This window comes from Rhipicephalus microplus, chromosome X (genome assembly GCF_043290135.1).
Source record: "Rhipicephalus microplus isolate Deutch F79 chromosome X, USDA_Rmic, whole genome shotgun sequence".
Classification (NCBI taxonomy): Eukaryota; Metazoa; Arthropoda; class Arachnida; order Ixodida; family Ixodidae; genus Rhipicephalus; species Rhipicephalus microplus.
The window spans coordinates 418,650,783-418,794,961 of record NC_134710.1 but is presented as its reverse complement, the minus strand read 5'-3'; the positions used below and the strand labels follow the sequence as shown (position 1 = coordinate 418,794,961).

Genomic DNA, 144,179 nt, shown 5'->3' with positions numbered 1-144,179 from the left:
GGTGCATGTGTGCGTGCGCGTGTATGTGCGAGACCATGCTTGTGTTAAACGTACCTGTGCACATGTGTACGCCCATGCAGGCGTGCGTTTACGGTCGCGTGTGTGTGTGGCCGTATGTGTGTATACGTGTATGTGTGTGCGCCTGTGAATAAGTATGTGTGTGTATCAGCCCATGCGCCCTCGAATTTTGAGTGTGTGTGTGTGTGTGTGTGCGCATGCGTGTGTGTGTGTGTGTGTGTGTGTGTGTGTGTGTGTGTGTGTGCGCGCGGGAGGGGGGCACTGCTTCGTAGTGTTTATGGTCCCACGCCTGTTCAGACTGGGAGTCTATATGGGAGGTGGCTTAAAGAATGACGGTGGTCAACGCACAGTACACGGACTATTCAGTACATGGAAAACAGCTGCACGTTGTTTGCGAAAACAGCTGCAACAGCTGCACGTTGCTTGCGAACTTGCTGTGGTAGCTGATTAGCTCCGTTAAGGCGCTTCTACGCTCGAAAACGGTGGTTATGACCAATTCACACGGAAACCTGTCACTGCACTTATGCACAACCATCGTTTATATTAACAATGTTTAACAAGAACGTGCCCTGCCTTTGCTACAGGTGCTTAGCTAGCTCATTGGGCAACCATACGGAATTATGTGCTGATCATGTGGTCAGCAAAAAGTCTGTTATAACAACCTCGGCACGTTTCGTGGTGCGTGACAAGCCTTCTAAACATCCGCGACTGTGGATTAATTTCTTCCAACTTCGACTACGCATTCAGTGTTTGCGGCACTATACGCGGTATCGCCAGACACGGACAATGCGAACAAAAATTCCTCTGAAAAATGTGTAGCGATGCTCTCCCGCTAATGCCACCGAGGACAAAATAATTATTGTTTCTGGCCGTTCCAGGGTGCACTTTGTTTTCCGCAAGTTTTGCTTCCCTATTTTTCGCCCACTGCAGTCGCATTCGATCAAAATACTCAAAGAACACAAGGCTGGTAAATAACCTGCGCAGCTGTGCGGAAGGAGAGTTGCCATTTAGAAGGAGTCATTCTTGAAGCGCAATTCGATTGCCCTCCGCGTCGAACCGCCGCCCGCCGTATGCACCACAGCGTTTGCCTTTCGGCGCCGTCTTGGCGGGTTCCCCCCCCCCCCCCCCCCGCTCACCCGGGCCAGCCGTCCCCGCCGCCCCCACAACGGCGGTGTAGATAAGCGAATAGTTGCGTCACCGAACACCTGCGTCGACAGCTGCGGCGCCGCAACGCCAGGCGCCGCCGCCAGTGCCTCCTCCTCCTCTCTCTCAACGTTGCTCTCTGTGTCATCCGTCTTTCAAATGCGTTGCGTTGGTCTGGGGTATTGGTCGCTGTGTGAGTTCTAGCGAAGAGGCGCATATTCAATGGTGGTCACGCATGACATCATGTTCGAAGTGACGCTCGGATTAAGGAATATTCATGGAGTGGCGGACACGGACAACGTGGGCCGGTTAACGGTGAGTGTACTGTTTTCGTAGGTAGTAATCATACAGCGCTAGCTGGGCGCCTGCAGCAGCTCTGCCGAAGTAGGCTGCCAGCCATTTACAACAGCATGTCTTCGCGGGACTGTTGCAGATGCCCGATTAAACGTGTGACTTGACGAGTTCACCCTGCTATGCGCGATGTTGTGTAAGTGCCTGCATCACTCATACAGTGGGTGATGTGATCACTTAAAAGGGGCGCGATTAGTTGCTGATCGCACATTGTCTCTACACTGCTAAAAGTGATTGATATTGTTTCAAGATGCGCTTTAGGCTACATCGTAATAACATTTCTATTAATACTCAAATGTGCAACGTGCTTCTGTAGGTGTAAGCGTAAAAAAAAGAAAAAGAAAAATTTATGTACAGAGGCGCGTTGTTGTCGCCCTCGACGTGCGTTGTTTTCCCTCGTTTCTGTTTGCTGTTTTCGTGCTTTGCTTTTATCTGCGATAACGTTCGGCGTTATAACAGAATCGAGAGAGTCTACGTGACTGTGGGAGCTAAGTGCGGTAGCTCTAGCATAATCCATAGCTGCTGCAACTTAGACGGCGTCCGCGCGCATTGGTGTCGTTCGAGCGCTCCTACTTGCTTGTGTTTAAACTGAGTATTTAGGTACGGGTTACGTTTGTAAATCCCGTGGTCAATAATCGCTAATAGCGTGCCCCTGATTGCCATCAGAGGATGGGCTTGGTTGTCGAAATATGCTAGACGCTTTTTCTGAAAGCAAGCTTTGAAGATTTTATTTAAGAAATACTTTTATAAGTGCTAGGCAGTGCCTATTGCAGGCCCGCAACTCTTTAAACACTGGACGAGCTATCACATCTTTTATCAAATTACAATGAATTAAGATGATTGAATTATAGTTGACGAAGTTCCGTGCTAGATTAGGTGCACAAAATACATGTTCGCAGCCCTACGTCTAGAAAGCAGGCAAATAAGAAGCACAGTGTCAAATTTTGATTAGATGCCATGGACGGAGCTTCTTGTGAGGGTAGAAAGAACGAGAAAATTGTTCATTTTTGATGCCCTTATAGAGGCAGTCAGAATTTCACTGATTGCTGAATTGTCACAATTGCTCAAATTGTTAGAAGCGTGATTAAGCCAGTAAATCTTTTACTTTTTTTGCAGACCTCTTCGCTAGTGCCACGCCCAAGATCATTTGTTCTCATGTAAAAGAGAAAGCAGAGATGCCTTCACTGTTTGTACATGAAGAGGTAAGTTTCTTGCACATTCTTATTAATGCTACATGTTCTGAACATTGTACTTTAAGAACTGTTTTTCACACTGGCTCACTACCCTATAGGGAATTTGATTCTTAGGTGAGTTCAGGCTTTCGTAAGTGCCATTTTCGAGCTGTAGTCTTACACTTCACCTCAATTGAGGAATTCGCTGTATGCTGGAAAACTATCTTATCTTTTTCATACGAAATAATTGGAATGTATGGGTTGTATGCTTCGAGTTCAGTGTAATGTCAATTACACGCCATTTCAAAGGATACACACTACAGATTCATTATATATGGTGCTGCCAGAACAGCACGAACATCATTTTATGAGAACTAATATTTGCTCTTATTACAGGATGAGAGGGTGCCGCTGACGTCCTACGTGGTATACTCCAGCCCCAGCCTAGAGCAAGCCTAGTTCCTGAACCTCCACGTCGATGACCGAAAAATATTCCGTGTCAGTAAGGACGAAGAAGGAGTGAAAGCACTGATGAGTTGATTTTTTTTTATTTTCAACATTGTCTACGGCCGCAAGGCCTTTAACAACCACCGTGATAGAGCGGCTTTTTCTCGGCGTGAGTTTGGCGTTTATCAAAGAAGTTGTTCAGGCAGTACGACACTGAAAATTTTAGTGTCACAATGCCTGAACAACTTTTTCTAGTGTGGTCATTGTAGATGAAGAAATATTGTTATTTGTGTAAGTTATTTTGCTTAAATATAGATGGACCATTCTATGCCAAATGTCTCAGCCACTTTGGCGACCATCTGAAATGTATCTGAAAAAAAAATGTGCTGACTTACTGCGTTGAAAACAGTGAACTGCTAGAATATTTCAGTGAGAAAAAAAGTTTTGTTCATGTGGCTGGCTTATAACTTCCTGGCATGATGCCGTCTGTGTGCTGTTTGTGGAAAATTTCGTTTTAAAACTACCGATTATTTTTTCTAAAGCAAATTCGGTCTACCTGTTAAGTAAATGTGCTTCTGAAAGGTATTTGAAGCTCAATAATATTAGTGCAATTTTTTCACCACATTTGCTTCCAAGAATAAAGCCAAAATGTGTTATGTTTGCATTTTTTATTGCAATATTGCACTTTGTATGAATATCTGAGCAGTGAATACTTACTCCACAGAAAGTATATTTTGAGGGAAAAGTATCTTTAGACCTCTCAAGCTGCTGAAATATATGAGAAAATATCACGAATTTCACGAAATCGTGATTTTTTTCGTATTGAGATGCAATTTGCTCCATGTTGTGATACAATGAAAACTCATCTTTAAACTAAACTGTCAGAAAATGAAATTCTTTCTATAATCAAAATCTTATCGCAAAAAGGACAGGAAAGAGCGTTGTCAACTTTATTTTATTCAAGGTGCTACGAGCGTTTTTATACTGAGCACAAGAACAGGGCTCATCTGCAACAACACATGTGTGACCATGACAAAATAATTTTAACAGAAAAAAGAATACTCTTTTTCGGAAAAGATAAGTGAAGGTGTACTGATGCATTGATCTTTGGCCTTCCTGAAAAAAAGTTCTGAAATCTCTCTTTCTGCTTGCTTTTTTTAAAAACCGTGTTTTATGAAACCTAGACTGCACTTACATTCTTTACGGTGTCCGGCCATGAGACTACTATAGCCATTCTCAACATTTAAAGCATGCTGTCTTGCTCGATCATTGAAGCATTGCCCAGTTTGTCCTATGTTTACTTTTCCACATGTTAGCGGTATCTCATACACATTAGATTGGCATTCAGTAAACCTATTCTAGTGACGAATGATGCAAGATTGACTATTCCTGTTGCTGTAAGTACATGCACTTTTGAAAGCTTGCAAGGGGTGGAAAACAACAATGCCATATCTGCTGGCTCTTTTCCTAAAATTGTGAGACACCTTCTGTACGTAGTACCATGTAACATGCAAAGGTCATTGGTCATTCTGTTTTTCTTTTGGTCCTGTTTCCTTTAACTTTACTTTCTGCGGGAGGGTTTCGCAAACGAGTGTAATGATGCTGTTGGGGTATTGGCTGGTGTTATCAGCTCAGGAGGGCTAAGAATGTTCTGCCTTTTGATAGTGAGCATTCAAACTTAGTAAAAAGAGAAATTGATACCACATGTATTCAGGCCACCCTTCAGAAGTCATGTTAACAAAAGGGTGAGGTCTGGCTTAAAAACCAGCTTAAAAGACTAAAAGATGCTGGATATACCAACAGAATCATCACACCCGTTTGCGAAACCCTCCTGCAGAAAGTAAAGTAAAGAAGAGAGGACCAACAAAAAAACAATGACTAAAACCTTTGCATGTTACTACATCACGTGTCTCACAATTAAAAAAATAGCCAGCAGATATGATATTAACGTGTTGTTTTCCACCCCTTGCAAGCTTTCAAAATGTGTGTACTAAACAGCTACAGGAATAGTCAATCTTGCACCATTCGTCACGAGAATAGGTTTTCTTTAATGCCAATTTAACGTTTGTAGAAGTATTTTTTATCAGGTAAACCAATGATCAATGCATCACTTCACGTTCACTTATCCTTTCGGAGAGAGAGTATTCTCAGTTAGAGTATTCTTTTCTCAGTTAAGATTATTTTGTAGTGGTCACACGTGTCGTCGCACATGAGCACGGTTCTTATACTCCGTATAAAAGCGCTCATAGCACATTCATTAAATTCAGTTCACAGTCGGGTCTCTTTCCTGTCCTTTCTGTCTCTTCCTGAAGTTGTCGCGCTGTGACTAGCACACAACCACGATGAACCAATTCGCCCAAATTAAACTCTTGTTACGTAACACGTAGACCAAGTTTCGTATAGCAAGAAGGAGCGGTGCTTTTAAAATAAAATTTTTCACATACAACACCTAGACGGCATTCCAGGAAGTTCAGAGAGGAGCCACATGACCAAACATTTTTCCTCTCTTAAATATTCCAGAAGTTCAATATTTTCAATGCAGCACGAGTTTTTTTTAATACATTTGCGATGGTTGCCAAAATGGCTGGGACATTTGGCATAAATTGACCCAGCTGCGTCATTTGCCGTTATTATGCATTACCCCTTTTGTTTTTTGTGTGTCCTGACTCAGTTTTGTGTTCGTTCCTAGCTTATTCTGTTTCTGATCATTGTATTGGTTTTTAAAGTATTCGCTAAAGTTATATGTGCGAAAACCCATTTATGTTTGCATGCACATCATTTCTCATAACCAAATGTTACACATCCAGGAATACAAAGCTTAAACCACTGTGATTGTATACATTTGAAAACACTATCCGTATATATTTTTGTGTACAAGAAGGCGTATATAGTGAAATCATGGTGATTGTATATATTTGAAAGAATTATAAGCATATATTTGCCTGTATTTTATTCCTATTAACCGAATGTGTACGTGAAGGAGTAGTAAACTGAAACCACTGGGATTGTAGGTACTTAAAAGAATTATAGGGATATATAAGCGTGTATTTCATTTGTAGTCTCTATGTAGTTGAATCAGTATACTAAACTGAAGCAGTGTAATTGTATGTTTCAAAGAATTGTCAATGAAGTGAAACTGTAAAAATATAACAAATATTTGAGGTGTTGTGTGTGTAGTGTACGTATACGTCAACATGTTACACATCTGGTGAAAAAGTTGTGTGGTAGAAGAAAAGTTTATAAGTTTTAATTGTATATTGAATAAATGCAATATGCAAGGGCAGCAAGGCTTAGTTTTCTGTAACGCGCATTATGCATATACTGTGAAGTATATATAGATCCAGCAGAAGTTCATACACGATTGTACGTGTTTATATTTTTGCCCTCACGCAATGAATGGAGCTCGACAGGTGGCGCACCATTGCTAATCAGGACCACTTTCTTCAAGTAGTGTGTAATCAGTACATGCTGATATCTATTAGTGCAGTCTAAAAGAATACTGAAACCCCTGCCATGGGCACTCAACACCCTTGTGCACCCTTCTCGCACCCTCCTCACAGGGTGCTGAAAAAGTGAAGGAAATCGAAGGCACCCATCCTTAAGGGTGTTTTTGTAACACCCTACAGTTTTTTTACATGTACACCCTATTAAAGGGTGCATAGAAAAGCACCCTTTTTGAAAGGTGCTGAATTAACACCCTTAGGGTGTCGTCTATGAAACAAGCTCATTTAAACCCTTCAGGGTGTAAAAATTTTTACTGTGTACGAGTGGCTGCACCGGATGCACGATCAGATTACTACGAGCGGGCGCGGGGTCTACGAGTGCGACACGTCTTCGGAGTCGGCTTTGGCCCTAACTCCGCTGACAGCAAGACTGCGGTCGCACTCTTGGCGACGTGCTGCGTCTCAAGAAATGTAGTACATCACTCGCTAGCTCCTCTGAATAACGTACAGGCATTTTACGCATCGGCAGCGGACAACACAGTCATGCTTGTCGCCTCCCCCCATTCATGTCAAGGATGGCTCGGAACAGCAGCTAGCAGTTTCGCGCGTCGTCATTCGAAAATGCGATGCCAAGTGCAGTGCGTGCCGATTTTTCGTCATCGTAGTTACACATTTTGCGCATCGTCACTGATCGCCGCCGGCAAATGCATTACGTGCCGGCGTCACTGTCCACGTGGCCGCGCACCCCACGGTCATATGGAGTGCTGTCAATTAGCTTTTGTGATGCGATTCAGAAGTGCTTGGAGCCGTGCTTGATATCACCACGAACGTCTATGAATGTTCCGAAATGAATGAATTGCTGAAGATTAGAGTTTCCGCGACCGGCTTTATGATGTGTTTCACGGCTAAAGCGGCAAAAGAGCATGAATGAATCAGGGGCCTAAATCTTTATATGCCCGTTTTGAATCATTAATTATACTGCTAAAATTCCTGTGCCACCATTCTTCTGCCCATAACTTTGTTATTTGGAAAGAAGGCATAGGCTGTCATGGTGTGATTCATTTTTCTGATGCAATAAACCTCTCTCTCCAAATAAAGAAAAGTTGTGTGAATATTTGTAATCAAGTACTTAATTATGCTAATTATAACTTCAGCACAAAAATATGTGTATTAATTTCAGTATATGGTTTTATTCAATTACAATCTTTTCTGTCTTATATCAATCACACCACTCCTTCTTACAAATAACTTGGTTTGAAATCCACACTTGTTCATTGTAAATCATGAAAAAGAGTAAATTAGGAAAACAAGTCAAATATCACAAGACAAACCTGAAATCATAATTTTTTACGTGTCTTAGAGATGTAAACAAAAGTTAAAACTTTAAACGAAGCCATCTCAATACTGTGTTTTCGACATTAGGCTACGCCCTTCCACAAGGTTCAATGAAGAAATAATTTGTCCCTCAAAAAGCATTTGTGGTATCGTTTCAAAATTTTCATGGAAGCACTGTTAGGTCATTCTGAGTGTCTGTGCCAGATATCATCAATATACAACAATAAACAAAAAGTTGATCGAAAACAACCCGTCAGAAACTTCGACAGGCTTTTGCTCACAAGTGTATTTTGGACATTCTGCATTGCTCGTCGAAAGAGTAGCACGGGAATCACTGGACCGATTTTGATTCTGTTGTTTTTTCCTGAATCCCTGAATAAAGTTTGTGGGTACAGCAATCGTCAGTTTCTGTTTTCTGGCCCTGTTTTTTTCTAGACGATGATTTGTCCGTGCCACTGTTTCTGACATTGTGTCGGCAGCCATGATGATCTCTAAAAAAAGCTAACTTATTAAAGAAATGTGAGAGTACCATACCCTGTAGCTTTCTTTTGAGTAAAGATCAACACCATTTGGAGCTTCCTGGGATGTTTTGTTACAGCGCTATAGGTTTTCCACGAGCAGACCATTTAAATGGACCATGTAGCACTTTGTAACTTGAGAACTACTGAAGGTATCTTGATGAAACTGTATATTTCCTTATTCGAGACACTTGTGTGTATGCATTCCAAATTTTATTGCTGTAGGTCAACGAATAAAAAAGTTTTTTTCAATGCCACCTCCCCTTTAAGTTCTTCTTTTTGATCCGTCCAGTACCGAATATTGGTTTCCCCAAAACCACAATGCTTGCTTGCAGCCTGGTCGCCATGCTCCAGCACGTACTGCACTGCCTTCACTCTAAATCCAGTCATGTAGCTTGCGTACTTCCCCTTGTTGGAACCAAAGTTGAATACACGGGCGCAAAATACACAACCGCTTGCAAAATGGTGTTTCTTTTTTTCTGATGATGGTAATGGCGATAAAGCCCACGGCGTTCTACACGTGACCTCCAGAGAGCATGGCGATTTGGAGGGTACCAGTTATTGATGAAACAGACGTTTTTTTTCACTCGTGGACGCTTTTTTTCTCAAGATTTATATCAACAAACAGGTTGGTTAGGTCATTGCACTTCGAATTTTCGGTATTTGCTCGTCGATTTGCCTTCTTTTTTTCTTCAAAGTACGAGGGCCATATTCCAACTGTACCGCTGAGGGGTATAATACTTTATGATCACGGCCAAGTTTGGGGTGTGCCAATTATGCGCGGAATTGAAATAGAATTTTCCGCAACGAAACTGGAGGAGGGTTCACCTAATATGCAAGTGTGCCGAATATGCAAGTAAAAACGGTACTCATTTTCTTTTTGTTTGCATGGTTCATTCAATAATCCCAGAATTCGAATACCTCTTGACATTTTCACCCGTCACGCGACATCCGGGTTAACGAGGTTTTACTGTGATATGGGTTATTGGTTCCTTTACATTGTTGTGAATACGGTTATAATATTTAATTACTCCTAGTATGCATAACGTGTGCACCTATATTTTATCAGGGATCCCACGACCTTTTTGCTGCCTTTGGTTGATATTGTCTTCTGGATTTTTCAGTTTGCAAGCTCCGCGAAAAACATACAGAACACTCCAACAGTGACGAGATTCTTACAAACGAGAGACTGATCCGCCGCTACCACATGCAAATTCAAGAGCTCAAGGAACAAGTGAAGGTATGTTTGTATCACTTCATTTCTTGGGTTGTTCATTAAGTAAGAACAATGCAATGCCTCAAATTAAAATGCTGCTGGGGTCTTCGTATAACCATATAGCCTGACTTGAATGCTACCTATAATTCACGGTGTTAGTAACCAAAAGATAATAATGGTGTCTCATTAGAAGCGACATCATAAAAAACACGCACGGGAAAAGTGTGCACCGGTTGTCGTATCACTGCCTCCATCGTATAAAAGGAAACTGAAAAATGAAGCAGTAGTAATTGAAAAATGAAGAGAAAAAAGGAGTACAGTCTATCCCTGATATATCGAACTCGAAGGGGATCATAAAATAGTTCAATATATCCGTGATTCCGCGAGCTGCAGGTGAATTGAATCCCGGCTGCGCCGGCTACGTTTTCGATGGAGGCGAAAATGCTTTAGGTGATGTGCTCATATTTTGGTGCACGTTAAATAACCCCAGGTGGTCAAAATTTCCAGAGCCCTCTACTATGGTGGCTCTCATAATTATATGGTGGTTCTAGGACGTTAAACCTCACAAACCTATCTATATCGGTAAGTTAAAATATAAAATATTTTTAAGGGTTACCTGGAAGCGCTAAGAGTCTCGGAGCAGTTTCCAAAGACTGTGCTAAGCTCTCACTTTCAGACTTTCCCAGAATATCAAAATAAAAACACAAAATCCACCGCACTTTAATTGGGATGAAAAAAGTCTCTGCTTGGCTTGCTTCTTTCACTGAGCCAATAAATTTATGAGGCCATCCTCAATATTGATGAGGCTTTCTACATAGGCAAGCCTGGCACCTTTTGAAGCACCACAACAGCGGCGAATAAGGCTAAATGTTGACGCAAGGTCTGCAGTGGTACAGGGTTGCGTAGAGACTTCGTCGGCATCATCGTCGCTGCTCTGGTCGGCCTCATCGGCACCGGCGATGTCGGTCACTATTTCTGCATCGGTGCGGTCCGAAACGGCTTGCACACCATCATCAGCACTGACAAAATTGCTCACTGTGGCCTATCAGCGATGGCACCCGGAAACTGAGAAATCTGGTGAAATTCATCCTCGAGGGGACTATGTCGTCATCTGCTGTGACATCACCGTTGCTCCCAAAGTCATCAGGTGAAGCTAGAAAGCCAGCTTTACCGAAGCAGTTCACAGTTGTGAATTGTTTGACATTATTTTCACGCTCCGGTTACCATTTGTATCGCTTTGAAGAGATAGGTTGTCTGTTCGACTTTTATTGAAGCAACCCAATCACATTCTTGACGCAGGTGCACACGATAAGGATCCGTAACTATTTTGAAGGGCGACTCTATAAGCGCTGTGTGAATTTATTCAAGCAACATGATCGCCATTCCGACGCACGCACGAAAAGGGTCTGTAACTCTCTTGGATAGAGACTGAGTTGTGATTAGTGTCACGGCTGCAGTGCAGCGCACCGTTCGATATATGGAATATGTCGGCGTACAAGTGTTCGATCTACGCGCACCTGTGCCCTGTACTTTCACATGTGTTTTTAAGTTCATTTTTTGGCTGTTCGATATAGCCATTAATTCAATATATCCAAGTTCAATATACCCCGGACCGACTGTAAAAATTAAAAACATCAATTGCTCGAGAACTGGACCAAGGACTTCCATCGCAGAAACCTCCTACTGTAGTGTTGTGGGTACATTTTGATGAGGTACGTAGGAGGTCTTTCAGAAATTCCCTTATACTAGCTACGTTTACTACATTGCCATTTATATATTTGTATCAGTAAGCATAGGCCCCATGCTTGCTTATGAGTAACTCTCTTCCTGTAATGCGCTATGCAATGCCCCACCAGTCCATAGTGCAGCCAGTGGTGAATGCCAGCAAATTTGAGAGCACTTTAAGCAAGCTTGAGCATTCTGAGTTGGCTGACCCGTACGCAACTAAATTTTTACACCTTGCATTTCCGGGCCGTATAAATCTGCCATAGCCAGAGAAGGCGGTAATGCATTACAAGTTACAGCATGACCTGTAATGCGTTACTTTTTTTCATTAACATAGTAATATAATTTCACTTTTTCTGCACTTCATTGGGTAGCATACTTCAACATTTTTAGATAAGGTGAGGTGCCACATTACTCATTAGAGTTATTCCTGTCGTCCTAAGAGCTTTACAAAAAGCTCCGTCTCATAGCCCCAATTTCTGCAATGCTTGCCCAAGATTTTCAAAAATAAATTCTTTTGTTGCAGCAGCACACTGGTGCCTGCCTCTAGATACCGGCCAATTTGTCGGTCAATTTGTCCGTGCGTCAGTAACATTCGCTTACCATTGGAAATGCACTCACTCATTTTTTTATTGTTCCATGAACTCATTTAAAGATTTACATAAACGCTGTCTACACTTGCAATTGTACATAAACTGGTAGCTTGATTGGTTTGGCCTTTCGATTTCCAGAATCTCGCCATTTCAATTAAGGATTAACAAGAAAGGGAGAATTGGTATCCACCTGTTGTAACACAAAGCTACAAGTAAATGCCAATTCTTAGCTGAAATGATTTCTCCTTTCTTTGGGATAATGCAGATCTGATTTGCGACATTCATTGCTTAGGTTAAATGTCTCAATTAATCTGCCCTCATGTTGCCTGTTCTTAGCCTCCGGTTAGCTCAATTGTCGGAGCGACCACCTCTGATAGACGTGGACCCATGTTGAACTCGCAGACCAGGATGAATTTTAGGGGTGAAGCACCTTAGGGCTGAGCCACGTCTTTCCTGAGGGATTATTTGTTGATGCGAGATACACAAAAAAAAGGTTCACCGGCAGAGGATCAGTCATAATTGTGACAGAACAATATGAAATACCTAGAAGCACAAACTTTTTATATGCCATGTTTACAGTATATAAAATGATATTATGATCCAGAAATTATTAACATCTGGTAACGATTGCCTAAAGCAGGTTGTAATTGGAAGTTGTGTTTCAATGCAGAAGTGGTAGGAGAATATAACGGATTGGAAAGCACCAAAATGGTTTCAATGTGTGTGCACCTCAGTCTTGGTTTACAACTTCCTTCCAAGTACAATTTTCTCCGTTGAATGCAGGTGATAGAAAGCAGTCTCAGGGGTGGAACAGATGGTGCCCTCTCAGTCTGCCAATTTGTGAGCCATCCAATCACGACATATATAACTAAACATATATAACTAAAGACCATTCAATCACGACATATATAACTGTTGACACACTCCGGACACAAATCTGTCACATATCCAGAGTGCCTAACTACCACCTTGCTAGCCTGCCACTGTAGAAAGACCAAAGGCAGCGTTTTCCAAAGTTGTTGCGGCTAACCAGAATTCTATCTCGTGGAGATTCTCGCCCGCAACCATACCACTATCTCCAGAGTGGTGCATGAAAAGACCGACTGTGCACCTCGAAGTGCCGGGGATATCTAAAAAGGCAAGCCTGTCATCTGCAGCCCTCAAGCAGATCTCACTGGACCTTTTGCATTTGTCATATGCTAACCGAATTCATCTTTACACGGACGGTTCGGTCTCGGGAAGTTCGACAGGTGCCTTTGTCATACCATCTCGATCAATCACCGTTAAATTCAAGACATCACACGTCACGACATCCACAAGATCCGAGCTTGCCGCTCTTCGAGCTGCCGTGGAGTTTGTTACGCAAGAATCCCCTAGTAGATGGGCCATTTTCTGTGACTCCAATGCAGCCCTTCAATGCGTGCGAAGTCTACTACGTTGAAACTACCACCAGATGGTGCATCGTATTAATGAAATTTGTCATCGCGCTGCTGATCAAGAACACGACATTGTTTTAGAATGGTTGCCGGGCCACTGTGGCATCAGTGGTAACCACCTCGCCGACGACGCTGCCCGATGTGCCCACGATGGAGCGCCCACACTGTTAATACCCGTGTCAAGAGTAGACGCAGCTAGACAACTTCGTCACATCGCGCATAATACCACGCTTGCGCACTAGAATTCTCCATCTAACTCCAATCAACGCCCAAAGAATCTGAAGTCATTACTTCAGAAACAACTGCCATCCAATATTTCTCGACGTGACGCCACAATGCTGTGCCGGCTGTGGACTGGGGTAGCGTTTACTAAGTCATTCAGCCATCGCATTGGCATGGCGGATTCATCTGTGTGTGAAAGCTGCAACTGTATAGAGACTATTGAACATCTCTTGTGCCACTGTGCTCAATTTGATGAAGATCGCCGGACTCTCCAGTGTGCCTTGAATAGACTCGATGACCAGCCATTTAATGAAGCAAAAATCTTAGGAGCCTGGTCGCGCAGGACATCAGCACAGAAAGCCACACGAGCCCTCCTGAGATACTTGTAACAACTTCATTGAGGGACCACCTGTGAAACTCGGCATTGTGTGTGTGATTTGACATGGGTCTATCCTTATCTTTCCGTTTACTCCCCTCTCCCCCTACCCATGTGTAGGGTAGCAAACTGGACGCATAGTCTAGTTAACCTCCCTACCTTTCCTAAGATCCTTCTCTCTCTCTCTCTCTCTCTTGTGAGCCACCTTTATCCTCCTTCCCTCCCAATCCTTCCCAAATTAAAAATTGGCAGGTCTGCGCACTATGCGCTAAACCTGAATGAATCATTGTGTGGCTACAATCCTCATTTAACCTTGAAGTGGGACTTCGTGGCTGTGTGGATTTCCCTTGAAGTAGTGTTTTCCACTTTGCTGCAGCAAAACCATTTCTGCAGGTTTGCACATGCAGATTTTTGTGCATCTATTCGTTCGTTTTGAATGATTCAAAATTTTCAATAATTTAAATTCGGGTGGAAGAGAACTTGAATGTTGAATTATTCATTCAAATATTTCGGTGCATTCTAATATTCGCACTGGCCCGCTCTTGTAGAAGCTACTACAAGTACACTTGCATAATACCTACATTACCAATCATCTTAATTATTATTAGGTGAGGAAGTGTGCACAATCCCATTAGCATTTGTCATTTTTCAGAGAAGTGAGGTACCTGCTACACATCTGCAAGACATTGTGCACACTTTGTTGATGCTGTGGCTGACGACAATGAATATTTAGGTCTGAAACTTTTGAGATGGGTTGGAAGCATTCAATGACCCACTCATTATGCAATTCGCATTGTGTGTTGCCAGCGTGTTACTTTATTGTTTAGATTACACATTTTAACCTGTTGACGAACAGAAAGCCTACATACGATCAGTTTGCAACGGTCTTTCAAACACAGGGGTGGCTCTGCGATAAAATACTAGGCTGTCATGCAGATGGTTTGGGATTGAATCGGGTTTGGTCATGTGTAGTTTTTAGTTATTTTGTTTTTTCCTGTTTTGCAGATAGTGGTTACGGACACCAGTGGTGGTGGTAATGTCAGAAATTTTATTGTTTGGTGTAAACTTTAGGGATGGACGAAAATGCGACCACTGCTAATATTCGCGGTATTCGAAGTAAACGAATATGTGTACATGCTATATCCTCACATCTAACTTTTTGTAAATGTTGCTTCTCAGCAGCGTAGTGGTACTGTGCCATGAAACCAACCTGCCAAGCAATGACCGCGTGGTCGCTGTCACCTTTGAAGGTTAAAGAAGGTTAAATGTGCATATCAGCTTCACCACAGTTATGCTTGAAGGCTGAAGGAGTGTTCTGAGGGTGCACATGCACCAACTATAGTAATATTTAGGAGGCAACATAATGTACCAGTTATAACTTTCACCATATTGCTGTTCAAGCCTTGCTGCTGTTCAAAGTTGCTTCCACTTTTCTTCGAGCGGAAAAAGTGATGTACACACATGTCTGGTGCACGTTACACATTCTTTTGCAACAAAGAGCTTTGTTACTTTAAAATTTCTAGGTTCCGGGTTACTGCTGAAAGTGGAGGCTTTTGGAAACTTTTTTATGATTTATGATGAAAATGTGCTTTCAATCAGTTTTATTCTCGGTCAGCAAGGTAATGTTGGTTGCATCGTGGACCACACGCTCTCCTATCAAACCCGCTGGCTACATCTGATGGGTACACAATTGCTTGTAATCAAATTGACAAGAAAAAATATTATCAAGTGCATCCGATAGCATGTATTTGTTGTAGAGGACTGGAAAATATATGCATCTTGAATAAAAACATTGGTCCTGTGCCACAGTCACAATTGCGGGAAGTCGCGATGATGACGAATACAAATCACAAATCGCTTTCAGGCAAAATAAAAACAAGATTTGTGTGCTAATTTAGTAAATTAGTCTTCTGACCAGGCATTTAATCGTTAATATGCATTTAATTGGTATATAACTCGAAATTTTTTTTCGCATTCTTTAAAGGTGACCATCACGTTACTTCGTGCGTCATTCTTTAACGCCTTAGAACCTGGTGTAAGAGTCGTTGTGAGAGCTGCCTTCCATTTCAGTACGATGATCGTTTGCTTGCTTTCTTGCCTTGCCAATTATGCCATGAAACTAGTAAAGCAGCAACACTGTTGCAGAGGGAAGAGCAAAAACCTTTCTTTTAATTAGCACAACGGGGCACATAGCTTGATCTGCTGACTTCACTGTTGATTGTTTTTTTGGCTGCATGATCAGCAGTAATTGGAATTGATCAGATTTTTGCAAAACAATGAAGAGCCCCATGTGCCTAAAGTTCTTTTGTCTGTCCTCTACTTTTTGAGTGTTTTGCAAGACTGAGTATGACAAAAATTTGAGCTTCTGTTTGCAAACTGAGATTTGGACTGAGAGGTAAAACTGTAACTGTTAACTCTCGTTAATGTGGGTGATGGACAAACTATAAACACGTAACTCAGTGCTATGTCACTGCTTCTGTGCTTACTTTCAAGCTGTGGCACTGTCATTTCCTAGCTACATTGCCACATTCATTCTTGCAATAAGCATGTCCCTCTGTTGTTTTTATTTTTGGAGGTGGGCACCACGAAAAGGTTTTTTTAAGCTTTTTTATATAGAATTAAGGGACATGAGATGCAGCTGCATACAAAACTACCCAAGATAAAATTGGGGGTTGCTATCTTTCTGCAGATAATTACGTGGTTTTCTTGATGTTATTTTTTATTTATTAATTTCACAGAACACTTGCACCAGTTTTTATTTCAGAGGTCACATCAACTTCAGGGACTCCAAACTGACTCACATTCTTAGAAACTCCCTGGGTGGCAACTCGCACACTGCCATAGTATGCAGAATCAACCCACGCAGCATGGAGCAGACGCTGGGCACACTTAAGGTGAGACAGAAGGAACTTTATGTGAAAGTTTTTTTCACAAAGGTATGGCAGCCAGACCGGGCCTGGCTGCCACCTCCTTGGCTTTTGATATGGCCATAATCTGCATCTCGAGGCTCAGCAACTCAAGAATCGGGGTGATAAGTTGTCCATTTGTTTTTGTCGTTGAGATTTTTGGTGCAATAAAAGTGCCCTTTAGTATTGTATCACCTGCATCAAATTTATGGTTGAAGGACTTATGTCTAACAAGCCAGCGTGTTAATGATAGAGTGTAGTAGCTCCAGCAATGAGAAACTCGATTAAAAACGGCGTGTGTGTGCTGGAGATAGCGTTTCGACAAGTGGGCTTCTTTTTCAAGGAGAGAAACAGCAGTCATATTCAACATTAGCAGTCACTCAAGCATGACTTCATTTACGTATTGCATCTGCTGGCACATTGCTGGCTCAGTGAATGTTAGGCTTTGCTTCCAAGCGTCTCAATTCTACATGACAGTGGTGCACGCTCGCACATGAGTTGGTGAGTGTTTTATATAAAACTTAATATGTTTGTCAGTGATACTTCTTTTATGTAGCATGGGAATAAAGCTTTGTTGTCAGGATGGTAGCTCGAGTCATTGTGTGTACACTCTAAAAAAATATCAAGTAAAAAGGGTGTCTTTTTGCCCCACAACAATAATAGTCACCAGGCTTGCGTGCGCTTCCTTTCTTGAAAACTCGGCGCTGGCCACTTTCCTATCGAGAATGCAATGTAACCCCTGATAATAGGGATGTCGATCGTGACCGGATTGCACTGGGCGCGGGGCGATAGCGCAAGGATGAAACGCAATATAGATGACGATTATTGTTGTGGGACAAAAAGACACCTTTTTTACTCACTCTTTTTAGAGTGTATAGTAAGATGACCGTTATTCTTATTCCTTTATGTGTGATGTGGCCTTAACTCGTTTGCTTTTCTGTAAAAGTGTGGTGTATGAAAGAAATATGTAAACATCAGCTTTGAAAAATTAGTGCATCATGCATTGTATTTCACTGTCCTGTCATAAGTTGTGTCTTTCTCTATGCATGAATCAACTACACAGAAACACGTATAACAGTAAAATCTCATTCTTCCTGATCACGTTGACTCTGAAATTTGGTAATGTTTAACTCGTGGCATGGTCCCGGAAACTGTGTATACACTCAAACCTCGTTATAATGAAGTTGAAGGGGAGCCACAATTATATCATTATATCTATTATTTCGTTATATCGATTATAATAGTTTGTGGCAATGTATGCTAAAATGGGCGCATACCTAAAAGCATGCAAAGAAGGAAACCGCCTTGCTGCCCCATGTACAGTTACGCGACCACACGTGCAACGAAAAATGAGCCGAGTCGTATCTCATTATTTCGAACTTTCGGGTGAATCAAATTCACGCTGAGGTCCCGTCAAAACTATATGTATTCTAATGGGCGAAAACGCCCTGTAATTCGAACGCGCAAGCACTTGCGGCGGTTTATTCGAACATACCGCTCTCCAAAAATGCTCTCAGCACCATGCCCAACCCTGCGGCGGCACCTCTCAACGCTGCGCGCGAAGGAATAAAAAGGAAAGAAAACACTGTGGTGGATTGTTTTCTCTCTCTCAAATGCCGATCTGCGACGTGCCTGTTCTGCGCTTCTCCATTTTTCGTCTCTGCACGTAGAAACCCTCCTCCTTTCAAAGCCATGCATGCAGCGAGAAAGAGGAGTAAACGTTTATTTTGAAACAGTGCCCCGAGCAATGCCTGGTGTCACCCTGAGGTGGGAGGCTCCTTAGTCCAGGAGCCCTCTGGCTTCAACTGCCCTCTTGGCTCTGGCGACGAGTTGTTGTTGCTCTTCCAGGTCCTAGAGGGCGGGCTTCGCCTCCCACGTTTCGGTTAGGTCTTCGTTCGTCCGTCTTGCTTCGTTATCAGTTCTGTGTTCTTGCAGATTACGTCTGGCAATACACTGGCATGCAAGAAGCAAGTGCGCCAGGGTGTTCGGCACGCTGCAAAGCGGGCACATAGAGCTATATCTTATTGGGTATAGACGGTGCATTAGGGCCCCATGTTTGTATGTGCTGCTTTGCAGGCGTCTCAGTATTACGCTTTTCTCTTTTTTTAGTTTTGGGTGTGGTGGAGGTTATACTCGTCGCTCCAGCCTGTAATGCTGGAGTAACGACGAGTAGGTGTTTTGAACAACTTCCGTCTCTTCAACGACGGGTGGAATGTCCTGTGGGCAGGGGGCAGCCCGGCTGACGTGCTCGTGGGCAGCGGCGTGGGCCGCTTCATTTCCCTGCAGACCCTCGTGTCCTGGCATCCATAATACACAAGTGTATGGGAGTGGAGTGGAGCGAGAGAGAAAGAAAAAAAAAAGCTGTCGCGGAGAGGCCTGCTTTCTCGGTGCCGATGGTATCAGCAGAACGCAGAGGGAAATCGCTCTGCACCGCGGAGCCGCTTTTCGCTCATGTGACCAGCTCAGCGCTTTCAAAATCCTCTTTGCTGGCTGTGTGAGAACGGAGGCTCCGCCGGGCGGGGCGTGGCTATAAGGTCGGCGCTGGAGTTTTTAAAGAGCCGCGCCCACGAAGGAAGGCAAGGTAGGAGAGGCCTTGACGTCACTCGTTGTGAAGCCGCGATGAAGCCGGAAGTGGGCCATATTGACTGGGCAAATTATCCTCTCTTGTTTACATTCGAATGTAAAGCAGAAGGCACTACTCTCTCTCCGGCTCGAAAAGCACGTCAGCTGCGAAGCGCGCGTCGTGACGATCCGAAACTAATGGAATGGGGCTCAACACTTTGGGCCAGCGTGACACCTTCGGTGAAATTATTTCGTCCAAGTATTAACAGCGAGTAACAACTCACCGACAACGAAGCAAGCACGAGAGAATGCGCGCTAGATGCACCGACAACGGTGAGTGTTTTCACGTCTTTAATTCAGCCACTGTACAGACAACACGATCAGTCGTGCGCCTTCTACGGTTGCATTCTGCCATGTGGCCGACGCAGCGTCCAGCCCCTGCGTCCGTGTTCCGCGTGAAACTCACAGGCGTCAGCACTCTGCGACCGTGGTGACCTTTAGCATGGTGCAAGTGACACTTGAACGCGGTTGCTGTTACGTTGAGATTACATGCAATGCTTGGGGAAAGTATACGAAGGAGAAGAGAAAAGGTGTTTTAAAGCGCACATGCAAGTTGTTACTGTACACACACAACATGAAACTACGTATGTGCACATGGTTCTCATTGCGTCTTGCTGGGCTCATGCGTCGTCCGTTGTCACAAGCAGGAGCACTATCCAACCGTCACTGACCGGCAAGGCGTACGTTGTCGTTCCGCTTCGTCATTCGTGCGCAACGGAATTTTGCTTCACACTAATTGCTTCATCCCCGTCATCCTCCACATGACATGAATATTCACTTGTTTTACACACTGTTGAAACCCCGTGATGGCCAAAGGATTTGTAAACGTTGCTAAGAGTACAGTAACTCCCAGGAGAACACTGCGTAAACAATAAAGTGGGCCATGCATAGATATTGTTCGCAACGGCTCAGCACGAGACCTGGGGAGGCACACATGCCACCGCCAGACACGGCCGCTTACTGTTAGACCAGCTCCAATGCGCATCACGTAACCATAGCAACGCCGCCATTGTGCCCAGTGAATATGGCCGCCATGATGTAGTTTGCTCCACGCTTTTCACGCAGCGCGCCGGCTGGGCTTGCCCTCTCCTACCTTTCCTTCCTCCGTGGCCGCGCCGAACAAGAGTCCAACTCTGCAGAAAACGATATGCTAACACACTACGGTCGGTTTTTTTGTAGACGATTTGATAGAATAATTCACTTCGTTATTTTCATTCACTGGTCAATTTTACTTCGTTACAACGAGGTTTAAAATGCATGGTTCTGAATGGAGTTTTCAAGGGGAATATCATTTACTTTGTTATATCTATTATTTCATTATAACGAGGTTTGAGTGTACTTCAATGGTGTTAAATGCTCGTTAACTCAGACAACTCCGAAGACGGCCACCAGGACTTCGTGCTTTGAGTCGCGCAATCTCGGCAGTTTGGAAGATCGAATACGGCTTGCCACAACCATCGGCAGAACCGTATAGTTTTGGAGAAAGCAGCAGTGTGTGATCATTATGATAGTGAATGAGGGTGAGGTGGCTTTGTGGTGCTAGTCACCACCTGGTGGAAACACTTCGGTTGTCGGTACATTCAGTGTATACTAAAACGCACGATGACGACACGGTTTTCATTACGTGGCAATGCACTGTGCAGGAGGCCTCTGAAGCCCTCATTATCCTTGGTTTACGCGAAAGCCAGTGTGCGCAGCACCACCTGATGGAGTTAGACTGTCATTTTAGCATAATATTCTGAGGACGAGGCAGACACAAATAAAGAAGGTTTTCATGATATAAAGTTTGTGTGTACAAAGAATGGTATTTACTTGCATAATAGACGCACTATCAGTAAGAACTTGGGGTAAAGTTTTCAAAAATTCTTTCGACTCCGTTCTTGCGTTTTAAATCTGCACAATTGTCAAGTAAAAGGCGGCATTATCGTTTACCAATTAATTCACAGAAACACAACCATACCTACATACTTTTTAATAAACAGGCGAGAGCTGTCAACTGCACACACACACACATAAAATTTATTAACACAAAAGTCGTAGGTGTTCTTTTTCTCTATCTGGAGTCCGAGAGCACACATTCATCATCGCCGAGCGGGGATTCATTTTCTGTGTCCAAATCATCCGCACCCCACATGTCATTCTCACTCGCATCCAGTGTGTTCGAGATGCCAGTCTTCTTGAAGCTTTTCCTGATGACTTCGTCGGAGATCGCCTGCCACACTTCCACGATTTAAGCGCACAGCATTTCCACAGGCCCCTTCTTAATCTTACCACCAAGAGTCTGCTGATGTTGTCCTCAAGCCATCGAGGTGGTGTGCAGTCTTTGAACATAGTCCTTGAAAGGCTTATTCAAGACACGTCCAAAGGCTGCAGTATCGATGCAAGGCTGCCTGGAATCGCTCCCACATCTGTGCGCAACTCCTTAAGGTTATCTCGTACGCGGTCTATTAGGTGGCCACGAAAAACTGTTCAGGACAAGCATGGACGGGAACAACAGACCACCCGGCTGCGCTCATTCAGCCTTTTTCCCGGACTCTGACATACATGTCCTGAGGGAAATTCGCATTTCGGAGCATCTCACCTTTAAAAATAACGTAAGGCCGTAGCTTGCGCCCACCCATTGTCACCGCTAGCATTAAGGTGCATCCTTTTTTTCAGCGCCCGACGTTCCAACGATGACGCTTCATGCACCTTTCTCCTCCACTGTCGTGTTCTGCGGCATATATCAAAGCAAAAAGGGTCTGATCAGCATTGCTGATCTCGGACAAAATGCAGTCTTCCTGCTGTCGGAGCTTTATAACGAAATGGCGGAAGTCCACCACTTTGTTTTCATGTATGCTGCTGGCAAACGCTGGCACAACGTGGTCCGCCTTTGCAGTGAGCGGCCATCGCGCGGCATGAAACAAGTTGTCCATCCGGAGCTGGCTTTGAACTCTTTTGCTTCGATGCGCTGAGCTCGGGCTATTCTGTGTGCCTCAGTCTGCACATTATCCAATGTCTCAGCCCAGCCGTGTTGTAGCTCCCGCATATGACGGACCAGTTGCTCTTCGACGTTTGCTCTTCGACGATGAGCCCAAGAAGCCGGCTTCTTAGGCTCATCGGAGTTGCTCTTCGACGTTCCGACACCTGTCGGCCTTGGCACTGCAGAAAGCCCGTCGTGTCTTCTTCATCGCCTTAAGGGGGGACGCGACTTTGGGATGGCGAAAAATGTAAAAAAAAATCGATTTTTTGAAACTGAAGTTTTTAGTTTATGGAACCCTTTTTCTCTCTGGTTCCAAAATATCTACAGTGAAAACTGCGCAGAAGTGCTTTGGAAATTTTGTTTCACCCACCTAGGTGTTGCAAGACCTTTTCTAGAAATGGCGAGAAAAGAGCGATTTTCAAAAATTTATAGCCTCGCGATGCTTGGGCCGGGAGCCGGCTTCTTGAGCTCATCGGAAAGAGCATTTCTCCGAGTTTAACTTTCCTGCCTCAGCTGGCTCCTCCCTTTAACAACAAGTGCACAAAAAGCAAATGTTTGAAGGTCGTTTTGAGACCCTTGATTGGCCATGGCCGCCATGTTGCCTCAGCTCGCCTTGCCTTTGGCCCGATGCTCGCTCCGGGAGATCGTCGTCTGCTGCTTGTGCGTCGCGAGGACACAGCTCTCAAAAAGTACTACTTCCTGACGTGTTCAAGGCTTGATGATCACTGTTGTGTTCCGGGCACCCCTGTGTCACGAGTGAACCCGCGAGGGACCGGTTTCTGAAACTGCTTCCAGATGTTGACTCCTCCCCTTCCCCCACTCGGCGCAAACAAGCCACCGTCGTTTCCCCCGGCAGTTCAGCCGCCGCCTCCATCCGAATAGAAATAAACTTGTTTTTAACCGTTCGAGGCTGTCTGAGTTTTTTGGACTACCGCGACCAACGCGTACGTCTATGGGCCGACGACAACACCGGACATAAAGTGGCGACGTGGATGGGATTTGGACCAACGCTACGCAACGATATTAACAAGCTACAAACTATGGCTACGCACGGGCTCCCAAATCGGCTACCCGAATTCAACGGCTCATCATGGTCATCGTGGTTTGGACGCCTGCAATTTTATTTCGAGGCTAACAACATCACTGATGCAGAAATGAAGAGGGCCAACCTGCTAACGCTGTGTGGGGAGCAGACATACGAAACAGTCTGTGACCTGATTCAGCCACGCACTCCAGCAGCTGTTGACTACGACGACATCGTAGGAGCGCTACAAGAGCATTATGACCCAAGGCCATCGGAGGTCTACTGTCGAGCCCGCTTCCAACGGCGAGACCAACTGGAAGGCGAAAAAGTGGCCGAATACGTAGCGGCTCTCAAAAAGCTTGCTGCTGACTGCAATTTCGGGACGTTGACCGTGACAGCTGCAGCTACTGCGCAGGAGGGAGGATCGACTGCCACACCTGTTAAGACCACTATGCTCCCCTTGGACGTTATGTTGCGTGACCGTTTTTGTGTGCGGACTGCGTGACACAGGCCTACAACAACGCCTGTTCGCGGAGACAGGTCTCACCTTCTCCAAAGCCTACGACATCGGCCAACGAGCGGAGAGCGCCGGTCACCAGCAGAGGGATATTCGACAGAACGCCGAGCCGGTGCAACACACCAGTCAGCAGTCAGGTCATTCCACGTCTAAGGCGAAATCAAACAGAAAGACACAGCGCTGTTGGCGATGCGACGACATGCACGATTCCCAGGTATGTCGATACAAGACAGCGACCTGCAATTTTTGCCAAAAACTGGGACACATTGAAAGGGCATGCATCTCGAAGCGCAAACTGCTCGGACCGAAGACTTCAGTGCAACGGAACAACAATGTCGACGCACAGGAGGGCCAGACGCAATATACAAGCCTAACAGCACTAACGTCATAGGCACTATATGACTTAAACGCCGTTGTGAACCTCGGAACGAGACCGAAGAATACAACTGAAATTATGGTACACCAGCGCACTATCAGGTTTGAGGTGGATTCCGGAGCAGCAGGTGCGCTCATCAGCGAGGACACTTTTCGCGCTACTTGGCGTGAGAACGCGCCAGCTCTCCAGCAAGACGACATGCAGCTGAGAACGTGGTCCAGACATTCCCTTCCACTGCTGGGCTGTGCCAACGTAGACGTGTACTACAACGGGCAGACCCATCAGCTCCCCTTGCTAGCCGTCCACGGTTCTGGATCAAGCCTTTTAGGACGAAATTGGTTCACCCCCCTTGGAGTGGTCATTAGCGGAGTTCACCACACACCCAGTTATCCGTCAGTGGAGCCGCTTCAAGATAAGTACAAAGCGGTTTTCTCCGAAGAAACACCAGGGAACAACGGACCTCCAGTCACACTGGAGCTGCGGGAGGATGCGACGCCGAAATTTTTGAAAGCTAGGTCGGTGCCTTTCGCCCTACGAACGTCAGTCGAGAATGAGCTTGACCGACTGCAGGAACAAGGGATCATCGAACAGACGCAACATTCGGAATGGGGTACACCACTCGTTGTCGTCCGAAAGAAGAACGGTACCCTACGCCTCTGCGGAGACTACCGGAGCACTGTCAACCTGGCGACAAAAGCATCTTCATACCCACTGCCGACACCGGAAGAGGTTTTTAGCACGCTTCGTGGTGGAAAAATCTTCAGCACCTTAGACTTGACACAAGCCTACCAGCAGCTGAAGGTGAGCGAATCAACGTCTGAACTGCCCACAATAAACACTATTAAGGGTCTTTACAAAGTTAAAAGGCTACCATTCGGAATATCTGCAGCGCCAGCAATCTTTCAGAAATTTATGGAGCCTACACTTAGCGGGATCCCAGGTGTTTGCGTCTACTTGGACGATGTAATTGTCGGTGGCGCCTCCAATGAAGAGCACACAGAACGCTTGGAGCTCATTTTGGAAAGGCTAGCAAATGCTAATTTGCACATCAGTAAAGAAAAATGTGCATTTGCGGTGCCTGAAGTGAAGTTTCTTGGACATCAAATTGACGCGCAGGATATCCATCCCACTGAAGACAAAGTGCATGCAATCACCGAAGCACGAGCGCCTACTAACAATCACGAACTGCAGTCGTTTTTGGGGCTATTGACGTTCTACGACCGGTTCTTAGAACATCGAGCTACAGTGGCAAACGATCTATATCAGCTCCTGCGTAAAGACGTTCCATAGACTTGGTCGCCACGCCACCAAGAGCCATTTGTTGCCCTTAAGCAACTACTTCGCAAGTCTACTGTTCTGCGACACTACGACGAAAGGAGACCCCTACTGCTAGCCTGTGACGCATCACCATACGGAGTGGGAGCACTCCTCTCCCAAGTTGACGACCAGAAACGGGAAGCGCCGATCACTTTTGCTTCGCGCACCATATCGCAGGCAGAGAGGAATTATTCCCAACTAGATAAAGAGAAACTTCCCATCGTCTACGCAGCAGATCACTTTCGCCTGTACATTACTGGCAGGAAAGTGACTTTCATAACAGATCACCGGCCCTTATATTGGGTATTATGGGTCTCCAGAAGCCAATGCCACAGACATTGTCGCCGCGAATGACACGATGGTGCATCAAAATGTCGGTGTAGGATTACGAACTCGTACATCGCACGGGGAAGAAACACCAGAACGCCGACGCTTTAAGCCGCCTGCCGCTACACACCACAATAGATGAACCACCCCCACCGGGTGATATACTCATGTTCGAGGCGCTGCCGAACCCTCTGCTAACAGCTGACACGGTAGCAGCATCAACGCAGGAGTGCACTGTCTTGAAGGAAGTCTACGCAGCTATGCAAGAAGGCAACGTGCAGAAGCTAAAGGGTGAACACTTCAACGCTTACCGCAAGCGAGCTGCGGAGTTGAGCGCTCATCGTGGTTGCGTCACCTTGGGATCAAGAGTTGTAATTCCAGCGGCACTTCGCGAACAGGCCATGTCGCTTGTCCACGCAGGTCATTGAGGCATTGTTGTCATGAAAAAGTGCGCCAGAAGTTATATGTGCTGGCCTGGTATCGACCATGATATAGAATTAACAGTTCACGATTGCCAGCCTTGCCAATGCAACCACAGAAGCCCGCCAAGAGCCCCTATTCCTGAATGGGAAAGACCAGACACGCCTTGGCACACTCTGCACATTGATTTTGCTGGACCTATCGAAGGGTGTTCGTTCCTGGTGGATGTAGATGCATACACCAAGTGGCTGGAGGTAAAACAAATGGCTACAACGACATCGGCAGCAGTTACCGACACTCTGCGGTCGTTGTTTGCAACGTTTGGCCTACCGCGCAAGGTGGTCTTATACAACGGCACTCCGTTTCTGTCCACGGATATTCTCAAGTTTTACAGCGACAACGGCGTCTCGTCTGTTACATCAGCTCCTTACCACCCGGCTATGAACGGACAAGCCGAGCGCTACGTGGCTGAGCTAAAGTGCGCCCTTACTAAAGACCGGACTGGGACAATCAACGCCGCATTGCGCGCTTTCTCTTCAGACAGCACAACACTGTTCAAAGCACTACTGATCAAACGCCAACGAAATTGATGTCCGGACGAGAAATGAGAACCCAGCTGACAGCAATTGTCCCGAAGCCCTCAGCGAAAGCACCGTCGGAGGAAGAAAAGCTCCCGCATAGCAGGAGAATTGAAAGTGGACAGCGCATATACGCCCGCCAGTTCCACAGAAAGCCCGGCTGGGTTGATGCGACGGCACTCAAACGCATAGGTTTGCGGTCATGGCTCGTCGACATTGGTGGAAAGGCCACACGCTGCCACCTTAATCAGCTACGCCGTTCAGGTAATTTGCCAAGAGAACCTCCCATTCAAGCAGCCACCTCGACGGAAGCTTCGTTCCACTTAGCCTGGCATCTCGCACCAGATGAATCGGCGCCGCCGCCCGCCGGCCCGGAACACAAGAGAAACGACACCCAGCAAGCGGAGGCTTCTCTTCCTAGTGCGTCCAGAGCGTCCACGCGCCCACGGTGGCCCCCAGGTCGCTTCCAAGCGACAAGCTAAGGAGGGAGGAGATGTTGTGTTCCGGGCACCCCTGTGTCAAGAGCAAACCCGCGAAGGACCGGTTGCTGAAACTGCCTCCAGATGTTCACTCCTCCCCTTCCCCCGCTCGGCGCAAACGAGCCACCGTCGTTTCCCCCGGCAGTTCGGCCGCCGCCTCCATCCGAATAGGAATAAACTTGTTTTTAACCGTTCGAGGCTGTCTGAGCTTTTTGGACTACCACGACCAACGCGTACGTCTATGGGCCGACGACAACATCAGACATAACAATCACTTAAGGTATATTTACGCTTTAGCTACGAGCAGTAAGCGGATGCGCGATCAGGTTAGTACGAGCGGGCGCGTGGTCTACAAGCGCCGCGCGTCAGTGGAGTTGTCTTTATCCCTAACTCCGCCGACAGCGAGACTGTGGGCTGGAACGACGCGCTAACACATTCGTGGTGACGTCTTCTTCTCAAGCAACGAAGCTGTAAGCGGCGGCACGATCTGATTACTACGAGTGGGCACACCGGATGCACGATCAGATTACTACGAGCGGGCGTGCGGTCTACGAGTGCGACACGTCATCGGAGTCGGCTTTAGCCCTAACTCCGCTGACAGCGAGACTGTGGGCAGGAACGATGCGCAAGCGCACTCTTGGCGGCGTGCTGCGTCTCAAGAAATGTAGTAAATCACTCGCTAGCTCCTCTGAATCACGTGCAGGCATTTTACGCATCGGCAGCGGACAACACCGTCATGCTTGTCACCTCCTCCCCTTCAGTGCCAAGGATTGCGCGGAACAGCGGCTAGCAGTTTCGCGCGTCGTCATTCGAAAATGCGATGCCAAGTGCAGTGCGTGCCGATTTTTTGTCATCGTAGTTACACATTTTGCGCATCATCACCTATCGCCGCCGGCAAGAGCATTACGTGCCGGCGTCACTGTCCACGTGGCCGTGCACCCCACGGTCATACGGAGTGTTGTCAATAAGCTTTTGTGATGCGAATCAGACGTGCTTATAGCCGTGCTTGATATCGCCTCGAACGTCTATGAATGTTCCGAAATGAATGAACTGCAGAAGATTAGAGTTTCCGCGATCGGCTTTATGATGATTAGTTTCACGGCTAGAGCGGCAAAAGAGCATGAATGAATCAGGGGCACAAATCTTTATATGCCCGTTTTGCATCATTAATTATACTGCTAAAATTCTTGTGCCACCATTCTTCAGCCCATAAAATTGTTATTTGGAAAGAAGGCATAGGCTGTCATGGTGTGATCCATTTTTCTGATGCATAAACTTCTCTAAAAGTAAAGAAAATTTCTGTGAATATTTGTAATCGAGTACCTAATTATGCTTATTATAACTTCAGCACAAAAATATGTGTAATATTTTCAGTATGTGGTTTTATTCAATTACAGTCTTTTCTGTCATACCTATCACACCACTCCTTCTTACAAAGAACTCGGTTTGAAATCAACACTTGTTCTTTGTAAATCATGAAAAGAAGTAATTTATGAAAACAAGTCAAATATCACAAGACAAACCTGAAATAACAATTTTTAGGTGTCTTAGAGACGTAAAGAAAAGTTGAAACTTTAAACGAAGGTTTCTCAATACTGTTTTTTCGACGTTATGCTCAGCCCCTCCCCATGGTTCAATGAAAAAATTATTTGTCTCTCGTAAAACATTGGGGTATCGCTTGAAAATTTTTATAGAAGCACTGTGAGGTCATTTTTAGTGTCTGTGCCAATTTTCATCAATATCAAACGAGAAACAAAAAAGTTCATCGAAAAAAACCTGTCAAAAACTTCGACAGGCTTTTTCTCACAAGTGTATTTTCGACATTGTGCATTGCTCGTGGAAAGGGTAGCACGGCAATCACTGGACCGATTTTGATTCTGTCTTTCTTTCCTGAATCCCTGAACACTGCTTGTGGGCACAGCAGTCTTCAATTTCTGTTTTATGGCCCTTTTTTTTTCTAGACGATGATTTGTCCGTGCCACTGTTTCTGACAATGAGTCGGCAGCCATGACGATCTCTTAGAAAAAAAGTTAACTTATTAAAGAATTCTGAGAGTGCCATGCCCTGTAGCTTTCTTTTGAGTAAAGATCAACACCATTCGGAGCTTCCTGGGATGTTTTGTTACAGCGCTAGGTTTTCCACGATCAGGCCTTGTAAATGGACCATGTAGCACTTTGTCTGTTGAGATCTACTGAAGGTATCTTGATGAAACTGCATATTTCCTTATTCGAGACACTTGTGAGTATGCATGCCAAATGTCATTGCGGTAAGTCACGGAATAAAACAGTTTATTTCAATGCCACCTCCCCTTTTAAGTTTTTCTTTTTGATCCGTCCAGTACCGAATATTGGTTTCTCCAAAACCAAAATGCTTGCTTGCAGCCCGGTTGCCATGCTCCAGCGCGTACTGCACTGCCTTGACTTTAAACCCAGTCATGTAGCTTGCGTACTTCCCCATGTTGGACCCAAGGTTGAATACACGGCCGCAACATACACAACCGCTTGCAAAATGGTGTTTCTTTTTTTCAGATGGTGGTAACGGCGGTGAAGCCGACGGCGTTCTACACGTGACCTCCAAAGAGCATGGCGATTGGGAGGGTGTCACAAACGACTCCAATTTTCGGAGCATCCGCGGGCCCCACCTTCAAGGAGGGGCGCTTTTGTGTTGGGGGACGACATCCGGCGACTATAACGACCCAACGTGGCGCCGGCTCGTCTTCCCTGCACCGGTACCGGAAGGGGTACCGGCGATCTAAACAAGGAATATTACTCCCAGATGAGACGGGAGCACGTGTACGCCCCTGAGGCGGTTTGAACTGCATCGCAAGAGCAGTTGACGGACAGACAGCAACAAGTGCGGTCGTCGGTGTCGCGAGTCTCGCGTAGGCGGCGAGCACGGAGTGACCCGCGCAACGTATTGAGACGGCTGCAATTCCGGGCACCCTCGTCGTCTACCAAGCCGGCGAGACCTTCAGCGGCACCCGTCAACTCCCCTACGTGCACCAAGGGCTGGTTTGGTCCGTATGGAACTTTTTATTGTGACTTTTTTTGTTAAACCGTAAACTTGTTTTAACCAGCCTTATTTTTTTTATATATTTGTAGTGTGCGCTGCGTCGCACGTTTAAATTCTAAAGCGCCACCATGATCATTGTGTAATTATTCCCTTGTATCGCTCTTTTCTGATTTCCATTTTGTCGTACTTTATTAACATTCCGCGTATTGGCCTGTGCTTGTACCTCTTGTGGTGTTCTTTTAGCATATTGTGTTATCTAGCTGTTCTTTTCATCGCGCGCATCAGTTTTCCTCCGTTGTTATTTTTCGTTAACTCCTGCCTTTGCCATTGTTTAATTAAATGCTTGTTTATGTGTAATCAAACTCCGTGTCTGCTCTATGAGTGCGTCGGTCAGGCCCACACATCACCACACGTGCAACCCCGCACGGGTCGACCAACCCGCAAATAAACTCGAAATGTGCCACTTCGAGGCCTTTCAGGCGTCGCAGGCCGAAGCGTAAAGTGGAAGCCTGCGAGTCTGCCGCACGTCGGTGTTGGATCGGCGGGGCCTCACCCGAAGTGTGTGACATTATCTGGCGTCCGCGCGACAGGACTGGCCGACCACGTGGTGGTGTCTGGGAGACTGACGTAACTCTGAGCGTCCAGGATGTAGACGTCCTTTTATTGTTTTGTTGGTGATCAACTGTTTCTAACAATGGACAGCACGCAGTTTGATAAGCTCATTGAACAGGGCAAAGCCTTTGGCTTTGTAGGCAAGGAGTTATATAATTTCGTCGAAAAAGAACGAAATAGACTTAAAGAGGAGCGCGATGCCGAACGCATTAGGTACAGGCAACATCTGGAATATTTGATGGAACAGGAGCGAGAAAATTCAAGGCTTAGAATTCAGAAGGAAAAAGAGCGCTTGGGACTGTGTGCCACACAGTCGGGTCCCAGCTTAGCCGCTGGAACGCCCAGTAGCGTGACCTACCGTGGCCTGAACAAGCAGTCTTACCAGGATCATGTTCAGCTACTGCGCCAGAAAATGGAAAGTAGACGGCGCATGTTTGAGACCTGGGATGCAAGGCACGAAAAGGGCAAAGATCCCGTAGGTGCCAAACCGCTGAGAGCCGGCCAAAGTAGCAGTACTGATGAGGCGAACATCGGATTCACGAGTGAATCTAAGGAGTTAGCTGCTGAAAGTCCCATTGTGGCCACAAAGGCCACTGAAGGCCTCAGTGATGGCGACGAGGCGCTGGGCCTGGAGAGTCTTGTTAATGCAGAAATGCCATCTGTAATGGACTTGGCACAGCGACCCTGTTTGTGCGTCGCCATAGCAGCTAAATGTGAAGTTCGCAGTACCTCCGGCCCGGTAGGTGAGGACCCCTGTACAGAGAGCGGTGCACAGTCGGGTGCTGACGCACACGGCGAGCTGGGCAATGTTGGGGCAAGTAGTTCTCCCAGGTGCGAGCGGCGCAGCCCCGAGGAAGACGCTTGCATTGCTCAGCCGTCAGTCAAGCTTCCCGCAAGTCAGGGTGTCCACAAGTTAACGCAAAATCCCGACTGTATAGGCATTATAGCCGAAGAGACAAGCGAAAGGAGTTCTGCTCTGCAAATGTTGCAAGCGGACTTTTCAAAAGTGAGCACTGAGCAACGTGCAAAAGGAAAAAGACGCCGCAAAAGCAAGAACAAGAGAGAAGCGAAGGGTGTAAATCCACCCATGAAATCGAGGATCGCCAAACGTCAATCAACGCAACGAAAACTTCGATTGCGTTTTGTGGCATTCGCCAGTAGAGGGGGTAGTCATGCCCCAGATTGCTTGAAGGGTAGGGGGGTGAGGCAGGCGATTGTACCTGCTGCTCCGAGGAGCCAACCCCCACCACTCCATTCTTCTGTTCGAGGAGCGGAATGCATGGGGAAGGAGCGCAATATGCCTAGACGACGCGACGCGGGTGCAAAGCCCATTTCCGTAGAACGCGGTGTCGACGATAACTTGCTGCCACGGGGCAAACTAGCGGGAAACAGATGTCGGGGTAGCGGCCGTCCACTGTTTTGTCTGCCCTGGTTGCTGCAAACGGTTCCTCCACGAGCGCGGCCACCTCGAGCACGGGTGAAATTTGCGTACATCGACACTCAAAAGTAACCTTGAAGGCAAATGACTTGTTGTTTGAAACAATGTTCATTTCTGTTTTTCGATTTAGGAACACTCCATGAATGGGGGGACTAATAGCTTAGTTATTCTTTTGGTTTGCTTGTGTCGTCTGTGCGTTTGTTGACGTGTTCTATTGTTCAAACTTACTACACGTTAAGTTAGGGAATCTGTGTTTTAGGGAAATTTTTATTTCATTCAGTTGAATTTTTTAAAAGAGACTGGTTGGTCATATAATCAGTCTATCACGGTACGCATGTGTGATAATCATGGCGTTATGTGCATGTTCTTCACAACTTTCCTTGTAATTATCATTTCGAAATGAAGTGCTTTAGTGTGCAGCAGGTTCAAACAACTGCGTACAGGCGATCATGCCGATTTCTTTCTTATTCATCTTTTTCGAAAGCTGCGTGTCAATAGGTGACTTTTTAATACCGCTTAAAGCGTGTATTGTTTTTAATATGTGGCATCAAAGGATGCTTACGTGCCTTAGCTTGGAAATGTGCAGTATTTTTGTCATTGTCTTTTCATGTGTGTGGACATGACGTTGTGCGCGAGTTCTGACTTTCATCGTATAGTGACCGTGAAAGTGTGGTGTGTCAGGTGTTCTCTGCGGTGTCGTCCACGTCAGCGAAATGGTGCGCGAAAAAAGAAACGCGTTGGTAGACGACCGGAACACTGAAAGCTTCCGAAAATTGTGCGTTTGTGATTTCCTTGAACATTACGAAGTAATATTCTTAAGAAGGGGGCTATGTCACAAACGACTCCAATTTTCGGAGCATCCGCGGGCCCCACCTTCAAGGAGGGGCGCTTTTGTGTTGGGGGACGACATCCGGCGACTATAACGACCCAACGTGGCGCCGGCTCGTCTTCCCTGCACCGGTACCGGAAGGGGTACCGGCGATCTAAACAAGGAATATTACTCCCAGATGAGACGGGAGCACGTGTACGCCCCTGAGGCGGTTTGAACTGCATCGCAAGAGCAGTTGACGGACAGACAGCAACAAGTGCGGTCGTCGGTGTCGCGAGTCTCGCGTAGGCGGCGAGCACGGAGTGACCCGCGCAACGTATTGAGACGGCTGCAATTCCGGGCACCCTCGTCGTCTACCAAGCCGGCGAGACCTTCAGCGGCACCCGTCAACTCCCCTACGTGCACCAAGGGCTGGTTTGGTCCGTATGGAACTTTTTATTGTGACTTTTTTTGTTAAACCGTAAACTTGTTTTAACCAGCCTTATTTTTTTTATATATTTGTAGTGTGCGCTGCGTCGCACGTTTAAATTCTAAAGCGCCACCATGATCATTGTGTAATTATTCCCTTGTATCGCTCTTTTCTGATTTCCATTTTGTCGTACTTTATTAACATTCCGCGTATTGGCCTGTGCTTGTACCTCTTGTGGTGTTCTTTTAGCATATTGTGTTATCTAGCTGTTCTTTTCATCGCGCGCATCAGTTTTCCTCCGTTGTTATTTTTCGTTAACTCCTGCCTTTGCCATTGTTTAATTAAATGCTTGTTTATGTGTAATCAAACTCCGTGTCTGCTCTATGAGTGCGTCGGTCAGGCCCACACATCACCACACGTGCAACCCCGCACGGGTCGACCAACCCGCAAATAAATTCGAAATGTGCCACTTCGAGGCCTTTTAGGCGTCGCAGGCCGAAGCGTAAAGTGGAAGCTTGCGAGTCTGCCGCACGTCGATGTTGGATCGGCGGGGCCTCACCCGAAGTGCGTGACAGAGGGTATCAGTAATTAATAAAACAGCCGTTTTTTTCACTCATGGACGCTTTTTTTCTCAAGTTTTATATCGACAAACTCGTTGGTTAGGTCATTGCACTTCGAATTTTTGGTAATTGCTCGTCGATTTGCCTTCTTTTTTTCTTCAGAGTACGAGGGCCACATTCTAACTGTACCGCTGAGGGGTATAATACTTTATGATCACGGCCAAGTTTGGGGTGTGCCAATTATGCGCGGAATTGAAATAGAATTTTCCGCGACGAAACTGGAGGGGGGTTCACCTATTATGCAAGTGTGCCGATTATGCAAGTAAATACGGTACTCAGTTTCTTTTTGTTTGCATGGTTCAATCAATAATCCAAGAATTCGAATACCTCTGGACATTTTCACCCGTCACTCGACGTCCGGGTTAACGAGGTTTTACTGTAGTATGGCTTATTGGTTCCTTTACTTTGTTGTGTATACGGTAATAACATTTATTTACACCTAGTATGCATAACGTATGCACCTATAATTTATCAGGGATCCCACGACCTTTTTGCTGCCTTTGGTTGATATTGTCTTCTGCATTTTTCAGTTTGCAAGGTCAGCGAAAAACATACAGAACACTCCAACAGTGACGAGATTCTTACAAACGAGACTCTGATCGCCCGCTACCATATGCAAATTCAAGAGCTCAAAGATCTAGTGAAGGTATATTTGTATCACTTCTTTTCTTGGGTCGTTCAATAAGTAAGAACAATGCAATGCCTCAAATTAAAATGCTGCTGGGGTCTTCGTATAACCATATAGCCTGACTTGAATGCTACCTATAATTCACGGTGTTAGTAACCAAAAGATATTAATGGTGTCGCACTTGAAGCGGCATCATAAACAAAACGCGCGGGAAAAGTGTACACCGGTTGTCGTATCACTGCCTCCATTGTAAAAAAGGAAACTGAAAAATGAAGCAGTAGTAAGTGAAAAATGAAGAGAAAAAGAGGAGTGCAGTCGATCCCAGATAAGATATATCGAAATCGAAGGGGATCATGAAATAGTCCAATATATCCATGATCCCGCGAGCTGCAGGTGAATTGAATCCCGCTGCGCCGGCTGCGTTTTCGATGGAGACGAAAATGCTGTAGGCCCATGTGCTCATATATGTGTGCACGTTAAAGTACCCCTGGTGGTCAAAATTTCCAGAGCCCTCCACTATGGTGCTCTCATAATCATATGGTGGTTCTAGGATGTTAAACCCCACATATCTATATATATCAATAATGTAAAATATAAAAATGTTCATTTGAGGGTTACCTGGAAGCGCCAAGAGTCTCGGAGCGGTTTCCAAAGACTGTGCTAAGCTCCCACTTTCAGATTTTCCCAGAATATCAAAAGAAAAACACAAAATCCACCGCACTTCATTTGGGATGAAAAAAGTCTGAGCTTGGCTTGCTTCTTTGTCTGAGTCAATAAATTCTTGAGGCCATCCTCAAAATTGTTGAGGCTTTTCTACATAGGCAAGCCCAGTACCTTTTGAAGCACCACAACAGCGGCGAATAAGGCTAAATGCTGACGCAAGGTCTGCAGTGGTACAGGGTTGCGTAGAGACTTCGTCGGCATCATCGTCGCTGCTCTGGTCGGCCTCATCGGCACCGGCGATGTCGGTCACTATTTCTGCATTCGTGCGGTCCGAAACGCCTTGCACACCATCATCAGCACTGACAAAATTGCTCACTGTGGCCTATCAGCGATGGCACCTGGAAAATGAGAAAGCTGGTGAAATTCATCCTCGAGGGGACTATGTCGTCATCTGCTGTGACATCACCGTCGCTCCCAAAGTCGTCAGGTGAAGCTAGAAAGCCAGCTTTACCGAAGCAATTCACAATTGTGAACTGTTTGATGTTATTTTCACGCTCCGGTTACCATTTGTATCGCTCTGAGGAGATCGGTTGTCAGTTCGACTTTTATTGAAGCAACCCAATCACATTCTCGACGCGGGCACCCACGATAAGGATCCGTAACTCTTTTGAAGGGCGACTCAATAAGCGCCTTGGGAACTTATTCAAGCAAAGTGATCACCATTCCGACGCACGCACGAAAAGGGTCTGTAACTCTCTTGGTTAGAGACTGAATAGTGATTAGTGTCACGGCTCCAGTGCAGCGCACCATTTGATATATGGAATATGTCGGCGTACAAGTGTTCGATGTACGCGCACCTGTGCCCTGTACTTTCACATGTGTTTTTTAACCCTTTGAGGTCCATTGTCGGGCCCCGCCCGACAACACAACGCGGCCGCAGCGGTCCGCTGTCGGGCACTAGCCGACACGCTTTCTCCTGATATAATTGCGCGCGCACTTTTTTGTGCATGTTGCGCCACCTGTTATGAAAGGCAAGAACTGCCTTGATTTCAGCTTTGTTTTTTTTATCAGATGGCGCAGTTTGGGCTGGGAGGTGTGGGCTGGGAGGTGTGTCACCGAGCGCCAGGAACCTTCGGGACAGCATGTATGTGCGGTGACAGCGTATTTTCGCGCTGTAAGAGCCCATTTGAGGACGAGGCCTATTCGGCCTGTCTCGTTCTAGTGGCCTCGCGACAGCACCCACGTCGGCAGGTGGGGATACCGATTGTGCACGAGAGGTGGCGCCTGTTTTCTCCCGCATTCACGTGTGAGGGGCTTTGCGACGGTGGTGCTGTGGTGCGCGCGTGCTGTAATGTGGTGCGTGCTGTAATGAGCCGTTAAGGCGTATCTCAGCAATCTTGCGCATCGGCGGGAGACCATCGAGACATCTCTGTGTGGTGACAGTGTAACGATGCGCTACACAAGCCTATGTGGGGGACGAGGCCTAACAGGCCGGTCTCGCTTTAGTGGCCACCGAGGCAGCGCTAAAGCCGACACGTAGTGGTACCGACTGCGGTCGAGAGGTGGCGCCAGTTTGACCATAGTGCAGTGTTGTGTGGGCTTAGCCGAAATGAAGCACACCAAGATGGCGAAGGCGTCAAACGGAAAGGCGTTAGATGGAGAAGAGCTGGTCGATTGGGTGCAGTGTCAGAGCTGCGAGCGATCCGACACACCATTTGAGACAACGCAAGAGACGGAGGCTGATTCGTCCTTCCTTTGTCGCATAGGCGAGAGAATGAGGGTCATGTGAGAACAGTCTCAGTTACAATACAAACAGGAGTCGGAGAGGTGGCAGTTGGCCTTAGATAGCCTGGCGGCGCGGTTGGAAGCACATATTGTGAACAGCAAAAACGAGCGAGAGGTGCTGCTGGACAAACTGGCAGAGGAGAGAAGGCTGAGAGGAGCATTACTTGAACAAGTTGGAGCACTACAGAGAGCTTTGGACATAATAGACGCAGACAAAACCCGCAGCCATGAGAACACCAGTGCGACGAGGAGGGTAGAAGTGACCAAATCTGAAGAGGATGTAAGCGATGTGAGAAATGCGGTCAAAGCCGCGGCAGTCGGTGCTGGCAGAGAGACAGTCCAATCCCAGAACAAGCCCAACAGTGATCAAGAGCTACTGGGTGGCGATGACAGAATTGCGGTCAAAGCCGCGGCCGTCGATGCTGGCAGAGTGATAGACCAATCCCAGAACAAGCCCAACAGCTATCAAGAGCTAGTGGGTGGCTCTCCCGCGGAGGCCGTAGGATGGCAGGTCAAACGCAGCAAGTGGGCTCAGAAGCGACTGTGCAAGACGAGGGCAGAGGATAGCCAGGCCTCCATACCATCTTCGCGCAAGAAAACAGCCAACGGCCCCCCAGAACGGCCAGCAGGACTTCCGGGCGCATTCGTCTACGGGGATGGTAATGCACGTACACTCAAACGGGCAGTCCTCCAAGCCAGTGCATGGCACAGAAGTGTACACTGCCGTACGAAAAAAGATGCCACGCTTGTGGAAACAATGGAAGCCATCGAGACTGCGACAGACGTCTGGGATTCAGCAGAAACAATCGTGGTTCTGCACGCCGGTCTCAGCGACATCCAAGACGACACATCTCCACATGATTCAACTGAGAAGATCAAGTCCCAAATAACTTCCTGGAAGGCAAGAGCCAAAGGCCACTTTTTCGTGGTGTACGGCGTCCCAGAAGTAGGACCCAAAGACGATACCATGCGGATAAAGTGCGACTTGTGGAGTCAAAACCTACGTCAAATTTGCTCAGACATTGGAACGCGCGTGGAGTTCGTCAGTGTCACAAAGGCTCTCCAGGATAAGATGAATGGAACTTCCTACAGTGAATACGTCGCCGAGCAACTAGGACAACGATTGGGACGCAGGCTATATGCTTTTTTAGGGCTTCGCCCGTCGGGCAACTACAAGCACAGAGCATGGAGGGTGAAACCAACAACCTCCATGATGACTGCCCTGGGACAGGCAATCCTACAAATGGCCAATCCACAGAGGAGGCAAAAGCGCTCCTGGCACAGGACGTAAAGAAAAAGTCGGCCCGCCGTCGCCGCAGTCGCAAGAAGAACGATGTCATACATGTAGGCTTCCTTAACCTACATGGTGCTCTAACGGCGAGCAAATGTGAAGAACTATACCAGATGATGGGTGACGAAGACATAGAGATATATGCCGTGGCTGAAACACACCTTCGAGTCAAAGAAGAGCCACCAGTACATAAAAGTTGGCAGTGGGCTGGCTTGAACCATTCAGGTGAATCGAGGAAAGGGGGAGAAATAGGTTTTCTGTGGAAAACTAGGTCAGCTTGGAAGAAACTGGACAGCCCGTGTCTTAACATATGTGGGTCGAGGGCTACCTGCAAGGGTGGGCAGTCCTGGTAGGGGTGGCCTACTTTGCCCTATCTGCTGGAGCCGATGCTGGAAACTCAAGAATGGCGCAGTGCATCAGGGAAGACGTGGCAAGATGGGCAAACCAGCGAGAGGTTCTCATTATGGGCGATTTCAATGGGCCACTACAAGCTCTGGATGGCTTCCAAGATACCAATGAGGAACTACTACTCGCACTGGCACGTACACTCGCCTTAGATGTGCTAAATCTTCATCCAGAATGTGAAGGACAGTACACCTGGAGCGCCAGGAACAGTCGCAGCTGTATTGATTACGTGCTTGTGACACCTGCTTTAGCACGACATCTCACCCACATGAACATCGATGAAAAGGGTGAATTCAGCATAGGAAGTGACCACAACCGAATCAAGTTGAGCTTTTCTCGATCCTCCTGGCGAACCATTGCGAAGGAACATCGCAACCCAGCTGAGAGGCACCTCCCGCAGTCGGAGTATGCGGCAGTCGCGGAAGCATTCGAGCAGGACTTTCAACCGACGGAACCGCCAACATATGACCAATTTGTGCTCGAACTGAGATGCATCATGAAGAAGCACGAAATTCGCGTAAATTCCCGCGGGGGCCTAAGGCGCAAAGGCTGGTGGGACGAAGAGGTACAAAGGGCCCTTATTGCAAGACGAACGGCGAATCGCCTACACAGAGCGGCTGTTAGGACATCACCCGGAGAGGAGTGCATGAGTACCTGGGAGGAATACCTCCGCCTCTAAAGAGAGATGCAGATCCTTGTACAAATCAAAATAGCTCAGTACAATAGCGAGCCATTGCGAGCTATCACAGAGGCAGGGCGTAACGGTGCAAACAAATTTTGGAAATATGTGTCTTCGTTAGATCGCCAAACTCCGGCATCTGAAATTCGACACCACTCTAGCAACCTACCGGTCACTGACCTCGCAGCGCACCTCACGACCCACATGCAAGAGCTCTTCAATCCCGCACATGACGAATCGACATCAGCAGTAAACGGCGACCCGGATGAGCCTCACGAGCCAAGTGAAGAGGACCATTGGCAGATAACGAGGATCGCTCTTGAGCGTGCACTCCCGCGTATCAGTGCAAGCACTGTTACTGGACTGGACAGCATACCGGCGGGCCTTGTGAAATGCTTGGGGAAGTCTGCTCGAGAACACCTCGCGGAAATTTTCAATACCATTCTCAAGAACGGCCCAATCCCACCCGACTGGCAATGCGGCAGAGTAAGCCTCGTGTGCAAGAGAGGAGGCGACGCTGGACTGCTGGGCGACTATAGACCAATCACGGTGACGAGCGTCCTATGTAGACTCTTCGCTCAAGTCTTGAAGGTGTGGATGAGCGGCTGGGCGGAGAAGAGGGGCATACTGTCGGAACTCCAGAATGGCTTCCGACGAAACCGACACTTGGAAGACAATCTTTTCGTGCTCACCCAGACCATCGAGGTGGCACGGAGAGAAACCAAAGGTCTGCTTAGATGCTTTCTAGATGTCGCCAAGGCTTATGATAGTGTGCCACACGATGAGTTTTTCCACCAGTTAGACCAACGACAAAAGCCGAGCGTGTGGACAGGCTTTCTCCGGTGGCTCTCTGCAGATAGCTCAGTGGTAGCATGCTTCAAAGGCACCAGAACACAGCCTGTGAGAGTGACAAGAGGACTCAGGCAGGGCTGCCCTTTGTCTCCGCTGCTATACATGCTATATGTGGCGGGACTCGAGCAGGCACTCGTAGAATCGGGAGTTGGCTTCGCGTTCCGCCTCATGATTGGTGGGGTGGCGCAGACATGGACGCTGCCCGGCTTGGTGTTCGCTGATGATCTGGTATTACTGGCTGAGCGCAGCAGTGACCTTCAGAGATTGGTAACACTGGTGGCCGACCTCCTGAAGAGTCTGGGCCTTCACTTCAATGCCAAAAAATCGGCCATATTGCAGTTTTCAGGCCTGGAGACCATTGATGTGCAGCTTCCCGACGGAGGAAGCATTCCGGTATCAAACCAGTACCGGTATCTCAGTGTCAACCTTTGCACCTCCGCAGATATCTATGACAAGCAAGAGGAGCACGTTCGACAGGCTTCTGTGAGGGCCGCCAACGTGCTGCGACGGCGGAGTCTGTGGGGGTGCAACCGGTTTGTACTGGTGCGCGAACTGTGGAAGGCAGTACATGTGCCAGTGCTGAGATTCGCCAACGCCGTCATCTGCCTGTCTGCAGCAACACGCCAGTGGTTGGAAAGAGGTCAGCGTGAGGTTGGCCGACTGGCGCTGGCGTGTCATGGACGTGTGGCTGTCGAAGCTGTACAAGGCGACCTCGAATGGTCAAGTTACGAGGCACGCGAGGCAAGGAGCAAGACGGCCTACGAAGGACGTCTTCGCCTCATGAACGACCAGCGGTGGGCCCGTCGTGTATTTAGATACACAGCTATCAAGGGCATGAACACACCATGGCGCAGGCGTCTCCACAATCTGTGCCGCAAGTACTCCCTCTTTACTGACCCTGTCCAGGAGGACAGTGAGAGGAAATGGGCAGTAGGAGTACGGAATAGAGTGCAGGAAGCTGAGACGTCGATGTGGCAGGCGGCTATGGAGAAGAAACCCAGCCTGGCCATATACAGAGCTCACAAGACCACCATCTCCGCCGAACGATTATACGACAATAATGTCGGCAGTGCGCTTCTGTTTGAGGCCCGTGCTGGAGCGCTCCGTACTCAGGTGTATCGCCGTCACTTCGACCCGTCGTTGGCCGACGGCACTGTGCAGTGCAGGACTTGCGGGAAAGACGAGGAGAACATTGAACACCTGGTGCTTCACTGCGAACGCCTGTGTCCCCATCAGACAGATGGCGCCACACTACCGGAGGCACTGGGCTTTGTGAAACACTGCGGCGCACCGGGAGGTGATAGCCGCGATACCAACGTGCACCCCCTGGCAGCAACAGCAATACCCAAAGTAAGGCTTCTACAGTGGTGGTCAAGGAGACAGTGAACAATTGTGATGTTCATAGACCTGGTGTGATTTTTTTTCCTTTTTTTTCTCGTTCTGGTCAGGACACTAAAAGGTGCCCTTCCGGTATAAAGGGGAAGACCACAGAGATCATCATCATCTTCATCAACTCTTCAGTTGTTCGATTGTCACGCAGCTCAGATTCGGTGCCGTTTGCAGCGAAATGGCCACCTTTTCACCGAGTGCCTTCTACGGCGGTAATTTTAAAGCTTTTAGCGAAAGCGAAGACGATTTTAGTGACGAAGATGACTATGTGGCTCCATCGGATACCGAAGAAAGTGATTCTACAGAAGCCAGCGAGGAAGAAAACGAGGACGGTAGAGACGGTGGAAACAACCAGAACAACACCGAACCACGTGGAACCGACTGGACAGCCTACTTGGATAATTTACCAGATTTTGACCCTCTTCCCTTTACTGTCCCGAACCCGGGATCTCAAGTAAGCTCTTCCAATGTAATGTGCGAGTTGGACTACTTTCAGTTGCTCTTAACTGACCAGCTGATTGAGCAAATAGTGCGCGAAACAAGCCGCTACGCCCGTGATAGAATCTCGAGTGCCGGTGTTCTTCAGGAGTACTCGAATTGGAATGACTGGGAAGATGTGCGCGTAGAAGAATTCAAAGCCTTCCTAGGGGTTATAGTGAACATGGCCTTGAACCCCGAACCGGAGCTGAAGGAATACTTTATCAACGACCTCCTCAAGAAGATGCCTTTTTTCCCACACGTTTTCAAACGAAAAAGGTTTCTTCAAATATTTTGGATGCTGCACGTTGCACCAAGCCCACATACCTCTTCAGGTCCACCAGCTCGTGAAAGCAAGATCAGGGATGTTGTGACCTACATAGATGCTAAATGCAGAGAGCATTTCAACGCCGGCCCCAAAATTTGCGTAGATGAAAGTACTATCGGCTTCAAAGGCCGAGTCTCATTGAAGTGCTGCAATCCCCAGAAGCCAACAAAATGGGGCATGCGCGTTAATGCGCTGGCTGACTGCCAAACAGGCTAAATTTCATCCTTTGAACCCTACTACGGCAGCACAACAACTGATAGCCTCTGCCGTCCCGAGCTTCACTCCACATGCAGGATTGTGCTCCACCTGCTGGAGAAAGTGGAGCAAGCTACACCGGGCAGTGGCTACCATCTGTATACGGACAGATTTTATACGCCCCCAATGCTTGCGGAAGAGTTACTTTCGCACAGTATTTTGCTAACTGGGACTGTGATGACAAATCGAAAACAAATGCCGTAGCAGCTCAAAAAAAAGATGAAAAAAGGTGAAGTGACGGCTTATCGCAGAGGAAACTCGTACATGGCACTTGCCTGGCAGGATAAGCGTCAAGTGAAAATGCTAAGCTCAGCCCACAATGCGTCTACGAAAGAAGTACCAAGGAAGATAGCTGGAGGAAAAGCACTTACACTGAAGAAGCCTGTAATGATATGCGACTACACTGAAAACATGGGTGCAGTGGACAGCGCCGATCACTACTGTGCAAGTTATGCATTTTCTCGGAAGTCAATGAAATGGTGGAGGAAGCTTTTTTTTTGGCTTCTGGAAGTTTCGATAGTGAACAGCTTCATTTTGATGAGACTGCAGCTCCTGAAGCAGGGAGAGAAAGAGCAGCGACACCTCCAGTACCGGAGGAACCTGATAAAGCAGCTGGTTGGTGACGTAAGGGCTCGTGCTGGGAAGCGGATCCCATCTGCAAGATTGGATTGCAAACAAAGGCTGGATGGAAAGCCCCATTTCATCTACAAACTCCCTGGCCGAAGCAGCAAGGACTGCGCTGTTTGCAGTGACCGGAAAACAAAAAGGGGCACGAGGAAAACAGTGTTCTTCTGCAAAACCTGCAGAAATAATCCCGGACTGCACCCAGGAAAGTGCTTTGAACGCGTCCACACACTGCCTAAGTATCGCTAAATAATTTGGGGACAAAGCGGAACTGACGAAAGAAACAACCGCCAAGTTTATTTCCCACAGTTGCCGCTTTCTTTCGTGGTGCCTCAAACTAGTGAAATAGTTTCGTACCGGAACGACCGGAAAGTGCGTAAAAGTTTGGGACCGCAAAGGGTTAAGGCAATTTTTTGGCTGTTCGATAGAGCCACTAATTCAGTATATTCAAGTTAAATATACCCTGGACCGACTGTAAAAATTAAAAACATCAAATGCTTATGCATCAATTGCTCGAGAACTGAACCAAGGACCTCCATCGCAGAAACCTCCTACTGTAGTGTTGTGGGTACATCTTGATGAGGTACGTAAGAGGTCTTTCAGAATTTCCCTTACACTAGCTACATTCACTACATTGCCATTTATATATTTGTATCAGTAAGCATAGGCGCCATGCTTGCTTATGAGTAACTCTCTTGCTGTAATGCGCCATGCAATGCCCCACCAGTCCATAGTGCAGCCAGTGGTAAATGGCAGCAAATTTGAGAGCACTTTAAGCAAGCTTGAGCATTTTGAGTTGGCTAACCCGTACGCAACTAAATTTCTACACCTTGCATTTCTGGGCCGTACAAATCTGCCATAGCCAGAGTAGGCGGTAATGCATTACAAGTTACAGCATGACCTGTAATACGTTACTTTTTTTCATTAACATAGTAATATATTTTTACTTTTTCTGCACTTTAGTGGGTAACATACTTCAGCATTTTTAGATAGCGTGAGGTGTCACATTACTCATTAGAGTTATTCCAGTTGTCCTGGGAGCTTTACAAAAGGCTCCGTCTCATAGCCCGAATTTCTGCAATGCTTGCCCAAGATTTTCAAAAATAAATTCTTTTGTTGCAGCAGCACACTGGTGCCTGCCTCTAGGTACCGGCCACTTTGTCCGTCAATTTGTCCGTCCGTCAGTAACACTCGCTTACAATTGGAAATGCACTCACTCATTTCTTTATTGTTCCTTGAACTCATTTAAAGATTTACATAAAGCTGTCTACACATGCTATTGCACATAAACTGGTAGCTTGATTGATTTGGTCATTCAATTTGCAGAATATTGCTATTTCAATAAAGTATTAAAGGAAAAGGGAGAATTGGGATTCAGCTGTTGCAACAAAAAGCTACAAGTAAACGCTAATTCTTAGCCGAAATGCTTTCTCCACTCTTTGAGATAATGCAGATCTGATTTGCCGTATTCATTGTTTAGGTTAAATGTCTCAACTAATCTGCCCTCATGTTGCCTGTTCCTAGCTTTTTGTCAGCTCAATTGTCGGAGCGACCACCCCTGATAGACGTTGACCCATGTTCAACTCGCAGACCAGGATGAATTTTAGGGGCGAAGCACCTTAGGGCTGAGCCACGTCTGTCCTGAGGGATTATTCGTTGATGCGAGATACACACACACAAAAAAAGGTTCAACGGCAGACTAATATCAGTTATAATTGTGACAGAACGATATAAAATACCTAGAAGCACAAACTTTTTATATGCCATGTATATGGTATATAAAATGACATTAGGATGCAGAAATTATTAACATCTGGTAACGGTTGCCTGAAGCAGGTTGTAATTGAAAGTTGAGTTTCATGGCAGAAGTGGTAGGAAAATATAACGAATAGGAAAGCATCAAAATGGTTTCAATGTGTGTGCACCTAAGTCTTGGTTTACAACTTTCTTCCAAGTAGAGTTTTCTCCGTTGAATGCAGGTGATAGAAAGCAGTCTCAGGGACGGAACAGAAAGTGCCATGTCAGTCTGCCAATTGGTGAGCCACATTTATCCTTCCCCCCTCCCCCCCATTCCCTCCCAAATTAAAAATTGGCAGGCCTGCGCAGTATGTGCTAAACCTGAATGAATCCTTGTGAGGCTACAATCCTCATTTAACCTTGAAGTGTGACTTCGTGGCTGTGTGGATTTCTCTTGAAAGAGTGTTTTCCACTTCGCTGCAGCAAAACCATTTCTACAGGTTTCCACATGCAGATTTTATGCATTTATTCGTTCTTTTTGAATGATTCAAAATTTTCAATAATTTAAATTCGGGGGGAAGTGAACTTGAATGTTTAATTATTCATTCAAATATTTTTGTGCATTCTAATATTCGCACTGGCCTGCTCTTGTAGAAGCTACTGCAAGTACACTTGCATGATACCTACATTACCAATCATCCTAATTATTATTAGGTGAGGAAGTATGCACAATCCCATTAGCATTTATCATTTTTCAGAGAAGTGAGGTACCTGCTACACATCTGCAAGACATTGTGCACACTTTGCTGATGCTGCGGCTGACGACAGTGAATATTTAGGTCTGAAACTTTTGAGATTGGTTGGAAGCATTCAATGACCCAATCATTATGCAATTCGCATTGTGTATTGCCAGCGTGTTACTTTATTCTTTAGATTACACATTTTAACCTGTTGACGAACAGAAAGCCTACATACGATTAGTTTGCAACGGTGTTTCAAACACAGGGGTGGCTCTGTGATAAAATACTAGGCTGTCACGCAGATGGTCCGGGATTGAATCGGGTTCTGTCATGTGTAGTTTTTAGTTATTTTGTTTTTTCCTGTTTTGCAGATAGTGGTTACGGACACCAGTGGTGGTGGTAATGTCAAAAATTTTATTGTTTAGGGTAAACTTTAGGGATGGACGAAAATGCGACCACTGCTAATATTTGCGGTATTCGAAGTAAACGAATATGTGTACATGCTATATCCTCACATCTAACTTTTTGTAAATGTTGCTTCTCTGCAGCGTAGCGGTACTGTGCATTGAAACCAGCCTGCCAAGCAAAGACCGCATTGTCGCTAAGTCACATTTGAAGGTTAAAGAAGGTTAAATGTGCATATCAGCTTCACCACAGTTACGCTTGAAGTCTGAAGGAGTGTTCTGAGGGCGCACATGCACCAAGTATAGTAATTTTTAAGAGGCAACTTAATGAACCAGTTATAACTTGCACCATAATGCTGTTCAAGTCTTGCTGCTGTTCAAAGTTGCTTCCACTTCCCTTCGAGCGGAAAAAGTGACGTGCACACATGTCTGGTGCACGTCACACATATTCTTTTGCAACAAAGAGCTTTGTTATTTTAAAAGTTCTAGGTTCCGGGTTACTGCTGAAGTGGAGGCTTTTAAAAACTTCTTTATGATTCATAATAAAAATGTGTTCTCAATTAGTTTTATTCTTGGTCAGCAAGGTAATGTTGGTTGCGTCGTGGTCCCCACGCTCTCCTATCAAACCCGCCGGCTACATATGATGGATACACAATTGCTTGTCAATAAATTGACTAGCAAAAAAGCTATCAAGTGCATGCGAATGCATGTATTAGTTGAACAGGACTGGAAAGCATATGCATCTTGAATAAAATCGTTCTAGACGCAACAACCTTTTAGTACGCGGAGTGGAAGAAGAAGAATTTGAGGATGAGGCAGTACTCTTAAGCAAGGTGAATGACGATATCTTTGACAAATTACTTGGCTCAAAGTGTAGCTCCATTGAGAGAATTCACCGTCTAGGAAAGAAAATACCTGGAAGAAGCCGTCCAGTCATCTTGAAAGTAGGAGACTTCAGGGACAAAACCAAAATACTGAAAAACTGCCGCAACCTCAAGGGGACACAATTCAGTATCAGCGAAGATTACTCTAAACGAGTAGTTGAAATCAGAAAACAACTATGGATTTCATCAGCGGATGAAAGAGCAAAGGGAGCAAAGGTTAAACTAATCATCCATAAATTGAAAGTAAACAACGTTCTCTATGGCTGGAATGAGGTTACCAACGAGCGATTCAGGTATGCTAGCCCAGGTATTACCAGCTCTGACTGACGCCAATCGAGACCGACCGCATCTGTTAAGGTTATTAATGTAAACGCCAGAAGTTTGCTGAATAAAGCTGATGCAGTTGAAGCCGCAATCCTGGAGCATGAACCGGATATAATGGTCGTAACAGAGACTTGGTTACACACGGATGTAGCAGATTTTGAAGTAACACCTACAGGTTACACAATTGTTAGAAAAGACCGGCAAGGAAGAGGTGGTGGAGTTGCGTTTCTTATTAAAGACAACATTAGGTTTTCAGTGTTGGATGATAAATATGACATAGAAATGTTGTGGATTAGGTGTGGGTTCAGCGAGCGAACTGTGTATATTGGAGGGATTTATAGAGCGCCAAATTCCTCTCTTGATATAATCGCAAAGCTAAGAAATTTTATGGATTCTAATTTTAGTCTCCAAGATAACGTATTATTATTAGGGGACTTCAATCTTCCGGATATTAATTGGCTATCCCAGTCTCCTGGATCGGAACAGGTTGCAAGTGCTGAGCAACTACTGGAGCTGGCATTCTGCTATGGGCTAACGCAAACTGTCACTGAACTTACTCGGATAGGGACTACAAGGTCATCTATCCTTGATTTGGTTTTTGTGTCCCCAAAGCTGTTGCCGTTACTCAGCCGTTGTGAAGTTGTAGAAGGCCTATCCGACCACAGAATGGTAGTAACTCACCTAGCATTGTCCCCAGACACCTTGGGTAAACCCACACTTAGCACTGTATTGAATTTTATGGCGGCTGATGATGTGTCTATTCTGGACTATCTTGAAAGGTCCTTTGATGAATTTCAGGTCCTTTACAACACTGACTGCAGCACTGATAGGCTATGGCATTTCTTTTCAACTGTTGTAGGGAAGTGCATAGACAGCTATGTACCTAGGATTAGAAAACGCATTTGTAAAACCAATCCCTGGATCACCAGAGAAATCATTCACACAAAAAGAAAACTAAAACGGAAACAGAAATCTTGTGCAAAAAATTGTACCCCTGAAGGAACAGCTTGCATTTCTTCAATGAGACAAGAACTGAAACGTCTGATCAAGCAGTCCAAGGATCGGTTTTTCAATGTGACATTGACGAAATACTTGAAGGAAGCCCCCTCAAGGTTTTGGCGCTTTGTAACTCCCCCAGCAAGCTCTCCGAGGCCACCTGAAATTACTCAACAACGTGTTGATGATTTCAATTCTTTTTTTGCTTCTGTGTTTACTCATGATAATGGCATTTTGCCCGAGTTTTCTACGTCACCATTGCAGCGGCCGATCGATGATGTGGTAATTAGCGAAGAGGGTGTCCTAAATCTTTTACTTAATATAAATACAAGAAAAACCCCCGGCCCTGATGGTATACCAAACGAATTTCTGTACAGATACGCTGAATGGGCGGCTCGCTTCCTTACAAAAATATTTCAGTCGTCCCTGCGCAGTGGCTCTTTCCCACTAGCGTGGAAGCAAGCTAAAATTACCCCTGTTCACAAAAGTGGCTCCTCTCGAGACGAGCGCAACTACCGTCCTATTTCGCTTATCAGTACATGTTCAAAGATACTCGAGCACATTATTAACAAACACTTGATGTCCTATCTTGATACGCACAATCTATTATCTTCGAAGCAGCATGGCTTCCGCCGAGGCTTATCTACAACAACTCAGTTAATCGGATTTGTTCATGATCTTTCAAAAACAATCAATTTGCGTGGTCAAACTGATGTGGTATATTTGGATTTCGCAAAGGCATTTGATAAAGTGTCGCACTCAAAGCTCCTGTTTAAAATTGACAAAACGTTTCAAAATAGTCACTTGACAAAATGGTTTTCATCCTATCTCAGCTGCCGTCAGCAGTTTGTTCAAATAAAAAATAAACAGTCTAGAGCAGTTGCAGTGAATTCTGGAGTTCCCCAGGGGAGCGTGCTGGGTCCCCTTTTATTTTTGTTATATATAAATGACCTACCAAACCGCGTTACGGTCCCGATAAGGTTGTTTGCCGATGACTGTGTTGTTTATAGTAGAATCGAGACTGAACATGACCAAGTTAATCTAAACAACAATCTTCAAAGAATAAAGGATTGGTGCGAAGAATGGCAAATGAGTTTGAACACAGAAAAAACAGTCTTTATGACTATAACTAGAAAGAAAGCACCTCTAGATTACAACTACCAGATTGGCAATGCTTTCCTCAAGCGTGTACAAAACTATAAATATCTTGGGTTATGGTTCACGCCCGACCTCCGGTGGAACACTCATATTGATAATGTATGCTCCAGGGCTACCAAGGCATTGTATAGCCTTAGACGTAACCTTTATACCGCCCCATCTGATATAAAGTGTCTTGCTTACAAAACTCTTGTCAGACCCATTATCGAATATTCTAAAATTGTCTGGGACCCTTACACAAAGACAAACTGCAATAAAATAACAAAAATACAGCGACTTGGTGCGAGATTTATTTTTAATAAATATAGCCGACATCATTCTCCTACTGAACTCTGTAAAAAAGCTGGACTGGATAGTCCTGAACTTAGGACGAGGATTGAGCGTCTGAAATTCCTCTTCCAGTTAATTCATAATCAATTTAAACTAAACTATTCAGATTACTTCCAGGTCAACACACAAGAACACTCCAGACATCGCCATAATATGTATATACCACCCCTAGTCCCACGTAACGATTGCTTTAAGTTCAGTTACTTTCCACGTGCTATTGAAGATTGGAATATGCTGCCAGAGTCTATAATTGGTTGTTCCTCGCTTACATCATTTGAACAGAATCTAAAACGTTTATTTTCCGAATAACAGTGACATATGTTTTTTTTTTTGCGTGTGTGTGTACTTTTTGTTGGTTGCATGATCCTGCAGTAGTTGTCTTTCAAATCTTCACCGCGGTGCAAAAGTGCCGCCTCAAATGCGTCATGTGCTGTTCTGCGCGTATGTATTGCATCGCATGTGTGTTCCATTTATGTATGTTATGTATAACTTCGAGTTGCTGGTCACAATAGTACCGAGAAATTATCTCGAGACCTGTACGGTACTTCTTTTTTGCAAATAATTATTTGTACTTCCACCCTGTAACGGCCCACTTCTGGGCTAACAGTATAAATAAATGAAATGAAATGAAATGAAACATTGGTCCTGTGCCACAGTCACAACTGCAGGAAGTCGCGATGATGACGATTACAAATTACAAATCGCTTTTAGGCAAAATAAAAACAAGATTTGTGGGCTAATCTAGTAAATTAGTCTTCTTACCATCCATTTCATAATTAATAGGCATTTAATTGGTAGATAACTTGAAATTTGTTTTCGCATTCTTTAAAGGTGACCATCACGTTACATCGTGCGTCATTCTCTCACGCCTTAGAACCGGGTGTAAGAGTCGTTATAAGTGCTGCCTTCCATTTCAGTAAGATGATCGTTTGCTTGCTTTGTTGCCTTGCCCATTATGCAATGAAACTTGTAAAACACAACACTCTTGCAGAGGGAAGAGCAAAAACTTTGCTTTTATAGAGCACAACGGGGCACATAGCTTAATGTGTTGACTTCACTGTTTATTGTTTTTTGGCTTCATGATCAGCAGTAAGTGGAATTTGTCAAATTTTCGCAAAACAATGAAGAGCCCCATGTGCCTAATGTTCCTTTGTCTGTCCTCTACTTTTTTAGTGTTTTGCAAGAGTGAGTATAACAAAAATTTGAGCTTCTGTTTGCAAGCTGAGATTTTGAGTTAGAGATAAAACTGTAACTGTTAAATCGTTAATGTGGGTGATGGACAAACTATAAACAGGTAACTCAGTCCTATGTCTCTGCTTCTGTGCTTACTTTCAAGCTGTGGTACTGTCATTTCCTAGCTACATTGCCACATTCATTTTTGCAATAAGCATGTCCCTCAGTTATTTCTATTTTTCGAGGTGGGCACCACCAAAAGGTTTTTAAGCTTTTTTTTATATAGAATGAGGGACATGAGATGCAGCTGCATACAAAATTACCCAAGATAAAATTTGGGGTTTCTATCTTCCTGTGGTGTTCTTGATGTTTTTTTTTATCTAGTAATTTCACAGAACACTTACACCAATTTTCATTTCAGAGGTCACATCAACTCCAGGGACTCCAAACTGACTCACATTCTTAGAAACTCCCTGGGTGGCAACTCGCACTCTGCCATAGTATGCACAATCAACCCATGCAGCATAGAGCAGACGCTGGGCACAATCAAGGTGAGACAGAAGAAACTTTATGTGAAAGTTTCTTTTCACAGAGGTATGGCCGTCAGGCGGGGCCTGGCTGCCACCGCCTTGGCTCTTGATATGGCCATGAGCTGCATCTCGAGGCTCAGGAACTCAAGACTAGGGGTGATAAGTTGTCCATTTTTTTGTCCTTGACATTTTTGGTGCAATAAAATTGCCCTTTATTATTGTATTACCTGCATCAATTTTATGGTTGAAGGACTTATGTCTAACAAGCCAGCACGTTGATAATAGAGCATAGTAGCTCCAGCAATGAGAAGCTCGATTAAAAACTGCGTGTGTGTGCTGGAGATAGCGTTTCGACAAGTGGGCTTCTTTTTCAAGGAGAGAAACAGCAGTTACATTCAACATTAGCACTCACTCTAGCATGATTTCATATACATATTGCATTTGCTGGCACATTGCTGGTTCTGTGAATGTTGGGCTTTGCTTCCAAGCGTTTCAATTCTACATGACAGTGGTGGCACGCTCGCACACGAGTTGGTGAGTGTTTTATATAAAACTTACTATGTGTATTAGTGATACTTCTTTTATGTAGCACGGGAATAAAGCTTTGTTGTCAGGACAGTAGCTCGAGTCATTGTGTGTACACTCTAAAAAAATATCAAGTAAAAAGGGTGTCTTTTTGTCCCACAACAATAATCGTAATCAGGCTTGCGTGCGCTTCCTTTCTTGAAAACTCGGCACTGGCCACTTTTCTATCGAGAATGCAAAGTACCCCTGATAATAGGCATGTCGATCGTGACCGGAATGTACTGGGCGCGGGGCAATAGCGCAAGGATGAAACGCAATATAGATGACGATTATTGTTGTGGGACAAATAGACACCTTTTTTACTCACTCTTTTTTAGAGTGTATAGTAAGATGACCGTTATTCTTATTCCTTTATGTGTGATGTGGCCTTAACTCCTTTGCTTTTCTGTAAAACTGTGATGTATGAAAGAAATATGTAAACATCAGCTTTGATAAGTTAGTGCAGCATGCATTGTATTTCACTGTCCTGTCATAAGTTATCTCTTTCTCTATGCATGAATCAACTACACAGAAACACGTATAACAGTAAAATCTCATTCATGCTGATCACGTTGACTCTGAAATTTAGTAAAGTTTGACTCGCGGCGTGGTCCCGGAAACAGTGTATACACTCAAACCTCGTTCTAACAAAGTTGAAGGGGAGCCACAATTATTTCATTATCTCTGATATTTCGTTATATCTCATATATTAGTTTGTGGCAATGTATGCTAAGATGGGCGCATACCTATAAGCTTGCAAAGAAGGAAATCGCCTTGCTGCCCCATGTACAGCTACGCGACCACACGTGCCACCGAAAATAAACTGAGTCGTATCTCATTAATTTAATTTTTCGGGTGATTCAAATTCACGTTGAGGTCCCGTAAAAGCTATATGTATTCTAATGGGCGAAAACGACTTGTAATTCGAACGTGCAAGCACTTGCGGCGGTTTATTCGAACATACCGCTCTCAAAAAATGCTCTCAGCACCATGCCCAACCCTGCGGCGGCACCTCTCAACGCTGCGCGTGAAGGAATAAAAAGGAAAAAAACACTGTGGTGGATTGTTTTCTCTCTCTCAAATGCCGATCTGCAACGTGCCTGTTCTGCGCTTCTCCCTTTTCTGTTTCTGCACGTAGGAACCCTTCTCCTTTCAAGGCCATGCATGGAGCGAGAGAGAGAAGTAAACGTTTATTTTGAAACAGTGCCCTGAGCAATGCCCGGTGTCACCCTTAGGTGGGGGGGGGGCTCCTTAGTCTAGGAACCCTATGGCTTCTACTGCCTTCTTGGCTCTGGAGCCGAGTTGTTGTTGCTCTTTCAGGTCCTCGAGGGCGAGCTTCGCCTCGCGCGTTTTGGTTAGGTCTTCGTATGTCCGTCCTGCTTCGTTATCAGTCGTGTCTTGTTGCAGATCACGTCTGGCAATACACTGGCATGCAAAAAGCAAGTGCACCAGGGTGTCCGGTATGCTGCAAAGCGGGCAAATAGAGCTATATCTCATTGGGTAGAGACGGTGCATTAGGGCCCCATGTTTGTATGTGCTGCTTTGCAGGCGTCTCAGTATTACGCTTTTCTCTTTTGTCAGTTTTCGGTGTGGTGGAGGGTATATTCGACGCTCAAGCCTGTAATGCTGGAGTAACGACTAGTAGCTGTTTTGAACAAACAACTTCCGTCTCTTCAACGACAGGTGGAATGTCCTGTGGACAGGGGGCAGCCCGGCTGACGTGCTTGTGGGCAGCGGCGTGAGCCGCTTCATTTCCCTGCAGACCCTCGTGTCCTGGCACCCATAATACCAAGTGTATGGGAGTGGAGTGGAGCGAGAGAGAGAGAAAAAAAAAGCTGTCGCGGAGAGGCCTGCTTTCTCGGTGCCGAGGGTAGCAGCAGAACGCAGAGGGAAATCGCTTTGCACCACGGCGCCACTTCTCAGTCATGTGACCAGCTCAGCGCTTTCTCAATCCTCTGTGCTGGCTGTGTGAGGACGGAGGCTCCGCCGCGCTGGGCATGGCTATAGGGTCGGCGCTGGAGTTTTCAAAGAGCCACGCCCACGAAGGAAGGAACGGTAGGAGAGGCCCTGACGTCACTCGTTGTGAAGCCGCGTTGAAGCCGGAAGTGGGCCAAATTGACTGGTCGAATTCTCCTCTCTTGTTTACATCCGAATGTAAAGCAGAAGGCACGACTCTCTCTCCGGCTCGGAAGGCACGTCAGCTGCGAAGCAAACGTCGTGACGATCCGAAACTAATGGAATGGGGCTCAACATATAAGTGTGGCAGCTTGGGCTAGTTGGTATGGTATGACGATAGTTATACCGCGAGAACAAAACGACGACACAAAACGACGACTGTCTCTGTGTCGTCGTTTTGTTCTCGTGCTATAACTATCGTCGGAGCTCAACTCTCTGGGCCAGCGCGACACCTTCGGCGAAATTATTTCGTCCCAGTATTAACAGCGAGTAACAGCTCACCGACAACGAAGCAAGTGCGAGAGAATGCGTGCTAGGTGCACCGACAACAGTGAATGTTTTCACGTCTTTAGTTCAGCCACTGTACAGATAACACGGTCAGTCGTGCGCCTTCTACGGTTGCATTCCGCCATGTGGCCGACGCAGCGTCCGACCACTGTGTCCGTGTTCAGCGTGAAACTCACAGGCGTCAGCACTCTGCGACCGTGGTGACTTTGAGCATGGTGAGAGTGACACTTGAATGCGGTTGCTGTTACGTTGAGGTTACATGCAATTCTTGGGGAGAGTATACGAAGCAGAAGAGAAAAGGTGTTTTAAAGAGCACATGCAAGTTGTTACTGTACACACACAACATGAAACTACATATGTGCACATGGTTCTCATTGCGTCTTGCTGGCCTCAACAGCGTCGTCCGTTGTCACAAGCAGGAGCACTACCCAACCGTTACTGACCTGCAAGGCATTCGTTGTCGTTCCGCTTCGTCATTGGTGCCCAACGAAATTTTGCTGAACACTCGTTGCTTCATCCGCGTCATCCTCCGCATGACATTAATATTCACTCGTTTTACACACTGTTGAAACTCGTGATGGACAAAAGGATTCGTAAACGTTGCTAAGAGTACAGTAACTCCAAGGAGAACACTGCGTAAACAATAACGTGTCCCAGAGCATGGATATTGTGCGCAACAATATTCATGACCTGGGGAGGAACACATGCCACCGCCAGCCACGGCCGCTCACTGCTAGACCAGGTCCAAAGCGCAACACGTAAACATAGCAACACCGCCATTGTGCCCAGTGAATATGGCCGCAATGATGTCATTTCCTCCACGCTTTTCACGCAGCGCGCCGGCTGGGCTTGCCCTTTCCTACCTTTCCTTCCTCTGTGGCCGCGCCGAACAGGAGTCCAACTCCGCTGTAAAAGATATACTTATTAACACACAACGGTCGGTTTTTTTGTAGACGATTTGATAGACTAATTTAGTTCGTTATATCCATTTACCGGTCAATTTTATTTCGTTACAACGAGGTTTAAAATGCATGGCTCTCAATGGAGTTTTCAAGGGGAATTGCATTTACTTTGCTATATCTATTATTTAATTAAAACGAGGTTTGAGTGTACTTCAATGGTATCAAATGCTCGTTAACTCGGACAATTCCGAAGACGGCCATCAGGACTTCGTGCTTTGAGTCGCGCAATCTCGGCAGTTTGGAGGATCAAATACCGCTTGCCACAACCATCGGCAGAAAAGTATAGTTTTGGAGAAAGCAGCAGTGTGTGATCATTATGATAGTGAATGAGGCGGAGGTGGCTATGTGGTGCTAGTCACCACCTGGCGGAAACACTTCGGTTGTCGGTGCATTCAGTGTATACTAAAACGCACGATGACGACACGGTTTTCATTACGTGGCATTGCACTGTGCAGGAGGCCTCTGAAGCCCTCATTATCCTTGGTTTACGCGAAAGCCAGTGTGCGCAGCACCACCTGATGGAGTTAGACTGTCATTTTAGCATAATATTCTGAGGACGAGGCAGACACAAATATAGAAGGTTTTCATGATATAAAGTTTGTGTGTACAAAGAATGGTATTTACTTGCATAATAGACGTACGATCAGTAGGAACTTGTGGTAAAATTTTCAAAAAATCTTTCGACTCTGTTCTTGCGTTTTAAATCTGCACATTTGTCAAGTAAAAGGCGGCATTATCGTTTACCAATTAATTCACAAAAAAACAACCATACCTACATACCTTTTAATAAACAAGCGAGAGCTGTCAACTGCACACACACACATAAAATTTATTAACACAAAAAACATAAGTGTTCTTTTACCTTATCTGGAGTCTGAGAGCACACATTCATCCTCGCCGAGCGGGGATTCGTTTTCTGTGTCCAAATCATCCGCACCCCACAACATGTCATCCTCACTCGCATCCAGTGTGTTCGAGATGCCAGTCTTGTTGAAGCTTTTCCTGACGACTTCGTCGGAGATTGCCTGCCACACTTCCACAATTTAAGCGCACAGCATTTCCACAGGCCGCTTCTTAATCTTACCATCAAGAGTCTGCTGATGTTGTCCTCAAGCCATCGAGGTGGTGTACAGTCTTTGAACATAGTTCTTCAAAGGCTTATTCAAGGACGCGTCCACAGGCTGCAGTATCGATGCAAGGCTGCCCGGAATCGCTGCCACATCTGTGCATAGCTCCTTAAGCTTATCTCGTACGTGGTCTAGTAGGTGGCCACGAAAACTGTTCAGGACAAGCATGGACGGGAACAACAGACCACCCGGCCGCGCTAATTCCGCCTTTTTCCTGGACTCTGACGTACATGTCTTGAGGTAAATTCGCTTTTCGGAGCGTCTTACCTTTGAAAATAACGTAAGAATGTAGCTTGCACCCACCCATTGTCACCGCAAGCATTAATTACGGTGCATCCTTTTTTTCTGCGCCAGACGTTCCAACGATGACGCTCCATGCACCTTTCTCCTCCACTGTCGTGTTCTGCGGCATATATCAAAGCAGAAAGGGTCTGATCAGCATTGCTGATCTCGGACAAAATGAAGTCTTTCGGCTGTTGGAGCTTTATTACAAATTGTCGGAAGTCCACCACTTTGTTCTCATATGCTGCTGCAAACGCTGGCACAACGTGGTCCGCCTTTGCAGTGCGAGGCCATGGCACGGCTTGAAACAAGTTGTCCGTCCGGAGCTGGCTTTGAACTCTTTTATTCGATGCGCTGAGTTTGAGCTATTCTGCGCGCCTCAGTCTGCACATTATCCAATGACTCAGCACAGCCGTCTTGTAGCTCCCGCATATGCCGGACCAGTTGCTCTTCGACGTTCAGACACCTGTTGGTCTTGGCACTGCAGAAAGCCCGTCGTGTCTTTTTCATCGCCTTAAGGGGGGGCGCGACTTTGGGATCGCGAAAAATGGCGAAAAAATCGATTTTTTGAAACTCAAGTTTTCAGTTTATGGAACACCTTTTTCTATCTGGTTCCAAACTATCTACTCTGAAAACTGCGCAGAAGTACTTTGGAAATTTCTTTTCACACACCTAAGTGTTGCAAAACCTTTTCTAGAAATTGCGAGAAAACAGCGATTTAAAAAAAATTATAGCTTCGCGATGCTTGGGCCGGGAGCCGGCTTCTTGAGCTCATCGGAAAGAGCATTTCTCCGTGTTTAACTTTCTCGCCTCAGCTGGCTCCTCCCTTTAAAAACAAGTGCACAAAAGCAAATGTTTGAAGGTCGTTTTGAAACCCTTGATGGGCCAAGGCCGCCATGTTGCCTCAGCTCGCCTTGCCATTGGCCCGATGCTCGCTTCGGGAGATCGTCGTCTGCTGCTTGTGCGTCCTGAGGACATGGCTCTCAAAAATTACTACTTCGTGACGTGTTCACGGCTTAATGATCACTTAAGATATATTTACGCTTTAGTTACGAGCGTTAAGCGGATGCGCGATCAGGTTAGTACGAGCGGATTAGTACGCGGTCTACACAGCGCCGCGCGTCAGTGGAGTTGTCTTTAGCTGTAACTCCGCCGCCAGCGAGACTGCGGGCTGGAACGACGCGCTAGCGCATTCGTGGTGACGTGCTTCTTCTGAAGAACGAAGCTGTAAGCGGCGGCGCAATCTGATTACTACGAGTGACCGCACCGGATGCACGATCAGATTACTTCGAGCGGGCGCGCGGTCAACGAGTGCGACACGTCATCGGAGTCGGCTTTAGCCCTAACCCCGCTGACAACGAGACTGCGGGAAGGAACGATGCGCAAGCGCACTCTTGGCGACGTGGTGCGTCTCAAGAAATGTAATACATCACTCGCTAGCTCCTCTGAATCACGTACAGGCATTTTACGCATCGGCAGCAGACAACACAGTCATGCTTGTCACCTCCCCCCCTTCAGTGCCAAGGATTGCTCGGAACAGCGGCTAGCAGTTTCGCGCGTCGTCATTCGAAAATGCGATGCCAAGTGCAGTGCGTGCCGATTTTTTGTCATCGTAAGTTACACATTTTGCGCGTCATCACCTATCGCCGCCGGCAAGGGCATTACGTGCCGGCGTCACTGTCCACGTGGCCGTGCACCCCACGGTCATATGGAGTGCAGTCAATCAGCTTTTGTGATGCGATTCAGAAGTGCTTGGAGCCGTGCTTGATGTCGCCACGAACGTCTGTGAATGTTCCAAAGTGAATGAATTGCTGAAGATTAGAGTTTCCGCCACCGGCTTTATGATGATGTATTTCACGGCTAGAGCAGCAAAAGAGCATGAATGAATCAGGGGCACAAATCTTTATATGCCCGTTTTGCATCATTAATTATACTGCTAAAATTTCTGTGCCACCATTATTCTGCGCATAACTTTGTTATTTGGAAAGAAGGCATAGGCTGTCATGGTGTGATCCATTTTTCTGATGCAATAAACCTCTCTCCAAATAAAGAAAAGTTCTGTGAATATTTGTAATCGTGTACCTAATTATGCTTATTATAACTTCAGCACAAAAAATACGTGTATTAATTTCAGTATATGGTTTTATTCAATTACAATCTTTTCTGTCATACGCCCCGCCACTGTGGTCTAGTGGCTAAGGTACTCTGCTGCCGACCCGCAGGGCGCGGGTTCGAATCCCAGCTGCGGCGGCTGCATTTCCCATGGAGGCGGCAATGCTGTAGGCCCGTGTGCTCGGATTTGGGTGCACGTTAAAGAACCCCAGGTGGTCTAAATTTCCAAAACCCTCCACTACGGCGTCTCTCGTAATCATATAGTGCTTTTATGACGTTAAACCCCACATATCAATCAAATCAAATCTTTTCTGTCATACCTATCACACCACTCCTTCTTATAAAGAACTTGGTTTGAAATCCACACTTGTTCTTTGTAAATCGTGAAAAGAAGTAAATTATGAAAACAAGTCAAATATCACAAGACAAACCTGAAATCACATTTTTCAGGTGTCCTAGAGACGTAAAGAAAAGGTGAAACTTTAAACGAAGCTTTCTCAATACTGTTTTTTCGACATTATGCTCAGCCCCTCCACGTGGTTCAATGAAGAAATAATTTGTCTCTCGTAAAGCATTTGTGGTATCGCTTCAACATTTTTATGGAAGCACTGTGAGGTCATTGTTAGTGTCTGTGCTAATTTTCATCAATATCCAACGAGAAACAAAAAAGTTCGTCGAAAAAAAACCTGTCAAGAACTTCGACAGGCTTTTTCTCACAAGTGTAGTTTGGACAATCTGCATTGCTCATGGAGAGAGTAGCACGGGAATCACTGGACCGATTTTGATTCTGTTTTTTTTTTCTGAATCCCTGAACACTGCTTGTGGGCACAGCCGTCTTCAATTTCTGTTTTATGACCCTATTTTTTTCTAGACGATGATTTGTCCGTGCCACTGTTTCTGACAATGTGTCGGCAGCCATGATGATCTCTAAGAAAAAAGTTAACTTATGAAAGAATTCTGAGAGTGCCATACCCTGTAGCTTTCTTTTGAGTAAAGATCAACACCATTCGGAGCTTCCTGGGATGTTTTGTTACAGCGCTAGGTTTTCCACGACCAGGCCATGTAAATGGACCTAGTAGCGTTTTGTCTCTTGCGAACTACTGATGGTATCTTGATGAAACTGCATATTTCTTTATTCGAGACCCTTGTGAGTACGCATTCCAAATTTCATTTCTGTAGGTCAACGAATAAAGAAGTTTTTTTCAATGCCACCTCCCCCTTTCAGTTTTTCTTTTTGATCTGTCCAGTACCGAATATTGGTTTCTCCAAAACCAAAATGCTTGCTTGCAGCCCGGTTTCCATGCTCCAGCGCGTACTGCACTGCCTTCACTTTAAATCCAGTCATGTAGCTTGCGTACTTCCCCATGTTGGAACCAAAGTTGAATACACGGCCGCAACATACACAACCGCTTGCAAAATGGTGTTTCTTTTTTTCAGATGATGGTAATGGCGATGAAGCCCACGGCGTTCTACACGTGACCTCCAAAGAAAGAGCGTGGCGATTGGGAGCGTATCAATAATTAATTTTCACTCATGGACGCTTTTTTCTCAAGTTTCATATCGACAAACACGTTGGTTAGGTCATTGCACTTCGAATTTTTGTTATTTGCTTGTCGATTTGCCTTCTTTTTTTCTTCAGAGTACAAGGGTCACAATCCAACTGTACCGCTGAGGGGTATAATAGTTTATGATCACGGCCAAGTTTGGGGTGTGCCAATTATGCGTGGAATTGAAATAGAATTTTCCGCGAGGAAACTGGAGCGGCGTTCACCTATTATGCAAATGTGCCGATTATGCAAGTAAATACGGTACTTATTTTCTTTTTGATTGCATGGTTCAATCCATAATCCAAGAGTTTCAATACCTCTGGAATTTTTCAACCGTCACGCGACGTCCGGGTTAACGAGGTTTTACTGTAATATAGCTTATTGGTTCCTTTACTTTGTTGTGAATACGGTTATAACAATTAATTACTTCTAGTATGCATAACGTATGCACCGATAATTTATCAGGTATCCCACGACCTTTTTGCTGCCTTTGGTTGATATTGTCTTCTGCATTTTTCAGTTTGCAAGGTCAGCGAAAAACGTACAGAACACTCCCACAGTGACGAGATTGTTACAAACGAGACTCTGATCCGCCGCTACCATATGAAAATTCAAGAGCTCAAGGATCAAGTGAAGGTATATTTGTATCACTTCTTTTCTTGGGTGTTTCAGTAAGTAAGAACAATGCAATGCCTCAAATTAAAATGCTCCTGGGGTCTTCGTATAACCTTATAGCCTGACTTGAATTCTACCTATATTTCACGGTGTTAGTAACCAAAAGATATTAATGGTGTCGCATTAGACGCGGCATCATAACTAAAACGCGCGGGAAAAGTGTGCACCACTTGTCGTATCACTGCCTCCATTGTATAACAGGAAACTGAAAAATGAAGCAGTTGTAATTGAAAAATGAAGAAAAAAAAGGAGTACAGTCGATCCCAGATATATCGAACTCGAAGGGGATCATGAAATAGTTCTATATATACATGATCCCACGAGCTGCAGGTGAATTGAATCCCGGCTGCGCCGGCTGCATTTTCGATGGAGGCGAAAATGCTGTAGGCCTATGTGCTCATATTTGGGTGCACGTTAATGAACCCCAGGTGGTCAAAATTTCCAGAGCCCTCCACTATGGTGCTCTCATAATCATATGATGGTTCTAGGATGTTTAAACCCACATATCTATCTATATCAATAATTTAAAATACAAAATATGTTCATTTAGAAGTTACCTTGAAGCGCCAAGAGTCTCGTAGCGGTTTCCAAAGAGTGTGCTAAGCTCCCACTTTCAGACTTTCCCAGAATATCAAAAGAAAAACACAAAATCCACCGCACTCTATTTGGGATAAAAAAAATTTTAGCTTGGCTTGCTTCTTTGTCTGAGCCAATAAATTCATGAGGCCATCCTCAATATTGTTCAGGCTTTCTACATAGGCAAGCCCAGCACCTTTTGAAGCACCACAACAGCGACGAATAAGGCGAAATGCTGATGCAAGGTCTGCAGCGGTACAGGGTTGCGTAGAGACTTCGTCGGCATCATCGTCGCTGCTCTGGTCGGCCTCATCGGCACCGGCGATGTCGGTCACTATTTCTGCATCTGTGCGGTCCGAAACGGCTTGCACACCATCATCAGCACTGACAAAATTGCTCGCTGCGGCCCCATCAGCGATGGCACCCGGAAATGGAGAAAGCTGGTGAAATTCATCCTCGAGGGGACTATGTCGTCATCTGCTGTGACATCACCGTCGCTCCCAAAGTCGTCAAGTGAAGCTAGAAAGCCAGCTTTACCGAAGCAGTTCACAATTGTGAATTGTTTGACAATATTTTCACGCTCCGGTTACCATTTATATCGCTCTGAGGAGATTGGTTGTCAGTTCGACTTTTATTGAAGCAACCCAATCACATTCTCGACGCGGGCGCACACGATAAGGATCCGTAAGTCTTTTGAAGGGCGACTCAATAAGCGCTGTGTGAACCTATTCAAGCAACGTGATCACCATTCCGACGCACGCACGAAAAGCGTCTGTAACTCTATTGGATAGAGACTGAATTGTGATTAGTGTCACGGCTCCAGTGCAGCGCACCATTGGATATATGGAATATGTCAGCGTACAAGTGTTCGATCTACGCGCACCTGTGCCCTGTACTTTCAAAAGTGTTTTTTAACCCTTTGCGGTCCATTGTCGGCCCCACCCGACAACACAACGCGGCCGCAGCGGTCCGCTGTCGGGCACTGCCCGACACGCTTTCTCCTAATTGAATCGCACGCGCAATTTTTTTTGTGCATGTTGCGCTACCTCTTATTAAAGGAAGAAACTGCCTTGATTTCAGCTTTGTTTTTTTCACCAGATGGCGCTGTTTAGGCGGTTGAACTCTTCGGTTCTTCGATTGGCGCGCAGCTCAGATTCGGAGCCGCTTGCAGCGAAATGGCCGCCTTTTCACTGAGTGCCTTCTACGGCGGTAATTCTGAAGCTTTTAGTGAAAGCGTAGACCATTTTAGTGACGAAGACAACTATGTGGCTCCATCGGATACCGAAGAAATTGATTCTACAGAAGCCAGCGAGGAGGACAACGAGGACGGTAGAGACGGTGGAAACAACCAGAACAACACAGGACCATGTGCAACCGACTGGACAGCCTACATGGATAAGTTACCAGATTTTGACCCTCTTCCCTTTACTGTCCTGAACCCGGGATCTCAAGTAAGCTCTTCCAATGTAAAGTGCGAGTTGGACTACTTTCAGTTGTTCTTCACCGACCAGCTGATTGAGCAAATAGTGCGCGAAACAAACCGCTACGCCCGTGATAAAATCTCGAGTACCGGTGTTCTTCAACAGTACTCGATTTGGAATGACTGGGAAGATGTGCGCGTAGAAGAATTCAAAGCCTTCCTAGGGGTTATAGTGAACATGGTCTTGAACCCCAAACCGGAGCTGAAGGAATACTTTATCAACGACCTCCTCAAGAAGATGCCTTTTTTCCCACACGTTTGAAACGAAAAAGGTTTCTTCAAATATTTTGGATGCTGCACGTTGCGCCAAGCCCACATACCTCTTCAGGTCCACCAACTCGTGGAAGCAAGATCGGGGATGTTGTGACCTACATAGATGCTAAATGCAGAGAGGATTTCAACGCCGGCCCCAAAATTTGCGTAGATGAAAGTACTGTCGGCTTCAAAGGCCGAGTCTCATTCAAGTGCTGCAATCCCCAGAAGCCAAAAAAATGGGGCATGCGCGTTTATGCGCTGGCTGACTGCCAAACAGGCTACATTTCGGCCTTTGAACCATACTACGGCAGCACAACTGATAGCCTCTGCCGTCCGAGGCTTCCCTTCACATGAAGGATTGTGCTCCACCTGCTGGAGAAAGTGGAGCAAGCTACACTGGGCAGTGGCTATAATCTGTATACGGACAGATTTGATATGCCCCCAATTCTTGCGGAAGAGTTATTTTCGCACAGTATTTTGCTAACTGGGACTGTGATGACAAATCGAAAACAAATGCTGCAGCAGCTCAAAAAAAAAGATAAAAAAAGGTGAAGTGACGGCTTATCGCAGAGGAAACTCGTACATGGCACTTGCCTGGCGAGATAAGCATCAAGTGACAATGCTAAGCTCAGCCCACAATGCGTCTACGAAAGAAGTGCCAAGGAAGATAGCTGGAGGAAAAACACTGACACTGAAGAAGCCGGCGGTGATATGCGACTACACTGAAAACATGGGTGCAGTGGACAGGGCCGATCACTACTGTGCAAGTTATGCATTTTCCCGGTAGTCAATGAAATGGTGGAGGAAGCTTTTTTTTTTTGGCTTCTGGAAGTTTCAACAGTGAACAGCTTCATTTTGATGAGACTGCAGCTCCTGAAGCAGGGAGAGAAAGAGCAGCGACACCTCCAGTACCGGAGGAACCTGATAGAGCAGCTCGTTGGTGACGTAAGGGCTCGTGCTGGGAAGCGGATTCCATCTGCAAGATTGGATTGCAAACAAAGGCTGGATGGAAAGCCCCATTTCATCTACAAGCTTCCTGGCCGAAGCAGCAAGGACTGCGCTGTTTGCAGTGACCGGAAAACAAAAGGGTGCAGGAGGAAAACAGTGTTCTTCTGCAAAACCTGCAGAAATAATCCCGGACTGCACCCAGGAAAGTGCTTTGAACGCTTCCACTTACTGCCAAAGTATTGCTAAATAATTTGGGTGCAAAGAGGAACTGACGAAAAAAACAACCGCCAAGTTAATTTCCCACAGTTGCCGTTTTCTTTCGTGGTGCTTTAAACTAGTGAAATAGTTTCGGACCGAAACGACCGGAAAGCGGGTAAAAGTTTGGGACCGCAAAGGGTTAAGGCGATTTCTTGGCTGTTCGATATAGCCACTAAATCAATATATCCAAGTTCAATTTACCCAGGACCGACTGTAAAAATTAAAAACATCAAATGCTCATGCATAAATTGCTCGAGAACTGAACCAAGGACCTCCATCGCAGAAACCTCCTACTGTAGTGTTGTGGGTACATTTTGATGAGATACGTAAGAGGTCTTTCAGAATTTCCCTTATACTAGCTACATTTACTACATTGCCATTTATATATTTGTATCAGTAAGCATAGGCGCCATGCTTGCCTATGAGTAACTCTCTGGCTGTAATGCGCCATGCAATGCCCCACCAGTCCATAGTGCAGCCAGTGGTAAATGGCAGCAAATTTGAGAGCACTTTAAGCAAGCTTGAGCATTTTGAGTTGGCTAACCCGTACGCAACTAAATTTTTACACCTTGCATTTCTGGGCTGTATAAATCTGCCATAGCCAGAGTAGGCGTTAATGCATTACAAGTTACAGCATGAGCTGTAATGCGTTACTTTTTTCATTAACATAGTAATATATTTTTACTTTTTCTGCACTTAAGTGGGTAACATAATTCAGAATTTTTAGATAAGGTGAGGTGTCACATTACTCATTAGAGTTATTCCAGTTGTCCTGGGAGCTTTACAAAAGGCTCCGTCTCATAGCCCGATTTTTCTGCAATGCCTGCCCAAGATTTTCAAAAATAAATTTTTTGTTGCAGCAGCACACTGGTGCCTGCCTCTTGGTACCGGCCAATTTGTCTGTTAATTTGTCCGTCTGTCAGTAACGTTCGCTTACCATTGGAAATGCACTCTGTCATTTCTTTATTGTTCCATAAACTCACTTAAAAATTTACATAAACGCTGTCTACACATCCTATTGCACATAAACTGGTAGCTTGATTAATTTGGCCATTCATTTTGCAGAATCTTGCCATTTCAATAAAGAATTAAAGGGAAAGGGAGAATTGGCATCCACCTGTCAGAACACAAAGCTACAAGTAAATGCTAGTTCTTAGCTGAAATGCTTTCTCCACTCTTTGGAATACTGCAGATCTGATTTGCCATATTCATTGCTTAGGTTAAATGTCTCAACTAATCTGCCCTCATGTTGCCTGTTCTTAGCCTCCGGTCAGCTCAATTGTCGGAGTGACCACCCCTGATAGACGTTGACCCATGTTCAACTCGCAGACCAGGATGTATTTTAGGAGCGAAGCACCTTAGGGCTGAGCCACGTCTGTCCTGAGGAATTATTCGTTGATGCGAGATACACACACACAAAAAAAGGTTCAACGGCAGACTAATATCAGTCGTAATTGTGACAGAACGATATAAAATACCTAAAAGCACAAACTTTATATATGCCATGTTTACGGTATATAAAATGATATTATGATCCAGAAATTATTAACATCTGGTAATGGTTGCCTGAAGCAGGTTGTAATTGGAAGTTGTGTTTCAAGGCAGAAGTGGTAGGAGAATATAACGGTTAGGAAAGCATTAAAATGGCTTCAATGTGTGTGCACCTCAGTCTTGGTTTACAACTTTCTTCCAAGTACAGTTTTCTCCGTTGAATGCAGGTGATAGAAAGCAGTCTCAGGGATGGAACAGATGGTGCCATCTCAGTCTTTCAATTGGTGAGCCACCTTTATCCTTCCCCCCCCCCTTCCTCCCAAATTAAAAATTGGCAGGTCTGCGCAGTATGTGCTGAACCTGAATAAATCATTGTGAGGCTACAATCCCTATTTAACCTTGAAGTGTGACATCGCGGCTGTGTGGATTTCTCTTGAAGGAGTGTTTTCCACTTTGCTGCAGCAAAACCATTTCTACAGGTTTCCACATGCAGATTTTAATGCATGTATTCCTTCGTTTTGAATTATTCAAAATTTTCAATAATTAAAATTCGGGTGGAAGCGAACTTGAATGTTTAATTATTCATTCAAATATTTCGGTGCATTCTAATATTCGGACTAGCCTGCTCTTGTAGCAGCTACTGCAAGTACACTTGCATGATACCTACATTACCAATGATCCTAATTATTATTATGTGAGGAAGTGTGCACAATCCCATTAGCATTTGTCAATTTTCAGAGAAGTGAGGTACCCGCTACACATCTGCAAGACATTGTGCACACTTTGGTGATGCTGCGGCTGACGACAATGAATATTTAGGTCTGAAACTTTTGAGATGGGTTGGAAGCATTCAATGATTCACTCATTATGCAATTCGCATTGTGTGTTGCCAGTGTGTTACTTTATTGTTTAGATTACACATTTTAACCTGTTGACGAACAGAAAGCCCTCATACAATCAGTTTGCAACGGTCTTTCAAACACAGGGGTGGCTCTGTGATAAAATACAAGGCTGCCACGCAGATGGTCCGGGATTGAATTGGGTTCGGTCATGTGTAGTTTTTAGTTATATTGTTTTTTCCTGTTTTGCAGATAGTGGTTACGGACACCAGTGGTGGGGGTAATGTCAAAAATTTTATTGTTTAGGGTAAACTTTAGGGATGGATGAATATGCGACCACTGCTAATATTCGTGGTATTCGAAGTAAAGGAATATGTGTACAAGCTATAACCTCACTTCTGACTTTTTGTAAATGTTGCTTTCCTGCAGCGTCGCGGTACGGTGCCATGAAACCAGCCTGCCCAGCAAAGACCGCATCGTCGCTAAGTCACATTTGAAGGTTAAAGAAGGTTAAATGTGCATATCAGCTTCACCACAGTTATGCTTGAAGTCTGAAGGAGTGTTCTGAGGGCGCACATGCACCAAGTATAGTAATTTTTGAGAGGCAACATAATGTACCAGTTATAACTTGCAGCATAATGCTGTTGAAGTCTTGCTGCTGTTCAAAGTTGGTTCCACTTCCCTTCGAGCAGAAAAAGTGACGTGCACACATGTCTGGTGCACGTCACAAATATTCTTTTGCAACAAAGAGCTTTGCTACTTTAAAATTTCTAGGTTCCGGGTTACTGCTGAAAGTGGAGGCTTCCGGAAACTTTTTTATGATTTATGATGAAAATGTGCTTTCAATCAGTTTTATTCTCGGTCAGCAAGGTAATGTTGGTTGCATCGTGGACCACACGCTCTCCTATCAAACCCGCTGGCTACATCTGATGGGTAGACAATTGCTTGTAATTAAATTGACAAGCAAAAATGTTATCAAGTGCATGCGATAGCATGTATTTGTTGTCGAGGACTGGAAAGCATATGCATCTTGAATAAAAAGATTGGTCCTTTGCCACAGTCACAATTGCAGGAAGTCGCAATTATGACGATTACAAATTACAAATCGCTTTTAGGCAAAATAAAAACAAGATTTGTGGGCTAATCTAGTAAATTATTCTTCTGACGAGGCATTTAATAATTAATAGGCATTTAATTGGTAGATAATTTGAAATTTGTTTTCGCATTCTTTAAAGGTGACCATCACGTTACATCGTGCGTCATTCTCTCACGCCTTAGAACCTGGTGTAAGAGTCGTTATGAGAGCTGCCTTCCATTTCAGTACGATGATCGTTTGCTTGCTTTGTTGCCTTGCCCATTATGCCATGAAACTGGTAAAACAGCAACACTGTTGCAGAGGGAAGAGCAAAGACATTTCTTTTAATGAGTACAACGGGGCACATAGCTTAATGTGCTGACTTCACTGTTGATTGTTTTTTTGGCGGCATGATCAGCAGTAATTAGAATTTATCAAATTTTTGCAAAACATTGAAGAGCCCCCTGTGCCTATTGTTCCTTTGTCTGTCCTCTACTTTTTTAGTGTTTTGCAAGACTGAGTATGACAAAAATTTGAGGTTCTGTTTGTAAGCTGAGATTTTGACTGACAGGTAAAACTATAACTGTTAACTTTGTTAATGTGGGTGATAGACAAACTATAAACAGGTAACTCAGTGCTATGTCGGTGCTTCTGTGCTTTCTTTCAATCTGTGGTACTGTCATTTCCTAGCTACATTGCCACATTCATTTTTGCAATAAGCATGTCCCTCAGTTATTTTAATTTATGGAGGTGGGCACCACGAAAAGGCTTTTTAACCTTTTTTTAATATAGAATTAAGGGACATGAGATGCAGCTGCATACAGAACTACCCAAGATAAAATTGGGGGTTTCTATCTTCCTGTGGTGTTCTTGATGTTTTTTTTTGATTTAGTGATTTCACAGAACACTTACACCAGTTTTCATTTCAGAGGTCACATCAACTTTAGGGACTCCAAACTCACTCGCATTCTTAGAAACTCCCTGGGTGGCAACTCGCAACTGCCATAGTATGCAGAATCAACCCACGCAGCATAGAGCAGACACTGGGCACACTTAAGGTGAGACAGAAGGAACTTTATGTGAAAGTTTTTTTTTTCACAGAGGTATGGCAGCCAGGCCTGGCCTGGCTTCCACCTCCTTGGCTCTTGATATGGCCATGAGCTGCATCTTGAGGCTCAGCAACTCAAGACTCGGGGTGAAAGGTTGTCCATTTTTTTTCGTTGACATCTTCGGTGCAATAAAGGTGCCCTTTAGTATTGTATCACCTGCATCAAACCAATGGTTCAAGGACTTATGTCTAACAAGCCAGCGCGTTGATGATAGAGCATAGTAGCTCCAGCAATGAGAAACTCGATTAAAAACTGCGTGTGTGTGCTGGAGATAGCGTTTCGACAAGTGGGCTTCTTTTTCAAGGAGGGAAACAGCAGTCACATTCAACATTAGCAGTCACTCAAGCATGATTTCATATACATATTGCATTTGCTGGCACATTGCTGGTTCCGTGAATGTTGGGCTTTGCTTCCAAGCGTTTCAATTCTACAAGACAGTGGTGGCACGCTCGCACACGAGTTGGTGAGTGTTTTATATAAAACTTAATATGTGTATTAGTGATACTTCTTTTATGTAGCACGGGAATAAAGCTTTGTTGTCAGGACAGTAGCTCGAGTCATTGTGTGTACACTCTAAAAAAATATCAAGTAAAAAGGGTGTCTTTTTGTCCCACAACAATAATCGACATCAGGCTTGCGTGCGCTTCCTTTCTTGAAAACTTGGCGCTGGCCACTTTCCTATCGAGAATGCAATGTAATCGCTGATAATGGGCATGTCGATCGTGACTGGAATGTACTGGGCGCGGGGCGATAGCGCAAGGATGAAACGCAATATAGATGACGATTATTATTGTGGGACAAATAGACACCTTTTTTACTCACTCTTTTTTAGAGTGTATAGTAAGATGACCGTTATTGTTATTCCTTTATGTGTGATGTGGCCTTTAACTCCTTTGCTTTTCTGTATAAGTGTGATGTATGAAAGAAATATGTAAACATCAGCTTTGATAAGTTAGTCCATCATGCATTATATTTCACTGTCCTGTCTTAAGTTATTTTTATCTCTATGCATGAATGAACTACACAGAAACACGTATAACAGTAAAATCTCATTCATCTTGGTCACGTTGACTCTGAAATTTGGTAAAGTTTGACTTGCGAGGTTTGAGTGTATACACAGTTCCCAGGAACTGTGTATACACTCAAACCTCGTTATAACAAAGTTGAACGGGAGCCACAATTATTTCATTATATCTATTATTTCCTTATATCGAATATAATAGTCTGTGGCAATGTATGCTAAGATGGGCACATACCTAAAAGCAAGCAAAAAAGGAAACCGTCTTGCTGTCCCATGTACAGCTACGCGACCACACGTGCCACGGGAAACATCGTGAACTTTCTTACAGCGCAACACCAGAAAAAATACAGGACAGGGAAGGAGTAGAACAGACAGAAAAGACGGCGCTGTCTTTTCTGTCTGTTCTACTCCTTCCCTGTCCTGTGTTTTTTCTGGTGTTGCGCTGTAAGAAAGTTCACGATGGATCCTAACCAACTGGCCCGACTTACCGTCTTACCACGAGAAACAAACTGAGTCTTATCTCATTATTTCGAACTTTCGGGTGATTCAAACTCACGCTGGGCTCCCGTCAAAGCTATATGTATTCTAATGGACAAAAACGCCCTGTAATTTGAACGTGCAAGCACTTGCGGCGGTTTATTCGAACATACCGCTCTCCAAAAATGCTCTCAGCACCATGCCCAACTCTGCGGCGGCACCTCTCAACGCTGCGCGCGAAGGAATGAATAGGAAAGAAAACACTGTGGTGTTTTTTTTTTCTCTTTCTCAAATGCTGATCTGTGACGTGCCTGTTCTGCGCTTCTCCTTTTCTGTCTCTGCACGTAGAAACCATTCTCCTTTCAAGGCCATGCATGGAGCGAGAGAGAAAAGTAAACGTTTATTTTGAAACAGTGCCCTGAGCAATACCCGGTGTCACCCTGAGGTGGGGGGGGCTCTTTAGTCCAGGAACCCTCTGGCTTCTACTGCCCTCTTGGCTCTGGCGACGAGTTGTTGTTATCTTCTAGGTCCTCGAGAGCGAGCTTCGCCTCCCATGTTTCCGTTAGGTCTTCGTTCGTTCATTCTGCTTCGTTATCAGTCGTGTGTTGTTGCAGATTACGTCTGGCGATACACTGGCATGCAAGAAGCAAAGTGCGCCAGGGTGTCCGGTACGCTGCAAAGCGGGCACATAGAGCTATATCTCATTGGGTAGAGATGGTGCATTAGGGCCTCATGTTTGTATGTGCTGCTTTGCAGGCGTCTCAGTATTACGCTTTTCTCTTTTTCCAGTTTTGGGTGTGGTGGAGGGTATACTCGTCGCTCCAGCCTGTAATGCTGGAGTAACGACGAGTAGGTGTTTTGAACAACTTCCGTCTCTTCAACGATGGGTGGAATGTCCTGTGGGCAGGAGGCAGCCCGGCTGACATTCTCGTGGGCAGCGGCGTGGGCCGCTTCATTTCCCTGCAGACCCTCGTGTCCTGGAACCCATAATACACAAGTGTATGGGAGTGGAGTAGAGCGAGATAGAGAGAAAATAAGCTGTCGCGGAGAGGCCTGCTTTCTCGGTGCCGAGGGTAGCAGCAGAACGCAGAGGGAAATCGCTTTGCACCGCAGCGCCACTTCTTGGTCATGTGACCAGCTCAGCGCTTTCTCAATCCTCTCTGCTGGCTGTGTGAGGACGGAGGCTCCGCCGCGCGGGGCGTAGCTGTAAGGTCGGCGCTGGAGTTTTTAAAGAGCCGCACCCACGAAGGAAGGAAAGGTAAGAGAGGCCCTGACGTCACTCGTTGTGAAGCCGCGATTAAGCCGTAAGTGGGCCAATATGACTGGGCAAATTCTCCTCTCTTGTTTACAACCGAATGTAAAGCAGAATGCACGACTCACTCTCCGGCTCGGAAAGCACGTCAGCTGCGAAGCGCGCGTCGTGACGATCCGAAACTAATGGAATGGGGCTCAACACTCTGGGCCAGCGCGACACCTTCGGAGAAATTATTTCGTCCCAGTATAAACAGCGAGTAACAGCTCACCGACAACGAAGCAAGTACGAGAGAATGCGCGCTAGATGCACCGACAACGGTGAATGTTTTCACGTCTTTAATTCAGCCACTGTACAGACAACACGATCAGTCTTGCGCCTTCTACGGTTGCATTCCGCCATGTTGCCGACGCAGCGTCCGGCCCTTGTGTCCGTGTTCCGCGTGAAACTCACAGGCGTCAGCACTCTGCGACCGTGGTGACTTTGAGCATGGTGCAAGTGACACTTGAACGCGGTTGCTGTTGTGTTGAGATTACATGCAATGCTTGGGGAAAGTATACGAAACAGAAGATGTGTTTTAATGCGCACATGCAAGTTGTTACTGTACACACACAACATGAAACTACGTATAAGCACATGGTTCTCATTGCGTCTTGCTGGACTCAACAGCGTCGTGCGTTGTCACAAGCAGGAGCACTACCCTATCGTCACTGACCTGCAAGGCATTCGTTGTCGTTCCGCTTCGTCATTGGTGCCCAACGAAATTTTGCTGAACACTAATTGCTTCATCCGCGTCATCCTCCGCATGACATGAATATTCACTCGTTTTACACACTGTTGAAACCCCGTGATGGACAAAAAGATTTGTAAACATTGCCAAGAGTACAGTAACTCCCAGGAGAACACTTCATAAACAATAACGTGGCCCAGAGCATGGATATTGTTCGCAACGGCTCAGCACGAGACCTAGGGAGGAACACATGCCACCGCCAACCAAGGCCGCTCACTGATAGACCAGCTCCAATGCGCAACACCTAACCATAGCAACGCCGCCATTGTGCCCAGTGAATATGGCCGCCATGATGTCATTTCCTCCACGCTTTTCACTTAGCGTGCCGGCTGGGCTTGCCCTCTCCTACCTTTCCTTCCTCCGTGGCCGCGCCGAACAAGAGTCCAACTCCGCAGAAAACGACATACTTCTTAACACACTACGGTCGGTTTTTGTAGACGATTTGATAGACTAGTTTAGTGCGTTATATGCATATACCAGTCAATTTTACTTCGTTACAATGAGCTTTAAAATGCCTGGTTCTTAATGGAGTTTTCAAGGGGACTTTCATTTACTTTGTTATATGTATTATTTCATTATAACGAGGTTTGAGTGTACTTCAACGGTGTCAAATGCTCGTTAACTCGGACATCTCCGAAGACGGCCATCAGGACTTCGTGCTTTGAGTTGCGCAATCTCGGCAGTTTGGAGGATCAAATACCGCTTGCCACAACCATCGGCAGAAAAGTATAGTTTTGGAGAAAGCAGCAGTGTGTGATCATTATGATAGTGAATGAGGGAGAGGTGGCTATGTGGTGCTAGTCACCACCTGGCGGAAACACTTCGGTTGTCGGTGCATTCAGTGTATACTAAAACGCACGATGACGACACGGTTTTCCTTACGTGGCATTGCAGTGTGCAGGAGGCTTCCGAAACCCTCCTTATCCTTGGTTTACGCGACAGCCAGTGTGCGCAGCACCAACTGATGGAGTTAGACTGACGTTTTAGCATAATATTCTGCTGACGAGGCAGACACAAATAAAAAAGGTTTTCATGAAATAAAGTTTGTGTGTACAAAGTATGGTATTTACTCGCATAATAGACGTACCATCAGTAAGAACTTGTGGTAAAATTTTCAAAAATTCTTTCAACTCTGTTCTTGCGTATAAATCTGCACATTTGTCAAGTAAAAGGCGGCATTATCGTTTACCAATTAATTCAGAATAAAACAACCATACCTACATACCTTTTAATAAACAGGCGAGAGCTGTCAACTGCACACACACACATAAAATTTATTAACACAAAAGTCGTAGGTGTTTCTTTTCCCTATCTGGAGTCCGAGAGCACACATTCATCCTCGCCGAGCGGGGATTCGTTTTCTGTGTCCAAATCATTCGCACCCCACAACATGTCATCCTCACTCGCATCCAGTTTGTTCGAGATGCCAGTCTTCTTGAAGCTTTTCCTGACGACTTCGTCGGAGATCGCCTGCCACACTTCCTCCACGATTTAAGCGCACAGCATTTCAACATGCCGCTTCTTAATTTTACCACCAAGAGTCTGTTGATGTTGTCCTCAAGACATCGAGGTGGTGTACAGTCTTTGAACATTGTCCTTGAAAGGCTTATTCAAGGACACGTCCAAAGACTGCAGTATCGATGCAAGGCTGCCAAGAATTGCTCCCACATCTGCGCGTAGCTCCTTAAGCTTATCTCGTATGCGGTCTAGTAGGTAGCCACGAAAACTGTTCAGAACAAGCATGAACGGGAACAACAGACCACCCGGCGGTGCTCATTCAGCCTTTTTCCTGGACTCTGACATACATGTCTTGAGGGAAATTCGCTTTTCGGAGCGTCTTACCTTTAAAAATAACGTAAGGCCGTACACAGTAAAAATTTTTACACCCAGAAGGGTGTAAATGAGCTTGTCCCGTGGACGACACCCTAAGGGTGTTAATTCAGCACCTTCCAAAAAGGGTGCTTTTTCATGCACCCTTAGAATAGAGTGTACATGTAAAAAACTGTAGGGTGTTACAAAAACACCCTTAAGGAAGGGTGCCTTCGATGTCCATCACTTTTTTAGCACCCTCTCAGGAGGGTGAGAGAAGGGTGCCCAAGGGTGTTGAGTGCCCATGGCAGGGGTGCCAGTATTCTTTTAGAATGCACTAATAGATATCGGCATGCACTGATTACACACTACTTGAAGAAAGTGGTCCTGATTATCAATGGTGCGCCACCTGTCGAGCTCCATTCATTGCGTCTGTGGGCAAAAATATAGACGCGTACTATCGTGTATGAACTTGTGCTGGATCTATATATACTTGACAGTATATGCATAATGCGCGTTACAGAAAATGAAGCCTTGCTGCCCTTGCAAATTGCGTTTATTTAATAGGCAAATAAAACAAACTTTTCTTCTGCCACACAACTTTTTCACCAGATATACATTCACGTATACGTACACTACACATGCAACACCTCAAATGTTTATTATATTTATTCAGTTTCACTTCATTGACAATTCTTTGCAACATACAATTACACTGGTTTCAGTTTAGTATACTTCTTCAAGTACATAATGACTACAAATGAAATATACGCTAATATATCCCTATAATTCTTTCAAGTATCTACAATCCCAGTGGTTTCCAGTTTAATACTCCTTCATGTACACAATCGGTTAATAGGAATGAAATACAGGCAAATATATACTTATGATTCTTTCAAATATATACAATCACCATGATTTCACTATATACGCCTTCATGTACACAATCGTTCCGAAGAAGTGATGCACACAAAAATATATGTGGATAGTGTTTTCAAATGTATACAATCTCAGTGGATTAAGCTTTGTATTCCTGGATGTATAACAATTGGTTATGAGAAATGATGTACATGCAAACATATATGAGTTTTTGCACATATAACTTTAGCGAATACTTAAGAAACCAATACAATGATCAGAAACACAATAAGCTAAAAACGAACACAAAGCGGAGTCAAAACACACAAAAAACAAAAGAGGTAATGCATAATTATGGCTAATGACACAGCTGGGTCACTTTATGCCAAATGTCCCAGCCATTTTGGCAACCATCTCAAATGTATTCGAAAAACTCGTGCTGCATTGAAAATAGTGAACTTCTGGAATATTTAGGAGAGGAAAAATATTTGGTCACATGGCTGCCCTCTGAACTTCCTGGAATGCTGTCTAGGTGTTGTATGTGAAAATTTTTATTTTAAAAGCACCGCTCCTTCTTTCCATACGAAACTCGGTCTACGTATTACGTAACAAGAGCTTAATTTGGGAGAGTTGGTTCATCGTGGTTGTGTGCTAGTCACAGCGCGACAACTTTAGGAAGAGACAGAAAGGACAGGAAAGAGCACCGACTGTCAACTGAATTTAATGAATGTGCTACGAGCGCTTTTATACGGAGTACAAGAACCGTGTTCATGCGCGACGACAGGTGTGAGCACTACAAAATAATCTTCACTGTGAAAAGAATACTCCCTCTCGGAAAGGATAAGTGAACGTGTAGTGATGCACTGATCATTGGTTTACCTGATAAAAAATACTTCTACAAACGTTAAATTGGCATTAAGTAAACCTATTCTCGTGACGAATGGGGCAAGATTGACTATTCCTGTTGCTGTTTAGTACACACACTTTTGAAAGCTTGCAAGGGGTGGAAAACAACACGCTAATATCATATCTGCTGGCTATTTTTTTAATTGTGAGACACATGATGCGGTATAACATGCAAAGGTTTTGGTCATTGTTTTTTGATGGTTCTGTCTTCTTTAACTTTACTTTCTGCAGGAGGGTTTTGCAAACGGGTGTGATGATTCTGTTGGGATACCCAGCATCTTTTAGTCTTTTAATCTGGTTTTTAAACCTGACCTCACCCTTGTGCTAACATGACTTCTGAAGGGTGGCCTGAGTACATGTGGTATCAATTCCTCTTTCTACTAATTTTGAATGCCCACTATGAAAAGGCAGAACATTCTTAGCACTCCTGGGCTGATAGCACCAGCCAATACCCCAACAGCATCATCACACTTGTTTGCGAAACCCTCCTGCAGAAAGTAAAGTTAAAGGAAACAGGACCAAAAGAAAAAGAGAATGACCAATCACCTTTGCATGTCACACGGTACTACGTACATAAGGTGTCTCACAATTTTAGGAAAAGAGCCAGCAGATATGACATTGTTGTTTTCCACCCCTTGCAAGCTTTCAAAAGTGCATGTACTTACAGCAACAGGAATAGTCAATCTTGCACCATTCGTCACTAGAATAGGTTTACTGAATGCCAATCTGATGTGTATAAGATGCCGCTAACATGTGGAAAAGTAAACATAGGACAAACTGGGCAATGCTTCAATGATCAAGCAAGACAGCATGCTTTAAATGTTAAGAAGGGCTATAGTAGTCTCATGGCCGGGCACCGTAAAGAATGTAAGTGTAGTCCTAGGTTTCATAAAACACGGTTTTTGAAAAAAAAAAGCAAGCAGAAAAATGAGAGATTTTAGAACTCTTTATCAGGAAGGCCAAGGATCGATACATCAGTACACCTTCACTTATCTCTTCCGAAAAAGAGTATTCTTTTCTCGGTTAAAATTATTTTGTCATGCTCACACATGTGTTGTTGCAGATGAACCCTGGTCTTGTGCTCAGTATAAAAACGCTCGTAGCACCTTCAATAAAATTCAGTTGACAGCGCTCTTTCCTCTCCTTTTTTGCGATAAGATTTTATTGCAGAAAGAATTTCATTTTCTTACAGTTTAGGTATAATGATGCGTTTTCATTGTATCGCAACATGGAGCAAACTGCATCTCAATACGGACAAAAATCACAATTTTGTAAAATTCGTGATATTTTCTCGTATATTTCAGCAGCTTGAGAGGTCTAAAGATATTTTTTCCTCAAAATATACCTTCTGTGGAGTAAGTATTCACTGCTCAGATATTCATACAAAGTGCAATATTGCAATAAAAAATGCAAACATAACAAGTTTTGCCTTTATTCTTGGAAGCGAATGTGGCAAAAAAGTTGCACTATTATTATTGACCTTCAAATACCTTACAGAAGCACATTTACTTAACAGGTAGACCGAATTTGCTTTAGAAAAAATAAGCGGTAGATTTAAAACGAAATTTTCCACAAACAGCACACAGACGGCATTATGCCAGGAAGTTATCAGCCAGCCACATGAACAAAACTTTTTTTCTCGCTGAAATATTCTAGCAGTTCACCGTTTTCAACGCAGTAAGTCAGCACTTTTTTTTTCAAATACAATTCAGATGGTCGCCAAAGTGGCTGGGACGTTTGGCATGAAATGGTCGAGCTATATTTAAGCAAAATAACTTACACAAATAACAATGTTTGTTCATCTACCATGACCACACTAGAAGAAGTTGTTCAGGCATTGTGACACTAAAATTTTCAGCGTCGTACTGCCTGAACAACTTCTTTGATAAACTCCAAACTCACGCCGAGAAAAAGCCGCTCAATCACGGTGGACGTTAAAGGCCTTGCGGCCGTAGACAATGTTGAAAATAAAAAAAAATCAACTCATCAGTGCTGTCACTCCTTCGTCATTACTGACACGAAAGATTTTTCGGTTATCCATGTGGAGGTTCAGGAAGTAGGCTTGCTCTAGGCTGGGGCCGGGGGGTAGACTACGCATGACGTCAGCGGCACCCTCTCATCCTGTAATAAGAGCAAATATGACTTCTCATAAAAGGATGTTCGTGCTGTTCTGGCAGCACCATATATAAAGTATGTGCAGTGTGTATCCTTCGAAATGGCGTGTAATTGACATTACACTGAACTCGAAGCATACAACCCATACATTCCAATAATTTCGTATGATAAAGATAAGAGTTTTCCAGCATACAGCAAATTCCCGAAATGAGGTGAAGTTGTAAGACTACAGCTCAAAAATGGCACTTACGAAAGCCTGAACTCACCTAAGAATCAAATTCCTTCTAGGGTAGTGAGCCAGTGTGAAAAACAATTCCTAAAGTACAACGTTAAGAACATGTAACATTAATCAAAATGCACAAGAAACTTACCTCTTCATGTACAAACAGTGAAGACATCTGTGCTTTCTCTTTTACATGAGAACAAATGATCTTGGGCGTGGCACTAGCGAAGAGGTCTGCAAAAAAAAAGTAAAAGATTTACTGACTTTAATCACGCCTCTAACAATCTGAGGAATTGTTACAAGTCACCAATCAGTGCAATTCTGACTGCCTCTATAAGGGCATCAAAAACGAACAATTTTCTCGTTCTTTCTACTCTCACAAGACGCTCCGTCAATGGAATCTAATCCAAATTTGACGCTGTGCTTCCTATTTGCCTGCTTTCTAGACGTAGGGCTGCGAACATGTGTTTTGTGCACCTAATCTAGCACAGAAATTCGTCATCTATAATTCAATCATATTAATTCATTGTAATTTGATAAAAGGTGTGATAGCTCGTCCAGTTTTTAAAGAGTTGCGGGCCTGCAATAAGCACTGCCTTGCACGTATGAAAGTACTTCTTTAAAAAAAAATTCAAAGCTTGCTTTCAGAAAAAGCGTCTTGCATATTTCGACAACCAAGCCCATCCTCTGATGGCAATCAGGGGCACGCTATTAGCGATTATTGACTACGGGGTTTACAAACGTAACCCGTGCCTAAATACTCAGTTAAACACAATCACGCAAGTAAGAGCGCTCGAACGACACCAACGCGCGCGGACGCCGACTACGTTGCAGCAGCCATGGCTTATGCTAGAGCAACCGCACATAGCCCCAACAGTCACGTATACTCTCTCGATTCTGTTATAACGCCGAACATTATCGCAGGTGAAAGCGAAGCACGAAAACAGCAAACAGAAACAAGGGAAAACAACGCACGGCGATGGCCACAACCACACGCCTTTGGAAGTCTGCTAGATCTTTCCCTGTTGCTGGTGGCGCTTGTCCTAAATAGCGCTTAAAAGACCGAGGCGCACGTGCTGGGAGCATCGCCGCATATCAGCACCTCCAACTATACCACCTTTAAGCAAAAAAAAAAAAAGCCATTTCGGACAGTGCGCCTCTGTACATAATTTTTGCTTTTTCTTTCTTTTTTTTGCGCTTACACCTACAGAAGCACGTTGCACATTTGAGTATTAATAGAAATGTTATTACGATGTAGCCCAAAGCACATCTTAAAACAATATCAATCACTTTGTGCAGTGTAGAGACAATGTGCGATCAGCAACTAATCCCGCCCTTGTTAAGTGATCACATCACTCACTCTATAGAGTGATGCAGGCACTTACACAACATCGCGCATAGCAGTGTGAACTCGTTAAGTCACACGTTTAATCGGGCATCTGCAACAGGCCCGCGAACGCATGCTGTTGTAAATGGCTGGCAGCCTACTTCGGCAGAGCTGCTGCAGGCGCCCAGCTAGCGCTGTATGATTACTATTTACGAAAACAGTACACTCACCGTTAACAGGCCCACGTTGTTCGTGTCCGCCACTCCATGAATATTCCTTAATCCGAGCGTCACTTCGAACACGGTGTCATGTGCGACCACAATTGAATATGCGCCTGTTCGCTAGAACACACACAGCGACCAAGACCCCAGACCAACGCAACGCATTTGAAAGACGATGACACAGAGAGAGCGACGTTGAAAGAGAGGAGGAGGAGGCACTGGCGGCGGCTAAAGCGCCGCGGCGGCGCCGCAGCTGTCGACGCAGGTGTTCGGTGACGCAACTATTCGCTTATCTACGCTGCCGTTGTGGGAGCACGGGGTGAGCGGGGGGGGGGGGGGGAGGGAAACCCGCCAGGACGGCGCCGACGAGCAAACGCTATGGCGCATACGGCGGACGGCCGTTCCTCGCGGAATGACTCCTTGTAAATGGCAACTCTCCTTCCAGCCAGTCGCACAGCGACGCAGGTTATTTACCAGCCTCGGGTGGTTCTTGGAGTATTTTGACGGAATGCGACTGCAGTGGGCGAAAAATAGTGAAGCAAAACTTGCGGAAAACAAAGTGCACCATGGAATGGCCAGAAACAATAATTATTTCGTCCTCGGTGGCATTAGCGGGAGAGCATCGCTACACCTTTTTCCAGAGGAATTTCTTTTTGCATTGTCTGCGTCTGGCACTTCCGCGTATGGTGCCGCAAACTCTGAATGCGTAGTCGAAGCTCGAACAAATTAATCCACAGTCGCGGATGTTTAGAAGGCTTGTCACGCACCACGAAACGTGCCGAGGTTGTTATAACAAACTTTTGCTGACCACATGATCAGCACATAATTCCATATGGTTACCCAATGAGCTAGCTAAGCACCTGTAGCAAAGGCAGGGCACGTTCTTGTTAAACGTTGTTAATATAAACGATGGTTGTGCATAAGTGCAGTGACAGCTTTCCGTAGGAATTGGTCATAACCCACGTTTTCGAACGTAGAAGCACCTCAGCGGACCTAATCAGCTATCACAGTAAGTTCGTAAGCAACGATCAGGTACGAAAATGAGCAGCTGTTTTCCATGTACTGAATAGTCCATGTACAGTGCGTTGACAACCGCCATTCCTTAAGCCACCTCCCATATAGACTCCTAGTCTGAACAGGTGTGGGACCTTAAACAATAAGAAGCAGTGCCCCCCCCCCCGCACACGCACACACACACGCAATTCGAGGGCGCACGGGCTGATACACACGCATACTTATTCACAGGCGCACACACATACACGTATACACACATACGGTCACACACACGCGCGACCGTAAACGCACGCATGCATGGGCGCACACATGTGCACAGGCACGCTTAACACAAGCAGGGACTCGCACATACACGCGCACGCACATATGCACGGGTGTACACACAATCGCGCTTACACGCGCACACACCCATACTCGGGCGAACATTATTTGTGTGTATATAATCCATAGCAAACATGCAGCTTATAACCAACGCTAAGGAAAGCTTTCGTAACATGGATTGCAGTTAATTGCCATTATATATGAAACGCGATTTGCTTCTGCTGACATTCTGCTGTATTCGGAAAGCACCTTCACACATTCTAAGTCAATTAGGCCGTCATTTAACGCAAGGTCCACGTATTCGTGCAGTAGCTGCGCTGCTCAGCCGCCAATCCGAAGGTCGCGTGTTCGATGCCGGCCGTGGCAGTCGAATTAAGGCGGAGGCGAAAAGGTAGAAGCCTTTGCACTGTGCGATATGAGCGCTCATTAAAGAACACCAAATGGTGAAAATCTCTGCAGCCTTCCACTACGACGACCCTCATAATCATATCGAGGTTTTTGAGACGTAAAATCCCAAATATTATAATTATGTTTTCTTCTTATGCTGCATATTCCACCTGATGAATCGGCACCTACACCCTTCTCAGGCACAAAAGCACCCTGAGAGCCTATTTTAGGGTGCTATTGAGGCAAGCACCCAAACAAAGGGGTGCTTTTTTTCAATCGACCATTTATGGGTGTTAAAAGGTGTTGCAAAAGGTGCTTTCTCGTAAAAGCACCCTTTTTACACCCTTTTGGGTGCAAAAATTTTTACTGTGTAGCTTGCGCCCACCCATTGGCACCGCTAGCATTACGGTGCATCTATTTTTCAGCGCCAGACGTTCCAACGATGACGCTCCATTCACCTTTCTCCTCTACTGTCGTGTTCTGCGGCATATATCAAAGCAAAAAGGGTCTGATCAGCATTGCTGATCTCGGACAAAATGAAGTCTTTCTGCTGTCGGAGCTTTATAACAAAATGGCGGAAGTCCACCACTTTGTTCTCATATATGCTGCTGACAAACACTGGCACAACGGGGTCCGCCTTTGCAGTGCGAGGCCATGGCGCGGCATGAAACGAGTTGTCCATCCGGAGCTGGCTTTGAACTTTTTTGCTTCGATGCGCTGAGCTCGGGCTATTCTGCGCGCCTTAGTCTCCACATTATCCAATGACTCAGCACAGCTGTCTTGTAGCTCCCGCATATGCCAGACCAGTTGCTCTTCGACATTCAGACACCTGTCGGTCTTGGCACTGCAGAAAGCCCGTCGTGTCTTCTTCATCGCCTTAAGGTGGGACGCGACTTTGGGATCGCGAAAAATGGCAAAAAAAATGATTTTTTGAAACTCAAGTTTTCAGTTTATGGAACCCTTTTTCTATCCGGTTCCAAAATATCTACACTGAAAACTGCGCAGAAGTGCTTTGGAAATTTCTTTTCACCCACCTAGGTGTTGCAAAACCTTTTCTAGAAATAGCAAGAAAACAGCGATTTTCAAAAAAATCATAGCTTCGCGATGGTGTGGCTGGGAGCCGGCTTCTTGGGCTCATCGGAAAGAGCATTTCTCCGGGTTTAACTTTACCGCCTCAGCTGGCTTCTCCCTTTGACAACAAGTGCACGAAACGCAACTGTTTGAAGGTCATTTTGAGACCCTTCATTGGCCATGGCCGCCATGTTGCCTCAGCTCGCCTTGCCATTGGCCCGATGCTCGCTCCGGGAGATTGTCGTCTGCTGCTTGTGCGTCGCGAGGACATAGCTCTCACAAATCACAACTTCGTGACGTGTTCATGGCTTGATGATCACTTAAGATATTTTTACGCTTTAGTTACGAGTAGTAAGCAGATGCGCTATCAGGTTAGTACGAGCGGGCGCGTCGTCTACAAGCGCCTTTGTCTTATCCCTGACTCCGCGTTATCCCTAACTCCGAGTTGTCTTTATGCCTAACTCCGCCGACAGCGAGACTGCGGGCTGGAACGACGCGCTAGCGCATTCATGGTGACGTGCTTCTTCTCAAGCAACGAAGCTCTTATTGGCGGCACGATATGATTACTACGAGTGGCCTCACCGGATGCACGATCAGATTACTACGAGCGGGCGCGGGGTCCACGAGTGCGACACGTCTTCGGAGTCGGCTTTAGCCCTAACTCTGCTGACAGCGAGACTGCGGGCAGGAACGATGCGCAAGCAAGCGCACTCTTGGCGACGTGCTGCGTCTCAAGAAATGTAGTACATCACACACTAGCTCCTCTGAATCACGTACAGGCATTTTATGCATCGGCAGCGGACAACACAGTCATGCTTGTCACCTCCCCCCCTTCAGTGCCAAGGATTCCTCGGAACAGCGGCTAGCAGTTTCGCGCGTCGTCATTCGAAAATGCGATGCGAAGTGCAGTGCGTGCCGATTTTTTGTCATCGTAGTTACACATTTTGCGCGTCGTCACCTATCGCCCCCGGCAAGGGCATTATGTTCCACCGTCACTGTCCTCGTGGCCGCGCACCCCACGGTCTTATGGAGTGCTGTCAATAAGCTTTTGTGATGCGAGTCAGACGTGCTTGCAGCCGTGCTTGATATCGCCACGAACGTCTATGAATGTTCCGAAATGAATGAATTGCTGATAATTAGAGTTTCCGCGACCAGCTTTATGATGATGTGTTTCATGGCTAGAGCGGCAATAGAGCAAGAATGAATCAGGGGCACAAATCTTTATATGCCCGTTTTGCATCATTAATTATACTGCTAAAATTCCTGTGCCACCATTCTTCTACCCATAACTTTGTTATTTGGAAAGAAGGCATAGGCTGTCATGGTGTGATCCATTTTTCTGATGCAATAAACCTCTCTCCAAATAAAGAAAGGTTCTGTGAATATTTGTAATCGAGTACCTAATTATGCTTATTATAACTTCAGCACAAAAATAATGTGTAATAGTTTTAGTATATGGTTTTATTTAATTACAATCTTTTCTGTCATACGCTCCGCCGCGGTGGTCTAGTGGCTAAAGTACTGGGCTGCTGACCCGCAGGGCGCTGGTTCGAATCCCGGCTGCGGCGGCTGCATTTCCGATGGAGGCGGAAATGTTGTAGGCCCGTGTGCTCAGATTTGGGTGCACGGTAAAGAACCCCAGGTGGTCTAAATTTCCGGAGCCCTCCACTACGGCGTCTCTCATAATCATATAGTGGTTTTGGGACATTAAACCCCACATATGAATCAAATCAAATCTTTTCTGTCATACCTATCACACCACTCCTTCTTACAAAGAACTTGGTGTGAAATCCACACTTGTTCTTTGTAAATCATGAAAAGAAGTAAATTATGAAAACAAGTCAAATATCACAAGACAAACCTGATATCACAATTTTTAGGTGTCTTAGGGACGTAAAGAAAAGTTCAAACTTTAAACTAAGTTTTCTCAATACTGTTTTTTTGACATTATGCTCAGCCCCTCCACATGGTTCAATGATAAAATAATTTGTCTCTCGTAAAGCATTTGTGGTATCGCTTCAAAATTTTTATGGAAGCACTGTGAGGTCATTTTTAGTGTCTGTGCCAATTTTCATCGATATCCAACAAGAAACAAAAAAGTTGATCGAAAAAAACCTGTCAAAAACTTCGACAGGCTTTTTCTCACAAGTGTATTTCGGACACTTGTGAGAAAAAGAGTAGCACAGGAATCACTGGATTGATTTTGATTCTGTCTTTTTTTCCTGAATCCCTGAACAATGCTTGCGGGCACAGCAGTCTTCAATTTCTGTTTTATGGCCCTATTTTTTTCTAGATGATGATTTGTCCGTGCCACTGTTTCTGAAAATGTGTCGGCAGCCATGATGATCTCTAAGAAAAAAGTTAACTTATTAAAGAATTCTGAGAGTGCCATACCCTGTAGCTTTTTTTTGAGTAAAAATCAACACTATTCGGAGCTTCCTGGGATGTTTTGTTACAGCGCTAGGTTTTCCACGACCAGGCCATGTAAATGGACCATGTAGCATTTTGTCTCTTGAGAACTACTGAAGGTATCTTGATGAAACTGCACATTTCCTTATTCGAGACACTTGTGAGTATGCATGCCAAATTTCATTGCTGTAGGTCAACGAATACAGTTAAACCTCGTTATAACGAAATTGGAGGGCTGCCGCTATTTCCTCGTTATAAGCAATATTTCGTTATAGCCGTAGCGGGCATTTACCGCAAATATTATGCACTGTACTTACCCCCCCCAAAAAAATAGCGGGCGAAATAGCATCCCACCGCACGGTGGTATGCAACAAAATAACCGCATTCCCAAATGAAAAGGAAAAAAGTCATGCACCTGTTTTAATGCACTTCAAAATACACAGCTTCCATTTCAGGCAGACTTAGCTGCAAAGAAGTCCGTAATTGGACGTTGATGCATCTTCCTGATGTGAACGATGGCTCTCTCAGCTGCGGCCGCAATGTTCAAGCCATCTTCGCCGCCCTCGTGAGCGCCAAAGGAGCGGCGCAGTACGTCCACCGCGTCTAATGCCTCCGACGCCGTCGGCACGTTTGTCTCCTGTTCGTCACCAGAGTCATCGTCACTGGTTTCATTACGATCACTGACAGCGCGCACAATATCGTCATCCAGGAGCTGCTCTGTTGCCACCACTTCAGAGTCCGCACTCACATAGTCGCAAAACGACTCGCTGTCAGGCATGACACCGGCGTCACGAAGTCCATGATGCAGCGACTTCGGTTGATGTGGCCAAACCGTCCGGCACAGTGGGCTCGTCTGATGTGTTATCGCTGACGTCTGGCGTGGTGGCAAATGAGGCGTGTCGAAAGCAGTTTGCGATCGTGGTCACCGTCACACTCATACACGCCGCCTGAAGCATTTCGAGCGCAGCGTACAAGTAAACATCGGTGTCTCGCTTCATCCTCATGTTGAGTAGGAGCTTGTCTATCACACGCCTGCGGTAACCTGCCTTCAGCGACATAGTCACACCTTGGTCAAGCGGCTTTATTTTTGCTGTGCAGTTGGCAGGAAGGAACAGCAGCTCGATGTTTTGAAGCACGGCAGCGGTATGGTGGGCGGTGCAGTTATCTAAAACAAGGCACACCTTGCGGTTCGCCTTTGCCAGCTTCTCGTCCCATTCGCAAAGCCATTTTGAAAAAAATCTCCCTGGTCATCCAGGCTTTGCGATTGGCTACGTACTTGACTGGGAGCTGCCTCTTTCCCTTAAAGCAGCGAGGGGATGCACTTTTACCAATTACGAAAATTGGCAGCTTCTCAGAGCCGGTCATGTTTGCACAAAGTAGCGCAGTGATCCGCAGCTTACTTTGTTTGCGGCCATGGCACAGCTCACCTTTGAGGGCTAACGTCTTGTGCGGCAACATCTTGAAAAAGAGAGCGGTTTCGTCCGCGTTGAAAATATCCTCCGTGCTGTATTTTTCTAGCAGCCGCACGATGTTTTCTTTCGCCCACTTGGTAGCCTCTGCTTCCTCGACAGATTGCCATTCGCCGCAGACCGCTCTCCCGACAATGTCGTGGCGTTCCTTGAAGCGTTGGAGCCAACTCGAACTTGCTACGAAGTTGTCATAGCCCATGATGCAGGCGAAGTCCCTCGCTTTTCCTTGCAGCAAGGCGCCGCTCACCGGCAGATTCACGGCCCGCGTGTCCAAGAACCCTTTAAAAACGGCCCTTTCGACCGCTTCAAAGGCAGGTGCCCTCATCCTCTTAGCGCTTCCTTTCACGCCACGTGCAACGGCGTCGATGATGGACTCCTGCTTGCTCAAGATGATTGACAGTGTGCTCGTCGATACGCCAAAGTCTCTTGCCACGTTGCCTTTCTTGGTCGCCGATTCGACGGCTCTTATCATAGCCGCCTTCTATCGTTATGCGCTTTCGCTTCCCGCCTGGCACATTCATGTTGCTGAAATCAGGAGTGCAGCACGATAAAAGAAAAGGCGGAAGCGGTTGAAAAAGAGAAGAAACACGCACGCAAAAGCAACGCGGCTCACGTCGGCGAGCGACAACACTTGCAGAGAAAGTGACTGTGAAGAGGAAGGGGCGCTCTTTTGCGCTGCCCTCTAGGAACCGGTTACTCAAGGGGAAGGGGGTATGTAGATTAGGAAGCGCGCCTCAGCGCCATGAGAAAGGGGAGAGGGAGAATATAAAAAAGACACAAAAGAAAAGAAAAGGGCGAGACGTTTGCGGAGCGCTCCGCTGTCGGTGGTAGCCAAGCGGCGTACGTGCAGCGAACTCTCCTCCGGAAACAGCGCGTGCCGTCTGCTTTGCGCGCATTGCTGGAGGGCGCGTGGCGAAAGTTTTGAACTGCTAAATACAGTTCTCGCGTTGCGCGCCGTCTCAAATTCGCGTTGTGCACTGTCGTGACATCGGCTCAAAATTTTACTTCCTAACAAAACTTGTTCAATATATCCCATAACAGGCAAATTTTCCCTCGTTAAAACGAGGTTTTGAATACATTGGTTTGTATGGGGACTTTCAAGGGGAATTAGGATTTGCTCGTTATATCCATTATTTCGTTATAGCCCGTCTCGTTATAACGAGGTTTAACTGTAAAAAAGTCTTTTTCAATGCCACCTCCTCCTTTAAGTTTTTCTTTTTGATCCGTCCAGTACTGAATATATGTTTCTCCAAAACCATAATGCTTGCTTGCAGCCCGGTTGCCGTGCTCCAGCGCGTACTGCACTGCCTTCACTTTAAATCCAGTCATGTAGCTTGCGTACTGCCCCATGTTGGAACCAAAGTTGAATACACGGCCGCAACATACACAACCGCTTGCAAAATTGTGTTTCTTTTTTTCAGATGATGGTAATGGCGATGAAGCCCACGGCGTTCTACACGTGACCTCCAAAGAGCATGGCGATTGGGAGGGTATCAAAAATTAATGAAACAGCCGTTTTTTTTTTCAATCATCGACGCTTTTTTTCTCAAGTTTTATATCGACAAACTCCTTGGGTAGGTCATTGCACTTCAAATTTTTCTTAATTGCTCGTCGATTTGCCTTCTTTTTTTCTTCAGAGTACGAGGGCCACATTCCAACTGTATCGCTGAGGGGTATAATAGTTTATGATCACGGCCAAGTTTGGGGTGTGCCACGTATGCGCGGAATTGAAATAGAATTTTCGGAGACGAAACTGGAGGAGGGCTCACCTATTGTGAAAATGTGCAGATTATGCAAGTAAATACGGTACTCATATTCTTTTTGTTTGCATGGTTCAATCAATACTCCAAGAATTCGAATACCTCTGGATATTTTCACCCGTCACACGACGTCCGGGTTAACGAGGTTTTACTGTAATATGGCTTATTGGTTCCTTCACTTTGTTGTGAATACGGTTATAACATTAATTTACACCTAGTATGCATAACGTTTGTACCTATAATTTATCAGGGATCTACGACCTTTTTGCTGCCTTTGGTTGATATTGTCTTCTGCATTTTTCAGTTTGCAAGGTCAGCGAAAAACATACAGAACACTCCAACAGTGACGAGATTCTTACAAACGAGACTCTGATCCGCCGCTAAAATATGCAAATTCAAGAGCTCAAGAATCAAGTGAAGGTATATTTGTATCACTTTTTTTCTTGGGTTGTTGAGTAAGTAAGAACAATGCAATGCCTCAAATTAAAATGCTGCTGGGGTCTTCGTATAACCATATAGCCTGACTTGAATGCTACCTAATTATTCACGGTGTTAGTAACCAAAAGATATTAATGGTGTCGCATTAGAAGCGGCATCATAAATAAAACGCGCCGAAAAAGTGTGCACCGGTTGTCGTATCACTGCTTCCATTGTATAAAAGAAAACTGAACAATGAAGCAGTAGTAATTGAAAAATGAAGAGAAAAAAAGGAGTACAGTCGATCCCAGATATATCGAACTCGAAGGGGATCATGAAATAGTTCAATATATTCATGATCCCGGGAGCTGCAGGTGAATTGAATCCCGGCTGCGCCGGCCGCGTTTTCGATGGAGGCGAAAATGCTGTAGGCCCATGTGCTCATATTTGGGTGCACGTTAAAGAACCTCAGGTGGTCAAAATTTCCAGAGCTCTCCACTATGGTGCTCTCATAATCATATGGTGGTTCTAGGATGTTAAACCCCACATATCTATCTATATCAGTAATTTAAAATACAAAATATTTTCATTTAAGTGTTACCTTGAAGCGCCAAGAGTCTCGGAGCGGTTTCCAAAGACTGTGCTAAGCTCCCATTTTCAGACTTTCCCAGGATATCAAAAGAAAAACACAAAATCTACCGCACTGCATTTGGGATGAAAAAAATTTTAGCTTGACTTGCTTCTTTGTCTGAGCCAATACATTTATGAGGCCATCCTCAATATTGTTCAGGCTTTCTACATAGGCAAGCCCAGCACCTTTTGAAGCACCACAACAGCGGTGAATAAGGCGAAATGCTGATGCAAGTTCTGCAGCGGTACAGGGTTGCGTAGAGACTTCGTCGGCATCATCGTCGCTGCTCTGGTCGGCCTCATCGGCACCGGTGATGTCGGTCACTATTTCTGCATCTGTGCGGTCCGAAACGGCTTGCACACCATCATCAGCACTGACAAAATTGCTCGCTGCGACCCCATCAGCGATGGCACCCGGAAATGGAGAAAGCTGATGAAATTCATCCTCGAGGGGACTATGTCGTCATCTGCTGTGACATCACCGTCGCTCCCAAAGTCGTCAGGTGAAGCTAGAAAGCCAGCTTTACCGAAGCAGTTCACAATTGTGAATTGTTTGACATTATTTTCACGCTCCGTTTACCATTTGTATCGCTCTGAGGAGATCGGTTGTCAGTTCGACTTTTATTGAAGAAACCCATTCACATTCTCGACGCGGGCGCACACGATAAGGATCCATAACTCTTTTGAAGGGCGACTCAATAAGCGCTGTGTGAACTCATTCAAGCAACGTGATCACCATTTCGACGCACGCACGAAAAGGGTCTGTAACTTTCTTGGATAGAGACTGAATTGTGACTAGTGTCACGGCTCCAGTGCAGCGCACCATTCGATATATGGAAAATGTCGGCGTACAAGTGTTCGATGTACGCGCACCTGTGCCCTGTACTTTCACAAGTGTTTTTTAACCCATTGCGGTCCATTGTCGGGCCCCGCCCGACAACACAACGCGGCCCCAGTGGTTCGCTGTCGGGCACTGCCCGACACGCTTTCTCCTGATTGAATTGCGCGCGCACTTTTTTTGTGCATGTTGTGCCACCTCTTATAAAAGGGAAGAACTTCCTTATTTCATCATTGTTTTTTTTCACCAGATGGCGCAGTTTACGCAGCTGAACTCTTAGGTTGTTCGATTGGCGCGAAGCTCAGATTCGGCGTCGCTTGCAGAGAAATGGCCGCCTTTTCACAGAGTGCCTTCTACGGCGGTAATTTTGAAGCTTTTAGCGAAAGCGAAGACGTTTTTAGGGACGAAGACAATTATGTGGCTCCATCGGATACCGAAGAAAGTGATTCTTAAGAAGCCAGCGAGGAAGAAAACAAGGACGGTAGAGACGGTGGAAACAACCAGAACAACACAGGACTACGTGGAACCGACTGGACAGCCTACTTGGATAATTTACCAGATTTTGACCCTCTTCCCTTTACTGTCCCGAACCTGGGATCTCAAGTAAGCTCTTCCAATATAAAGTGTGGGTTGGACTACTTTCAGTTGTTCTTCACCGACCAGCTGATTGAGCAAATAGTGCGCGAAACAAACCGCTACGCCCGTGATAAAATCTCGAGTGCCGGTGTTCTTCAGCAGTACTCGATTTGGAATGGCTGGGAAGATGTGCGCGTAGAAGAATTCAAAGCCTTCCTAAGGGTTATAGTGAACATGGTCTTGAACCCCAAACTGGAGCTGAAGGAATACTTTATCAACGACCTCCTCAAGAAGATGCCTTTTTTCCCACACGTTTGAAACGAAAAAGGTTTCTTCAAATGTTTTGGATGCTGCACGTTGCACCAAGCCCACATACCTCTTCAGGTCCACCAACTCGTGGAAGCAAGATCAGGGATGTTGTGACCTACATAGATGCTAAATGCAGAGAGCATTTCAACGCTGGCCCCAAAATTTGCGTAGATGAAAGTACTGTCGGCTTCAAAGGCCGAGTCTCATTCAAGTGCTGCAATCCCCAGAAGCCAACAAAATGGGGCATGCGCGTTTATGCGCTGGCTGACTGCCAAACAGGCTACATTTCGGCCTTTGAAGCATACTACGGCAGCACAACAACTGATAGCCTCTGCCGTCCCGAGCTTCCCTTCACATGAAGGATTGTGCTCCACCTGCTGGAGAAAGTGAAGCAAGCTACACCGGGCAGTGGCTATTATCTGTATAAGGACAGATTTGATACGCCCCAAATGCTTGCGGAAGAGTTACTTTCGCACAGTATTTTCCTAACCGGAACTGTGAGGACAACTCGAAAACAAATGCCGCATCAGCTCAAAAATAAAGATGAAAAAAGGTGAAGTGACGGCTTATCGCAGAGAAAACTCGTACATGGCACTTGCCTGGCGGGGTAAGCGTCAAGTGATAATGCTAAGCTCAGCCCACAATGCGTCTACGAAAGAAGTGCCAAGGAAGATAGCTGGAGGAAAAACACTGACACTGAAGAAGCCTGTGGTGATATGCGACTACACTGAAAACATGGGTGCAGTGGACAGGGCTGATCACTACTGTGCAAGTTATGCTTGTTCCCGAAAGTCAATGTAATGGTGGAGGAAGCTTTTTTTTGGCTTCTGGAAGTTTCAACAGTGAACAGCTTCATTTTGATGAGACTGCAGCTCCTGAAGCAGGGAGAGAAAGAGCAGCGACACCTCCAGTACCGGAGGAACCTGATAGAGCAGCTGGTTGGTGACGTAAGGGCTCGTGCTGGAAAGCGGGGCCCATCTGCATGATTGGATTGCGAACAAAGGCTGGATGGAAAGCCCCATTTCATCTACAAGCTCCCTGGCCGAAGCAGCAAGGACTGCGCTGTTTGCAGTGACCGGAAAACAAAAGGGGGCAGGAGGAAAACAGTGTTCTTCTGCAAAACCTGCAGAAATAATCCCAGACTGCACCCAGGAAAGTGCTTTGAACGCTTCTACACACTGCCCAAGTATCGCTAAATAATTTGGGGACAAAGAGGAACTGACGAAAGAAACAACCGCCAAGTTAATTTTCCACAGTTGCCGTTTTCTTTCGTGGTGCCTCAAACTAGTGAAATAGTTTCGGACCGGAATCACCAGAAAGTGGGTACAAGCTTGGGACCGCGAAGGATTAAGGCGATTTTTTGGCTGCTCGATATAGCCACTAATGCAATATATCCAAGTTCGATATACCCAGGACCGACTGTCAAAATTCAAAACATCAAATGCTCATGCATCAATTGCTCGAGAACTGAACCAAGGACTTCCATCGCAGAAACCTCCTACTGTAGTGTTGTGAGTACATTTTGATCAGGTACGTAGGAGGTATTTCAGAATTTCCCTTATACTAGCTACATTTACTACATTGCCATTTATATATTTGTATCAGTAAGCATAGGTTCCATGCTTGCTTATGAGGAACTCTCTTGCTGTAAAGCGCCATGCAATGCCTCACCAAGCTATAGTGCAGCCAGTGGTAAATGGCAGAAAATTTGTGAGCATTTTAAGCAAGCTTGAGCATTCTGAGTTGGCTAACCCGTACGCAACTAAATTTTTACACCTTGCGTTTCTCGGCTGTATGAATCTGTCATAGCTAGAGTAGGCGGTAATACATTACAAGTTACAGCATGACCTGTGATGTGTTACTTTTTTTCATTAACATAGTAATTTAATTTTACTTTTTCTGCACTTTAGTGGGTAACATGTTTCAGCATTTTTAGATAAGGTGAGGTGTCACATTAGTCATTAGAGTTATTCCAGTTGTGCTGGGAGCTTTACAAAAGGCTCCGTCTCATAGCCCCAATTTCTGCAATGCTTGCCCAAGATTTTCAAAAATAAATTCTTTTGTTGCAGCAGCACACTGGTACCTGCCTCTAGGTACCGGCCAATTTGTCCGTCAATTTGTCCGTCCGTCAGTAACATTCGCTTACCATTGGAAATGCACTCACTCATTTTTTTATCGTTCCATGAACTCATTTAAAAATTTACATAAACGCTGTCTACACATCCTATTGCACATAAACTGGTAGCTTGATTGGTTTGGTCTTTCAATTTGCAGAATCTCGCCATTTCAATAAAGGATTAACAAGAATGGGAGAATGGGCATACACCTGTTGTAACACAAATCTACAAGTAAATGCCAATTCTTAGCCGAAATGCTTTCTCCACTTCTTGGGATAATGCAGATCTGACTTGCCATATTCATTGCTTAGGTTAAATGTCTCAACTAATCTGCCCTCATGTTGCCTGTTCTTAGCCTGCGGTCAGCTCAATTGTCGGAGTGACCACCCCTGATAGACGTTGACCCATGTTCAACTCGCAGACCAGGATGAATTTTAGGGGCGAAGCACTTCAGGGCTGAGCCACGTCTGTCTTGAGGGATTATTCGTTGATGCGAGATACACACACACAAAAAAAGGTTCAGCAACAGACTAATATCATTCATAATTGTGACAGAACGATATATATACCTAAAAGCCCAAACGTTTTCTATGCCATATTTACGGTATATAAAATGATATTATGATCCAGAAATTTTTAACATCTGGTAATGGTTGCCTGAAGCAGGTTGTAATTGGAAGTTGTGTTTCAAGGCAGAAGTGGTAGGAGAATATAATGGATAGGAAAGCATCAAAATGGTTTCAATGTGTGTGCACCTCAGTCTTGGTTTACAACTTTCTTCCAAGTACAGTTTTCTCCATTGAATGCAGGTGATAGAAACCAGTCTCAGGGATGGAACAGATGGTGCTGTCTTAGTCTGCTAACTGGTGAGCCACCTTTATCCTTCCCCCCCCCATTCCCTCCCAAATTAAAAATTGGCAGGCCTGCGCAGTATGTGCTAAACCTGAATAAATCATTGTGAGGCTACAATCCTCATTTAACCTTGAAGTGTGACTTCTTGGCTGTCTGGATTTCTCTTGAAGGAGTGTTTTCCACTTTGCTGCAGAAAAACTATTTCTACAGGTTTCCACATGCAGATTTTTATGCATGCATTTGTTTGTTTTGAATGATTCAAATTTTTTATTATTTTAAATTCGGGTGGAAGCGAACTTGAATGTTTAATTATTCATTCAAATATTTCGGTGCATTTTATTATTTGCACTGGCCTGCTCTTGTAGAAGCTACTGCAAATACACTTGCATGATACCTACATTACCAATCATCCTAATTAATAGTAGGTGAGGAATTGTGCACAATCTCATTAGCATTTGTCAATTTTCTGAGAAGTGAGGTTCCTGCTACACATCTGCAAGACATTGTGCACACTTTGTTGATGCTGCGGCTGACGACAATGAATATTTAGGTCTAAAAATTTTGAGATGGGTTGGAAGCATTCAATGACCCACTCATTATGCAATTCGCATTGTGTGTTGCCAGCGTGTTACTTTATTGTTTAGATTACACATTTTAACCTGTTGACGAACAGAAAGCCTACATACGATCAGTTTGCAACGGTGATTCAAACACAGGGGTGGCTCTGTGATAAAATACTAGGCTGTCACGCAGATGGTCCGGGATTGAATCGGGTTTGGTCATGTGTAGTTTTTAGTTATTTTGTTTTTTTCTGTTTTGCAGATAGTGGTTACGGACACCAGTGGTGGTGGTAATGTCAAAAGTTTTATTGTTTAGGTTAAACTTTAGGAATGGATGAATATGTGACCACTGCTAATATTCGCGATATTCGAAGTAAACGAATATGTGTACATGCTATAACCTCACAACTTTTTGTAAATGTTGCTTCACTGCAGCGTAGCGGTACTGTGCCATGAAACCAGCCTGCCCAGCAAAGACCGCATTGTCGCTAAGTAACATTTGAAGGTTAAAGAAGGTTAAATGTGCATATCAGCTTCACCACAGTTATGCTTGAAGTCTGAAGGAGTGTTCTGAGGGGGCACATGCACCAAGTATAGTAATTTTTAAAAGTCAACATAATGTACCAGTTATACCTTGCACCATAATGCTGTTCAAGTCTTGCTGCTGCTCATTGTTGCTTTCACTTCCCTTCGAGCGGAAAAACTGACGTCTGGTGCACGTCACACATATTTTTTTGCAGCAAAGAGCTTTGTTACTTTAAAATTTCCAGGTTCCAGGTTACTGCTGAAAGTGGAGGCTTTTGGAAACTTTTTTATGATTTATGATAAAAATGTGTTTTCAATTAGTTTTATTCTCGGTCACCAAGGTAATGTTGGTTGCCTCGTGGTCCGCACCCTCTCCTATCAAACCCGCCGGCTACATCTGATGGATACACAATTGCTTGTGATTAAACTGACTAGCAAAAAAGTTATCAAGTGCATGCGATAGCATGTATTAGTTGAAGAGGACTGGAAAGCATATGCATCTTGAATAAAAACATTGGTCCTGTGCCACAGTCACAATTGCAGGAAGTCGCGATTATGACGATTACAAATTACAAGTCGCTTTTAGGCAAAATAAAAACAAGATTTGTGGGCTAATCTAGTAAATTAGTCTTCTGACCAGGCATTTATTCATTAATAGACATTTAATTGGTAGATAACTTGAAGTTTGTTTTCGCATTCTTTAAAGGTGACCATCACGTTACATCGTGCGTCATTCTCTCACGCCTCAGAACCTGGTGTAAGAGTCGTTATGAGAGCTGCCTTCCATTTCAGTACGATGATCATTTGCTTGCTTTGTTGCTTTTCCCATTATGCCTTCAAACTTGTAAAACAGCCACACTGTTGCAGAGGGAAGAGCAAAAACTTTTCTTTTATAGAGCATAACGGGGCACATAGCTTATTGTGCTGACTTCACTGTTTGTTTTTTTGGCGGCATGATCAGCAGTAATTAGAATTTATCAAATTTTTGCAAAACATTGAAGAGCCCCCTGTGCCTACTGTTCCTTTGTCTGTCCTCTACTTTTTTAGTGTTTTGCAAGACTGAGTATGACAAAAATTTGAGGTTCTGTTTGCAAGCTGAGATTTTGACTGACAGGTAAAACTATAACTGTTAACTTTGTTAATGTGGGTGATGGACAAACTATAAACAGGTAACTCAGTGCTATGTCGGTGCTTCTGTGCTTACTTTCAATCTGTGGTACTGTCATTTCCTAGCTACATTGCCACATTCATTTTTGCAATAAGCATGTCCCTCAGTTATTTTAATTTATGGAGGTGGGCACCACCAAAAGGTTTTTAAGCTTTTTTTTTTATACAGAATTAAGGGACATGAGATGCAGCTGCATACAAAACTACCCAAGATAAAATTGGGGGTTGCTATCTTCCTGCAGATAATTACGTGGTGTTCTTGATCTTATTTTTTTTATTTAGTTATTTCACGGAACACTTACACCAATTTTCATTTCAGAGGTCACATCAACTTCAGGGACTCCAAACTGACTCGCATTCTTAGAAACTCCCTGGGTGGCAACTCGCACACTGCCATAGTATGCAGAATCAACCCATGCAGCATGGAGCAGACGCTGGGCACGCTTAAGGTGAGACAGAAGGAACTTTATGTGAAAGTTTTTTTTTCACAGAGGTATGGCAGCCACGCCTGGCGTGGCTGCCACCTCCTTGGCTCTTGATATGGCCATGAGCTGCATCTCGAGGCTCAGCAACTCAAAACTCGGGGTGATAAGTTGTCCATTTTTTTGTCGTTGACATTTTTGATGCAATGAAAGTGCCCTTTAGTATTGTAACACATGCATCAAATTTATGGTTGAAGTTCTTATGTCTAACAAGCCAGTGCGTTGATGATAGAGCATAGTAGCTACAGCAATGAGAAACTCGAATAAAAACGGGGTGTGTGTGCTGGAGTTGGCGTTTCGACAAGTGGGCTTCTTTTTCAAGAAGGGAAACAGCAGTCACATTCAACATTAGCAGTCACTCAAGCATGATTTCATATACATATTGCATTTGCTGGCACATTGCTGGTTCCGTGAATGTTGGGCTTTGCTTCCAAGCGTTTCAATTCTACATGACAGTGGTGGCACGCTCGCACACGAGTTGGTGAGTGTTTTATATAAACCCTAATATGTGTATCAGTGATACTTCTTTTATGTAGCACAGGAATAAAGCTTTGTTGTCAGGACGGTAGCTCGAGTCATTGTGTGTACACTCTAAAAAAAATATCAAGTAAAAAGGGTGTCTTTTTGTCCCACAACAATAATCGTCATCAGGCTTGCGTGCGCTTCCTTTCTTGAAAACTCGGCGCTGGCCACTTTCTTATCGAGAATGCAATGCAACCCCTGATAATGGGCATGTCGATCGTGACCGGAATGTACTGGGCGTTAGGCAATAGCGATAGGATGAAACGCAATATAGATGACGATTATTGTTGTGGGACAAAAAGACACCTTTTTTACTCACTCTTTTTTATAGTGTATAGTAAGATGACCGTTATTCTTATTCTTTTATGTGTGATGTGGCCTTAACTCGTTTGCTTTTCTGTAAAAGTGTGGTGTATGAAAGAAATATGTGAACATCAGCTTTGATAAGTTAGTGTATCATGCATTGTATTTCACTGTCCTGTCATAAGTTATGGCTTTCTCTATGCATGAATCAACTACACAGAAACACGTAAAACAGTAAAATCTCATCCATCCTGATCACGTTGACTCTGAAATTTGGTAAAGTTTGACTCGCGGCGTGGTCCCGAAAACTGTGTATACACTCAAACCTCGTTATAACGAAGTTGAAGGGGAGCCACAATTATTTCATTATATCTATTATTTCCTTATATCGATTATAATAGTTTGTGGCAATGTATGCTAAGTTGGGCGCATACCTAAAAGCATGCAAAGAAGGAAACCGCCTTGCTGCCCCATGTACAGTTACGCGATCACACGTGCCTTGAAAAATAAACCGAGTCGTATCTCATTAATTCGAACTTTCGGGTGATTCCAATTCACGCTGAGGTCCCGTCGAAGCTATATGTATTCTAATGGGTGAAAACGCCCTGTAATTTAACGCGCAAGCACTTGCAGCGGTTTATTCGAACATACCGCTCTCCAAAAATGCCCTCAAAACCATGCCCAACCCTGCGGCGGCACCTCTCTACGCTGCGCGCGAAGGAATAAAAAGGAAAGAAAACACTGTGGTGGATTGTTTTCTCTCTCTCAAATGCCGATCTGCGACGTGCCTGTTCTGCGCTTCTCCCTTTTCCGTCTCTGCACGTAGAAACCCTTCTCTTTTCAAGGGCATGCATGGAGCGAGAGAGAGAAGTAAACGTTTATTTTGAAACAGTGCCCCGAGCGATGCCCGGTGTCACCCTCAGGTGGGGGGGCTCTTTAGTCCAGGAACCCTCTGGCTTCTACTGCCCTCTTGGCTCTGGTGACGAGTTGTTGCTCTTCCAGGTCCTCGAGGGCGAGCTTCGCCTCCGACGTTTCGGTTAGGTCTTCGTTCGTTCGTCCTGCTTCGTTATCAGTAGTGTGTTGTTGCAGATCACGTCTGGCAATACACTGGCATGCAAAAAGCAAGTGCACCAGGGTGTCCGGTATGCTGCAAAGCGGGCAAATAGAGCTATATCTCATTGGGTAGAGACGGTGCATTAGGGCCCCATGTTTGTATGTGCTGCTTTGCAGGCGTCTCAGTATTACGCTTTTCTCTTTTGTCAGTTTTCGGTGTGGTGGAGGGTATATTCGACGCTGAAGCCTGTAATGCTGGAGTAACGACTAGTAGCTGTTTTGAACAACTTCCGTCTCTTCAACGACAGGTGGAATGTCCTGTGGACAGGGGGCAGCCCGGCTGACGTGCTTGTGGGCAGCGGCGTGAGCCGCTTCATTTCCCTGCAGACCCTCATGTCCTGGCACCCATAATACCAAGTGTATGGGAGTGGAGTGGAGCGAGATAGAGAGAAAATAAGCTGTCGCGGAGAGGCCTCCTTTCTCGGTGCCGAGGGTAGCAGCAGAACGCAGAGGGAAATCGCTTTGCACCACGGCTCCGCTTCTCGGTCATGTGACCAGCTCAGAGCTTTCTCAATCCTCTCTGCTGGCTGTTTGAGGACGGAGGGCTTTGCCGCGCGGGGCGTGGCTATAAAGTCGGCGTTGGAGTTTTTAAAGAGCCGCGCCCACGAAGGAAGGAAAGGTAGGAGAGGCCCTGACGTCACTTGTTGTAAAGCCGCGATTAAGCCGTAAGTGGGCCATTATGACTCGGCAAATTCTCCTCTCTTGTTTACAACCGAATGTAAAGCAGAATGTACGACTCACTCTCTGGCTCGGAAAGCACGTCAGCTGCGAAGCGCGCGTCGTGACGATCCGAAACTAATGGAATGGGGCTCAACACTCTGGGCCAGCGCGACACCTTCGGAGAAATTATTTCGTCCCAGTATTAACAGCGAGTAACAGCTCACCGACAACGAAGGAAGTACGAGAGAATGCGCGCTAGATGCACCGACAACGGTGAATGTTTTCACGTCTTTAATTCAGCCACTGTACAGACAACACGATCAGTCTTGCGCCTTCTACGGTTGAATTCCGCCATGTTGCCGACGCAGCGTCCGGCCCTTGTGTCCGTGTTCCGCGTGAAACTCACAGGCGTCAGCACTCTGCGACCGTGGTGACTTTCAGCATGGTGCAAGTGACACTTGAACGCGGTTGCTGTTACGTTGAGATTACATGCAATGCTTGGGGAGAGTATACGAAGCAGAAGAGAAAAGGTGTTTTAATGCGCACATGCAAGTTGTTACTGTACACACACAACATGAAACTACATATGTGCACATGGTTCTCATTGCGTCTTGCTGGACTCAACAGCGTCATCCGTTGTCACAAGCAGGAGCACTACCCTATCGTCACTGACCTGCAAGGCATTCATTGTCATTCCGCTTTGTCATTGGTGCCCAACGAAATTTCGCTGAACACTAATTGCTTCATCCGCGTCATTCTCCGCATGACATGAATATTCACTCGTTTTACACACTGTTGAAACCCCGTGATAGACAAAAGGATTTGTAAATGTTGCTAAGAGCACAGTAACTCCCAGGAGAACACTGCCTAAACAATAACGTGGGCCATGCATGGATATTTTTCTAAACAGCTCAGCACGAGACCTAGGGAGGCACACATGCCACCGCCAGCCATGGCCGCTCACTGCTAGACCAGCTCCAATGCGCAACACCTAACCATAGCAATGCCGCCATTGTGCCCAGTGAATATGGCCGCCATGATGTCATTTCCTCCACGGTTTTCATGCAGCGTGCCGGCTGGGCTTGCCCTCTCCTACCTTTCCTTCCTCCGTGGCCGCGCCGAACAAGAGTCCAACTCCACAGAAAATGATATACTTCTTAACACACTACGGTCGGTTTTTTTGTACACGATTTGATAGACTAATTTAGTTCGTTATATCATATATCCATTTACCGGTCAATTTTACTTCGTTACAACGAGGTGTAAGATGCATGGTTCTTAATGGAGTTTTCAAGGGGAACTTCATTTACTTTGTTATATCTATTATTTCATTATAACGAGGTTTGAGTGTACTTCAGTGGTGTCAAATTCTCGTTAACTCGGACAACTCCGAAGACGGCCATCAGGACTTCGTGCTTTGAGTCGCGTAATCTCGGCAGTTTGGAGGATCAAATACTGCTTGCCACAACCATCGGCAGAATCCTATAGTTTTGGAGAAATCAGCAGTGTTTGATCATTATGATAGTGAATGAGGGGGAGGTGGCTATGTGGTGCTAGTCACCACCTGGCAGAAACACTTCGGTTGTCGGTACATTTAGTGTATACTAAAACGCACGATGACGACACGGTTTTCATTACGTCGCATTGCACTGTGCAGGAGGCCTCCGAAGCCCTCATTATCCTTGGTTTACGCGGAAGCCAGTGTGCGCAGCACCACCTGATGGAGTTAGACTGTCGTTTTAGCATATTATTCTGATGACGAGGCAGACACAAATAAAAAAAGGTTTTCATGAAATAAAGTTTGTGTGTACAAAGAATGGTATTTACTCGCATAATAGACGTACGATCAGTAGGAACTTGTGGTAAGATTTTCAAAAATTCTCTCAACTATGTTCTTGCGTTTTAAATCTGCACATTTGTCAAGTAAAAGGCGGCATTATCGTTTACCAATTAATTCACAGTAAAACAACCATACCTACATACCTTTTATTAAACAGGCGAGAGCTGTCAACTGCACACACACATATAAAATTTATTAACACAAAAGTCGTGGGTGTTCTTCTTTTTCCATATCTGGAGTTCGAGAGCACACATTCATCCTCGCCGAGCGGAGATTCGTTTTCTGTGTCCGAATCATCCGCACCCAACAACATGTCATCCTCACTCGCATTCAGTGCGTTCGAGATACCAGTCTTCTTTAAGATTTTCCTGACGATATCATCGGAGATCGCCTGCCACACTTCCACGATTTAAGCGCACAGCATTTCCACAGGCCGCTTCTTAATCTTACCACCAAGAGTCAGCTGATGTTGTCCTCAAGCCATCGAGGTGGTGTACAGTCTTTGAACATTGTCCTTGAAAGGCTTATTCAAGGTCCGCCTTTGCAGTACGTGGTCCGCCTTTGCAGTGCGAGGCCATGGCGCGGCATGAAACGAGTTGTCCATCCGGAGCTGGCTTTGAACTCTTTTGCTTCGATGCGCTGAGCTCGAGCTATTCTGCTTGCCTCAGTCTTCACAATATCCAATGACACTGCACAGCCGTCTTGTAGCTCCCGCATATGCCGGACCAGTTGCTCTTCGACGTTCAGACACCTGTTGGTCTTGGCACTGCAGAAAGCCCGTCGTGTCTTCTTCATCGCTTTAAGGGGCAACGCGACTTTGGGATCGCGAAAAATGGCAAAAAATCGATTTTCTGAAACTCAAGTTTTCAGTTTATGGAACCCTTTTTCTATCTAGTTCCAAAATATCTACACTGAAATCTGCGCAGAAGTGCTTTGGAAATTTCGTTTCACCCACCTAGGTGTAGCAAAACATTTTCTAAAAATGGCAAGAAAACGGCGAGTTTCAAAAAATTATACCTTCACGATGCTTGGGCCGGGAGCCGGCTTCTTGGGCTCATCGGAAAGAGTATTTCTCAGTGTTTAATTTTCCCGCCTCAGCTGGCTCCTTCATTTAACAACAAATGCACCAAAAGAAAACGTTTGAAGGTCGTTTTGAGACCCTTGATTGGCCATGGCCGCCTTGTTGCCTCAGCTCACCTTGCCATTGGCCTGATGCTCGCTCCGGGAGATCGTGGTCTGCTGCTTGTGCGTCACGAGGACATGGTTCTCGAAAATAACTATTTCGTGACGTGTTCACGGCTTGATGATCACCTAAGATGTAATTACGCTTTAGTTACGAGCAATAAGCGGATGCGCGATCAGGCTAGTACAAGCGGGCGCGTGGTCTACGAGCGCCGCGCGTCATTGGAGTTGTCTTTAGCTCTAACTCCGCTGCCAGCAAGACTGCGGGCTGGAACGACGCACTAGCGCATTCGTGGTGACGTGCTTCTTCTCAAGCAACGAAACTGTAAGCGGCAGCACGATCTGATTACCACGAGTGGCCGCACCAGATTCACGATCAGATTACTACGAGCGGGTGCGGGGTCTACGAGTGCGACACGTCATCGAAGTCGGCTTTAGCCCTAACTCCGCTGACAGCGGGACTGCGGGCAGGAACGATGCGCAAGCGCACTCTTGGCGACGTTCTGCGTCTCAAGAAATGTAGTACTTCACTCGCTAGCTCCTCTGAATCACGTACAGGCATTTTATGCATCGGCAGCGGACAACACAGTCAGGCTTGTCACCTCCCCCCCTTCAGTGCCAAGGATTGCTTGGAACAGCGGCTAGCAGTTTCGTGCGTCGTCATTCGAAAATGCGATGGCAAGTGCAGTACGCGCCGATATCTTGTCATCATAGTTACACATTTTGCGCATCGTCACTGATCGCCGCCGGCAAGTGCATTTTGTGCCGGCGTCATTGTCCATGTGGCCGCGCACCGCACGGTCATATGGAGTGCGCTCGAAAAGCTTTTATGATGCAATTCAGACGTGCTTGGAGCCATGCTTGATATCGCCACGAACGTCTATGAATGTTCCGAAATGAATGAATTGCGTAAGATTAGTTTCCGCGACCGGCTTTATGATGATGTGTTTCACGGCTAGAGCGGCAAAAGAGCATGAATGAATCAGGGGCACAAATCTTTATATGCCCGTTTTGCATCATTAATTACTCTACTAAAAATCCTGTGCCACTATTCTTCTGCCCATAACTTTGTTATTTGGAAAAAAGGCATAGGCGGTCATGGTGTGATTCATTTTTCTGATGCAATAAACCTCTCCAAATAAAGAAAAGTTCCGTGAATATTTGTAACCGAGTACCTAATTACGCTAATTATAACTTCAGCACAAAAATTATGTGTGAAAAATTAGTATATAGTTTATTCAATTACAATTTTTTCTGTCATACCTATTACACCACTTCTTCTACAAAGAACTTGGTTTGAAATCCACACTTGATATTTGTAAATCATGAAAAGAAGTAAATTATGAAAACAATTCAAATATCACAAGACAAACCTGAAATCGCAATTTCAAGGTGTCTTAGAGACGTAAAAAAAAGCTGAAACTTTAAACGAAGCTTTCTCAATACTGTTTTTTGACATTATGCTCAGCCCCTCCAATGGTTCAATGAAGAAATAAGTTGTCTCTCGTAAAGCATTTGTGGTATCGCTTCAAAAAGCACTGTGAGGTCATGCTTAGAGTCTGTGCGAATTTTTATCAATATCCAACGAGAAACAAAAAAGTTCTTCAAAAAAAACCCGTCAGAAGCTTCGACAGGCTTTTTCTCACAAGTGTATTTTCGACTTTGTGCATTGCTCGTGGAAAAAGTAGCATGGGAATCACTGGACCCATTTTGATTCTGTTTTTTCTCCTGAATCCCTGAACAATGCTTGTGGGTACAGCGATCTTCAATTTCTGTTTTATGGCCCTGTTTTTTTCTAGACTATGATTTGTCCGTGCCACTGTTTCTAACAATGTGTCGGAAGCCATGATGAACTCTTAAAAAAAAAGATAACTTATTAAAGAATTCTGAGAGTGCCTTACCCTGTAGCTTTCTTTTGAGTAAAGATCCACACCATTCGGAGCTTTCCGGGATGTTTTGTTACAGCACTATAGGTTTTCAACGAGCAGACCATTTAAATGGACCATGTAGCACTTTGTAACTTGAGAACTACTGAAGGTATCTTGATGAAACTGTATATTTCCTTATTCGAGACACTTGTGTGTATGCATTCCAAATTTAATTGCTGTAGGTCAACGAATAAAAAAGTTTTTTTCAATGCCACCTCCCCTTTAGGTTTTTCTTTTTGATCCGTGCAATACTGAATATTGGTTTCCCCAAAACCACAATGCTTGCTTGCAGCCCTTTTGCCGTGCTCCAGCATGTACTGCACTGCCTTCACTTTAAATCCAGTCATGTAGCTTGCGTACTTCCCCATGTGGGAACCAAAGTTGAATACACGGCCGCAACAAACACAACCGCTTGCAAAATGGTGTTTCTTATTTTCTGATGGTGGTAATGGCAATGAAGCCCACGGCGTTCTACAGGTGACCTCCAAAGAGCATGGCGATTTGGAGGGTATCAGTAATTGATGAAACAGCCGTTTATTTTTCACTCATGGATGCTTTTTTTCTCAAGTTTTATATCGACAAACACGTTGGTTAGGTCACTGCACTTCAAATTTTTGTTATTTGCTCGTAGATTTGCCTTCCTTTTTTCTTCAGAGTACGAGGGCCACATTCCAACTGTACCACTGAGGGGTTTAATAGTTTATGATCACGGCCAAGTTTGGGCTGTGCCAATTATGTGCGGAATTGAAATAGAATTTTTCGCGACAAAACTGGAGGGGGGTTCACCTATTATGCAAGTGTGCCGATTATGCAAGTTAATACGGTACTCATTTTCTTTTTGTTTGCATGGTTCTTTCAATAATCCAAGAATTTGAATACCTCTTGACATTTTCACCCGTCACGCGGAATCCGGGTTAACGATGTTTTACTGCAATATGACTTATTGGTTCCTTTACTTTGTTGTGAATATAGTATAACATTTAATTACTCCTAGTATGCAAAACGTATTCACCTATAATTTATCAGGGATCCCACGACCTTTCTGCTGCTTTTGGTTGATATTGTCTTCTGCATTTTTCAGTTTGTAAGCTCCGCGAAAAACACACAGAACACTCCAACAGGGACGAGATTCTTACAAACGAGACTCTGATCCGCCGCTACCCCATGCAAATTCAAGAGCTGAAGGATCAAGTGAAGGTATGTGTGTATCGCTTCTTTTCTTGCGTTGTTCAGTAAGTAACAACAATGCAATGCCTCAAATTAAAATTCTGCTGGGGTCTTCGTATAACCATATAGCCTGACTTGAATGCTACCTATAATTTACAGTGTTAGTAACCAAACGATACTAATGGTGTCGCATTAGAAGCGGCATCATAAACAAAACGCGCGGGAAAAGTGTGTACCGGCTGTCGTATCACTGCCTTCATTGTATAAAAGAAAACTGAAAAATGAAGCAGTAGTAATTGAAAAATGAAGAGAAAAAAAGGAGTACAGTCGATCCAAGATATATCGAACTCAAGGGGATCATGAAATAGTTCAATATATTCGTGATCCCGCCAGCTGCAGGTGAATTGAATCCCAGCTGCGCTGGCTGCGTTTTCGATGGAGGCGAAAATGCTGTAGGCCCATGTGCTCATATTTGGGTGCACGTTAAAGAACCCCCGGTGGTCAAAATTTCCAGAGCCCTCCACTATGTTGGCTCTCATAATCATATGGTGGTTTTAGGACGTTAAACCCCACATATCTATCTATATCGATAATTTAAAATATAAAATACGTTCATTTAAGGGGTACCTTGAAGCGCCAAGAGTCTCGGAGCGGTTTCCAAAGACTGTGATAAGCTCCCATTTTCAGACTTTCCCAGAATGTCAAAAGAAAAACACAAAATCCACCGCACTTCATTTGGGATGAAAAAAGTCTGAGCTTGGCTTGCTTCTTTGTCTGAGCCAATTATATCATGAGTCCATCCTCAATAATGTGTACGCTTTCTACATAGGCAAGCCCAGCACCCTTTGAAGTACCACAACAGCGGCGAATAAGGCGAAATGCTGACGCAAGGTCTGCAGCGGTACAGGGTTGCGTAGAGACTTTGTCGGCATCATCGTCGCTGCTCTGGTCGGCTTCATCGACACCGGGGATGTCGGTCACGATTTCTGCATCGGTGCGGTCCGAAACGGCTTGCACACCGTCATCAGCACTGACAAAATTGCTCGCTGTGGCCCCATCAGCGATGGCACCCGGAAACGAAGAAAGCTTGTGAAATTCATCCTCGAGGGGACTATGTCGTCATCTGCTGTGACATCACCGTCGCTCCCAAAGTCATCAGGTGAAGCTAGAAAGCCAGCTTTACCGAAGCAGTTCACAATTGTGAATTGTTTGACATTATTTTCACGCTTCGGTTACCATTTGTATCGCCCTGAGGAGAATGGTTGTCAGTTGGACTTTTATTGAAGCAACCCAATCACATTCTCGACGCAGGTGCACACGATAAGTATCCGTAACTATTTTGAAGGGCGACTCTATAAGCGCTGTGTGAATTTATTCAAGCAACATGATCGCCATTCCGACGCACGCACGAAAAGGGTCTGTAACTCTCTTGGATAGAGACTGAATTGTGATTAGTGTCACGGCTCCAGTGCAGCGCACCGTTCGATATATGGAATAAGTCGGCGTACAAGTGTTCGATGTACGCGCACCTGTGCCCTGTACTTTCACATGTTTTTTAAGGCAATTTTTTGGCTGTTCGATATAGCCACTAATTCAATTTATCTAAGTTCGATATACCCGGGACCGACTGTAAAAATTAAAAACATCAAATGCTCATGCATCAATTGCTCGAGAACTGAACCAAGGGCTTCCATCGCAGAAACCTCCTACTGTAGTGTTGTGGGTACATTTTGATGAGATACGTAGGTGGTTGTTCAGAATGTCCCTTATACTAGCTACATTTACTACATTGCCATTTATAGATTTGTATCAGTGAGCATTGGCCCCATGCTTGCTTATGAGTAACTCTCTGGCTGTAAAGCGCCATGCAATGCCCCACCAGTCCATAGTGCAGCCAGTGGTAAATGGCAGCAAATTTGAGAGCACTTTAAGCAAGCTTGAGCATTCTGAGTTGGCTAACCCGTACGCAACTAAATTTTTACACCTTGCATTTCTGGGCCGTGTAAATCTGCCATAGCCAGAGTAGGCGGTAATGCATTACAAGTTACAGCATGACCTGTAATGCGTTACTTTTTTTCATTACCATAGTAATATATTTTTACTTTTTCTGCACTTAGTGGGTAACATACTTCAGCATTTTTAGATAAGATTAGGTGTTACATTACTCATTACAGTTATTCCTGTTGTCCTGAGAGCTTTACAAAAGGCTCTGTCTCATAGCCCCAATTTCTGCAATGCTTGCCCAAGATTTTCAAAAATAAATTCTTTTGTTGCAGCAGCATACTGGTGCCTGCCTCTAGTTACCGGCCAATTTGTCCGTCAATCCGTGAATCATTCTTTATTGGCATCAGAAATATAATGCATAGAATGTAAATATGCAGGAGGAGGTCCCTAGGTTACAAACAGCAGGTGGGACCTTCTATGTTAATACAAAGAAAAAACTAAAAAACGAACCAAGAAAGTGTTTTTTTAAACATTAAGGTAACAAGGATATTTCAAAGTGTTCGATATTTCGATATTTCGAAGAATTGTTTATAAACAGGGTAACAATAGGAAAAGAAAAAAAAGCAGCAGTTGTACACCAAATGAACACTTTTTTCAATTTTGCTTTAAAACAATGCGCATTGTTTTTTGAATCATGTGATGGTGAATTCCACAATAAAATTGAAAAAAATAGTTCCCATTTTTTTATAACTAGTGTGAACGATAGGTAACGAAAGGTTTTGGGAGATTGCGATTGTAGATTTATGGAGATTACTAAACAAGGCAGTAGGAAATATGTCGATAATAAGGGTGAGGTGGGAAACTTTGAAAATAAAACGCACACATAATAAATGTACATTTGGAAGATGTGTAATATGTCAAGCTGGCAAAAAAATACGATGTAATAGCGTCTGATGTGAAGCGAAAGTTATGAGTCGCATGACTTGTTTTTTCAGTACCAACAGCCAAATGTGCACTGGATATGAATTGCACCATGATGTAATTCAACAACTAAAATGGCTGTGAATGAATGCGTAATACAGTGCCTTCAGATTGTCGATGTGAAAACACATTCGTGATCTATGAAATCATTTTACAAATAAAATTATGTTGGTGAAATTTTAAATGCATGCTCATCATAACTGTGTGTCTGGTTGTGTACATTAAAAAAGTAGGGGATGTTATATGAGTTAATTATTATTTAAATGTGAAAAAAGAAAAGCGGATAAAAAGATAACTTGTTGTGGGCAGCGATTGAACCTGCGACCTTGGAATAATGCATCTGATGCTCTACCAACTGAGAGCTAGTACAGTTAAACCTGAATATATCGAAATTGATGAAGGCTCAGAATAATTTGTTAAAAAGGGGATTTCGTTATATGCAGGTTTGGTATAAAAAATTTGGAAAATAAATGTGCAAATTAAACAAGAGGAGTACTGAAGGATAGCTGACCGAGAACACTTATTTTACAATGAAAAAACTGCGTTATTATTGCGATAGCAATTTTATGGATACACTCCGTGGGTTTTTTCCATCGCCGCCATGTTCCGTAACAAGTCCGAATTTATAAGATGCCCCCGCACATCGTAACTTTCACGAACGGGTAAAAGCGCGTGAGCGCTGCTGAAGCAGAGATCAGATCAGTCGGCCCATTCCTATCACCTGGAAAGTGCCTAAGATAAATAACCCCGCGTGTTAGAACTGCTGCCGAAATCTCAGAGAAAACCACCCGTCTTGAGCGAGCATGAAACAACACGGGGAGGGCGGGGGGAAGCGATCGAGTAGCATTAATGAACTTAGATTTGAAGGGCAGTAGCGATCGCTGGAACACTTGCTGTCTCGGCGAGTATCAGTGCGGTTTCAACGCGTCGTGACTGTGTGAAAAGAGCACTTCTTCCTAAAAAGGGAGTATTCGCTCACACCAGCATTTTGTAGGAGTTCCGCGATATTCGATCAAGAAAAGTTGGCTGCAGCCTTATTTCATATACCATTACAGTTTCTTGCTATCGCGTTCATTGCATTTCATTCAACGCACCGTCGTGTTGCCAGAACTAATCAGCTAATCGTTAAAACTATCAGCTAGGTAACTCGTGGCACAAGCTGAAAACACGTGACGAGTTGACCTCCAAGGAACCGTCTTGGAGAGTTTCCATGAACGCCTCATCTGACATCCCCTCGGTGACGACGACACAGCTGTCTGAAATTAAGAAAAGTCACAGTTTTGTCGCAAGGGCAAAGCAAACAATTACTGCAATAGCAATAACTTGAGAATATCATGCTAAGAACGGAAAGCAGATTGAATGGTGCAACGTGCTGCTCACACACAAGTGACGCAGAAAATAATTCACAGGACGAGAGCAAACTAACAACTTTTACCGCTCGACACTTAATGCGCTGTTTACACGGAAACGAGGCATGAAACATAATCATTGGTACAGATATGAGTACAAACTAACAAGTGCCCCAGCTGTTACTTCAGCAAGTTTGAAAATCGCACTCTTTTCGCAAATGGTGCCTGTCCAGCGAGCGAAGTAATCTTTGTGCACCTGGCAACTAAACCTAATCGTTCCGGTACAATTCGAAGGTGCTATTTTCCCCTCCGAAAATATGCGTGCGGGCACAGGCATCTGACCTCCCCACCCCCTCCCCTCTGCGGGGCAAACTATGCGTGGGAGATAAGCGTGCGTCAGCGCATCGTAACGGGCTGGGTGCCAAGCACGGGCGACTTTTTTTTTGTTTAAGTTTTCATATCGAATACGTAATTCTACCGTGAATGACGGCGGCGACGGCAATAAACAGCTGGGACTCTCCGCATAAATGCTACGGTAATAAAAAAAACAGCAAAGCTGAACGTCGCCAGGGGCCACACCATGCACGCGCAGTAAAACTATGCATGCATGCACGGCGTCAAAAACTAAGAGTGAACGACACGAATGCCGAGAAAACTATTCGATAAAGCACCCTCCATATGCAGTGCGGCCCCACATATATGACACTAACTAAAGCGTGGCACTGCCAACCCGCAAAAGTAGTTTTCTTTTTTGTTTTTGTTTGGAGTGGGTGGTGGGGGGCACACTCGCGCATGCGCCCGCGGCGACGAGAACGGCAGGCCCGCCCGTCTCGCACTCACCCGCGTGCAATAACGAGCGCTTGCTCTCCCTGGTGCGTCGTGCGCACTGCGTCGCTTCGCGCTTCGTCAACGACGGGGCAGCCGCGGAATAAGCATGCTCGTGACAAAATGCAGAGCTAAATTCCCAAATTGTCCGTGGCGAAAATTCGTTATATCAAGGTTGTCTTCCGCTGTTACTTTATTACATAGATGTTGCAAATTACATGGAGCAATGGGGGAGAATAGAAAAACAACCTTATATCGAGAAATTCGTTATATGGATGTTCCCTTTAAACAGCTTTAACTGTATCACAAAAGGGATAACTGCACTACACTGTGTAGCGCAGTTATGCCTTTTCTTTGTTATATGCACCTGCTCACCCAGCAACAAGTTCTTCTAAGTGCAGCTTAAACACTGTTTTATAAAGGCTGGCAATATTTATGTCAAATATGCTGGTTAAAGGGAGAATACTGTATACGTGTGCAAATATATCTTCCCTGAAACTAAGTCGTTTAAGCATTTCTTTAAGACCGCAATACAGTCGAACCGCGCTACAATGAATGCCGCTTCAACAAAATTTCCGCTACAATGAAAACTTCACGGTTCCCCGTCAGCAGTCCACAGGAGCCAATGCATAAATATAGTCGCCACAACACATTTTTTCTTCTGCTGTCCCGCTTCAATGAAATTTCACAACGCAATTCCAGGCTCAGATATTTATTGCTATGCAGCAAACACAATCTTGAACATTTTTATGTGTTTTTTGAATTAGGAAATACGTCGGTGAAGTCCCGAACACGCGTTGGCACCACCAGAAACCATCGCTGTTCAGCAAGCACAGGTGCCGCCATTGCTCGAGAGTGATGGCAATGACACTGCCTTGCTTTCACCACTGGCTTGCTTTTGAGGTGCAGAGGATCCGAAGCTGAAGCTCAGTCACTCAATTCATGGTTTTCTTCATGCTGCTGTTGGGTGTAACCGCTGAACGATGCCTTTTCCAATGCCATTTTATCATTTCGTTCACGCTTGGCCATTGTGATAACTAATCATGAGCGGCTGCTTGTCCGCGTTATCAACATATCAGAATGAGGAAAAAGTCACTGCTCCACGCTACCCTGACTCCATTTCGGCGTTGTCGTATACACTAACGGTGAACAGCTGCTGGTGTTAACGTGTTAATGCAACTGTTTGGTTCATTCACAAAAGTGGTTGTAGGTGTTGTTTCAGCATGATTTTCACGATAGCCTCGCTATGCATCGGTGAGAATCGCGTCGTGGCGCTGCTGGGAAAGAACAGAAAGCAGCGCACACTTTTTGATTTTTGAGAGCAAACGTTCCTTTCTTTTGCTAGCTCAGATCAGTTATATTTTTCCGATTTCACTACAACAAAATTTTCGCTTCGACGAAATTTTTTTCTTGGCCCCATCAGTTTTGTTGTAGCGGGGTTCAACTGTATTTGAGATCCTGCCTCCCTGGTGTAGCAAGACAGAAGCATCCAGTCCAAATTTCTTCCATATTTTAGGTAATTGTACCAAGGCACTACATGTTACTGTTGCAAGTGATGCGCAAGGCTGTTCCATGTGCAACAGTCCATGCCTGAATACCCCAGGCTGTGCTCTAAATGTTCTCTTCTTTTGTACAGTAAAAAGAAGAATTCAACAAAACTTGCTGCTGGGCTAAATGGTCCATTCTTTGAAGAAAAAGATGGCAGCGAACAGAGTACACATATAAAAAGAGTACAGGGATGAGCCCAACCGTGTTGGCGCTTGTCCCTATATTCTGTGTCTATGTGTAAGTTGTGTGCAATCATCTTTTCCTTCCCAGGAGAACAGTGCTTTACTTAATTATGCATGCAGGCCATGAAAGAGACTCAGTTGACAAAAGCTCTTGAAGAAAAGAACATCGAAATTGATCAACTCAAGAGCAAGGTTTCATCACTGCAGAAGAAACTGCTCGTCTCCATTCTTCCACAGGCAAGCTCTTTTATAAAACTCAGTTGCTTCTTACTATGCAGGTTTGTTGTGTCAAGACAAGTATGCCAATTTTCTTTATAATACGTGATAATATACTACAGTAGAACCTCGATGATACGAATTCGAAGAATGCACGCGAAACATTCATATCATCCGGAAACTTCACGTACCAAAAACAAATTAAAGCTAATATTGAAGATGAACAAGAACTTTATTGGCAACTCCCTCTTGCTAAAAAAAGCCCTTGATTTTCTTTTGAACTTTCGTGCTTTCCTCATCTCTCAATAAAGTGCCCCGGTTCCTTCAATCATGCTGTTGGCGTGACGCATTCACACGTGACATCAAAGAGGCGAAAGTGACAAAACTCATTGGAAATGCCCTCTCTTCGTCGTTGAAGCTGCTGGAAAACTGCGCCCCGAAGAAAAATCATTCCAGGGGAATTCACGCTAAAGAATTCAAGCGAAAAACGCCAGAGCGGCCGTAAAACTACATCCGGGCCCGTTCAAAACGTTCACGCTAGTTATGCCCCTCATACATATGCCACCACCACTTGAGAATTCATTCCATTTTGCCCGTTTTCTAAGCATTTATGTTCGTACAGAGTTTTAGTTATGCAGGCAAAGCACTAATAGGAAACAGTTTACCCCTTTACAAACGTTGTTTCGGAAGGCACACCAGCAGAAACGACGTAAGTGGACGCAGTAGCAGTGACAGATTCAGCCGGCAGTGAAAAAAAATACATGTTAGGGCATGCTAACTTGCTTGTTGCAGCACCTTCTACTTCTCGGGTTCTCAGCGATCGTAATCCAAACCGGACTCTCGATGAACTCGTCCTTGTCAAGGTAGTGAGCTTTGACGTGCGGCGCGAGTAGTCTGCGATAACGCCCACGCACTTCACTGCTGACGCCTTTGCCGCCATGTTAAATTAGCGGCTACTTGTTTACATCATAGAGTTTGCTATAGTTCATGACGTGGTTTGAGAGTTACAGCAGCCGGTGTAACCAAAGCCGTCAAGCAAAAAGACGACTTGGTGTCGCGTGGCGGAAAAAATCTGTCTCGGGTCAATTTTTCTTGCGGCGTAGTTTTCCAGCTACTAAAGTAAGAAAAATTCTTGCGAGTTTTGCCACATTCACTCCCTTCAAGGCCAAAAGTGAACGGGCCTTCCTCCCACAGACAAGCCGCGTTGCGTCACTTGCGTGTAGCGGTCCATCGCACATTCGTATAATTCGAGGTGGCTAGTAAAACTGATCGTATAACATCTATTCACGGCGTATTTTATATAATGTAGTCCTTCTAAAACAACCTTTGAATGCACTTCATCACGAAATTCCAACAACCGTAATCGTATCATAGAGAGTCTACTGTATTTCAATTTGGTTTGAAATTATTCATCGGAAACCTCTCATCGCTTCGAACCTTAAGTTCACTATTCACACAAGCCTCATCTGTACTGACTGCCAGAGTGACTGAAAAGTGGATGGCGATTAGAAAATATAAATTTTTTTCCCACTGTAATGTTCCATTGTTACTGGGTCGGGTGCCTCAGAAAAGACATTGCTTGAGACCAGTGATGTTTGTGTAGCTGATGATTATACATAGTCAAGCCCACAAATAACGGCCCCACTTAAAACGAACTTTAGCCTAAAACAAACAATATACACATGACCGTGAAAATATACATTGGTTTAATGGCACAAAATCGCACTTACGACGAACGTCTCCGAGCGCCGCTGATCGGTTATAGTGAACGGAGTCAGGGGTCTGCCAACTTCCTGGGAAACCACTTTCGACCACCAATCAGGCATCTGCATGGTGCCCGCACATTCTTATTGTTAAACGCCGACCCTGCCTCCGGGACCCTCTTGTTGCGCTTTCCCCGACCCATGGAGGAAGGAAAGCTTCTTTCCTTCCTTCATGCCCCGACTGCTTTTTGTTAGGCACCCCTTCATTCTTTGTCCCCCTGCTTCACTGCCGTGCTTTCACTTCTGCGCGTGAAGGCAAGGCAAAGTTTTTTTACTTGCGAGTTTGGCAGACCTTTCAACCAAGCTACGCAACCTACCTCCTTCCCGTGTGTTTTGGTTTTCAAGGTCACCCTCCCACCGCGTCCTCCCCTCTCTTTATCGCAACTCCTTGCCCTTCCCTCGCAAATCTGCTCCCCTCTCTTGATCACAACCAATTCAACAAAACGTCGAAAGTGTCACTGCTTGGCTTGAGTGTAATGCGCGCGTTAGGTGCCGCGTTGCGGAGCACTTGCTCATAGCTTTTGACCACATGGAAGCAAATTTGCCGCTTCGGGCGTCCCAGTATTCAGCTGTGGAGATGGTGAATATTTTGTGGGCGGCATTGACAGCTACATGCGCGTGAAACTGTTTTCGCGAGGCCGACTTCGTTTACATTGGGCCCGATGGTAAGCCTGAAGCTTCCGAACAGGGCCACTGCGGCAGTTATTTGTCGCAGTGCGTTGTCGACTCCGACCTGGGAGAGCGGGTGGGACATCTGTTGGCATAGTTTAATTACGGCCGATGATGATGCCGACGCTGCGGAACCGTGCACGGATTGGGGCATTGTGAATGAAGTACGTGGCGAGAGCGATTTGGAGGAATCGGATTGCTAGAACGACGAAACTTTTGAGCCAGAGCCTCATGCAGCTCATGCCATGGGCCTCGGCGAACGAGCACCCTGCCGTTTGAAATGAACTCGAGACCGCCCTTATCATTTCTGCTCTTCGAAACACGTGCATCGCGGACTTTTTGGGGCAAGAAAAACTTTGTGTTTTCACTCGCAATTTTTTAAAATTTGTGTTTAATTTACTACGGACATTGGGATACATCGAACGGATGCCACATCATGCTCAGGATCGTTATAAGCGAGCTTGACTGTACTTGTGTAGATAATTTTGAAAAAATTGGAGATGATGTCAGTCATGAGTAAACGAGGTCAGTAGCAAAAGGTCTGCGGGTCGTGTGTTTGACACCCTTGATGAAAGGTGTATGACCACGGCCAGAGGAACCTCCGTACCATCCTTGCATAACTCTTACTCTTTCTCAATTCTTTCCTGCTCCACTCATTAAGTATTTAAGTTATACAATATAAAAAAATACCAGGCAGGAAAGTACTTGGCAAATTACAAAAAGACTTGTGCTCAAGTCCTTACTTGTTCTTCACTTGCGCTGAATGCAGGGTGCCATTTGCTTCTTACAGAAACGAAAACAGCGCCGAGAGACGTGGCCAGCGCCAACGAGCATCGGCAGCTTGCCGAGGCCCCTGGTTTGCCCACTACCCCGATGGACACTTCCACCTCCGTGCTCGATCGAGGAAAGTCCAGACTTTGGGCGAGGCAGGCTGTCCACTGTCGTCGAAAGGAGCGAGTCATTCAAGGGTATAGATTTTCTCACTAATGTTCAGTCCAGTTAGTTTTGAGACTCGTAATACAGGGAACAAAATTTCAAATGAGAACCGAGTAGTGCCAGCAGCACACAGAATGATATTCATTTGAATTAAACTGAGGGTGTTTTTTTTAATTCACTACTGGTGCTCAAGTAGATTTTTTGCATGGTTGTTCGAGTATGAGAGCTCTCTGAATTTTTTTCATGTGTACACAATGTATTGTAATTTGTGTTACGTAGTGGTATTTTGAGTCTCCCCCCCCCCTCTTGCCACTGCAATGCCAATGAGCACTGAGGGGGGTACGTGGTGATCAAATATATCAATAAAATTATTTGAACAAATAAATGCTTTTACTAGTGCTTTTCAAGTAATTTTGCAATATTGAATAGCTGCTTTTTACATTTTATCAAAAGTGTTGCTCCCGTCATAGCATTCAAAACTTTAGCATTAGAAGCAGAAATTGACCATTGGGAACAATTAGACAGATTGTTTGCATACGCAGAGTGTATTGTGTGCGAGTGATCTTTGTGTAGTTTATGGAGTCTGGCTCTGTAGTCTTCTGCACTATGTAAGCTCTCATACATTGTGTTCATACTATACCCACAGGAATGAAAAAGGTTTGGCCCAATTTATTACCTTATTGGGTGCACTTTTGAATCATTTGTAAGCTGTTAAAAATATGCCTGTTTATAAGCACTAGTGTATATTGATTGTCAAGACCATGTCAACTATACAACCCTAAGCAATCTTGATACATCCAATTTTAGATATAAACACCTCTTTTTACTGTGTAATTCCTTGGCAGGGCTGCACCTACATTTTTTAAACCAAATATTTGAGAAATGTTATTCATGTACAAACACACTCTTTTTTTTGAAGCACCCGCCAAGCGAAGCCGTTCCACCATATTTGCGCTGCAACCTACAATTTATAGCACAAAGAAAAGAGTGTTTTTTAGCACATGCAGTGCCATTACTTCTTCATTTATCACTTTTATGGCCAATGAAGACATTAGGCCTTGTGTATGGCTAGCAATCACATCTAGTGATATTTTCGCTAAAACACATCAGCAGCTCAGAGTGATCCTTCGGGCCAGCTGTATTAGCACACTTAGCAGAGTGCGATCTGTTGTGGTCCATAGACCGCAAAATTCCATGAAAAAGTGCCTCTGCAAACGATCGTCTTAAATGTGCCTCTTTCTGCACTCGGTTGCATGTAAAGAGCACTGCAGACTTTCTCCTCCGTCAAAGAACCCCCCACCCTTCAGCAAATGGTGTCACGGTGTTGTTGTGACATCGTGGGCATTGGGCCTTGTGTCACATCCGTGAGAGGAACCACAAAGCTTGTCCAAGCGTGTCACAAAGTAGCCGCAACATTACGTCGACACAGTGACACACTTGGCGGAAGGTGGGGTCCTTTCACAGTGCAGAGGCGACTGCTCGTGACTTGTGGCTGAGTATAAGACTTCCAAACTCTATCCCTGTACTCTAGCCACTACAGCTGTGCACATTGAGCATGGGCCTGGAGGCTATGGATTGACACAAAACTGTGCAGATGGCTTCATTCACAGTACTGCAATCATTAAGTGATTGCAGTACTGTGGATGAAGCCATCTCGTTGGCACAAGCAGTTTGACGTGTTAAAAAACTAAACGTATGCAGCACACTTGCACTACGAATTACGAACAACATAAATGCAAAGGCAATGGCATCAGGATCAAACGTGGAGAAGGATGAAGCACCTGTCATAGTGATGATTAGCTGATGCCAATGCAACAGGTTTAGCAAACCTGTTGTCTCAAAGCCCTTGATTTTGCTAAGTCTTCTTGAAATATACCACAACTGCTGTATTTCTAATTTGAAGTACAGATTTCCGAGGTCATGCTTTTGTTTGTGAGAATCCTAAAAAAATCATGGTTGTAATTCAGATGACCAAATCATGCAGTGTGATCATTACCCGATGAGAGGCATTTGCAATGTGAAAAAAATTATATACTATTCAGCACAAGCACCAGGAATTTTTTCAGGGTTGGGGGAGGGTCAATTATACTTTATGTATTTTCATCCACGCAAGCAAATGTGAAATTTTTTATTTGGGTTTGAACTCTCCCTCTCTCAACCCCTTGGCTACGTCCATGATACTATTCATGTATGAGCCACAACCAAAAAACTTCAAGATTTTTATTTGAAAGTGTGGTCCTACACGAGTGTGTACAGTAAATTTCTTATGTTTAAGTTACATATCTTCCATTCAAAGCTTACAAAGAGTGCTGGTTCAGTCATTAGGCTAGAACAGTGGTGACTCTTAGGTGCGAACCATTTTAAATGTGAGGGCATTTCTTAGTGGGAGCATGTCAGGAGTCTTTCCGGGTCTGTGCCCCGGCAGGTTTTATCTCTCCACTCTCACTCGCTCTCCCATAGCAACAGCTGCAGGTGTTCAACACCGACTAAATTTCAAGGATGAAGGGTTGTCGCAGTGACGTCAGAGGGTGGGGACTCAGTTACGCCACGAATGCGGCGGAAAGCCAATATTTTGTTCACGTTTTAGGAGAACCAACGCTCCTGTTGTCGCAGCTGCTGTGGCTAGATTGGGCGGATTAAAAGATGGGGAAAAAAATCTTACTGAGCATGCTCAGCAAGATTTCGGGGCGTAACTGGGCCCCCACCCTCTGACGTCACTGCGGCAGCCCTTCGGCCTTAAAGTTTATTAGGTGTTGAGGTGTTGCAAGCGGAGTAGCGGAGAGTGAGTGGAGAGGAGGAACGCTCTCTGGCATGCGACGCATCACTCGAGCTTGGCGGAGCTCCCGTGTGTGTTGAGAGAGTGCAAGAGAAGGTAGGTGCAGTGATTCACCGCTCTTTCTCTTGCGTTCACTCTCTCTCCTCCGTGCGCCCCACTCTCCAGTTCGCTAGCTCGTTAGTATATATGCATGGAGTGAAGTCCGCGCCTCACTCTAGACCGTTCACTGGCTGATCAATGTGTAAATAAATAGTTTCGGTACAAATCTTCGTCTCGTCATAAATTTACGCCTCTAAAATACTACGGCATACTCTCGGCGCAAGAAATGCATTCGAATTTCCTCACAATATCCTTTGGGGAGGGGGGTAACTTTTTTTTACTGAGAAAAACGTATGAGTTTTCTTTGCTTAAGTTTTCGGCAATATTTCATGCAGGCTTCTCTCGATCCCAGTGCACTGTCCGCAGCTCTTGAATGTTTACACTTGTATAGCTTTAAGAAAAAAAGAAAAGCAAAATTTTTACATGTCAATGAAACTTCTGCATGCAAAGCACTAGCATTAACATTTGCTCTCGAGTTTGATTTCATGAGTTGCGATTCTCGGTTGCAGCACATATATTTCAGAAGCAGGTTCTATATCTGTGCATGTTAACAAGTCTGTGTTAATGATTAACTAAGAGGCTTGTTAAAAAATCTGTGGTTCACAGAACATACTCATGTTGGAGCTGCTTTAGTACAGGACCAGGTTGATTGGCAGATTGGGAGAGGCCCTTGCCCTGCAGGGGGCTTAGTTAAGCTGATGGTGATCACTCAACCTTTATAGTTTGTGCCGTTCTTTGTGGCCAGACTGGAACATTTTTGCTGAAAATGTGGTTGCAGCTTTCATTTGCACGTTTGACATTTGCTTTGCAACTAGGCAGTGTATTCACCCAAATGTAGCAACCACGATTGTAATGCTACCAGTGACTTTCCGATAGAAAAAAGTGAACAAAAACGGGACTTGTGTGCATTATTGCACTTTTTAGACAACTTGAATTTTGGTATTCGATTGTAACGTGAGGGTTGGCTTCAGGCAGCAAAAATCTGGAAACCCTTGCGTTACAGTCCAGTAAATATGGTGATAACCAAAGCAAAAAAGAAAAAAACTAGACATCAATGCTAAGTGATGAATAGTTCGCTATTATCGCTATTATTACTCAATGCTAAGCACTATATTATCAATCCAGAGGTGCAGGTAACTCAGCAAACCTTGTGGTTTAAAAGCTCCAAGGAGCATGCAGTGACCTCATTTTGAACAGCTAGTGGACTGAAAAAATATTCAAAGAAAATGCAATTCGACGTAAAGGGAGCTCGTTTAAGTATGGTTATCTCTAGTGACACACATGCCACAAAAAGAGAGAGTGATAACTTCTGTTTGCTTGCGTATTTTTGACGTTCAAAAATATGATTCTCTGCTGGGACAAAACAAGTAGTTCAGTTCGTCAAGTTGATTCTTAGACTGCGGTTACTTGTCTGCTGTCGCCCGTTCACTTATTCGGGCCTAAAGAAGTGTTCGCAGTAAGAGCTAGTTCATTCAACATTCCCTTGTTTATCCAGAATATTGGATAATTCAGACCTGTTCTCTCGTCCTAGTATATATGTATATATATATATATATATATATCACAAACATAAATCATACATAAATATATAGCACATATCAAATATAAATCTCGAAGCACCGCGAGACATTAAAGCATCGAAAACGTCATTCGGAAACATGGCCCAAACCAGCTCCTACACTGACCATACCGGGAATAGACATACATAATAGATGTCCTGGATTAATCCACAATTGCATTGCTGGTTCGTAATAACTTATTAGATCAAAACATGTTTCGGCTCAAGACACAGTGTCTGAGCCACATTTACATAAGGAACGATGTTACAAATTGAAAGAACTGTGGCTCCTAGATCTTGGATTCATGTATTTCTCAAGAAAATGAAAGTGCATTGATGAAACAGACATTTTTTAAGTTTTTTCTTGATACTTTCGATAACTCTGCATTTGGTTGATTAAAACAGTTTCTTCAGCCCCGTGAAATTTCAATTACACTGCTTTTACTCTATCATTAATTAGTGAATGACATCGTCTGTTTTGAAAAGAGAGAACTGACGAACATTCACTTGCAGCGAGATGGTACAATTAATCCATACGAATCTGTCTAGCTTCAGGCTATGAATGAATGTTTGTCAGTGATCTCTTTCGTCACCCTTCCGCCATCTTGTGAGATCCTGCAGAGCTCATTTTAAATGTTATGTTCTGTAGCTATTTCTCCTGACGACTTTGAAAAGAAGCTTCAGAGAGAAGAGAGGATCCGAAGGTCGGCTGCTCTTCGAACAGGTGACTTTTCAAACGTAAGTGCTTTCGTTTGAGCAAACAGTGAAATAACTTTCATTTTTTTGTGAAGAGGCAATATTTGTTGACCAGTTCATACATAGTACGTTCATCTTCAGATCCTCTGAGGGAATCGTACAATATTTTTGGGATTTTTTGACAAATTATATCTGGTAATAAATTGCCTTGCTCCACTGGTGTCAATTTATGCATTACTTATTGGAATTATATGCTTATAATTATCCAGGAGCCTGAATGTTTTATTACACATCATGATTAACATGCTAAATGTTTTTGCTCAATCTGAACTAATTCTATGTTAAAATATTTGTTTGACGGCTCTAAGAAATATTTCAGAATTGTGATGTGACATGCTGTAATACTTGGGATAAGTAATTTCCAACAAAGGCTGTGATAGATATACACACATAAAATCACTCTTCACTCACTGCATGCTTTTCACAGTTTGTGACTGAGATCAAGAAATCTTGCTACATAATAAATAAAATGCATAAAGAGAAGTCATGCATCAGCAATTATTTTTATTGCGCATAGTCGATGAAAAACACGTCTTAAATTTTTCGAAGTTGCCACCAATAGCATGGCTTCCATAATCCCCAAATATGTAAGGTATAGTACTTCTTTTATCAGTGCTTTCAAGGCAGTAAGTTAACATTTTATATGTATACTAGTACTTCAAAGCAGGCTTAGTGCGAGGGTTCAACCTTTTACATTTCACTTCAACACATTCATTTCAAAACGTTGCCTGCATATCATCCCTGGCATTCTCAATCTGTCCTTATCATATATAAACACTGCAAGTGACCTATTCTTTTTCAACACAACCCCAAAAGTGGGGATATAGTCTACTTCCATTGACCATAATATTTCTGATGGTCACACGATACTAGTTGAGAGAAATATACACTTTATTCAAGTTTATTGTCATATTGTAGATGAGGTCAACATTTTAACAGCCATGAATAGCTGAATCAATATAGTATTTACTTGCGTAATGAACACACTTTTTTTCTAGAAAAATCGGAGAAAAGTTGGGTAGCATTTATTTTGCTGGGAATATATTATGAAAAGTTTTTCGGTATGAGCAAAAAAATGCGCTAATGCAAAAAATTTAGGTTGCTCAGCTTCTTTGCTGCACTTCACTCATCTTTGGTGGTTGAATGCCCCATCTTATGCAAGCTGTTCCCACACGGCCCCGCTGCGGTGGTCTAGTGGCTAAGGTACTCAGCTGCTGACCCGCAGGTCGGGGGTTCGAATCCCGGCTGCGGCGGCTGCATTTCCGATGAAGGCGGAAATGTTGTAGGCCCGTGTTCTCAGATTTCGGTGCACGTTAAAGAACCCCAAGTGATCGAAATTTCCGGGGCCCTCCACTACGGCGTCTCTCATAATCATATCGTGGTTTTGGGACATTAAACTCCACATATCAATCAATCAATCTGTTCCCACACGACTCATGCACGCATTAAAAGCGTTTCATGGCTATCTATTCTCGCAACTGTTTAACTGCAACAGTGGTATCTGCTGCGATCTTGAGGGGTGCCGAGAAGCGTGTGCTATAGCGCCATGTCGCACTTAGCCAACTTCATGGCAACCTCGTACGACGACCGCGTCGCCGCCGTTTGCATTGCAGCAAGCTACCACCAAAGCATTAAAACAAACCGTTGATAACAAGATTAACGGCTAAATACGGCAACTGCCTTGCTCTTAACCGAAGCGAGAATCGGGGACAATGTTGTGGAAGTAGTCACGATCTTTTCTAGGCGTCGCAGGTTTTCCAGAAACTTTCGACGGGATGATGATTAATGGCCCTTTGCAAGAGCCAATCCTGTCGTTGCCGCTCGAAAATTGCGTGCGTGTGGTTGGGCCTTAAAGTCTCGAATTTGCAGGAAGCGACCGTCGGTTGGCACGGGAAGTTTCCTCACCTTTGCTTTCTGTGTGCTTGTCAGCTATGATGTCTCTACACTCGCACCGTTCATGAACCCTGCTGTGGTGCATAGATATTTAAAAAAGACTGTGTACGTGCCGCGCACAGAAACTATGCGGCGCGGGGCAGTGAGCGAAAATGGGGAGGCTGGGAGCCGAGGGAGGTTGACATGATTATAAAAAATGGGAGAGACTCAATAGGCAAGTCTTTAACCGGGACTGCAGTGGACGTGTGTAAGGGGTGCGTTTGTTACGGGGGGAAATGAAAAAAATCCAAAATTTGACAACTGAAGTTGTGGGTGTTTATTATGTGAGAGCATTGATTACGCGAGTAAATACGGCATTACTTTCGTGTAATGAATCTTCTAACAGCTATACTGCTGATGACTTATAGCTACTAATTTCAAAGCTTTTCATTTTGTTCCCCTGCAAAGGTCCGCACCCATTAAGGCCAAACTGTGCAGTGTGTTGGGTATAGATATTGGAGACAGTGGCAGCTGAATGCAGAAACGTTGTGTTGGTTCACAGGATATGATGTTTCACTTAGGGGATTCATGTATGAAATTCATTCCCATTTGTGGCAATTATGTTCGAATGGGGATGGAAGGCAAAAGCTCTTGAATACTTCAATATACACAGTGCATGGTACACAACATTTGAGGTTCAGAGTAGTAGGGTCCTTGATTGAAGAGTGCCGAATGATTAGATTTTCACTTCTGCACATAAACTTCCATGATTTTTGTCCCCGAAAACTTCAGCATGCGCGGCTCACCATGAAATCTTATTTGTCACAGGTACTTACTAACAAGTGAAGTTATATTGATGCTTTGTAAGGTAACTAAAAATTTTTGGCTCTCTCTCATTGTTTCACAAAACTGCATGAAGTTGTAAAAGGGGCCAGGACACCCAATTTTCTATCATGATCTGTGTTACATGTTATCCTTGAGCATTCGCAAATCAGATCATGAAATGTTGGTGCATTTATTCAAGCACTTAATTTATAATTGAGTGTCTTTATGAACACGCTAGTGGCTTGAGATTTGGGCAGCGCTGGTGCACTCCAGGGCAGTGATGTAAGAAGCAGTGCAAGGGCCTGCATTCAGTCGAGTGTTCAATTTTCCGATGCGCATGTACTTGAAGTATTCAAGGATTCTTCAGATTGGCACTGAAGTATTACTGTTTGTAGCGGCTGGAGCTTCGGGGAAAGATGACTGCTCCACTTCTTTCAACATCACGTCACATGTGCTATGGCAAAATGTCTGTCTCCAGCAGTGAGTTAAAGTTCCTAAAAGTTACTAAGTTTGCGTCATTCGTGTCAATGCACCAGGCACCTTCTCTCCCCTATGCGTTGTAGGATGCAAATGAAGTTAGTTGAGCTGCAAAGCTTGAGGATCATGGCTATTGGACGAAAAAGGGCTTGCGCAATTTTTCTGCTAGAGCACCCGAGGGCGCTGCGGTTATATTTGACACAATAGAAAAAGTTTGGGAAATGACGAATATGTAATATAGCGATATATGGCAATGTAATGTGTAGAGATGCAAGAGGCGTGTTTTAATGGTGTCTGACAGCATGAAAATGTATGGTTTGCAATTTCTTAGTGTGCGAAAGTGCTCACTTCAAGGCTTGTGCAAATATTTGAACGCTTCAAATATTCGAAAGAACAAAGTATTCGAATTCACTTTGATTCAAATTTAAATTATTGAAAATTCCGAAGTATTCGCAATGAAAGAATAGGTGTATATTAGTCCTCATGTAACTGCTTGTAAAGATAGTTTCATTGCAGTGTAAGAATGCTAAGCCGTGAATTCACTTATTAAAAAAAAATACACTTTGCCACGAAGCCCCCCCCTCAAATTTAAAGGGGCCCTGCAACACTTAATGAGCATGAACCGAAAATGCTGCTGATGGCAAGTCGAGGCTACCGAGTAACTACGAGAACACGCAAGCCAAATATTATAGCTAAGCGCGCATCTTACGATTCACAATCAATTTTTAAAATGAGCTAAAAATTGCTCTTTTCTCGACAAGTGATGCTACAAGATCACATATCACTCATAACAGCCACTGTACCTGCCACTGGCCTATTTGGGCATGGCACGCTCGGTCGTTACTGGGGCAACTGCGAGATGCCGTCACTTGCAGAAACTGCAGCGTAGAACAAACTTTTGCAACTCCAAAAACTTAATTTGAGCGCACACGAGACACTCACACGCTCACCCAGGCATCAAACATAGAAAAAAAAATAAGGATCACTGTGTAAGAGCGCCTTCCTTATCTTTGTTCCCAAGTGAATCCCAGTTCATGAGCTCTGGGTTGTTAGAGGGAAAAATTTTATGTCTTGATAGTATGTGCTGTTGGCCTTCTATGATGTTAATGCATGTGCCACATGTTACCTTCAAATCAATTCATCATATTAGGAAGCTTACAGGCTCGTTATGATAGCTTTTATTCTTAAGTATGATAAATTTTAAAGTGTTACGATTTACACCCTACAGAAAGTCAAATCCTACTACTGTTGAGTTCTTTCCCCTTCCTTTGAGTGAAAAAAAGATGCATTTGCATAGAGGCCCCATTTCAGTTTAAAAAAAATATTGTGCAGGTCAGTTGGGTCACGATAAATATGCCTATTTTCTTTGTATGCCATATATACTATTCCAATGAGATTCGAAATTATTCGACCACAATCACTATTCGCTTGTAATTCGCTTTTAATCTAAAATTCACCAATTGCACAAGTCTACTCGCTTGTGATGGCAGCGTCCCTACAAACTCAGTGGCGCTAAGATCGCTAACCTTTTAAAGTGGCACACTGATTTCTTAGGGGATCATGCGAGTGCCATCTTGTCCTTTCGCACCTTCATTAGTGCTTGGTACGTGGTCAACCACATCTCAGTCTGTCCATACGGTAGTTCTGAATTTTTCGGCGTGCCAACTTACTGTGCCAATGATGGCAAACTCGAGCACAACTGCAGAAAGTTGTTTTTACTACAGCGTAAAAACATCTGTTGTTTCCTGCTGGACACGCTAGAGGCACTGCTGCAGCAACTCCTAGGAGAAAAGGCAGAGGCAAAGGGACGGAGTTGACGTTCCTTTATATATTTAGTGACTTTGCGGTTTGTCCAAACGGAAATATTTTTTCTTTTACAGCCCACTTTTCATATCTATACACTTGGCTCCCAATAACTAGAAATCACTTAATTGGAATTGTCGCTTCATTGGAAGTGGAATGGAGGTCCCGTCAGTTTTGCATGCAATTCAATAGAAAGAAATGCTCATTAATTGGAAGCTAGAAGTCCGAAATTTCAGTTAATTCAATTTTTTAATCGAATTCCCGGAGAAATTGTAATATTATTTGATAAATTTGCTAGTTTTAAGGTGCAAAATAACGATTTCAATGTAGCTGGCACTCGACGGCATCCCAGCAGACCACAGCACCACAGTTCAACACTTCCTGTATCTTACCGGCGCCGTTGGCATCGCAGAAAATCCCCTATATCCACGGAAAAGTACAGCATTCTTTTGATCTGCGCCGCTTTCTTCTCTACCCGCCAGAGCTTCTTGTCTCTTCGGGTGGATGTGGCGAAAAACTGGTTTTTGCCGCTCGGCATCATGTTGGATGCGCCAAAGCGCCACTGTGTTGCTTGTTCGCGCAAGCAAAGTTGAGGACGTATGAAGTGCACGCGTGCATTTCACTAGTCGTTTTTTACGATGCCGGGTTGCTCTGTAAAAATCTGTAAATAACTTATGACACTTGCTTTGTACTTTTGCAACATATCTCCCATTTCATTAAATTATGGAAATAAAAAACATTTCCAAAAAATATACTTGTTGAGTGCAATTTTTGGTCAAGCGGCCGCCACTGAACATGCGCGTTTTAAGTGTGACACTTGTATAGAATAAGTAGGGGGATGTTATTGGTTTAATAAGACTGGTTCTATTTTCATTTGTTTATTATTATAGACAGAAAATAGGTTATTTATTAACCATGCATTGAACGATTGAGGAACGTCATATCATTCATAGATGTGAACCGCAGCAATGCATGATGGGGCGTGTTGTCGTGAAATATCAGAAATATGCATTCAGCAGTTGCCTGCGTACCTGTTTTTCACGTGAAAGCATTTCTCTCAAAAGTAGTTAATGTTTCGAATTTGATGATTATCGCGGCTGTTCCCAAGCACAGCCTCTGTCTGCAACAACGTCTCGTGCGCTCCTTATGAAATTGTCACAATACATATGATGATGTGCCAAAGTTTTCATTGCTTTGAGGTGATACTGTGCATTGAGTTCACAAAATACATCGCTATAGGCACGGAGTAATTTCGACAGTGTTGACGCAACTGCGTTTTTCGAATTCTACACCAGAGCACCATCTTGGCCACCAGCAATTAGAAAAGTATTACCTTGAGCAAGCATGACCTTTATCATCCACATTATCTGCAACTCCCATGAAAACATGTAAAACCTAAAGAAATTGGTAACAAACTGTACCAAAGAGCACAAACATTTGAGAACGGCGTACTGGAAGCACAAATCATTGGACAGGCAAAGAAGAGGTAGCATGTGAAACGTTACAAAGTTTTGAGCAAGCACTTTCATGGACTTTGTTGACATTGCTGCAGTTATAAAATATCGAGATAGTTTGTACGTACGGGAACTATTTATTTCCAAACGGTTACGTATGTCAGCGCCGTACGTACGGGAACTGTTTATTTCCAAACGGTTGCGTATATCAGCGCCAGATACGCAAGGAAACACTACCCTGAAAAAAGAAGTTTATTGACGTGCGATTCGCTACAGCTTGTGCATGACTTGCAGCAGCTCTTCTGCCGTAATATTGATGGTGAGCGCATCCAGTCTTGCTGAGAAAATCAATGCAGAAGAATCATTACTTAAAGCCATATGCGAGGCATGGCCACATCTGTACAGGAGCGGCTCTAACTAATGCAGAAGCGGGGGCACACCACCGACTCGAAAGCAAACTGCAAGCTCCTGGCGGGTAACAGGGGGCATCATTGTCGCAATCGAAAGGAAAAAAAACAATGCACCGGAGAGGAGGCAGCAAGGGGAAGAGTAGATGGCGGTACTTTTACGAAGTATGGGGCTTTACATCGCAGCTGCTTAGAGCGCTTCAGGCCATGAAGCGGTGAGGCAATTCTGCGAGCGGCCTGTGCAGTGACAAGCGCTGAGCCTAACCGTTTATGTCATTGAGCGGATAGCGTTTCCACTTGCAACGGAGCTCTACATGTATTTCAGGGGCAGTCATGACTGTGGCAACTCGCGGGCCCTATCGATTGCTAGACTTAGCGACGAAAGTCAAAATTTTGAAACAAGTGGAAGTAGCAGGCACCCCCAAGCAAGATATCGCCCTGAAATACGGCATCAAGCATAACACCCTGTCAAACATCTTCAAGAGCAAGTGCTCGTTGCTGGACACGTTTGAAAATGAAAATGACCAGTTCAAGTCTTGCAAGAGGATGCGCACTGGTGCCCACCCATAGTTGGAGCAAGCGTTGCTCGTCTGGATTCGAGAGGCACGAAGCAACCAACTTCCGCTCAAGGGTGAGATCAATGCAGCGAAAGCCTCATGGCTTGCGACCATGCTAGGCATCGAGAACTTCGCTTCGCCCGATTGATGGCTTACACGCTTTAAGCAACAACATGATATAGTGTTTAAAAGCGTGAATGGAGATAGGGCTGCCGTCGACGCGGCAACATTTGCAATGTGGAGAGAAGGTAAGCTTCACAGCTACTTGGACGAATATCAGTGGCAAGATATCTTCAATGCCGATGAGATGGCACTTTTTTTACAGAATGTTGCCAAAGAAGATGCTGACCTTCAAAGACGATGACTGCGCAGAAGGTAAGCGGAGTAAAGTGTCAGTGCTGATGGTGGCCATCATGACAGGCTCTGAGCGATGTCGCCTGCTCGTAATCAGGAAAGCCGTTAAGCCTAGATGTTTTAAGGGTGTGAAAATGTTGCCTGTGGACTAAGCGTCTAACAGGAAAGTGTGGATGACCGCCGACATATTCAAAGATTGGCTAATGAAATTGGATTGCAAGTTCATGTTATTGCTCCAGCCACAGTTCAAAAAGAGCCCGACGTTTCGAGACCGACTCGGTCCCTTCCTCAGGGGGTGACTGTCTTGGTCATGGAAGTGTCGTCGTGTCGTGTTCTCTCACCACGGCTCCGGCTTTCTCTTTCCACCACGTTTCGGAGACTGTGAACGTACACCGAAGGCATTGTTCCCAGCGAGCGGTTCACGTTGGCAGGCGTATGCTGAATGTGCCAAGACTCGAGCAAGAGCCTCTTTCCCAAATTCCGTTCTGTTTCAATAACAGAAGCGCCGTCTAAGTCATCTTCCTGACGTTGTTCTTGTGTTGGCGCATTCTTTCCGGGAAATAGAAGTGCAACGTAGCGCTCTGGCGGAGCACTGCGAGAAGCACGACCATAAAATTGACTTAGACGGCGCTTCTGTTATTGAAACAGAACGGAATTTGGGAAAGAGGCTCTTGCTCGAGTCTTGGCACATTCAGCATACGCCTGCCAACGTGAACCGCTCGCTGGGAACAATGCCTTCGGTGTACGTTCACGGTCTCCGAAACGTGGTGGAAAGGGAAAGCCGGAGCCGTGGTGAGAGAACACGACGCGACGACACTTCCATGACCAAGACAGTCACCCCCTGAGGAAGGGACCGAGTCGGTCTCGAAACGTCGGGCTCTTTTTGAACTGTGGCTGGAGCAATTTCAATTTTCTAAACTTTTCTACCCAGCCAGACAGATTGCTGTCAAAATGTTTACGTTTAAGTTCATGTTAGCAAAACGCTAAGTGTTGCTGCTTGTGGACCAGTGTAGTGCACACATAATGTGCCACCCTTGAGTGCCATCAAACTCGCTTAATTGCCAGCGAACACTACATCAGTGTTACAACCTATGGACCAGGGGCTTATATTGAACGTGAAAGTACTTTGTCGGAAACATCTTCTTGAGCGGACGGTGTTGTGTATGGACAATTCAACTCAATATGAGGTGAGCCTTAGCAGTGCTATACATACGCTGGTGTGAGCGTTGGGTCGCGTAAGGACGAGACCATGGCGAACTGCATTAGGGCGTGCGGTTTCAATGAAAGTGCTGCAGATAATTCGTTTTATATCGCAGGGGAAGCAGACACAAGTCAGATTGAAGTTGACAGTCTCCTGCCAGCTCTTGGTGACGTCTGTTTCGAAGAATACGTTGCTACTGACAGTGCCGTAGAAACGTGCAGTGCGTTGACGGACGCTGAGATCATCAAGATGGTTCGGCCTAGCGAGGATAGTCATGAAATTTAGGTGGACGACAACGACGTTGAAAGTGAGCCACAACAGCGAGCTGCTGATGGATCTGCGGGCCTTGCCCTCGCGCAGCGGTTTTTTGCTGCTGACAGCATCGCCGAGGAAGCTTTTGGGCACATATACAGACTGCAAGACTTCTTTCTGCTGCAAGATTTAGCAGGCAAAGGCAAACTTCGATCACCGATTTTTGCACAAACTGCTTTGAAATAAATGTATTTTTGATTTGTTTTGGTTAACTTAAATTTTTCGCCAGTTCCCATGAACTTCGTATTAATGAGAGTCGGCTTTATAGGCATATCAGATCCTATACTTCTAGTTTTTGCTGAAAAACACATATTGTTGGGTGACCATGTCTCACCTCTTCAAAGCTTCCTTTAGATCAAAGAAATGTAGGACAATTTACATAGCAGATTTTCTGGAAGTGTCACTGAGATCAGTACTTCAATCAAATCCGTTAGTCTGTCATAACGTGTGTCGTAAAAGCTTTTCAGGAGATCGTGTAAACCCACTGGGTGCATGGAATTCAAAATATTCCTGCTTGCACGCTGTGATCTATTCTCGTCACAACTGGCAAGGCAGTTGCAGCTTTATGGCTTGCATAATAGTTGTTATAACAGTGCATAGCACCACACACTGAATAGGCCGTAACAGCCTCAAGGTGTTTGTGTGAACAAATGCTTCTAAAAAATAAGTCAAAGAGAAAACTTGTTTCTCATGGTAGCATTATGATGGGCAAACGTCTTTTTGTAACTTCTGAACATCTTCCACAGGAACTCGCCCTGGCATGTTTCTCAAACCTAATTACATTCTTGTTTTGCAGACTTGCAACAGCCCCGCATGTGCAAAAAGGTAAGCGATGCTGACTGTTGTGTTTTGCCGCTCATAGGTTGATCGTGCGGATGGGACAGCACCAGAAGCTACGTTATTCAAAGCTTCTTTCTCGGATCTCTCTCGGCAAGGTCGCAAATTGCTTCCTTTGAGCATGGGACGACAGCGCGGGAAGCTACGTTATACAAAGCTTCTTTCTCGACTCTCTCTCGGTATGCTCGTGTAACTATAGACCACTTATCCCCTAGAATGCAAACTACATCCGTCTCCTCCGCAGCTGGGGACAAACACACAATGTGAAACGAACCCGCTCTGCAAACCGGCTTGGAATGTTTGCGGTTTAGAGACAAGTCGCCGCCGCCGGGGGCAAACGCACAATGGGATTAAGCGACCCCGTCTTGCTTCCGCGGCCAGGCGCGAGCTCAGTGGGAGTAGGCGACACGCTCTGCCTTGGCGATCGGCTCAAAGTCGCTGCGATGCACGACCCGAGCACAAGGAAAGCGGAGAAAGTCAAAGGCCGCTTGCTACCTGCGCGGGCTATTACGTTCCGCGCGCAATCATTCAATTTCCGGCTTTGGAGGTTCGTCTCGGCTCGCTGGGTATGGGAAAGGGCATGAATGTACCGGGTCTACAATGGCGATATCTCCCGAGCGTTAAAATTTCTGAGCGCGTGGGAGGTGGAGAGAGAGGGACATAATGGGAAAGAGTATCAAAACGCCTGTTTAAACTGTAGAAGCGCTGCTGTCGAGAGTAAGGTCAGCCCAGTAGGGAGTGACTTAATCTGAGTGGAAACAGCTTGGATGAGACAATGTTGAGGCGGACCAGCAGTGGCCCCCTCCCCTTTTTCTTTGTTACCGCAAGATGCTTAATACTGGGGGGAATCCGTTTCTCTTCAGTCGAGGCTGCAATCACTTAACTGATAGATCAGTACGACTCCGTACAATGCAACTTTTGTCTGGGCCGTAACCACTTGGTGGTCGAACAGTGAGACTAAGTACGTTGTATGTAGTAACAGTGTTCTAGGCTCTAACTTAAGAAAAGTTAAGTAGAAGAGTAAGACGCTGTTGATGTCTGTGTTATCATGAGTGTGCTTCGGCAAGATGTACATATGACTGTAAATATTTCGCTGTAATATACCTTCAAGTTTTCATTACCTCCAACCTGCCTCCTGCTTCATCGACGCCGATCATCTCCTTGACGGGACTTCAATCCATATCAAGGAGATCAACGAACGAGAAGGAAAACTTAACTGGCGCAGCCGACAGGATCGGCGAGCTCTGCAGCACCATACACTGGACCAGCGCTGAGAGGACCGAGGGACAAGGCATCCAAAAGCCACCAGCGGCAAAGTCGAGACGCTCCCACAGCAGCCAACTCCGGCACCGTGGAGGAGATCCGGGAACGACAGTGCATACAGCAAAGGGTGAGCAGGATTTCTTGCGTTCTTCTCTAGTTGGCATGGCAGTTTATGTGTAGAGCACATGGTGAGAACACGCGGGGGTGCTAAAACAATGGAGTCTAAAGAAGATGAGGGTACGAGAGCGGCAGATGTGAATCGGAGTCGAGAACCATCCAATGATGGTATTCAAAATTCTGATCAGTCAAATGAGGCGACAGTGCTTACTCAGAGGCAAGAATCGATGCAGCAGGCATCTCAGGTTTTGCCGAAATCAAGCGAAGCGAGAACGCTCGAGCTTGAAATTCAAAAACTCAATCTTCAGATTCAGTACGAAAATTTACTGCAGGCTAGAATGAACGCGGAACGTCTCAATGGCACGTTGTTCAACTCTGGGTCGGAGACGGGTGATCAGAGGCGCCGGGGTTTCGATTCTGTTCAGCAATGTGCAAAAGTGCTAAAAGGGTTCCGCCTGCGGATTGACGCGGATGTCCCATTGTGGTTTGAGGAAGTAGAAAAATTTTTTGCTACTTACCAGGTACCGCACGAGAGCCGCGTGCATTTGGTTATGCCAGCGCTAACTGAGCGAGTCCGTTACCTACTGCGTAACCTGAACCCTAAAGAGAGTGCAGATTATGAGTCAGTTAAAGCAGCAGTGCTGACGGAACTGAAGCTTTCTCTGGAAGAGTACCTGCAGAGGTTCGAAAGAGCAGTAAAGCGTAAGGAAGAGACGTGGGCGCAGTTCACGTCTCGCGTGAAAACTTATTTTCATACTACCTCCAAGTGAGAGAAGCCGACACGGTAGAAGTGATGGCAGAACTCATGGTTGCTGACCGCATAAAAATGGGCCTTAGTACGGAGGGTCTTGAGTATGTGAGATTAAGGGAAGGCGAGGGATGGCTTAGGCCAACTGAGATCGCGAAAGTGCTCCAAACTTTCGAACAAGCGAAAGGGAAAGGGCGTGCTTCAAAGCAACCAACTGTAGAATTGGGGCAGAAGCCGGCGACACGAGTTGAGAAAGGGGCTCTGAAATGCCACTTATGTCACGGCTCAGGCCATTTCGCTAAAGAGTGCCCGAAGGCTAGTGATAAGGAGAACAACCCCAAGAAGGCTACCGAGCCAAAGCGGAAGGTTCAAAAGGTAACGTTATCCCACGAGACGGATACTGAAATACCTACTGGAGTACTTAGCGCAAAGGTGAAATCTCTGAAACACGAGGGTGAAGGCACAGATAAACTGCAGTTAATTCCTGTATCATGTGCAGGCATATCCGCAGATGCGATTTTGGATACGGGGAGTGAGATAACCGTCATCCGGGAGAGTCTGCTTCCGCGAAGTGTTGTAGAGCCGTCTGGCACGGTAAGATTGGTGTCCGCTTTCGGTAAAACTATCGAGGCAAGGCTAGCTACGTTACTGGGGAAATTAAATAGCCCGCGAGAGGTTACGGAGCCTCAGAACGTCGACCTACTCTGCGCGTTAACTGATAAACTCGTCGAGGGCACAGATTGTTTGTTGACCAAGGACGATTGGAAGCTTTTGTTGAAGGCCAGCAGCCCTCTGGCACCCTGTCGAGCGCCGGCCGAGCCTGCTCACGAGGCGGAACGAGCAGTAGAGAAACAAAAGGTAGTTGCCTGCAATCTTACTTTGGAGGAGAAAGATGATTCCGGGGAAGAGGCGCAAACTGATGGAGAAAGGGAGGCGTCATTAGGGCAAAGAGTAGAGTTCCGCAATGTGCAGTTGGGTGACACTACGCTAAAGAAATGTTGGGAAGATGCGCGTAGTAGGAAATCCGGCATGTTTATTTCAGACGGACTAATATACCACTGCGACTCAATAGCAGGCACTCGAGTGAGTCAGCTAGTTGTCCCCAAAGATAAGCGCACTGAGGTGATGCACTTAGCACACGAGTCACTATGCGGGGGGCACCTAGGGTCAAAGAAAACAAGAGCTCGCATTAGGTATAATCTTTTTTGGCCGGGTATGGCGAAGTAGATATTAGAGCATTGTCGTTCGTGCCATGAATGTCAAATTCGTTCAGACAAGCGTCGCACGGATAAAGTGCCTATAACTCCGCTCACTAGACCCGAGCACCCTTTCCAAGCTGTCAATGTAGATGTGATCGGACCCCTAGACACACCGTCAGCGAGAGGGCATAAGTACGCACTGTGCTTAGTGGATCTTTGCACGAGGTGGGCAGAGGTGATCTAACTGTGCTCTTTGACAGCTAAGGCGACTTGTGATGCACTGATTGAGATATTCAGTCGCACAGGCGTTCCGGAGATGATCTGCTCTGATCAGGGCACTAATTTGAAATCGCAGCTCACGCAAACGATGCTGGAGAAATTAGGTTGCATGCCAAGATTTTAACCCCAGAACACCCAGAGAGTAATGGAGTTGTAGAAAGGTGGAACCGAGTACTCAAAAACATGTTGTATCATGTAATTCAAAGAGGCTCGAAGAATTGGGACAAATTGATCCCAATGGTTTTATGGGCTTATCGGGAAGTCCCCCATGAGGTAACCGGAGTAGCTCCGTTTCGTCTATTGTATGGAAGGAATCCCGCGGGACCGCTTCTAATACTGCAGAAGACTTGGGCGGGAGAAATGCCGGTGCCCGCAACATTGAGAGAAAACCCCGCCAAGTATTTACAACAACTTAAGGAGCAGCTCGAGACGGCCGCTAATATAGCTGAGCTAACTAGTGCAACTCATCAGGAGAGTTACGCCAGTGCTTATAATTGCAGCAGCAGGCTCAAAGCTTTTATTGTTGGCGACCAAGTTGTGGTTTTCGACAATGATCGGAGTGGTAAAATGTCACCTAAATGGCTAGGCCAATTCACAGTGGTTGGACGTGAGCGCGAACATTCTTACCGCGTAGAAACATCTGAGGGAAAGGTGAAAAGTGTCCACGCCAACAACATTCGACCTTACTATGCAAGAGTCAGTCACATTGGGGTCGTCTTCGATGAGGACCATGATTTTGGGGAGGTGGAATATGCCCCACAGCCAACCACTGTGAAGCGGGAAGAGCTAGTGGTAACGAGCGAGAAGGTTGCTCACCTTGATGCTGACGCGCAAGAGGAAATACAGGCGGTGTTTCAAAGACATCGCACACTCTTTGACGGCACTCCGGGTATAGCAAAGGTAGATGAACATAAGGTAGAAATATAACCGGGTCACCAGCCAAAAAAGGCGTTTCCGTATCGGGTGCCGGAACTATTAAAGCAAGAAGTCAGCCGGCAAGTTGACGAACTTTTGACTTGGAAGTTGATCTACCCCACGGAGAGTGAGTTTGCACACCCGGTAGTATGCGTCGGAAAAAAAGATGGGACTATCCGCATGTGTGTGGACTACAGAGCGCTAAATGCCGTCACCAAAGCGGATGCGTTCGCGATGATGAATCCTCAGGAATTGATTTTCCGAGTAGGCAGAGTGCAGTTCATTACGGTAGTGGACCTTAGGCGCGGATACTGGCAGGTACCGATGGAAGAAAAGAGTCAGAAATTCACCGCATTTGTAACGCATGAAGGTCAGTACGCATGGAAAGTGATGCCTTTCGGGCTGAAAAATTCCGCGGCAACCTTCCAAAGAATGGTGAACAAACTCTTGTCGCAACATCAAGTGTATGCCACGGCATACCTAGATGATATTGCTATTTTCTCTAGCACTTGGGAGGAACACTTAAGGCATCTAGACATTATTCTTAAAGTCTTAGAGAAGGCGGGACTGAAAGCCAGCCCGGAGAAGTGTCAGATTGCGCGATCCCACATACATTACCTAGGGCATATTGTCGGTTTAGGGACACACGCACCAGACCCAGAAAAGATAGCAGCAGTTAAGAACTTGGTACCACCGCGCACCGAGAAGGAACTACGCAGCCTGTTAGGACTTCGCGGCTACTATCGAGAGTACGTCCGAGGTTATGCAGAGGTGACGAGCCCGCTCACGCTGTTAACAAAGAAAGCGGTACCTAATAAGATACCCTGGCCGGAGGAAGCTCAGGCGGCATTTGAGACTCTCAAACGATCTTTGTGCGAGGCCGTGGCGCTAAACACCCCTGAGCCATCTCAGCCCTACTGGCTTTTCACAGACGCATCAGCTACGGCGGCGGGAGCATGTTTGGCACAAATGTCAGCCGAGGGAGAAGAGAGGCCTATCGCCTTTGCAAGCCACCGCTTCTCACCGACCCAGATGCGTTGGTCGACAATTGAGAGGGAAGCGTTCGCAATAATATGGGCCTTAAAGAAGTTTGACTACTGGCTTTTTGGTGCCATAGTAAACGTCGTTTCCGACCACAATCCGCTGTCGTACCTTACAACTTCGACTCCGCACGGGGCGAAATTAACAAGATGGGCGCTGGCTTTACAGCGATATCATGTGTCGGTACAACATCGGAAGGGAGTATGTAACGGTAATGCGGATGCGTTATCTAGGCTTCAGAATAGTTCATGGAAGCCATCAGAATAACTGGGAGGGGGAGCCATGCCAACTGGGGGAGACGTGAATGTTCCTGCCCACGTGCTGCTGTATATTGTGGACTGTGTGATTGACAATTCAAGAAACACACTAGTGATCTCACTGCTTGAAGCAGCAATGCTGTACTTGATTGTTTAGCATGTATTTGTTTTCGTTTAGTGTATTATCCTGTAGTGTTGACTTGCAATTGTGTTTGATGCTTGTGTACAACTGTTGTGTGGTTAGAAAATCCAGTGACTTATTCGCGGCACTGCTTTATCGTATCACTGAGCGTAAGACAGCCCAGTATATTCTTTAGGGGGGACGTGTTGTGTTTTGCCACTCATAAGTTGATCGTGCGGATGGGACAGCACCAAAAGCTACGTTATTCAAAGCTTCTTTCTCGGATCTCTCTCGGCAAGGTCGCAAATTGCTTCCTTTGAGCATAGGACGACAGCGCGGGAAGCTACGTTATACAAAGCTTCTTTCTCGACTCTCTCTCGGTATGCTCGTGTAACTATAGACCACTTATCCCCTAGAATGCAAACTACATCCGTCTCCTCCGCAGCTGGGGACAAACACACAATGTGAAACGAACCCGCTCTGCAAACCGGCTTGGAATGTTTGCGGTTTAGAGACAAGTCGCCGCCGCCGGGGGCAAACGCACAATGGGATTAAGCGACCCCGTCTTGCTTCCGCGGCCAGGCGCGAGCTCAGTGGGAGTAGGCGACACGCTCTGCCTTGGCGATCGGCTCAAAGTCGCTGCGATGCACGACCCGAGCACAAGGAAAGCGGAGAAAGTCAAAGGCCGCTTGCTACCTGCGCGGGCTATTACGTTCCGCGCGCAATCATTCAATTTCCGGCTTTGGAGGTTCGTCTCGGCTCGCTGGGTATGGGAAAGGGCATGAATGTACCGGGTCTACAATGGCGATATCTCCCGAGCGTTAAAATTTCTGAGCGCGTGGGAGGTGGAGAGAGAGGGACATAATGGGAAAGAGTATCAAAACGCCTGTTTAAACTGTAGAAGCGCTGCTGTCGAGAGTAAGGTCAGCCCAGTAGGGAGTGACTTAATCTGAGTGGAAACAGCTTGGATGAGACAATGTTGAGGCGGACCAGCAGTGGCCCCCTCCCCTTTTTCTTTGTTACCGCAAGATGCTTAATACTGGGGGGAATCCGTTTCTCTTCAGTCGAGGCTGCAATCACTTAACTGATAGATCAGTACGACTCCGTACAATGCAACTTTTGTCTGGGCCGTAACCACTTGGTGGTCGAACAGTGAGACTAAGTACGTTGTATGTAGTAACAGTGTTCTAGGCTCTAACTTAAGAAAAGTTAAGTAGAAGAGTAAGACGCTGTTGATGTCTGTGTTATCATGAGTGTGCTTCGGCAAGATGTACATATGACTGTAAATATTTCGCTGTAATATACCTTCAAGTTTTCATTACCTCCAACCTGCCTCCTGCTTCATCGACGCCGATCATCTCCTTGACGGGACTTCAATCCATATCAAGGAGATCAACGAACGAGAAGGAAAACTTAACTGGCGCAGCCGACAGGATCGGCGAGCTCTGCAGCACCATACACTGGACCAGCGCTGAGAGGACCGAGGGACAAGGCATCCAAAAGCCACCAGCGGCAAAGTCGAGACGCTCCCACAGCAGCCAACTCCGGCACCGTGGAGGAGATCCGGGAACGACAGTGCATACAGCAAAGGGTGAGCAGGATTTCTTGCGTTCTTCTCTAGTTGGCATGGCAGTTTATGTGTAGAGCACATGGTGAGAACACGCGGGGGTGCTAAAACAATGGAGTCTAAAGAAGATGAGGGTACGAGAGCGGCAGATGTGAATCGGAGTCGAGAACCATCCAATGATGGTATTCAAAATTCTGATCAGTCAAATGAGGCGACAGTGCTTACTCAGAGGCAAGAATCGATGCAGCAGGCATCTCAGGTTTTGCCGAAATCAAGCGAAGCGAGAACGCTCGAGCTTGAAATTCAAAAACTCAATCTTCAGATTCAGTACGAAAATTTACTGCAGGCTAGAATGAACGCGGAACGTCTCAATGGCACGTTGTTCAACTCTGGGTCGGAGACGGGTGATCAGAGGCGCCGGGGTTTCGATTCTGTTCAGCAATGTGCAAAAGTGCTAAAAGGGTTCCGCCTGCGGATTGACGCGGATGTCCCATTGTGGTTTGAGGAAGTAGAAAAATTTTTTGCTACTTACCAGGTACCGCACGAGAGCCGCGTGCATTTGGTTATGCCAGCGCTAACTGAGCGAGTCCGTTACCTACTGCGTAACCTGAACCCTAAAGAGAGTGCAGATTATGAGTCAGTTAAAGCAGCAGTGCTGACGGAACTGAAGCTTTCTCTGGAAGAGTACCTGCAGAGGTTCGAAAGAGCAGTAAAGCGTAAGGAAGAGACGTGGGCGCAGTTCACGTCTCGCGTGAAAACTTATTTTCATACTACCTCCAAGTGAGAGAAGCCGACACGGTAGAAGTGATGGCAGAACTCATGGTTGCTGACCGCATAAAAATGGGCCTTAGTACGGAGGGTCTTGAGTATGTGAGATTAAGGGAAGGCGAGGGATGGCTTAGGCCAACTGAGATCGCGAAAGTGCTCCAAACTTTCGAACAAGCGAAAGGGAAAGGGCGTGCTTCAAAGCAACCAACTGTAGAATTGGGGCAGAAGCCGGCGACACGAGTTGAGAAAGGGGCTCTGAAATGCCACTTATGTCACGGCTCAGGCCATTTCGCTAAAGAGTGCCCGAAGGCTAGTGATAAGGAGAACAACCCCAAGAAGGCTACCGAGCCAAAGCGGAAGGTTCAAAAGGTAACGTTATCCCACGAGACGGATACTGAAATACCTACTGGAGTACTTAGCGCAAAGGTGAAATCTCTGAAACACGAGGGTGAAGGCACAGATAAACTGCAGTTAATTCCTGTATCATGTGCAGGCATATCCGCAGATGCGATTTTGGATACGGGGAGTGAGATAACCGTCATCCGGGAGAGTCTGCTTCCGCGAAGTGTTGTAGAGCCGTCTGGCACGGTAAGATTGGTGTCCGCTTTCGGTAAAACTATCGAGGCAAGGCTAGCTACGTTACTGGGGAAATTAAATAGCCCGCGAGAGGTTACGGAGCCTCAGAACGTCGACCTACTCTGCGCGTTAACTGATAAACTCGTCGAGGGCACAGATTGTTTGTTGACCAAGGACGATTGGAAGCTTTTGTTGAAGGCCAGCAGCCCTCTGGCACCCTGTCGAGCGCCGGCCGAGCCTGCTCACGAGGCGGAACGAGCAGTAGAGAAACAAAAGGTAGTTGCCTGCAATCTTACTTTGGAGGAGAAAGATGATTCCGGGGAAGAGGCGCAAACTGATGGAGAAAGGGAGGCGTCATTAGGGCAAAGAGTAGAGTTCCGCAATGTGCAGTTGGGTGACACTACGCTAAAGAAATGTTGGGAAGATGCGCGTAGTAGGAAATCCGGCATGTTTATTTCAGACGGACTAATATACCACTGCGACTCAATAGCAGGCACTCGAGTGAGTCAGCTAGTTGTCCCCAAAGATAAGCGCACTGAGGTGATGCACTTAGCACACGAGTCACTATGCGGGGGGCACCTAGGGTCAAAGAAAACAAGAGCTCGCATTAGGTATAATCTTTTTTGGCCGGGTATGGCGAAGTAGATATTAGAGCATTGTCGTTCGTGCCATGAATGTCAAATTCGTTCAGACAAGCGTCGCACGGATAAAGTGCCTATAACTCCGCTCACTAGACCCGAGCACCCTTTCCAAGCTGTCAATGTAGATGTGATCGGACCCCTAGACACACCGTCAGCGAGAGGGCATAAGTACGCACTGTGCTTAGTGGATCTTTGCACGAGGTGGGCAGAGGTGATCTAACTGTGCTCTTTGACAGCTAAGGCGACTTGTGATGCACTGATTGAGATATTCAGTCGCACAGGCGTTCCGGAGATGATCTGCTCTGATCAGGGCACTAATTTGAAATCGCAGCTCACGCAAACGATGCTGGAGAAATTAGGTTGCATGCCAAGATTTTAACCCCAGAACACCCAGAGAGTAATGGAGTTGTAGAAAGGTGGAACCGAGTACTCAAAAACATGTTGTATCATGTAATTCAAAGAGGCTCGAAGAATTGGGACAAATTGATCCCAATGGTTTTATGGGCTTATCGGGAAGTCCCCCATGAGGTAACCGGAGTAGCTCCGTTTCGTCTATTGTATGGAAGGAATCCCGCGGGACCGCTTCTAATACTGCAGAAGACTTGGGCGGGAGAAATGCCGGTGCCCGCAACATTGAGAGAAAACCCCGCCAAGTATTTACAACAACTTAAGGAGCAGCTCGAGACGGCCGCTAATATAGCTGAGCTAACTAGTGCAACTCATCAGGAGAGTTACGCCAGTGCTTATAATTGCAGCAGCAGGCTCAAAGCTTTTATTGTTGGCGACCAAGTTGTGGTTTTCGACAATGATCGGAGTGGTAAAATGTCACCTAAATGGCTAGGCCAATTCACAGTGGTTGGACGTGAGCGCGAACATTCTTACCGCGTAGAAACATCTGAGGGAAAGGTGAAAAGTGTCCACGCCAACAACATTCGACCTTACTATGCAAGAGTCAGTCACATTGGGGTCGTCTTCGATGAGGACCATGATTTTGGGGAGGTGGAATATGCCCCACAGCCAACCACTGTGAAGCGGGAAGAGCTAGTGGTAACGAGCGAGAAGGTTGCTCACCTTGATGCTGACGCGCAAGAGGAAATACAGGCGGTGTTTCAAAGACATCGCACACTCTTTGACGGCACTCCGGGTATAGCAAAGGTAGATGAACATAAGGTAGAAATATAACCGGGTCACCAGCCAAAAAAGGCGTTTCCGTATCGGGTGCCGGAACTATTAAAGCAAGAAGTCAGCCGGCAAGTTGACGAACTTTTGACTTGGAAGTTGATCTACCCCACGGAGAGTGAGTTTGCACACCCGGTAGTATGCGTCGGAAAAAAAGATGGGACTATCCGCATGTGTGTGGACTACAGAGCGCTAAATGCCGTCACCAAAGCGGATGCGTTCGCGATGATGAATCCTCAGGAATTGATTTTCCGAGTAGGCAGAGTGCAGTTCATTACGGTAGTGGACCTTAGGCGCGGATACTGGCAGGTACCGATGGAAGAAAAGAGTCAGAAATTCACCGCATTTGTAACGCATGAAGGTCAGTACGCATGGAAAGTGATGCCTTTCGGGCTGAAAAATTCCGCGGCAACCTTCCAAAGAATGGTGAACAAACTCTTGTCGCAACATCAAGTGTATGCCACGGCATACCTAGATGATATTGCTATTTTCTCTAGCACTTGGGAGGAACACTTAAGGCATCTAGACATTATTCTTAAAGTCTTAGAGAAGGCGGGACTGAAAGCCAGCCCGGAGAAGTGTCAGATTGCGCGATCCCACATACATTACCTAGGGCATATTGTCGGTTTAGGGACACACGCACCAGACCCAGAAAAGATAGCAGCAGTTAAGAACTTGGTACCACCGCGCACCGAGAAGGAACTACGCAGCCTGTTAGGACTTCGCGGCTACTATCGAGAGTACGTCCGAGGTTATGCAGAGGTGACGAGCCCGCTCACGCTGTTAACAAAGAAAGCGGTACCTAATAAGATACCCTGGCCGGAGGAAGCTCAGGCGGCATTTGAGACTCTCAAACGATCTTTGTGCGAGGCCGTGGCGCTAAACACCCCTGAGCCATCTCAGCCCTACTGGCTTTTCACAGACGCATCAGCTACGGCGGCGGGAGCATGTTTGGCACAAATGTCAGCCGAGGGAGAAGAGAGGCCTATCGCCTTTGCAAGCCACCGCTTCTCACCGACCCAGATGCGTTGGTCGACAATTGAGAGGGAAGCGTTCGCAATAATATGGGCCTTAAAGAAGTTTGACTACTGGCTTTTTGGTGCCATAGTAAACGTCGTTTCCGACCACAATCCGCTGTCGTACCTTACAACTTCGACTCCGCACGGGGCGAAATTAACAAGATGGGCGCTGGCTTTACAGCGATATCATGTGTCGGTACAACATCGGAAGGGAGTATGTAACGGTAATGCGGATGCGTTATCTAGGCTTCAGAATAGTTCATGGAAGCCATCAGAATAACTGGGAGGGGGAGCCATGCCAACTGGGGGAGA

The 144,179-nt window shown here is 45.3% G+C and overlaps 2 protein-coding genes and 1 long non-coding RNA gene across 13 annotated transcripts; 2 read left to right on the top strand and 1 right to left on the bottom strand.

Annotated features, from left to right (window-relative positions):
• The first annotated feature begins 41,508 nt into the window (after positions 1-41,508).
• On the top strand, positions 41,509-52,116 carry LOC142777429 (uncharacterized). Its single transcript, XM_075881814.1, has 3 exons — positions 41,509-44,402; positions 45,799-45,855; positions 51,987-52,116. The coding sequence occupies exon 1, from the start codon at positions 41,527-41,529 to the stop codon at positions 42,130-42,132; it is 606 nt and encodes a 201-aa protein (XP_075737929.1). The 5' UTR covers positions 41,509-41,526; the 3' UTR covers positions 42,133-44,402; positions 45,799-45,855; positions 51,987-52,116.
• A 9,567-nt stretch (positions 52,117-61,683) lies between these two features.
• Positions 61,684-131,542, top strand: LOC142776515 (uncharacterized). Of its 11 annotated transcripts, XM_075880318.1 has the most exons (12): positions 61,698-61,788; positions 67,063-67,119; positions 69,679-69,807; positions 88,950-89,102; positions 89,593-89,708; positions 94,985-95,041; positions 97,599-97,728; positions 106,391-106,506; positions 113,426-113,542; positions 116,744-116,921; positions 121,972-122,060; positions 127,386-128,094. In XM_075880318.1, exons 8-12 carry the CDS (start codon positions 106,474-106,476, stop codon positions 127,506-127,508), a joined length of 540 nt encoding a protein of 179 aa, XP_075736433.1. In that variant the 5' UTR covers positions 61,698-61,788; positions 67,063-67,119; positions 69,679-69,807; positions 88,950-89,102; positions 89,593-89,708; positions 94,985-95,041; positions 97,599-97,728; positions 106,391-106,473; the 3' UTR covers positions 127,509-128,094. The 11 variants fall into 11 exon arrangements, with proteins under 11 accessions (XP_075736437.1, XP_075736433.1, XP_075736434.1 ...); XM_075880328.1 differs by lacking the exons at positions 61,698-61,788; positions 67,063-67,119; positions 69,679-69,807; positions 127,386-128,094 and adding exons at positions 72,491-72,614; positions 129,799-129,848; positions 131,144-131,542; XM_075880326.1 differs by lacking the exons at positions 61,698-61,788; positions 67,063-67,119; positions 69,679-69,807 and adding exons at positions 72,491-72,614; positions 107,306-107,635 and having other exon boundaries at positions 127,386-128,095.
• LOC142776514 (uncharacterized) lies at positions 75,746-81,001 on the bottom strand. Its single transcript, XR_012887599.1, has 3 exons — positions 80,867-81,001; positions 79,458-79,543; positions 75,746-79,092 (listed from the first exon to the last, which is right to left on the bottom strand). It is a non-coding gene; the product is annotated as an uncharacterized LOC142776514 (long non-coding RNA).
• Positions 131,543-144,179: the final 12,637 nt, after the last annotated feature.

What these genes read in the sequence shown, in the direction of transcription:
- LOC142777429 (XM_075881814.1), top strand. Translation starts at nt 41,527, where the DNA reads ATGAACGACCAGCGGTGGGCCCGTCGTGTATTTAGATACACAGCTATC.
- LOC142776515 (XM_075880322.1), top strand. Translation starts at nt 106,474, where the DNA reads ATGCAAATTCAAGAGCTGAAGGATCAAGTGAAG. An exon ending in TCGTCTCCATTCTTCCACAG is followed by an intron (nt 113,543 to 116,743) that starts GCAAGCTCTTTT and finishes TGCTTCTTACAG; the next exon opens with AAACGAAAACAGCGCCGAGA. An exon ending in AAGGAGCGAGTCATTCAAGG is followed by an intron (nt 116,922 to 121,971) that starts GTATAGATTTTC and finishes TATGTTCTGTAG; the next exon opens with CTATTTCTCCTGACGACTTT.